Below are 125824 nucleotides of genomic sequence, written 5' to 3'. Positions count from 1 at the left end.
GTTGTCAAAGAATGGCAATTAATTACAAATCATCGGCATTGTGACAGTATGTATGCTACAGAATAGTTTATATCTGCCATCGAAGTATCTATTTATAGATTTCTCAGTATCACATGCAAGCTTTAACAGATTAAATGTAGGATATTAAAGGAGAATGTCTGATGTACGCTGAGATGTGTTTGATGAATCTGTGCGCAAATACAAAAGCAGACTGCAGCACATCATGGCAGAGGTTAAACACATCATAATTCCACACATGTCCTCTCTGAGCTGAATATGAAAGAAAAATGTTTGGAAAGACATTTGCAATTAAACTTATTACATGAGTGATAACACTCAGAATATCTATCATCACACACCATTGAATTCTATATGTACATCATACCAACTACATACACAATAATATGATGTGCAGATATTAAATAAAAGATTAGACAAATTTATCATAAGAAATTATAACACATAAACACAGACCCAGATAAGTATTTGGACAATTTAGTCATGTCTTGTTTTTTTATGATTTGTTATCTAATGCAATACAATTCATATTTTGTAAATTGTGACTTAACTGTCTATATTATTATAAAATAATAATAATAATAATAATAGTAATTATGATCGTATGTACTATGTTTAAACATGCAGTATGTTTAGATTTTGATTTATCCTGCAAAGTAAATAACTGATTTAATTTAATCACTAATCACATTATTGTAAATATGCGCACACACACACACACACACACACACACACACACACACACACACACACACACACACACACACACATATATACAGATTTCCATACCTCTCTTACTGGTGTTTTGTTGTGTGGTTGTCTGTGTTTTTCCAGTCTGCTGTGTTTACTCCCCTGTGTTCTCGTCTGTACAGGGTTTTGCTCACTGACTGTGAACAGGCAAACCTTGTTGATTCCACCCCAAAAACTTTTCATTTTCAAGACTATTTCTGTTCTCCAACTACATGATGCGTGTAGTTTTAGGAGCCACTCTAAACCCAACACACGTTTACATCAAGTATCTGTCAGGGGCTGGAAATCATAATTATCTTAGATGTACACAAAGTAGTTACTTTAAAATAACACTCTTTCCTATTCTTATTTTTATTTTTTATTTTTTTGACAAACATCAGTCTGTGTACTCATATTATAAATAAAATAGCTCATATTTCTCACCTACTGTAATTATTTTTGCTGTAAGACCGCACTTTATTGGCAATGCCCTGATGTAAAAATGCACGCTGCAAACAAACATTTCAGAGGTGTCGGTCACATGCAACTTTGTGCTTTTGTACCATGCAAATGCACTTTGGCTCATGCTTCAGAAAAAGCACTTGTCTTTTTTTAGGTTAAGGCCACACCTTCTTATCAACAATTTTATGGATGTACAAACCATACATTTCAACATCATATCTAGAGACATTCTCTCATTATTGATTTCAAGCTGGATAATAAAAAGTCCATTCCCTATTTCTACTTTCCTAAATAACAATTATTTTAAAAATACAAGCATGTTCTTGTTGTCTTTTATCTTATGTAACATAACATTATCATTTCAAGTTTGAGTGTATGTTCACTAATGTTAAATGAAGTGTTAATTTGTAGGCTACTTATTATATTTAATTAAAATATGAAATGGGTAATCCAAAAGTAATCCCAATGTAATCAGGTTTTATTACTTTAAAGTGCAATCTTAAAGATTACATAACATATTACACATCCTACCTCTTCTGCCATTACATTCCCTTGCATTATATATAACCAATTTGTATTTAGATTTGCACTACATATGTGTGTGTATGTATGTATGTATGTATGTATATATATTCATATATATATGTGTGTGTGTGTGTGTGTGTGTATGTATGTATGTATGTATGTATGTATGTCTGTATATGTATGCATGTATGTATATATATTCATATATATATGTGTGTGTGTGTGTATGTATGTATGTATGTATGTATGTATGTATGTCTGTATATGTATGCATGTATGTATATATATTCATATATATATGTATGTGTGTGTGTGTGTATGTATGTCTGTATATGTATGCATGTATGTATATATATATTCATATATATATGTATGTGTGTGTGTGTGTGTGTGTGTGTATATATATATATATGTGTGTGTGTGTGTGTATGTATATATGTATGTATGTGTATGCATGTATGTATGTATGTATGTATATATATATATATATATATATATATGTATATGTGTGTGTGTGTGTGTGTGTGTGTGTATGTGTATGTGTATGTATAAATGTATGTATATGTATGTATGTATGTGTATGCATGTATGTGTGTATGTATGTATGTATGTATGTATGTAATGTATGTATATATATATATATATATATATATATATATATATATATATATATATATATATATATGTCTATTGTGTATTCTATATATACTTTTTTCTTTTCAATATTTATCTATTTTTTATTCAATTTTAATTATTTTTTAAAAGTCTCGTTGCTCTTTTTGTATTGTTGTGTACTGGAAGCTCCTGTCAGCAAGACAAACTCCTTGTATGTGTAAGCATACTTGGCAATAAAGCTCATTTTGATTCTGATTCTGAAATTGTGTAATTTGTAATCATTTCAGCAGTAATCTACCCAGCACTGTTTATCTGTAGTTTATTAATATGGTAATTGGTTAAGTGGCTATATTTCAGATATCTATAATGTTACTGAAATTAACAATAAAGCATTTTGAGATATCTTTAATTACTCCAATTTACTGATATCTGAAATCCTTTTCCAGATATCTGAAATACCAAATCTGATATTTTGAAACACGATTACTTTGATTATTATTGATTATTACACGATTATTTTGAATTTTCACTTGTTTTAATTAAGTTGTTGAATTGTCATGAATGGATATTTGCTTTAGCAATAATGTTGTTATTGATAGAGAAAAGTATAATGTTTACTAGTTAGAAGATCATAGCTGAGAAATTGGAATTCCAACTAGTCAGAAATTAATTATAGTAAATGCATTTTGAACAGGAGTGAATGACAGATAATTGTAAAATTTTACTAGTGAAAATGCAGTTACAGATATCAATAATTATGCTTTTTTACAAAAGTTGAAACCCATTTTTAATATCAAGAATGTGTATTTCTGTGAGTAATGGTGTCACTTTTGATATCAGGAATTAAAGTTTTTACTTGTGCAAATGTATTTACTGATAATAAAAAGCACTTTCACTACTAGTAATTCATTTTCTGATATCAATAATTAGTATAGTGAAAATGCAATTGTTAATATCTATAATTCATATTCTGCATGTCATTAAATGTTAAAATGGCTTGCCATGGGGGGCCTGGGTAGCTCATTGAGTAGAGACGCTTACTATCACCCCTGGAGTTGCAAGTTCGAATCCAGGGTGTGCTGAGTGACTCCAGCCAGGTCTCCTAAGCAACCAAATTGGCCCGGTTGCTAGGGAGGGTAGAGTCACATGGGGTAACCTCCTCGTGGTCGCTATAATGTGGTTCTCACTCTCGGTGGTGCGCGTGGTGAGTTGTGCGTGGATGCCACGGAGAATAGCATGGGCCTCCATACATGCTATGTCTCCGCAGTAACACGCTCAACAAGCCATGTGATAAGATGCGCGGATTGACGGTCTCAGACGCGGAGGAAACTGAGATTCGTCCACCATCACCCAGTTTGAGGCGAGTCACTACGCCACCATGAGGACTTAGAGCGCTTTGGGAATTGGGCATTCCAAATTGGGGAGAAAAGGTGAGCAAATATAAAAAAAATAAATAAAAAAAATGGCTTGCCATAGAAATTACCTTTATGGTGTGAAAATATTGCCATCTTATCGGTCTGATGTATTTGCATCTTATATAATGCGTCTAAATAGTGTTGCACAAACAACCTCTCAAGAGACAACTGAAAGTGACATTTTCAGCAACTAGCATCAATGATACTTGAGCGGAACAGAACACCAGCTCTTCTGACGCCAGGCCCGCACTCCTGAAACACTTCAGAGCGAATCAAGTGCCCTAAAGATGGGACAGTAATTGAGCAATGACGTGTTTGTGAAGAATCCCACATTACAGTGCTGGTAGATGAATCAATCGCTTTTGATGCTGTGAGATTTTCTCTCGTTTATCCTTCTAAATCGGTCTTCCTCTGTGCCTGAGTTTAATTCAGCACTGACTCATGTCTCTGGTGTCTCTATTGCCCAGTAGACTCCAGAGTTCTTTGAAAGGGAAGTTGAGAGTCGCTACTTCAGTATTCACTCAGGCGAGTGCTTCACATGTGCGTGCGCTTCAAAGCTTTGTGTTGCGTCTCTGCAGTTGGTGTAGCACTGTAAGTGACAAAGCGTGAATTACATTACGCACAGAGAAAATGTAAAGAAGCTTGGCTGATTTTTTGAAAAGGTGTTTTTAAGACAATTATTGTGTGTGTGTGTGTGTGTGTGTGTTTTCTGGAATTATGTTAATCTAAACCTGAATAACAACTGATTATAAAGGGGTCATTGACAAATACGTTTGTCAGAGACGATAAAAAGTAAAATATTTTTAAAAACCTAGTTAAAAGCATATGTCAAGTTCGTAGAAATCTGCAATCTTTATGTCTATTTTTTTTTATAAACAAATTTTTTTTAGCATTTTCTCCAAATAAATTGATTTAATGACATTAAAAATGTTAAGTGTTGTAACCATCATGTAAAAGGTATTAAAATACTTGTGTATAATTGAGTGTACACAACTTAATCATTATTTTTAAAAACTGTTTTCAAACACACACTTTAAAAAAAGAACAAAAAAAAAAACAAAAAACAAAAAAAATCAAGGCAACATGATGCAGTAAGATTTTTGAGTTCTCTCAACAACAGTCTTAAAGGGACAGTTTGCCCAAAAATAAAAATTCTCTCATTATTTACTCACCCTCATGATATCTCAGGTGTGTATGACTTTCTTTCTTCAGCAGAACACATTTGAAGGAAAATAGTAAAATATCTCAGCTCAGTAGTTCCTTAAAATGCAAGTGAATGGAGATTTCTCTTTTGAAGCTCCAAAAATCACAGACAGTCTGAATAAATGTCATCCATACGACTCCAGCGGTTAAATTAATCTCTTCTAAAGTGACACGATTGCTTTTAGTGCGAAAAAGATCAATATTTAAGTACTTTTTAACTATAAAACATCACTTCCGCTCAGCAGCAGTATACACATGTGACGATTATTGTTTTGGCATGTTCACGTGAGAACTGATGCACGTGCGACACAACCGGAAGAGCAGTGCTGTTTACAAGTGAGAAGGAGGAACGCTGTACAGAAGCTTTGTTGGTTTTGGTTTAGATCTGTTGTTATCTGTTTCTTTACACACAATGGTGCATTTGTGTGTTTATCCTGGATGTCTCAACTGAGAGAAGAATGTGACATTACGTCCATAACATGCCAACGCAAATACGTCACACGAGAGACCATGTGATCTCCACCCTCTCGTGAATACACATACTGCTGCTGACCAGAAGCGATGGTTTATAGTTAAAAAAATACTTAAATATTAATCTTTTTTGCACTGAAAGCAATCCTATTGCATTACAAGACATTAATTTAACCGCTGGAGTTGTATGGATGATGTTTATGCTGACTGTCTGTGATTTTTGGAGTTTCAAAGGTCTGATCACCACCCACTTGCATTTTAAGGACCTACTGAGCTGAGATATTTTTCTATTTTTCTTTTGCAATCTTTGACAATTTAAAAATGAGTTCCTAACTTCACCACACAACTGTTAACAGTGGCAAAAATCAAACAAGCAAACAAAAAACTTCAATAACAGCATAAATAAAGTCAGGAAACAGCAACAAATAAGACTACAAAACCACATAATTTAATCATGTTGCCGTGCATGCTGGGAACTCGAAAATCAGCAACATTGTTCAACATTTGTTCAGTCAGACAACTCTGCTTTGCTAGTTGTGTCAACATTTGGGTGAATATTGTTGGTCTAACGTGTTCTTATATACAATATATGCAGAGTAATTCACATTTTGTAGTATCTGTGACTCAAAAATCCATAAGCTGTATAAAATGCAATGTTATCTTTTACTTTTCAAGTAAAAAAAATAAAAATAAAAATAAAAATTTGAGTCACAAAAATCAAGTCAAGATAAAACATTTTCTTAGGGTTACTCCATCTGACATGAACAAAATGTGACTTTTCATGAAAATATCTGATTTTATTTATTTATTTTTACTTCACACAGTCGTGTTGGTCTAAAGGGCTGCTCTTTGTTTTATGGCTTATTTTTTGGCAAAAAAAAAAATTTGCACTTTTTTTTTTTTTTTTTTTTTTTTTTTTTTTTCTTAAGAAGCAATTATTCCTGGGGGCCTAGGTAGCTCAGCGAGTTAAGACGCTGACTACCTCCCCTGGAGACTCCACCCAGGTCTCCTAAGCAACCAAACTGGCCCGGTTGCTAGGGAGTGTAGAGTCACATGGGGCAACCTCCTCATGGTCACTATAATGTGGTTCTCGCTCTCTGTGGGGCACGTGGTGAGTTGTGTGTGGATGCCGCAGGGAATAGCGTGGAGCCTCCACACACGCTATGTCTCCGCGATAACGCACTCAACAAGCCACGTGATAAGATGCACGGATTGACGGTCTCAGATGCGAAGGCAACTGAGATTCGTCCTCCGACACCCGGATTGAGGTGAGTCACTACGCCACCACGAGGACTTAGAGCGCATTGGGAATTGGGCATTCTGAATTGGGGAGAAAAATAAAAAAATAATTCCAAACTACCTAACATCAATTTTTAAAGAAACAATTACCTGCCAAACTACCAACATTTATTATTTATTTATTTATTATTATTTATACTGTCTCCTGATGGTTACACCACTTGGACATTTTTTACTTTAACACCCAGAAATTATTAAAATGACTTTGAACTTGGAAATTGAAAACGTTCATCATAGCAGAGGTGTATTATTTAAGCAATTGCTTCTTTTTTGTGTGTAGTAAATTGCATTTTTAATGTATTTAAAAAAAAAAAGGAGTGTCACATCATTGACACAAAGGCGTCTTAACAGGAGAATGTCACGAAACCTGTCAAGAACATGACTCGGTCATATTTCACCCAAAAATTAAAAGAACAAAATAAGAAAATGAATCACGGAAATAAGTACATTTTGTTAACACTGTCAAAAAGATTCAGGCTTGAAACCCATTTTATGATAAATACATTTAATACAATTAAGAATTCTTATCGACAATATCTAAAATATACTTGTAAGATCTAAGATTAAATTGAATTATTTATCAAATAATTTAATTTAATTAATACTTTTGGACCCTCATAATGAACAGTACACATTTTTACATTGAAACATTTCCTTTTTTATCTGCACCCAGATAAGAATCATGCAATAGTTTGTCAACAGTGAACTTACTGTTCCTTTATTTGGAAAAGAACTGAAATAACAACAGAACTAAAAAGAATAACAGATCAGCGACATTGAGTTTTAGAAATTGGACAGAAATTCAATTTGTTAAAGACATAATTACTGTTCTATTAATTGACTACTTTGTAATTGCACATTTCAAATTTGTGTAACATACTGTAGGTAGCACTTCAAATAGAGAAAATCAATAGCTACTTTAAAATATTATATAAGACTTGCCATTCTGAATTAGTTTTCTTTATTAGAGGCATTGAATAAAAAAGGGAAGATGTTAAAAGAACACTGAAAGTCAAATATTTGCCAAAGTTTGGTTGATATTACAGCTAAAAGTCTAAAAGTTTCACCCGTTTTGCCTTGTAAATTGTTCAATGCTATGCATGCATTACCTCATAATGCCATATGTGTGAACATTTGCACTGCTACATAATCAAAATGAGTTCATTTTAAGCACATAAGATATCACATTTGTGGGTAAGAAATCATAATTCAATGCATGTCAAAATATCATCTACTTTTCTTAAACATCCTTCTCAATTTAGAAGATTTATACAAAAATAACGAGAACTAGATATACCCATCAATGTTGTGCATAAAATGGATACTGATTCAACAGACGAGATCGTACATGTACACTAAAGTTTCTAGCTGTTGCTCATGTACTTCTGTGTGATGCGTTGATTGTTGACAAAGACGGGATCCACCGTGGCCACTTTGGCAGCAATGAACGCGTGTATGCAGTGAAGAACCGCCGTCAGATTAGCAAACTCCAGCTCCTGTCCGTATGGTCATCGGGAATGGAAAAAGAAGCACTTAAAAGTTTGTTAAATTTTTTTCTCGGTTACATGAAATACAGTCAAGTCAATCAAGTTCGAAACATACAACAGAAGTACTGTGTGTGAACGCATGTTTGATGTCACGCATCATTGCATTCCGAAATGTGTCAGAACGCAATCCATAGTGCAACGCAAGTGGTGTTTCCTCAACTATATTTTTGTCTGATGCAACAAATGTCATTTCCACCACATCTCAGATTACGTATTGTGTTTAATAGCATTCTGTGGTGGAAAAAAAAGATGGTATTTTTCAGATTTTTAATGTCCGTTGTGTGAAAACCGTAAGTCCGATCAATTAGAAAAGACATAGCACACTATTCCAGAACAGTCTGAAGGTCTGTGCCGAGTTTGGTGGATATAGCTTAAAAGCTCTTGGACAAGTTCGTGAAATTTTGGTCTCGGCTTAAGGACCCTAAACAAAGTTTGTAGAATAACAACAATGTCAAGCCAACATAATAACAATGTTATTTATGATGCATTTTCACATTTTAAGATTGAAATTCTGGGTCTGAGACAAGGGTAAAACAATGAAAACTATAACTCAAAGACAGGTTCAATGTGACATGTAAAATATGTTTTTCATTTATCATATGAAATCTTCTTTATTAATCTGCTTTTATAAAAATCAACCCCTGTGACATGAATGTGCTCATAGTTGAAGAAACACCAAAGTACATTTGCTTAAGTATGTACTATACAAAGGGACTTTGTAAGGGTTTGTAAAGGGAATTGCATGCAATTCATTGGACAAGCATTCACGTTTGCATACTTGCGTAGAGTAATATTCTGGTATAGAATTGTATAAGCATAGAATTATTATTAACATGGAATTATATGGTAACACTTTACCTAGCCTGGTCTCATGAACATTACGTGATCGTGGCATAATTTTTTTTTTTTTTGCAGAATGAAATTACACACGTTTGGCCACAGTTTCCCAGTGAATTGTCCAGTGGGGGGCGCCAAAAGCGAGTGAAATGATGTCGTAATCAGATGAGGTTTTTAAGGTGAATATTAAATGGAGGTTGTAATGAGTAAAACTATCCTCCCTAACCTAAAACTTTAAATAAACCTAACCAATAGTGATCTAAAATAAAATGAGAGTTGAACAAAACAGACATTCTTACCCATAACCAGCACCTAAACCTAACCGATAGTGTCCAAAAACAAAATGTGAAGTGAAAAGCACATTTTCTGAAGCAATCACATCATTTTGTGTCACTTCTATGACACTTTCGTATCACGTGTCAGCTTGTGTGCTTGACTGGGCTCAAACCACAGCCTTCCAAGTGCAAAGTCAAACACTGTCAAAATGATTTACCATGCAAGCTAATCACATTGGAATAAGTGTGTAAATGTAAGTGAGTCTGTTATACAAGCGTTAAAATGTATCGTTTTTCAAATGATGGGTTAGAGTAAAAGTGGTTTGATATCATAACACAGCAGTGTGTGAGTAATAGTGTAAAAAAAAGTGTTTATAAAGTCAAAATCAGCCGTTGTACTCATGATTTGTGTGGATAAAACACAGTTCTTGTAGTGCCTCTAGTGTTCATTTCACCAGGAATCTGCGCCGAAAATTAGAATGCGGCACATAAAATTCCTTTGCAAAAATTTTGTTATAGTAATGTTCATTCCAAGAGGCTAGGTTGACTTTTCCATAAGTTTGCATTTGATAACATTAGCACTTATTAATCTTGGTTAATATTAATTGTTAAAGCTATTAATACATTTTCCCTATCTGTCACTCACTCGACGTTGTGTCGATGTTGTGACACTAGGGGTCACCCTTGGGAGCCCCAAACACCTCTGATCTTTGAAAAAAGGCCAATGGGAATTGGCGAGTGGAATTTGCATGCCACTCCCCCGGACATACGGGTATAAAAGAAACTGGCTCGCAACCACTCATTCAGATTTTATCTTCAGAGCCGAGCGTTTGTGTTCAGCGAGCTGAATTACTCTGCCGATCCATTCACCTCGAAAAGCTGTTGGATTTATAACTCATTACAGTGGCTTCCCCCCCTCTTGCACTGGTGAAGTGCAGAGAACACCCCTGGGCGCTTCAGCAGCTAAAAGAGTATATTCTTCCTACTGAATGAGTATATTTTCCCTTCTAAAAGAGTGGCATTAACGGAGAGCGTCTTTTTTCCGTTTGTGTGTATTTCCTGGTTGTGGTCGTTAACTCTCCGCTTCCGATGGCCACAATCGCGGTCTTACGTGCTTGGGCGCTGCCCACGAGGAGACAGCTTTTATGGACGGGTCATGTTCTTACTGCGACAGCGTGACCATGGCAACGTTGAGGTCGTGATTTTTCCTTCGTTAGAGGGAAAGATCACCCCAGCGGCTCCCCGCCTCGGTCCTTCTACCTATGGGTTTGAGGCCGCGTCGGTTAGCACTGGGGGCGATTTGGGGACCCCAATGGGAGCCACTCTGCCGTGAAACTCCCCACGGACCTCCCATTCCCCAGTACGCTCGTTTGCCCCACTGGGATGAGACCGCCGGCTCGTCTCAGGGCAAGTTCGCGATCTCGTTTCGGTGCTCATGAATTGGATGAGTTCTTGATTGCAGCATCGGAGAGCGGGCCGTCCAGTCTGACGCTGAGGACTCGACTGGGCTCCCACCTTTGGGTGCGGTCGCCCAGTTGCAGCCTGATGCGCAGCTGGCAGCCATGCTTGCCCTGGCGGCTGCGTGTGTCGGGCTGGAGTGGAACCCTCCAACCCCCTGAACCCTCGCAACCTGACAATTGGTTTGATTGGATAGCTCCATTTGAGCCCCTAGAGTCAGCTGAGCTAAAGGCATTCTCTTTGAAGACTACCCTCCTGAAGGCGCTCCCCTCCATCAAGAGGGTAGGGGACCTGCAGGCGTTCTCTGTCAGCGAAACATACCTGGAGTTCAGTCCGGGTTGCTCTCATGTGATCCTGGTACCCCGAGGTTCCCAAGACCCTGTTTAGGGATCAGATGGTGAACTTGAAAGCGAAGCTGCCCCGGGAGGAGGCAGACCCAGTGATTTGCACATCTATTGGGATCGCACGCAGAGCTCTAGATGCTCTGAGCAGCTCTTTGTATGCTTTGGTGGACAGCGGAAAGGGAGCGCTGTCTCCAAATAGAGGATCACCCACTGGGTCATTGATGCCATCACTATGCCATATCACGCCCAGGATGTGCCGCCCCCCCCCCCCCCCTTTGGGGCTACGAGCCCACTCTACTAGGAGTGTGGCGGCCTCCTGGGCTCTGACCAATGGCACCTCTTTAGCAGACATCTGCAGAGCAACGGGCTGGGCAACACCCAACACCTTTGCGAGATTCTATAATCTCCGGGTTGAGCCGGTTTCGCCCCGTGTGTTTTCAGGTACGAACAGGTAAGTTCCAGGACAGCTGGCTGGGTGTACCGCTTACGCATAGCATCTTTCCCCTCCCCCAGGTGAAGATGTGCGCTTTGACTCCCAGTCATGTCCACAAAGTTTTGGACCCTGGATGAATTTCCTCCGTAGCCCTGTGGCAGGGGGGTTTGCGGAGAAACTCGCTGCCGGCCCTGTACGTGTGCACCTCTGGGCGGGGTGTGGTCTCTGCGGTGTCTTCTCCTTGGGAGTGACACCCCCCCGACGTGGACACTTATGGCCCCCAGTCGGTAAATGATTTCCATTCTTTTTGGGGAGAAAAAGAGGAGAAGAGGCCACTGCTGGGCTAGCCTGTCCCCATTTTTTGGGCAGTCGACTTATCCCCGAAGTACAGGGGACCATTCGACGCTCGTAGGGGCATCGGGGGAGGTTATGTGACGGCCTGGTGCGCTGGCTACGAGGCACACAGCGGTCTGCCCTTCTCGCATTGCCAGTCCACGTAACACAGTTCAGTCGTTGTGCCGTTTTGTATAGGGACCCCTAGTGTCACTACATCGACACAACGTCGAGTGAGTGACAGATAGGGAATGTCCTGGTTACTTTCGTAACCTCCGTTTCTTGATGGAGGGAACAAGAAGTTGTGTCCCTCTTGCTACAACACTGAACTACCCGCTGAAATGGCTGGGACCTTGTCTTGGCTCCTCAGCACAAAACCTGAATGAGTGGTTGCGAGCCAGCTCCTTTTATACCCGTTTGTCTGGGGGAGTGGCATGCAAATTCCACTCACCAATTCCCATTGACCTTTTTTCAAAGATCAGAGGTGTTCGGGGCTCCCAAGGGCGACTACTAGTGCCACTACATCAACACAATGTCTCGTTCCCTCCATCAGAGAACGGAGGTTATGAAAGTAACCAGGACGTTTTAAATTATAAGTTGTTTGCATTAACAATGCATTATGATCTAATATGAATTAACAATAAACATGTATTTTCATAAATTTACATTAATTAAATGAATAAATACTGTAAAAAAAAAATAAAATAAATATATATATACAGTTCATTGTTAGCTCATGATACCTAATGCATTTACTAATTTCACAAATTAAACCATTTTGTAAAGTGTTAACAATTATATAAATGTTAACTTTTAGTAACAAGTAAACATAATGACAGACCTTCATTTCGATCTGTTTATTTTCAGAATTCTGGAATAAGAGTTTCACTCGCGTCTTTCCGTCGTCAGAGGAACCCTTGAGCTGGGAGAACTTGTATTTCCAAATGATTTTCTGTGGAGAAGCAGGTGAAGAATATATCAGACTGAGTGGTCAAACGTCCAAATGCTGTCAGACTTTAAAATATTATATAAAATATTACACTGGTGGCCAAAAGTTTGGAATAATGTACAGATTTTGCTGTTTCAGAAGGAAATTGGTACTTTAATTCACCAAAGTGGCATTCAACTGATCACAAAGTATAGTTAGGACATTACTGATGTAAAAAACAGCACCATCACTATTTGAAAAAAGTCATTTTTGATCAAATCTAGACAGCAGCCATCACTCCAACACCTTATCCTTGAGTAATCATGCTAAATTGCTAATTTGGTACTAGAAAATCACTTGCCATTATATCAAAGACAGCTGAAAGCTATTTGGTTCATTAAATGAAGCTTAACATTGTCTTTGTGTTTGTTTTTGAGTTGCCACAGTATGCAATAGACTGGTATGTCTTAAGGTCAATATTAGGTCAAAAATGGCAAAAAAGAAACAGATTTCTCTAGAAACTCATCAGTCAATCATTGTTTTGAGGAAAGAAGCCTATACAATGCTTGAAATTGCCAAAAAAACTGAAGATTTCATACAAGGTGTACACTACAGTCTTCAAAGACAAAGGACAACTGGCTCTAACAAGGACAGAAAGAGATCTCTAGTTTGAGAAATAGACGCCTCACATGTCCTCAGCTGACAGCTTCATTGAATTCTACCTGCTCAACACCAGTTTCATGTACAACAGTAAAGAGAAGACTCAGGGGTGCAGGCCTTATGGGAAGAATTGCAAAGAAAAAGCCACTTTTGAAACAGAAAAACAAAAAGAAAAGGTTAGAGTGGGCAAAGAAACACAGACATTGGACAACAGATAATTGGAAAAGAGTGTTATGGATCTTAACCCCATTGAGCTTTTGTGGGATCAGCTAGACTGTAAGGTGCGTGAGAAGTGCCCGACAAGACAGACACATCTATGGCAAGTGCTACAGGAAGTGTGGTATCTGGACAAACTGACAGCTAGAATAACAAGGATCTGCAAAGCTGTCATTGCTGCACATGGAGGATTGTTTTGATGAGAACTCTTTGAAGCAGTTTAAGATGTTCTGAATATTGTTTTCAAGTTGTAATAGTAATTTTTCATGTTATAAATGTCCTGACTATACATTGTGATCAGCTGAATGCCACTTAAGTATAAAAGTACCAATTTCTTTCCATAAGTTTTTTTAATAAAAACTCTAAAATTGATTCTGAACTGATTGTGTTTTGAACCATTTCAGTGGTGTCAAGTGATTCATTGAAACTGATTCCCTAATGCTGACTTCTCACGTTTAGGAATTCTGAATTTCTCTGACTTCATCCTTGAAATCAAAGCAGTAATGTCTTATGTATACGCCCTCACCATCTGTTGTTTTGATACTGATAATTAAACATTCATAAAAAGACCTGAAGACCACAAATGTTTAGACAATATTTTTAATGCTTCTGAAATGAACACAATTTGATCATTATTTAGAAACTGTATAAGATACAACCTATAACATCTAAAGAAACCTAACATGCTGAAGCTCAGCATAGAAGAACTATTTATTAATATATACAGTATATATATATATATATATATATATATATATATATATATATATATATATATATATATATATATTTACGCTGATCAGCCACAGCATTAAAACCACCTGCCTAATAGGTCCCCCTCGTGCCGCCAAACAGCTCTGACCCATTGAGTCTTGGACTCTACAAGACCTCTGAAGGTGTCCTGTGGTATCTGGCACCAAGACGTTAGCAGCAGATCCTTTAAGTCCTGAAAGTTGCGAGGTGGGACCTCCATGGATCGGACTTGTTGGTCCTGCACATCCCATAGATGCTCAGTCGGATTGAGAGCTGGGGTAACGCCGCACACGCACCCGGCTGTCCACATGATCTAAAAGAAAACGTGATTCATCAGACCAGGCCACCTTCTTCCATTGCTCCATGGTCCAGTCCTGACCCTCACATGCCCATTGTAGGTGGATTCGGCAGTGGACAGAGGTCAGCATGGGCACTCTGACCGGTCTGCGGCTAGGCAGCCCCATGTGCAGCAAGCTGTGATGCACTGTGTGTTCTGACACCTTTCTATCATGGCCAGCATTATGTTTTTCAGCAATTTGTGCTACAGTAGCTCTTCTGTGGGATCGGACCAGACGGGCTAGCCTTCGCTCCCCACGTGCATCAATGAGCCTTGGGCGCCCAAGACCCTGTTGCCGGTTCACCTGTTGTCCTTTCTTGGACCACTTTTGGTAGGTACTAACCACTGCATACAGGGAACACCCCACAAGACCTACCGTTTTGGAGATGCTCTGACCCAGTCGTCTAGCCATCACAATTTGACCCTTGTCAAAGTCGCTCAGATCCTTACGCTTGCCAATTATTTCTGCTTCCAACACATGAAATTCAAGAACTGACTGTTCACTTGCTGCCTAATATATCCCACCCCTTAACAGGTGCCATAGTAACGATTTAATCAATGTTATTCACTTCACCTGTCAGTGGTTTTAATGTTGTGGCTGATCAGTGTATATATATATATGTATCTCTATATATGGTCGTTAACTCTCCGCTTCCGATGGCCACAATCGCGGTCTTACGTGCTTGGGCGCTGCCCACGAGGAGACAGCTTTCATGGACAGGTCATGTTCTTACTGCGAGAGCGGGACCATGGCAACGTTGAGGTCGTGATTTTTCCTCGACCTCAATCCGCGATTGTCAGAATGGTATTCTCTTGTGTGTATATATATATATATATATATATATATATATATATATATATATATACACAAGAGAATACCATTCTGAACCCATGAATTTCAGAACTAGACAGGGAGTTATTTTTGAGTTCTGAAAGTTACGGTCTGTTTTCATAGTACAATGAACTCTTATCTTAAAAGATTAAGGAAAATTCAATTGGGAAAAGAGTAACAGGTTGAAATCTGAACTAGTGTGAGTTAAACATCATAGACATCATGACCACCAATAGTAACAGGCGCTTTGGAATCCGCAACTTTCACACACTTTTCATTGCTGTGTAAATCACTGCTTGCTATTTTAACCAAGAACAATACATGCCAAATTTAGAGTGCACAATTAAATTCACTTGTCAACCCAGAAATCAGTATGTGTTACTCTATTCATATCCATACAGCCGCACATTTTCAGATCATATTCAGTTCTGAATGCTCATTAACCAGGTAATTCGTGCTATGCAGTACATTTTAAACTCTGTAAATAAAAATGATTATGACCGTGTTGTAATTGGACATATTTCAATAAAAGGGTCAAATAAAAGCACAGAAAAAGATGTTCATGTATTCACCTTTGAAACGCTCTCGGAGCAGGAGAAGCCTGACTCAAAGTCGATTGTGAAGCTCAGGATCTTCCCCAGACTGCTGCACATGTAGCTCTTCGACTGTTGAAAAAAAGTCACTGTTGTGCATTGTTTTCGATAAACACTACAAAACATGATATCAGTTAATTCATATTTAAACAGCTGAACAGTTTTAACAGTCCTTATCGCAATACACCAATGTTTTTATTTTTCCAAGAATAATACAGGTGATTTTCAGTTGCTATAACAATGGCTGCCCGGCTGCCCAACACTTTTCTTGTAAGCAGAAAGAAAGAATTTATCTTCAGTCATCTAATCCACATTTAATGAACACTAGATTTTTATATTCACTAAAGAAAATGATGAGTGATGCCTGCTTGTGCAAAACAACTAATTAGTCCTTGTTTTGTACACTAACATACCATGTTGTTTTTGGACATAGTACCATGGTAATACCATGTTTAATGAACATATACAACAGTAATACCATGTTTAATGGGCATAGTACTGTGGTAAGACCATATTTTTTATATACACCATGGTAATGCCATGTTTTCCCCCCACATATATCATAGTAATACCATACTTTAGACATATATAATGGTAATGCCATGTTTTATGGGCATAGTACTATGGTAATACCATATTTTTGATATACACCATGGTAATGTCATGTTTTCCCCCCACATATATCATAGTATTACCATACTTTAGACATATATATTGGTAATGCCATGTTTAATGGGCGTAAGACCATATTTTTTATATACACCATGGTAATGCCATGTTTTCCCCCCACATATATCATAGTAATACCATACTTTAGACATATATAATGATAATGCCATGTTTTATGGGCATAGTACTATGGTAATACCATATTTTGTATATATACACCATGGCAATACCATGTTTTCTCCCCACATATATCATAGTAATACCATACTTTAGACATATACAATGGTAATACCATATTTTATGGGCACAGTACTGTGGTAATACCATATTTTAGACAAATACCATGGTAATACCATGTTTCCCCTCCACATATATCACTGTAATACCATACTTTAGACATATACAATGGTAATACCATATTTTATGGGCAGAGTAGTGGGGTAATACCATATTTTAGACAAATACCATGGTAATACCATGTTTTTTGGACATTTACAATGGTACCATGTTTTTTTTTTCTTTTTTTTTTTTTTTTTTGAACACATACAATTATAATACCATATTTTTGCAAATATCATAGTAATGCCATATTTATTTCACATATACCATGTTTATCCCATGTTTTTTAGTTTTTTTTTTTTACATTTGTCATAGTAAAACCATAATATTTGGACATAAACCATGGTAATACCATTTTGTTTTTGTAATATACCATGTTTTTTTGTTTACATGTACCATGTATTTTGGACATATAACATGGTAATACCATATGTTTGGGATATCTACTATTGTGATACCATGTTTTATGGCATAGTACCTTGATCATACCATGTTTTTGCAAGTATATCGTGGAAATACAATTTTGTTGACACATACAATGGTAATACCATGTTTTTTGGACATATACCAAGGTTTTACCATGTTTTTGCAAATGCATAACAGTAATACTATGTTTTTTTTTTTTTTTTTTTTCTTTTTTTTTTTTAAACATAGTACCTTGATAATGCCATGTCTTGAGACATATACCATGGTAATACCATTTTTATGGAGATGGAGTACTTCTTTTGTAAGAGTATTTGGCCACGTAAACACTCCCAAACCCTTGCAGTGTTCACCTGGCCTCTCTGTTTTCACTTTCATATTAATTGAAGGATTTTGTTAAAATCAGGTAACAATGACAGATTAAAAATGTTTGAGTTAATGGACTGGCTGAGAGAAAGACAGATATCAGCTGTACCAGGAAAGACTGATGTAACAGTTTCTCTTTCCTCTCGCTGAGAGTCTCACTGTTTTGTCCACTATAATTAGATTCTTAGAAAGTTTGTGTTTTTAGATCATGTGATTATAATGACAACACATCAACATTCACAACACACTGTCCCTCAAAATCACATTAGCTTACAGTGGTATGAGCTACAGTCGAGTTCCTGACACTTCAAAGCTGGAAATGATTCTATTCTATTCTATTCTATTCTGTGGCCAGGAAAAAAAAAAATATGTTACTTCCTGAAGGATGATGTCATGTCTTTTCTTAGTTATTCTTAAAGAATAACAGGACTGAAAGTGATATTGAGGACAAAGCAAAAATCTAACCAATAAACCCATAATTCAATTCTATTCTATTCTATTCATTTGTGTAACACTTTACAAAATACATATGCATACCGTACATATTATTTCAAAACAGCTTTACAATGAATGAAGTCCTACAAACCTCCAAGTGAGAAAGACAAAGGCAAAAATGGCCAGAAAAACACCTTAAGAGGAAGCCTAGGTTGGGACAAGGGCTGTCACGATTATGAAATTTGGCTGATGATTAATTGTTAGACAAATAATAGCGATTCTGACGATTAATTGTCTCTTTCAGAGCTTTCACAATTAATTGTCATATAAACTGCCATATTTCTTAAGGTGCATGTGTGCTTCACCTTTTTTTATTTTTTTATTTTTTTTTTTACATATTTTATTTCAAATATATAAATCAAATAATACAATAGGATATATGATTTCCTTTTAAGTCTTTAAAAACTTCTGAATGACTTTTGAAAATATTTCTAAATACTTAAAATATGTCTGTCTTTTTGGCCAACATTAGTTTTGGTCAATTTTACATTTACATTGTTGTTTTTGGATCTCATAAAAAATAAAAAAAAAATCATATATATATATATATATATATATATATATATATAAAATGTTTATATATATATATATATATATTATGTAATAGTTAGATATTTATGTCCTATTTTTTTCATAAAAAATATTTAATAAAACATTTTTAGTTTTTTATAAAAATATGATATAAAATATGTATTTTTATTATATTTATTTTATATTACATTATATTATATTATGCAATAGTAAGGTATTTCTGTCTAATTTCTTCACTTTCATATGCTCTTTGATTAAACCCATGAGCCCTTATTTCTCATGAAGCAAAACCTTTGAGATTTTGTTTCATAATTTTCTCACTCCACAGAAATAGAGTAAGCGTGTGTCTCCTCTCTGTCACTGTCATTAACACTGCCTGTATAAACCCCCATGACCAGTTATATTTGCTATCACACGATTGTTTAAATTGTTTAAGTTGAAGCCGGAGCACTTTGCGGTTATTTATATTCGTTCGTTTACATTTTCGCTGGAGTTTGGCGCTTGAGAAGCACTTCACATGCTCTTCTAGACAGCAGCTGCTCCGGTTAACGTCCGCGGTGCTGCTCAGTGACGCTCAGGAGTTCAACTGAACGACACACAAATGGCATGGTGTTCACAGCATTTATAAAATTCCCTTATTTGGGCATTAATATGTGATTGGAATTTGAAGTGCACAATAATTACAGTTAGACCTAATAATCACGATCAGACGATTATTTAATAATCGTGACAGGCCTAGTTGGGTCCATGACAAATTTACATGTATTTATATGCAAAGAAATCATCACTATGTCTCGGCATCAAACCAAATAATGTCCCAACTGTTTTGCATTTTCAATTCAAGACCAACCATAGAAACATTTGTACTTAAACATGCATGACATGTAAAAGTCATATTCACATTATTACAGTTAGCGGTTCTTGAAATCAATTAAGCATGAGTACGAGCAGGAGGGATTTTGGAAGCCAGCAGTGACATTTTGGTACTGCAGCATTATCAACTGACCTGCCGAGCCAGAGAAGAAACCATTAATATTCGTCAACACAGCACTGACTAATACAGGAGCAGTGTGTGAATTATTTTCACAAGCCCTGTCAGGATTTCTCCAGGGTCCTTATGATTCTTGTGCATTAAACTCACCTGTACAGTCCATAGAAGTGTGGGCATTAATTTGCACACTGACATCTGAATGTAAACACAGCAGAATACGCACGGTTTCCACACCTTTTGAACAATACATTTCCATGACTTTTCCGTTCGTATTTGGATAAAGATTTTTAGCAAGACATTGCACTCACAAAGAACAATGTCTTTCTAAATAACAGTGTACGCGCATTACTTTTTAAGAATTCATTCATTCCCATGACCTTTTCAGGCGGGGACATCACCATTTTTTTTTTTTCAATATTTCCTAACAACAGTCCAATTACTGACCGTCTGATGCAGACTGCACATAACAATGGCAAGAGCTGAGTGAACCACTCCGAACAGAAACAAAGTCATGTAAACAAAGTTCAGTGTTTTCAATTTGTCATTCCAATTTAGTTTCCATTCAACCAGATCTCATGAAAATTTGTATGAATTCATACGATTTGTTGATGTGCAAATTCCCTGATGTTTATTGCTGAAAAAGGTCCAGCGTGTCAGACGTTGTGTACATGGTTCTTAATTTTATGCCCTCACTCAAACCCCATATAGAGTAGAGCACCAAAGCATAATTTGAAGCGGAAAGAGTATTTTATGTATGATGGAAGAAAGTAATTGTAGCGTTTTAGAAGGAGACGAGGGAGAGTCACCTGATTGGCTGTTGTAAAACTCGAACAAAGTCGTACGACCCAACTCATACAATTTCATCCGATTTAGCCAACTCCTTACGAATCCTTACGATTTCTCTGTGAGAGTGTGTTTTTTTTTCATTCGTTTTCACATTTTGACTGTTTTAGTTTTTTTTCCTGCATTACCTGCTTTAAGTCTAGTTCATTTTTATTTTTAGTTTAAGTATTTTATGGCTGCCAAAGCTAAAGCATTTTTGAATATCATTTAATTATGTTTAACATCATAAAAATATCTCAGGACAGTCTTGCGTTACTGCTATCTTGTTACACTTTCATGTCCAATGAAGGTCGATTATAAAGGTTTAAAAAAATATATATAATATACTGTGAATCAAAAACTTACACTTTTATTTTACTTAGTTTTGGAGTCATGCAAAAAGTACTTTAGATTAGTTTCAGTTTTTACCATTTTAGTTTTTATTTCATTTCAATGAACAGAAACGTTTTCGTTTTCGTTAAAACTACACTATGTAACTTTTGGATCTCTAGTGGCTGAAGAATAAAACTGCAAGTTACTTGTAGAGGAATATTGTTAATTACATGAGTTGGGCTTCGGCTCCGCTCTTCTGCGCAGATGAATCTGATGGTTTGAGGAGTAACCATGATTACAGGTGATCAGCTTATCAGAGCGAATGTCACTAACGTTAACAAAACCTCGCCCCATCCCCTAAAAAAAAGAAAAGAAAAAATAACGAAAGAAAAAGACAGATATCCGAAAAAATATGTCTTATGAGCAGGTAAGTAGCATATTTTCCACCGTTGTTTTGACTTATTGAAAACAATTGTTTTAAAATAAATAATGGCTCAAAAGTTAGGCAATGCTGACATAACGATTGCTAGTCATATCAGATAAAATCAAACGGTGGAAACTATTATAACGTAGCTAGCAGGCAAATAGACTAATGTAGTATCTGTTCACATGTGGACTCTCGTGCTCTTCAGGACTTGTACCCCGCTCCTGTACATCACAAAAGCAACGCTCTATCAGTTGAGCTACCATGCAAGTTGATCACATTCGAACAAGCTTGTAAATATAGTTGGTTATGTAATGAAAACGTTAAAATGCGTCATGCACTATAGTAAAAGTGTGTAGATGTCATAAGATAGAACTGTGTGAGGAACAGGTGTTAATTTCACATTTCGTACAAATTTCACATGCAGAGTCCACATGCAGGTATTTTATTACCTGCTGGTGTATCATAATAACATCATAATAACATATACAATAAAACACTTCCCAAATTAAAGACAATCACTTTTCTTCATATAATAATACATATAAATGTAACAATAAATGTATGATCACATAATTTGTGATGACCAGTACAGGTTGTGTTTGTTGATTTAAATGCATTCTGACAGATGCATACTCAAAACATCTGGTAAACTTAAAAGTCCATAAATTTTTATTGGTTCAAGTTTATGAACCTGTTTACACTTGGTATAATTAACAAGACAATTCTGTCATCATTAACTCGCCCTCATGTTGTTCCAAACGCTATCTCTTAAAGGTCTGAAACATGTTCTGGAAATCAGGGCTGGGTGATATGGCTACAAAAATTATATCTCAATATTTTTCAGCTTATTAACAATATTCAATATATCTTGATAATTATGCATTTTCTCTGAGATGGCTTAAAAGTTGTGTTCCCCTTCTGTCACTCCTTCAAAGTTGTGTCGATGTAGTGACACTAGGGGTCGCCCTTGGGAGCCCCAAACACCTCAGATCTTTGAGAAAAGGCCAATGAGAATTGGCGAGTGGAATTTGCATGCCATTCCCCCAGACATACAGGTATAAAAGGAGCTCATTCAGATTTTTTCTTCGGAGCCGAGCGGTTGTGTGCCAGCAAGCTGTCTTCCACTACCGTTCCATTCACCTCCCAAGAAGCGTTTGCTGTTGGATATACGGCACATTCCAGTGACTTTTATCTTCTTCTGCACAGATCTATGCAGATTACATCCGTGGTCGCTTTGACAGCGCTAAGAGACTCATGCATATGAGACCGCTTCAGCACTGGCTTCAGACTCGAGTCCCGAGATGGGCATGGCACAGTGGCACACACTGCGTGGCCATCACGCTTTTGCCGTTGATCCGGGGCAAGCACGTGTTGGTCCGGATGGACAAGACAGCGACAGTAGTGTATATAAATCTCCAAGGCGTCTTACGCTCACGTCGCATGTGGCAACTCGCCCGACGTCTCCTCCTATGGAGTCAGCGGTGACTGAGGTCGCTGCGGGCCACTCACATTCCGGGCAACCTAAACGCCACAACGGACGCGCTCAGGGGAGAGTGGAGACTCCACCCCCAGGTGGTCCAGCTGATTTGGAGTCGGTTCGGCAAAGCACAAGTAGACCTATTTGCCTCCCGAGAAACCTCCCACTGCCTGCTCAGGTATTCTCCGATGGGGACCCCCCTCGGCCCAGACATGTTGGCACACAGCTGGCCCTGGGGGCTGCGCAAGTATGCGTTCCCCCAGTGAGCCCACTTGCACAGACCCTGTGCAAGGTCAGGGAGGACATGGAGCAATGACAGCCCCTCCCTGGCGAATTCCCCTGAGGAAGGACCTTCTTTCTCAGGGACGGGGTACCATCTGGCACCCGTGCCCAGACCTCTGGAACCTCCACGTCTGGCCCTTGGATGGGACGTGAAAGACCTAAATGGCCTACCACCAGCAGTGTTAGACACGATCACTCAGGCTAGAGCTCCCTCCATGAGGCAGCTTTATACCCTGAAGTGGCATTGGTTCACAAATTGGTGTTCTTCCCGAGCTGAAGACCCTCAGAGATGCACAGTCGGGTCAGTGCTTTCCTTCCTGCAGGAGAGGCTGGAGGAACAGCTGTCCCCCTCCACCTTGAAGGTGTATGTGGCCGCCATAGCGGCACACCACGATACAGTGGATGGTAAGTCCTTAGGGAAGCACGATCTGATCATCAGGTTCCTGAGATGCACCCTGAGGCCAAATCCTCCTAGGCCACGCCTGTTCCCCTTATGTGATCTCTCCGTGGTCCTCCTGGGCCTTTGCGGAGCCCCCTTTGAGCTGCTAGAGTCAGTCGAGTTGAAAGCCCTCTCCTTGAAGATGGCCCTCCTGATTGCGCTCACCTCCATCAAGAGGGTCGGGGACCTGCAAGCATTCTCTGTCAGCGATACTTGCCTGGAGTTCGGTCCAGGTGACTCTCACGTAATCCTGAGACCCCAGCCGGGCTATGTGCCCAAGGTTCCCACAAACCCCTTCAGGGATCAGGTGGTGAACCTGCAAGCACTTCCCCAGGAGGAGGCAGACCCAGCCCTGTCGTTGCTGTGTCCGGTGCGTACTTTGCACATCTACTTGGAGCACACGCAGAGCTTGATATGCTCTGAGCAGCTCTTTGTCTGCTTTGGTGGACAGTGGAAAGGGAATGCTGTCTCCAAACAGAGGCTTGCCCACTGGATCATCGCTATGGCATACCAGGCTCAGGCTGTGCCTGCCCCTTCGGGAAAACGAGCACACTCCACAAGGAGTGTGGCATCCTCGTGGGCACTGGCCCATGGCACCTCTCTAGCAGACATATGCAGGGCAGCGGGCTGGACAACACCCAATACCTTCGCGAGATTTTACTATCTCCGGGTTGAGCCGGTTTCGTCCCGTGTTCTGTCAGGTACGAACAGGTAAGTTCAGGAATACAGACAGCACCGGTGTATCGCTTGTGTATAGCGCCTTTCCCCTCCAAAGAGGCGAAGATGTGCGCTTCTTTTCCCATGATGTCCTTCCTCCCTAGCCCTGTGGTTCAAGAATTCAGTGGAGGAATTCACAGCCGGAACCAGTACGTGTGCTAATATGCCCTTACTGAGGTAGGTGTGCCAGAGGTCCCGGTTACTCCGGTAAACCCCTGTGATGTATTTTCCGCAGTACGGTCTCCCTGTCGGCAGACCTGCATCTCCCTTCGACAGAGCTCTCTCTGTCCCAGTCACCGTGTTTGTAGAGCTCCTCCCCTTTCAGGCAGGACCTACCACCGCGCCTCTTCCATGTGCGGCTCTGAGCCCACATGACATGCTTGCCACATGTTACCTCCCCTCCAGGGAGGATGTGGTCTCTGCGGGGTCTTTTCCCCCTGAAAGAATAGGATAGGAAAAGAACACCTTCCCCAGCGTATATATTGAGCGTTAAAATGGCCCCAGTCGAATAACTGAATACTCTGTGGAGAGAAAACATAGAGAGAAAAGGCCACGGCTGACCCCCACCTAGGGATGTGGGGAACTATGCAGCGTTTTTTGGGGCGTTGGGGGAGGCTACGTGCAGACCGGTGCACCTGCACTTGCTTGCACCTGCACCGGCAGTCCACATAACACGGTTCAGCTAGTTGTGGTGTTTCATATAGGGACCCCTAGTGTCACTACATCGACACAACGTCGAGTGAGTGACAGAAGGGGAACGTCTCGGTTACTGTCATAACCTCCCAGACATTGCGTCCCCCCTGCCACAATGCTGTACTACCCGCTGAAATGTCTGGGACCCTGTCTCGGCCCCTCAGCACAAAACCTGAATGAGTGGTTGTGAGCCAGCTCCTTTTATATCCATATGTTCAGGGGAATGGCATGCAAATTCCACTCGCCAATTCTCATTGGCCTTTTCTCAAAGATCAGAGGTGTTTGGGGCTCCCAAGGGCGACCCCTAGTGTCACTACATCAAAACAACATCTCATTCCCTCCATCAGTGAACGGAGGTTACGACAGTAACCGAGACGTTTTTTTTATTCACTAATTGTGGCAAAAAATTATTTGTCTTTTTGTCAGATTTAAAAGGCACAATACACACATGGCCGTCTTTAATGAGGGAATGAATTACAATACCATGAAGCATTGCAAATGAGGTTATCAAATAAAAAAAAAAGATGCAATTACATAATAATATAGATATAAAGTTGTTAATTATAAGTATAGAAACAATATATTGTAAGTTTATTGCAGAGTATTTAGATATATACAAAAAAATATACGATCAATGCAAATGGTAAATGCCCCCGAGGCAAGTATATATATATATATTAAATGCAATTTATTCCTGTGATGTAAAGCTGAATTTTCAGCATCATTACTCCAGGCTTCAGTGTCACATGATCCTTCAGAAATCATTCTGATATGCTGATTTGCTGCTCAAGAAACATGTATTATTATCAATGTTGAAAACAGTTGTGTAAAATGTTTTTCAGGATTATTTTATGAATAGAAGTTCAAAATAACAGCATTTATCTGAAATAGAAAGGTTTTGTAACATTATACACTACCGTACGAAAGTTTGGGGTCAGTAAGAATTTTCTTCTTTTTTTTTGGAAAGAAATTAATACTTTTATTCAGCAAGGATGCATTATATTGATCAAAAGTGACAGTAAAGACATTTATAATGTTACAAAAGCTTTCTATTTCAGATAAATGCTATTATTTTGAACTTTCCATTCATCAAAGAATCCTGATTTTTTTTTTAATATATTGTGTATATGCCCTATGTCAGATATTACATTTTATTCTGTTCCCAGGGGAGGGGTCTATGTCTCCTCAGGTGTGAATCACATCAATATTCATGATCATTCACGCCTCCTCGCATATGGCCTTCCTAACACTAAAAGTGTCTTACAAAAGTTAAATGACTATATTGTTTTGTATGAATGAGTGATCGATGGTTTTCACATCATTTTGTAGCAAAAACTCTACAAGATCCAGTTCTCAAAAGTCTTGTAAACAAATGTTTAGCATGTGATATATGGCCTTATTTCAGTGACTTAAAATGTTTGTTTTTTCAAAAACCACACATAAACGTTCTTTTCTCAAAATACAAACATGTATATACATGTTGCTCACATATAATTGTAACCAAGTTTGTGCTGAATACAGTGTTATCAGACTTTAGCCATTAATATGTTTTTAAGCAACTGAAAAAAGCACAAATGTCAAGGCATGTCAAAACTTCTCCAGGGCCCAAAACACCCTCAGGCCCCAGAGGGTTAACAACCTCGGAGCTCACGGTAGGTCTGTCTTTAAAGGTTTTATAAGTTATCGTTAAAAATAAATGAGTCTATGTAGAAAATTAATAGGATTTTTACCTCTGGAACCAGACTATTGCGCTCTATTGGTCACGATGAAGTGTTATTGATTTGAACATATTAATTATTAACATCTAAATATTTTCCGTTTTCTACAGATGCAGGAAATGCATGGACGCCTGCAGTTTTTCTTATTGGCTTGACAGTGTGAATTACAACAAACCCATCTAAAATCTCAGTTAACATGCACCGGAAAAGCATTACAGTTTTTATTCTTCACCCCATATCAAATGTGGACATTTACAGCAGTTATTATGCATGTTAAAAACTTGCCTTATGAGCTATTCCTTTAAACGGGAATACAATTGGACCCAGAGAAATCATGATCCTGAACTCCCGCTGACTTCCTCACATGAATGCTCTCCATATAAAATAATATGATTATAAAATCTTTCACACTCTTCCATAAAACTGTCACACTGCCTTCCTAGTATGCACTGCGTGCAACATAAAGAGATTAAGCGGGGGAGTTGAGCTGGTACGGTGAAAGTTCTGGATAGACGGACGCAGATAATCACTGCCGCAGTTCTACCTCAAAACCTCACGGAGGAATTTTAGGAGATTTTGCATGTTGCCCTTTCAGTATCTCAGAACTGCAGTGATTTAAATCATCTCTGACAGCTTCTTTCCATTGTATTATTTATAAATGTCTCTGGTTAAGGTGAGCAGGTAATGCAGCTCGCGGGCTTTAGAGCTCATTTTGACCCTTTTCTAAGGGGGACAATGCACTGAACATTTTGTTTTGATACCTTTGACAAGATGAGCACAAAGCCCAGAGATAAACCAGAGTAAATGTATTTAAATTGATTTAACAGTGTAAAAAGTTTCAAATGGCATTCATGAGTCAGATCTTAGCACTGTATCTTTATATTCCACAATTAAGCATAGTTACAACATAACAGGCACACATACAGCCTTGACTGTACATTTAACAGCATTTTACTGCTTAGAAGTCATGCGTTAACTAGAGCCATTAACTAAATGTTGTCCAATCAGCTCTGGCAGTTTACTGGCTTAAGGAGATGTGATATTAGCGGAAAAGTTTCATAATAATATGACGTGTGACAAAGTTTTAATATTAATGGTTCAACAACATTTGGACTATTTAATCCCTGTTTTTTTTTTTTTTTCAGTTAAATATATATATATATATATATATATGTGTGTGTGTGTGTGTGTGTGCACCAATAGATATCATACTAAATTATTGGGATGAAACACACCCAACTTTTTGTTAACAAACTTGTTTCTAATACAATAATTACAACACACTCTCACGGCGAAATCGTAAGGAAATTCGTATGATATCATACAACTGCACTTGTATGAATTTGTACGACTTTCACTACAGCCAATGATGTCACTGGACATCGTTTCCATCTAATACGTGACAATTACTTGCTTCTGTAACACACTATAGCTTCCTATCATGTTTACACACTCTACTGATCGGTTAGATTGAGATAAGGGGTTTGGGTATGGGCATAATATTAATAAGCATGTCCTTAATGCCTCGTGCGCGGAACTCGTGCTTACATCTGCATTAGACATCCGGCTATTTGCACGTGATGAAATCGTATGAATTCATACAAACGAAATCGTACAAAATCACACGAAATAGACAACTCGTAAAATATGTATGAATTTTCGTAAGATCGGGTTGAACATTTCGTTAGAAAAGAATCAGCCCTTCCCAAATAACCAAAGAGGGAAAATTGTCACATGATCACAAGCTGTTATTGTAGAATAAAGATCAGACTTACTCATCTAGTCAAATTCGATGTCATAACTTCATGCCATTTCAGTATGGGCGTTTGACAACTAGTATTAGCTGATAAATGCCTTCTCTGTGGCCTTTCTTCACTCAGTTAGCCTCAAATTTGACATTAGTTCTCTGTTTGTTCAAGATTGTGATATCTTTCATGGAATATGATGTGCAATTTATCCAAAGAGCAGCTAATCTGCTCCACTAAGCCAAAGTATGAACGAATCACGTTGCTACAGCTGATGAAACAGCACTGAGAGGACTCACGCTGCTAGCAAACCGTTAAACCTCCATAATACTCATGAGCCATAAATAAATATCCAATAGTAATGCGCACTTGCGTGCTGGATATGCGTCTGGGATACAGGGTTATGCAGATATCATTGAAACTTGCTCTTTTACGCAGTTACTTGGCGAGCTGTAATACGATGATCGCCGGTTCACCACGGGTGGTATTTAAGACGACTTAACAGTGAGTAACGTGAGTCTCCGGAGCTGCTGAAAGCTAAATCCCCCTTCATCCCATGAACTTATGTTAGCATACACTTCATAATGCCGCCCTGCAGGACTTCATACAGACACCAGAGATGCGTCAGACCTTTGTGCAGTCGAGGTAATTTAACGGCTCAGTGAGGAGAGGTCTCTCAGAATGGGTTCTTCAGAGAAATTTAATTAAAGCAATAATGAAGTTTGAAATGCACAATATCAGACACTGAATGCAGGCGGAGCGCGCTCCTGGTGTCGCATGCAATGCTGAGAGATGCAGAAATCAATAATTCACTTGTCAATAAAAAGCTTTGTGTGTATAATCTCTTTCAAGTCTCATATCAACCCTCTAATATCTGGTGTTAACAGTGAATGGGTCTTCAAAAGTCATTTTTAACACTTTTTAAGCCAAATGTTACATCCAAACCACCATGGGTGATTACCTATGACCCTTAACCATAATTTCATATTACTGTCCTCTTTATATGTTGTATCCTGCGTCCAACCGTGCATACTTCACAACTATGCACCAAGCAAAAAGCAGAATGTCAAATGACAATGTCCAAGACATTGTCACAGTAACCATAGTTTAATCATGGTATTTGTAGTAAAACTATAGTAACCACAAAATGAAGCATGGTTACTGCAGTCAAAAAAAATCTATGAGCGTGTTTTGCCTTGAGCGCAGTTTGGGTACGCGTTGGTTCTGCTTGAGGTATTAAAAAACCTATTTCCATTCTTGGAAAAAATCCAGTTTTCAATGGTGAGACCCCCTTAAATGGTCTGAAACTGTTCACACTACATACACACAAAAAGAAAAAGTAGGGATGTCCCGATACTATTTTCAGTTTACTTAACTAAAGCAACACAATATAAAAAAAAAAATCTGTCACAACTTGCTTTCATTATATTATGTCCAATTAAATATGTAATATATATATATATATATATATATATAAGTTTACTAAATCCATTTGAGTTGGGACTACATGAATACTTTTGTAACATTGACGAAACTGGGCAGGGGATTTCCATTTCTCAGCATGCTTTGCATGGGACTTGATGGGCTGAACAGATGTTGAAATTAACTGTTATTTTATGCATTTTTGAGCAATCTGAAGATTTCTTAATGTTTAATGTTCTGTTATACTGGTATTTAAAAAGATATGTCTGTTAAGCTGGAGTTTTGGGGGTTACCATTATGGTGAAGATTGGTGCTTGTGCTTAGGTTGAGGATGGACTTTTACATTCAAGTCATGTTTGATTTAAGTGCTATTTAGCTCTGTGACGAGGAAGAGGGCGGGCCGGGCCATGACTACACAAGCTCGGTCCCCAATTGGGCTAATCAGCTGAGGAGAGGGATAAGTGCAGCAGGATGCAGCAGTTCAAGAGAGTGAGAGCCACATGCAACTGCCACATCCCGCTGCACCTATCCCTCTCATCGGCTGATTAGCCCAATTGGGGGCCGGGCGTGCGTAGTCACGGCCCGGGCCCGCCCTCCTCCTCGTCACAAGCTCCATAAACAGTTGCGATTAAATTGACAGTGCAACAGTTTAACAGTCCTTTCACCTGGCATGTTCTAATGATTAATAAAATAAATTCAGTTGGACCAAAATAAGAACATTTCCTAAATTAAAAATTATTGAATTGAGTTTGATGACCCTAGTGAAGTTGAGTTAAAACTACAATAGTAAAATGATTTGACTTAATTTAACTACTGTAAATTATGTTGGCTCAATGAAACTTAATCTGAATGAGTGAAATTAAATTGCTTGTAAAAACTTTCTCAAATTCATTAAGTGTAATGACTTCAGGGGGCCTGGGTAGCTCAGCGAGTATTGACGCTGACTACCACACCTGGAGTTGCGAGTTCAAATCCAGGGCATGCTGAGTGACTCCAGCCAGGTCTCCTAAGCAACCAAATTGGCCCGGTTGCTAGGGAGGGTAGAGTCACATGGGGTAACCTCCTCGTGGTCACTACAATGTGGTTCTCGCTCTCGGTGGGGCGTGTGGTGAGTTGTGTGTGGATGCCGCGGAGAATAGCATGAAGCTTCCACACATGCTACGTCTCCGGGGTAACGTGCTCAAAAAGCCATGTGATAAGATGCGCGGATTGACATCTCAGACGCGGAGGTAACTGAGATTCGTCCGCCACCACCCTGATTGAGGCGAGTCCCTACGCCACCACGAGGACTTAGAGCACATTGGGAATTGGGGAGAAAAGGGGAGAAAAAAATAAAAAATACAGGTTGCTATGTGACCCAATGTGATTATTAAAACACAAAGGTATGCTATTTAATTAAATAAATGTGTAGTCTGTATGTGCCTCCTGCTACAAAGTGAATTAGAGCTCTGCTCGCTGTCATCTGCTACAAACAGTGTGTACGATGCTCATGATGATGTTTTCCGTGTATGAGCTAAAGAGCTCTAAAAGGGATGAGCAGCTGGTCTCGGTACAACACCACACATTCACTTTGAAGCATTTAATAATCAGACTAGGACATGGCGTGATTTTAATTTGTACACTGCATGTTTACGTAATGACATTCGTATTTCAGATGGTATCGGAGCGAGAGTTCAAGTGCATCAGTGCAGTATCGGTATCGGGACATCCCTAAGAAAATAATAAAAAAAATACAAACTTTCAGGACATCAAACATTTGATATTATTGAATTATTTGTTCCCTCCCTTCTTCAAGTTTTGAAAGTTTATATAACCCTTTGATTTAGAGTTTTACAGCAGTACTCACTCGGACTCGCTGTACCTCGATGAACATGGCTCTCTGAAAGGCTTTCTCCCACAGCACGAGTTCAGAGCCGAGTTCAACGCTGTAGCAGAAACTCTGACCGTGACCCACTAGCACACTGAAGCAGAAGGGCTCGCTGTCCCGCAGCTCACCGTCCTGCTGTACGCCCACATAAAACTTTGGCTGAATCCAGCAGTCTTCTGCTATCCACAACTATATGACAGTAAAGAGATACACTTGAGAACCATGCGGAGTAAAATCAAACCATGTCTCACAATGGAAACACTTCGTTTTCAAATCTTTGTTATTTGCTGTGATTGCAGGAAATGGGGGTTTCTTATTTAATTTGTCAACTAACAATCTCCGACAGTGTCTGTACATGCATCACAGGAGATTTATGCCATTTTCGGCTATTTTGTCTGTCATTTCCAGCACATCTCAAGTTCTGTTTTGTGTTCAACAGAATTTTGTGCAGGAAATGACGCTGATGGAAATGACATTTTTAATGGTTTTCAAATAAAATAACAGGCTCCTTTGTTTTGCTAAGGCTAATTTCATAGCTCACTGATTCTTGAGATAAGGGACCAAACATGTATTACATACAAAAGTCATATTTATGTTAAAAATTAAGAAAATAATAATAATAAAAATACTGGAAAAATGTAATCTAAAGGAAATGTGCATACTCAGGGCATTTTTTTTTTTTTTTTTTTACTTATATTTTTAAATAATTTCATTAGATTTTTTTTTTTTTTTTAATGCATGCTTTATACTTTGAAGCACATGTAATTGAACCTGTCCTCAGCAAGAGGTCACAATGTTAAACTGCCAAACAAAGTGTTTAAAAATGGAACAAATTCATAAATATAAATATCAAATGAAAGGTAAGAAACTGTAAGATATAAAACAAAACATGATTTAAACTTTAAATTATATTTTCCATAAAAAAACTGTCTTTCAGATTTGTATCCTCACTTTGTGTCAGATTGTTGAATAATCCTGAATAAATCAGACAATGTCATGGTCCATTATATCTCTGAGTGTCCCTTTACCACTTCCTACTCATGGAGGATGTAACAGTAGGACACGTGGTCTGGTAAATTTGATATTTTTTCATATTATAAACAAACAATGTTTAAGTCTCTGCAGTCACAGCTTCAATACGTCAATGCCGTCATCCCATTGTGATAATTTCTGTAAGAATCGTGGGATACATTTTGGCATTTTAGTTTAGGTTATAGAGGCAGCTTCAATTGAGGAGAAAACTAACCAGTGTACAACACATGGTTAAGATGGAAATGTTTAAAATGTTGTCAACTCCGTCAGAATTTTCAGAATAGTGTGAAAACATAAATAAATTAAAAAATATATATAATGTATGTTATCACTTAACTCCTTTACTGAACACCATTATTAGATAATGAAACACTTTACACTCTTATTGGATTGATCAAATAAATATTGCTTTTTAGTGTGTTTGATGGAGTTTACACAAATTACAGTAAGATGTAAGTTATTAAGAAGTGAATAAATGTCTTTTTTCAGAAAAAGCGTTTTTATAAAAACTTGTTCCCTTACATGGTTCGTTTGCTGACTCCTTTGTCTACAAATACACCCATTACAAATTAATTTAATATTACAAAATAAAAACTCAGATTTTAAATATGTTTTGTCCCTTATCTCAAGAATAAGTGAGCTAACATTTGATGTGTCCTGAATCCACACAATTAAATCATATTTTACACTTTTTGCATCATTTGGCAAAATTACTTGATTGATAGAAATCTTCTGTTCACAAGTGATATTTCCCTTGATTTTTTGTTTTGTTTTGTTTTGTTTTGTCTAATATTTTATCTCAAGCATGCTCTTCACTGACACTTTTGTCCAGCTAAAACAGTCAAATATTTACATAAAAGGCATTTGAAAAGTACCAAAAATAAATGATGAAGGCCTGTTGAAAAGACACCTTCATATATATATATATATATATATATATATATATATATATATATATATAAAAATACAAAAATAAAAAAATAAATACAATTGAAATCAGTTGGTTTTAATAAAAATCAACCCCTGATGTCTCAAAAGTATAGCCACAATGTGTGTTAACATGATTTTAGTGTGATAAAATCACTTAATAATCGCAGCTGTGTAAAGTTATAGACAATTTTACAACTTCGTTGCCATGATGATATATAGTAATATCAACAAACCCTGAAAACCTAAAATGATTTTTAACAGGAGATTTAATGTAAGTGTTTTTGTAAAATTATAAGCTTCACATTTCTGCATTTAAACCCTCCAAAAATTGACCCCATTCACTTCCATTGTAAGTGCCTCACTGGAACTTCCGTAAAATTCCCTTAAACATTAACCAATAGCCTGTGCAACATCAGCTGAAAAGGCGGAGCAAGTTATAAACTTTTGATATAAGATTATGAAAACGTTCTTATTTCTTTAAAATAAAGATCACAATAAAATCATGAATGTGTATTAAGAATGTTAACACAGTGACTCTAATTTCAACTGTAAATTACAAACAAACCAGTATAAATCAATCAATGTTTATTGATAAAAGTCATAAATGTCCCCCACCTTATGAACTTTAAAGAGAACCTCACAGAGGTGAAAACTGGCTTCTGCTTGTGTCCAGTCTGATGCTGTGACCTGATAATGAAACACAAAAACAATTCATGTTTCTGTTAGATGCCACTTAAGGTAACGCTTTATTTTGATGGTCCCAAGTAGATATTTAACTGACTTTAAGTGACTTATCAGTGACTTATCATCTGGCTTGCTATAGCTAGTAAACAGTGTTTCAACAAACATTCAGTAGACTTTCAGTAGCCTGTATATAGATCTCTATTAATGACCTTTTAATGAACTGATGTTCTCAACAATAATGTAGGTCATTAATTAAGTAGGTAATTAATAGGCTACAGGAAAGTCTCAACAATAATGTAAGTAGGATATTAATACAGGCTACTGAAAGTCTACTGAATGTTTGTTGAAACCCTGTTTACTAGCCATAGCAAGCCAGTTGATAAGTCACTGATAAGTCACTTAAAGTCAGTTAAATATCTACTTGGGACCATCAAAATAAAGCGTTACCTCTATACTTCATATAAAAAATAAATATATATATATATATATATATATATATATATATATATATATATATATATATATATATATATAATTATATATATATATATATACAATTTTATTTTATATATATATATATATATATATATATATATATATATATATATATATATATATATATATTATTATTATTATTATTTTTTTTTTTTTTTTTTTTTTTTTAAAGGGGCAGTGGTGGCTTGGCAGTTAAGGCTCTGGGTTACTGACTAGATGGTCAGGGGTTCAAGCCCCAACACTGCCACGATGCCACCGTTGGGCCCTTGAGCAAGGCCCTTGATCCCTTCTGCTCCAGGGGCGCCGTACCATGGCCCTGTGCTCTGACCCCAGCTTAGCTGGGATATGTGAAAACATGGGGCAGTGGTTAAGGCTCTGGGTTACTGATCAGAAGGTTGGGGGTTCAAGCCCCTGCACTGCCAAGATGCCACTGTTGGGCCCTTGAGTAAGGCCCTTGACCCTATCTGCTCTAGGGGTGCTGTATCATGTCTGACCCCAGCTTGGCTGGGATATGAGAAAAAAAAGAATTTCACTGTATATGTGCAATTGTATAATGTGTGATAAATAAAATTAATTATAATTTTATTATTTATATATATATATATATATATATATATATATATATATATATATATATATATTTATTTTATTTTATTTTTATTATTATTTTTTTATTATTATTTTTATTTTTTTTGTGTGAAAGCAGGTTCTTAAATAGTTCAGAAATAGTTAGTATGTCAGTAACACTCTATAATAAGGTTGCATTTGTTAACATTAATAAAAGCATTAGATATCATGAAGTAACAATGAACAATATATTTTTATATCATTTATTAATCTTGCCCTTACAAAAAAATCTAGAGTTCTGGCAAATGAGCCACAAACTTGCCACAATTTTGCCATGAACTCTGGATAATTATAGAGGTGATTAATGTTTGTATAAAAATACAACTGTTCATTGATAGTTCATAATATATGAACTCATGTTAACACATACTGTACAACTTCTCATTTTAAACATACATTAGTACATTTATGTGTTAGTATATGCGTTTTTATTAGCAAAAAGATATTTCTGCCTTATTCTCTGATAAACATATACAAATATAAAATTCTTAAAACAAGAAATAATTTTTTTTTTAAAGATTGTAAGTCTTGTTTTCAGAGAAATCAACAAAATTTAGTGTGGTTTATGTTTAAAATGACAACACTACAGTTACAACTGGGGTAATAATAATAATAATAATAATAATAATAATAAACAATAAAATGAATCAAGGTTTTTTACTCTTATCCCATAGGCAAATAGTTATTTTATTTTTTTCTTGTTATAAGCATAAACGTTGCTACATTTCGTTAGATTTCTCTGAAAACAAGACTAAATATTTTATATCGCTTTAATTTTTGCAGTGACATTATTATTCATTGTTAGTCAGAGTTAACTTTTGTAGTTAATGTTAAAAAGATATTTGTAAATACTGTAATTGTCTTGTAAACTACTTGTACTGAACGTGCTAATACAGTATGTGTCATATTAGCAATTACTTGTAATGTTCCTGACTTAAGAAATAAATAACACTGCCATTTCTGTTCAGTTTCATTTGCATGAAAAAGAGTAATTACCTCTTCATGGCCTCCAGAGCTTATGTAACGATCTATTCTTTCTGTATACACAGTGCTGATCTAACACAGAAGTAAATCTGATTCTTAATGAGATGCTAATGAATGTGTTAAAAGTCTCACTTCGCTTAAGGGCATAAAACATGCTATATGTCCTTAAAATCTCTCTTTATTAAATCACTAATGCACGTTTAATAAAATACCAAGAAACATCAGAACAGAATTCAATGCCATTTTTGTCCCAAAGTTTTTCAAATCCACTTACGATAATGTTAATGCACCCAGACAAAGAGAGCAAATTTGAATAGCAGCTAAATATCACATTGCATTAGACAGCGTACACAGAGAAGCATTTTTAAAGTTGCCACTAAAATGGCACACAAAACAGTGCCAACACAAAGTGCAAGGTTGTATTTCATAACTGATGAAACCTCTGCCTTCAGGCTCAATAGAGAAGATAAAACATCTGTCACAAATAACGCAGCGGCAGGTAATGGCTTTTTCTCCATTGCAGTCCATTAGATTGTAATAGATTGATTATATATAATTAGCTAACACTTTATAATAACTACACGGTATAAACTATTTGTAAAGCATTAGTTTATAGTTAATCGATCATTTATAAATGATTGTTCCTACTTTATTAATACATTAATAAGCTACATATAAATAGTATGTTATTTGTTTCTATTCACTTTAGGCAAATTATTTATTATTGTTTAATAAGTTCATATATAGGCAGTTTGATAAGGTTTTTTATCCTTAGTAAACAACTTGTTAATCATACCTAACTGATGTATTTTACTTGATGCAAACCAGTGGTAAAGAAGTGTTTAAGAGAACATTAAGAAAGCATAAATGCATAGTTAATCAATATATTAAATACACTATATTGCCAAAAGTATTCGCTCATCTGCCTTTAGACGCATATGAACTTAAGTGACATCCCATTCTTAATCCATAGGGTTTAATATGACGTCGGCCCACCCTTTGCAGCTATAACAGCTTCAACTCTTCTGGGAAGGCTTTCCACAAGGTTTAGGAGTGTGTTTATGGGAATTTTTGACCATTCTTCCAGAAGCGCATTTGTGAGGTCAGACACTGATGTTGGACGAGAAGGCCTGGCTCGCAGTCTTCGCTCTAATTCATCCCAAAGGTGCTCTATTGGGTTGAGGTCAGGACTGTGTGCAGGCCAGTCAAGTTCTTCCACACCAAACTCGCTCATCCATGTCTTTATGGACCTTGCTTTGTGCACTGGTGCGCAGTCATGTTGGAACAGGAAGGGGCCATCCCCAAACTGTTCCCACAAAGTTGGGAGCATGGAATTGTCCAAAATCTCTTGGTATGCTGAAGCATTCAGAGTTCCTTTCACTGGAACTAAGGGGCCAAGACCAGCTCCTGAAAAACAACCCCACACCATAATCCCTCCTCCACCAAACTTCACAGTTGGCACAATGCAGTCAGACAAGTACCGTTCTCCTGGCAACCGCCAAACCCATACTCGTCCATCAGATTGCCAGATGGAGAAGCGTGATTCGTCACTCCAGAGAACGCGTCTCCACTGCTCTAGAGTCCAGTGGCGGCATGCTTTACACCACTGCATCCGACGCTTTGCATTGCACTTGGTGATGTATGGCTTGGATGCAGCTGCTCGGCCATGGAAACCCATTCCATGAAGCTCTCTATGCACTGTTCTTGAGCTAATCTGAAGGCCACATGAACTTTGGAGGTCTGTAGCGATTGACTCTGCAGAAAGTTGGTGACCTCTGCGCACTATGCGCCTCAGCATCCGCTGACCCCGCTCTGTCATTTTACGTGGCCAATTGGGAATGACAGCTGAGTTGCTGTCATTCCCAATTGCTTCCACTTTGTTATAATACCACTGACAGTTGACTGTGGAATATTTAGTAGCGAGGAAATTTCACGACTGGACTTGTTGCACAGGTGGCATCCTATCACAGTACCACGCTGGAATTCACTGAGCTCCTGAGAGCGGCCCATTCTTTCACAAATGTTTGTAGAAGCAGTCTGCATGCCTAGGTGCTTCATTTTATACACCTGTGGCCATGGAAGTGATTGGAACACCTGAATTCAATTATTTGGATGGGTGAGCGAATACTTTTGGCAATATAGTGTATGTAATTAATTGGATACACATTCTGTTTTAGGAACACTTACTATTAAATCAATAAATGCTTAATAAAGGTCGTAATAAAGCACTCACTAATGGCTAGCTAAGCATTTTGCATGACCTAATATAAAGTGAGAACATTATATATGCCTAATAAAACATTTATTAACATTGTTCAACAGTAAGTGTGGCCAGCTGTCCCGGGGCCAGTGTGAGAGTTTAACCCTTTCGGGTCAGTACTGCGTTGTCACTAAATCTTCTGTTGATCTTGTAAATGTGTTGTACATGTGTCTTACTCTGATTATTAAACTACAGCAGCGATTTCATTTCAGAAATATCCAGTTCTCTTGTGTTGCACGCTTCAAAGTGATGTGTGAAGGCGCTGATTCGCTAAAAACCTCACATTATGACTTCTGTAATCTGTGTATTAGATTAAAGAAAGCGAAACGCTCAATTAATGCAAAGTGTGCAGCACATTCCAGACTATTTATTTCATGAAACTGCAGCGTCTTACGATGTAACAATCAAACGACTACGTAGCGAACTGCTTATCCAGAAGTGTGAAACTTCAAAATAAAAGTTCAGTTTAAATGGACACGCGAAAGTGAAGAAATTATGACAAAAAATATATTATTAATGTAATATTCATTTTAATAATAATAATAATAATTATTATTATTATTATAAATATTATTATTATTACTATTATATCAAGAATAATTATATTTAAGCAAATTTCACAAGCAAGTGTGCTGTTGTACTGTAAGTTTTTAATTATTACAGTGATTCTCTGTTGTGCTCATGTTGTTTGTCAAAAAAAATAAAAAAAATAGCTGTTTTAGATTCAGCTGTGAAGATGATATTGAAGCACTTTATTTGCTCAAATAATTTCATGTGATCAACTCTTTATGAATTCATGTGATTAGTCATATTTTTGATAAGAAAAAAAAATCTTTTAAACATGAAATTCAGGGAAAAAAAACAAAACAGAATGTAAAACAGAATTTGGGAAAAAACATATTTCATCAGGTCTTTTTTTTTTCATGCCTTGCAAACTTAAACATTTGCATCTTCTTTGAAGTAATTAAAGTTGTTGATGTATTGATATCTAATTTTGCTCATTGAAACGTGTCATCAAAGTGGTGATTTGGCTACAAATGTTTTTCTATGAAAGACAAATGTGTCTTCTTGAATGTCCCGGCCTGAATCCTGAAAGCCGAATTCTTCGTTGATCAGCAATCAAATCTTAGGATGTTTTTGTCATACTGCAGACATGTGTACATTAAATACTGTGCTTGTATCTTTTTACTACAAGGATTGGTACCTGAGATAAAAATCCACCCCAGCAATCTCTGGAAAATGATTATATAAAATGCCCTATTCAGTCACCACAAACTACTGTTATTGATCCATCCGTTCCAGCGCTGAGAAAAGTCACATGTACGGCGTGACAACATCGCTTGTACACTTCAGCAGCATAGTAAGGAGACTTTCACTAATTAAGTTTAATAGGCACTGAATTGGCAAAATATCACTTAAAGTCAATAATATAACGTTACATACTCTTTCCTATTTCCTGTTTCCAGAACGCGTGCACAGAGACTGTAGTGGGATTCTGGACTTTCCTTCTGGAATCAGACTCAATTTAATGAAATATTTATAGTAGGTCCACTGGTGAAACTGAATTAAACAGTCATTTTAATTGGCAATAATCAGAACAAGTCTGCTCATAAAGCGTAATAGGATGGAAAATGCTAAAGTGACGTTTAAGTAATTAAAGGATCTCTTTTAATACACTGTGGATTTTCCTCTCCCACTATTATTCCTGTACTTTTGTGTTGTGTCTGTTTTTGTTTTTAAGCTTTAGTTTCTGTTTTGAGGCTTTGTGATTGAGATGCTGTGGAGATGGTTATTTTCAGAGTAATGGATCATTAATACATGTTTAATTAGGCATATACAGTTCACACTTTAGATCAGGTCACGCAAAATGCTTAGTTAGCAAATGCTTTATTACCACCTATATATTAAGTATTAATTGCTTTAATAGTAAGTGTTACTAAAACAGTAACAAATACATTAATTATGCTTAAATGTAAATCCAATTAATTGCATATATCATTTATTTATTTACTATGAATTCATGCCTTCTTCATATTAAAAAAAAAAAACAAAACATGATCAAACTGCCTATAAATGAACTTATTAAACAATAATAAATCATTTGCTACAGTGAATATAAACTATTTGTATGTAGCTTATTAATGTAGGAACAACAATTTATAAATGATCAATTGATTAACTATGAATTTATGCTTTCTTAATGTTCTCATAAACACTTCTTTACCACTGGTTTGCATCAAGTAAAATACATCAGTTAGGTATGATTAACAAGTTGGTTACTAAGGATAAAAAACATTATCAAACTGCCTATATATTAACTTATTAAACAATAATAAATCCTTTGCTAAAGTGAATAGAAACAAATAACATACTATTTATATGTAGCTTATTAATGTATTAATAAAGTAGGAACAATCATTTATAAATGATCAATTAACTATAAACTAATGCTTTATAAATACTTTATACCGTGTAGTTATTATAAAGTGTTACCTATAATTATAATGAATGTCCCAAGTCAGAGACCACCAAAGACATTGTTAATAAAACATTGCTTGTGTTCTTGATGGCATACTCCCGACTACTCACATCATTTTGCAGTATGGCAAACTGTGCAGTTACAGTCAGTTTATACTGTACTGCGTGGAATTGTTGTAACCTACAATGTAATGTGCTCGACTTGACTTTCTATTTCCATGGAAGTGATATCAAGCATGATTTTTTTTAAGATAACTTTAAGATAACCAGTTACTCTGAAGCATGGAAAACATGTAGAAGCATAGAGGATAAAGTTATTACATTTATTTCAAAGTTGTGCAACTATTTATCAGTGATTTGAAACAAAGAGCATAAAAAAAATAAAAAAAACAGAACCACCAAACTATTGGTATTGGCAGATGTTGCTCTATATAATTGGATATCGGCAAACAACTTTTGTATCGGTGCATACGTGTTCGAAAGTTAAGACATTTTTACACAAAACGGCACTAAAAATACAAAACAACTGTATTTATATTTGAGATGATAACTGGATGGCATTTGCTGAATTAAATAACAAAATATCCAACCAATTGTTGGACTTAACATATATCTATATGATTATTCTTAATAGTGTAGAAACGTCCTCAAAAAGACATAAAAAGCACAAAAAATTTACAACTGCAAGAGTAATTTCAATGACTGTTCACAAGGCTTGGTAATTATTACTTTTTTCTTTCTTTTTTTCTTTTCTCGATTTTCTCCCCTTTTTCTCCCCAATTTGGAATGCCCAATTCCCAATGCGCTCTAAGTCCTCGTGGTGGCGGAGGACGTATCTCAGTTGCCTCCGCGTCTGAGACCGTCAATCCGTGCATCTTATCACGTGGCTTGTTGAGCGCATTACCGCGGAGACCTAGCGCGTGTGGAGGTTCACGCCATCCACCGCGGCATCCATGCACAACTCACCACGCGCCCCACCGAGAGCAAACCACATTATAGCGACCACGAGGAGGTTACCCCATGTTACTCTACCCTCCCTAGCAACCGGGCCAATTTGGTTGCTTAGGAGACCTGGCTGGAGTCACTCAGCACACCCTGGATTTGAACTCGTGACTCCAGGTGCGGTAGTCAGCGTCTTTACTCACTGAGCTACCCAGGCCCCCTATTACTTTTTTCATGAATGTGAACATTTTCCATGAACATTTTTAAAAAAACAGTAGGTGGGCGATATACCGGTTAAAGCAAAATACTATTTAAGTATTGTCTATTTTGCGGTTATGCGAAAAACTGCATGGTCCAGAATTTGCGTTCCAATCAGAGGTTGCACTGCAAATAAATTCCCGTCATGGTGTATCATACCATCATTACTATTTTTGCATGTAAGGGTTTGGCGTAAAATCAAAGCAAGCGCTTATTAATGTTCAACTAAAGAAGCCTCATTTTGCCTTATCAATTTTTTTAGAAGGTAAAATAGTATTTGTTTTTATAATTAGTCACTGATGAAGCTGCTCCATTGCAATGCACATGACTGCTGAAATAAAATATATATATTTAGGTTTTCAAAAGATCTACCATTACTTTGGCCATCATATTAAATAAAAAAAGGGGCTTTCATTATTTTTGAATCACTTTTCCTTTAAATGTGTATATTGTGACATGTCGTTATCGACCAAAACATTTGAGAAAATTGCAATATAATTTTTTGCTTACTGTATATTGCCGATCCTCGGTGGTAAACCAACTGAGCCAATAAACCACTGACTACGTGATCTCCCTATGTGGGAAGAGTGGCATAGACAAGGGTGGGCCGGGGTGGGCCTGAGCCCACCCAAATTAGATCCAGGCCCACCCAGAATATCAGAGATATCAGAGATATTCTTCAACTTCAAATATATATTTATAAAATAGTTAAAAATACATTCTGATATCTGAAAGTGTGAAGAGCTGTTTGAATGCGTCTCATCTCTGTTGTTAAGGAAAATTTGGTAAAAAATAAAAGTTGGGCGAAAACTTGGCCCATCCATTTTTATTGAAGCCCACCCAAATGTAATTTCCTGGCTAAGCCCTTGTGTGGGAATACACTTCAGGATTGAATATTGACATGGAAATGGTTGAAGTGTTTCTCCACACATCCATGAACTCACCGGAGGTCTCCTGAAGATGAGCAGAGAAGATCCTCTCAACACCAGAAACCTGCAGCTGCGAATCGGTTCGGCGTCGCTCACCTGTACGTGCTCGCACACCCATCCCATATGGACAATCTGCAGAAAACATTCACAGCGGAAAATCAATTCCACAGCACTCCAGCGGATTCTTACAGCAGAATATCAGAGTTTGTTTGTTCAGCACACATCGGCAGGTCCCCTCTGCCATTTATTGGATTTCTCCTCAAGTAAATATTAAACTGAATTACTCTCTGCTGCTTATGACTTAGTAATCGTAATGCAACAAAGAGTCGGGAATACGATTGCAATGAGATGTTGATTTTCTTGATTATGACATCTTTTAGCCCTTAATAGGAAAAAAAAAAAACATAATGATACTTGTAGATAAAGCCAGCCCAATTAAGATGTCCTATAAGATTTTACCATAGTGAAAATGACCAACCTGATCCTCAGGAGAGCAGTATTTGTTTGCCGTTTTTATCTGAAACAGATGAAAACATACATTTAGAGAATACATTTTCATTTGAGAACTATAACAAGCAGAAATGAATCATCTTTAAAGGATTATTCCCTACTGCAGTTACTAAACACTAAAGATTTTTCAAACAATATTTCCACTTTTCCACTTAATCAGTAATCGGCTCTTTAATTTCGGGTTTATCGATAATGTTGGACACAAAATATCTGCATTTTAAATATTAATCTGGGTAAATGAGAGGCTTTTAACAAGTGTATATTATAACTAAAACTAGTGAAATTAATTATTTGCAGAATGTGTACAATATTAGTTTTGTAAAGCAGTTCAACAGAGGTTAGTGACATATGATTTTGCTGTTAATGTGCCTAAAAACTGAAATTAAACAATAATGGTTATGCATATTGGTTATATTAAACAATAATGGTTATGCATATTGGTTATATTAAACAATAATGGTTATGCATATTGGTTATAAGACACTTAAATGCAAATATATCAGTATTGGTCATTAAAAAACAAAATCTCAACACAAATGTAGACATGAAATGAATTATACTGAATTATACTGATAACACATGCTCATTTCTCTTGGTTTACAGTGCAAATTAATAGATTGTGAACTGATGATGTTTTCTAAACAATATTATATGTTTTACATTACAATATTGTTTTGAATAAATCAATAAAACTATGCAATGGTTATTTATATTTTATATATGTAAAATATAAAAATAAAATCAAAAGAATTTGTCCATAATTTTTCCAAAGAATATAACTGTTCTTAATGTTGTACAACTTTTCTTTTAAATAATTTTAACCACAATTAAAATACATTTTAAAACTTAGCTATTCATACATAAACATTTAAAAGACTGCAACATATTAAAACACATGATCAATGCCGAATTTCATGAGTTATATCACGCATTATACGTTAATATGTGGCCGATTCTTGTGCTATTTTACTCCAAAATCATAAGAAACAAATAAGAAAATAAATTTAGCATAAAGAAAATTAAGCCTATTTTAAGGTCATTAAGATTTTTGTACATTGTGATATAATTTTCATGACAGTTATGCACATTTTACCACCCAATTCTCATTATTTAAGCAAATTTCACAAGCAAGTGTGCTGTTGTACTGTAAGTTTTTAATTTTTACAGTGATTATAAAGGTTACCAAGTATTATTATGCATTATACTTGTCGGTGCAATTATTTATGAACAGATATAATGCATGCAAATCATTATATCTATTTTTATAATACATTATACAGCATTTACAGGCTTCAAGTCAAGTGTAAAATTGCATTTTTATTTCAAACACACAAGTGCACAAACCTTCAGTTGCATTTGACGCAGCATCTTTCTAAATAAGTCACACTTGTCGACAGTGAGTGACAGTATATTGGCATGCCACTGAATCACAGCTTGAGTCAGACTTCTCATTCTATAATACACTCGCAGTCAGAATGTGTCAAACAACACTCATCTCCCATCATCCTCTCTGCTCAAGCACGTGTCACAGGCTCTATTTATAGGTTATATGTCACCACAATAACAGTTCCGTTGCTCACTCACACACACAATCAGCTGATAATTGGATATTTAGCAATCAGTCTCCATATCCATCATTAGGTGACGCAAGCGCAGTAATTGCACGTAAAACAGGCAGCTGCGCGGCATTTATTTAGAGCGCGTTTGCTGCAGAAAAGCCCATTGGATCATCAGCGCACTAATTAAGACAACGCACAGGATATGAGATCTTTGGGCAATATTCTTGGCAAGGGCTAGAGCAAACTGGAGAATTGGGTCCAAGGACGCAGGAATCTGGAGAGAGCCGAGTAGACTGCTATGTTGTTTTTTTTTTTTTTTTGAAGAAATAGGCTGTTTTAGTATTCTTACGGTTGCTGAACACACCTATTTAATCAGCAATATAAAGCCTTTAACACGTGAATGGCTCAAATCAAATGTACTTTACATCATAGTAGTTTTTGTTGTGCTGAATTCAACTGAATTGAGAACATGTGGGCTCTTCTAAAACGTGAGGGAAAACAATCTATATTTCACATCTTTGATTGACATCTGGGAGGCTGTGGTGGCCGCTTCAGCAATAAAAACTGGTCGAGAACACATCACGAAACTAACAGATTCTATGGATGGGAGGTACATGTGTGGTTGTAGTGGCATATTAATATCTTGAAATACACAAAATGTGAGTTGGTAATTTTATGTTATTTTACATTAGTTATTTATTAAAGCTTACTTTTATACTGCAAAATTTTACCTTTAGTGGAGAAAACATTTTAAATAAAGGGATAGTTCATCCAAAAATTTAAATTCTCTCATCACTTAATCGCCCTCATGCCATCCCAGATGTGTATGACTTTCTTTCTTCTGCAGAACACAAATGAAGATTTGTAGAAGAATATCACAGCTCTGTAGGTCCATACAATGCAAGTGAATGGTGACTAGAACTTTGAAAAAGCACATAAAGGCAGCATAAAAGTAATCCATAAGACTCCAGTGATTCAACCCATGTCTTCTGAAGGGATATGATAAGTGTGGGTGAGAAACAGATCAATATTTAAGTCCTTTTTTTACCATAAATTCTCCTCTCTGCCCAGTAGGGGGCGACATGCACGAAGAATTCGAATCACCAGTTGCAAGTTCGAATCCCAGGGCATGCTGAGTGACTCCAGTCAGGCTTCCTAAGCAACCAAATTGGCCCAGTTGCTAGGGAGGGTAGCGTCACACGGGGTAACCTCCTTGTGATTGCTATAATGTGGTTCTCACTCTCAGTGGGGCACGTGGTGAGCTGTGCGTGGATGCCGCAGTGGATGGCGTGAAGCCTCCACACATGCTATATCTCCACAGTAATGCACTCAACAAGCCACAAGACGCAGAGGCAGCTGAGATTCATCCTCCGCCACCCAGACTGAGGTGAGTCACTACGCCACCACAAGGACTTAGAGTGTATTGGGAATTGGGCATTCCAAATTGGGAGGAAAAAGGGGAAAAAATCCACAAAAAAATAAATAAAATAGTTATTACTAAACAAATAGTTCTAAACATAAATAACTAATATTGGCATTATATGAATTCATTTTCTGTTGTAGCATAATTCCATGTTTCATGTGTTGTGAAAAGCGCTATACAAATAAATTTGACTTGACTTGAACGTGAAAGTGGAAATTTATAGTAAAAAATTATTTGTTTCTCACCCACACCGATCATATCACTTCTAGAGATATAGTATTGATTACTTTTATGCTGCCTTTATGTGCTTTTTGAAGCATCAAAGTTCTGGTCACCATTCACTTGCATTGTAGAGATCTACAGAGCTGAGATATTCTCTAGTCACGCACATCTGGGATATCATGAGGGTGAGTAAATGATGAGAGAATTTTCATTTTTAGGTGAACTATCCCTTTAATTGTGCACACTGATATTTCAGAAAACTGCTGTTACTCACCTGACAAACACAACTCTCACTTTTTCTTTTTAAATATTGTGTTTTGATGCAAAATAAAGTTTAAGGAATCACTGAAAGCACTGTATCTTTTCAAATTAATAACGAGAAACTGCCTAATAATTCTGCACGCAGTGTACTGTTAATTTTTTTCAAATAAAGTTGTGTAAAGTTGTTTACATTAACATTAGAAAATGTATTATGAACTAACATGAACAACAGCATTTTGATAACATTAAGATTAACAAAGAGTAACAAATACAACCTAAATTTTATCATAATTTCTTATCTCTTTGTATTAATTTTGGGCTGAAATATGATCAGACATTTTATTAGATCTCTTGAGAATGTAAGGATATATATATATATATATATATACATACACACACACACAAACACACAGACATTGGCGGCCAAAAGTTTGGAGTAAGGAACAGATTTTGATGTTTCGGAAGGAAATTGGTACTTTAATTCACCAAAGTGGCATTCAGCTGATCACAAAGTATAGTCAGGACATTACTGATGTAAACAGCACCATCACTATTTGAAAAAAGTCATTTTTGATCAAATCTAGACAGCAGCCATCACTCCAACACCTTATCCTTGAGTAATCATGCTAAATTTGTACTAGAAAATCACTTGCCATTATATCAAACACAGTTGAAAGCTATTTGGTTTATTAAATGAAGCTTAACATTGTCTTTGTGTTTGTTTTTGAGTTGCCACAGTATGCAATAGACTGGTATGTCTTAAAGTCAATATTAGGTCAAAAATGGCAAAAAAGAAACAGCTTTCTCTAGAAACTCATCAGTCAATCATTGTTTTGAGGAATGAAGGACAGAAAGAGATGTGGAAGACCAGATGTACAACTAAACAAGAGGATAAGTACATCAGAGTCTCTAGTTTGAGAAATAGACGCCTCACATGTCCTCAGCTGACAGCTTCATTGAATTCTACCCGCTCAACACCAGTTTCATGTACAACAGTAAAGAGAAGACTCAGGGGTGCAGGCCTTATGGGAAGAATTGCAAAGAAAAAGCCACTTTTGAAACAGAAAAACAAAAAGAAAAGGTTCGAGTGGGCAAAGAAACACAGACATTGGACAACAGATAATTGGAAAAGAGTGTTATGGATCTTAACCCCATTGAGCTTTTGTGGGATCAGCTAGACTGTAAGGTGCGTGGGAAGTGCCCGATAAGACAGACACATCTATGGCAAGTGCTACAGGAAGTGTGGGGTGAAATGTCACCTGAGTATCTGGACAAACTGACAGCTAGAATAACAAGGATCTGCAAAGCTGTCATTGCTGCACGTGGAGGATTATTTGATGAGAACTCTTTGAAGTAGTTTAAGAAGTTCTGAACATTGTTTTCAAATTGTAATAGTAATTTATCACATTATTAATGTCCTGACTATACACTGTGATCAGCTGAATGCCACTTTGGTGAATAAAAGTACCAATTTCTTTCCATAAGAGCAAAATCTGTACATTATTCCAAACTTTTGGCCACCAGTGTTTATATATATATATATATACACACAGTTAAAGTCAGAAGTTTACATACACATTAGCCAAATACATTTGAACTCAGTTTTTCACAATTCCTGACATTTAATTGTAGAAAACATTCCCTGTTTTAGGTCAGTTAGGATCACTACTTTATTTTAAGAATGTGAAATATCAGAATAATAGTAGAGAGAATTATTCATTTTAGCTTTTATTTCTTTCATCACATTCCCAGTGGGTCAGAAGTTCACATACACTTTGTTAGTATTTGGTAGCATTGCCTTTAAAGGGGACCTATAATGCAAAATTCACTTTTACATGGTGTTTGAACATAAATGTGAGTCGGCAGTGTGTGTACACAACCTACAATGTTAAAAGTCCACCCACTCCTCTTTCTTATATTTCTATTAATCTAAAACAGTGTCTCAAAGTGATCGGTTTTCATTTTGGTGACGAACAAGTTTTGTTTTTGAAGCAAATGTGCCCCAAAACATACCAAAATGTGTGTATGTTTGTGCAAATCATTTTACACCAGACTGCTTTGTGAATGAGGGTCAGTATAAAGCAGGATTTTCCAAAACTTTGATTCGCAAGCATGGATCAGTACCAACTGTTCGTGTTCCAGCTTTATATCCCGAAGATGTAAGTATCGCACTTTATATTTTGTAAAAGTTTGCAAATCGCCTTTACGAATGTGCTTGATAGCTGATTCCACGGCTAATGCAGCTAAAGTTACCATTGTCTCTGATTGTATTCACGGAGACCAGAGCTATGTCGTTATTTTTACGCTTACTGTCTGTATAATTCATAACCGCATCTTTATTATGCACAATACAGTAAAGTGATTATCTTTTTGAAAACTATGTACGTTTTCTGTGAACATAAGAGAGTTGTACTAAAAGTGGAATGAGTGGTTCTGATTTGTTGTTGCTGTAGTATCCGAAGCACGAGCTGTAAAGGCACAGCCCTCTTCCTGAAAGGGGGCGGGGAACAGCAGCTCATTTGCATTTAAAGAGTCACACAAAAACAGCGTGTTTTTGATTCCACCCAAAAGGAGGCATTTACAACATGGTATAATAAATGATCCGTGGGGTATTTTGAGCTGAAATTTCACAGACACATTCTGGGGACACCTGAGACTTATATTACATCTTGTAAAAAGGGCAATAATAGGTCTTCTTTAAATTGTTTAACTTGGGTCAAATGTTTTGGGTAGCCTTCCACAAGCTTCTCACAATAAGTTGCTGGAATTCTGGCCCATTCCTCCAGACAGAACTGGTGTAACTGTATCAGGTTTGTAGGCCTCCTTGCTCGCACATGCTTTTTCAGTTCTGCCCACAAATTTTCTATTGGATTGAGGTCAGGGCTTTGTGATGGCCACTCCAATACCTTGACTTTGTTGTCCTTAAGCCATTTTGCTACAACTTTGGAGGTATGCTTGGGGTCATTGTCCATTTGGAAGACCCATTTGCGACCGAGCTTTAACTTCCTGGCTGATGTCTTGAGATGTTGCTTCAATATATCCACATACTTTTCCTTCCTCATGATGCCATCTATTTTGTGAAGTGCACCAGTCCCTCCAGCAGCAAAGCACCCCCACAACATGATGCTGCCACCCCCATGCTTCACGGTTGGGATGGTGTTCTTCGGCTTTCAAGCCTTACCCTTTTCCTCCAAACATAACGATGGCCATTATGGCCAAACAGTTAAATTTTTGTTTCATCAGACCAGAGGACATTTCTCCAAAAAGTAAGATCTTTGTCCCCATGTGCACTTGCAAACTGTAGTCTGGCTTTTTTTATGGCGGTTTTGGAGCAGTGGCTTCTTCCTTGCTGAGCAGCCTTTCAGGTTATGTCGATATAGGACTCGTTTTACTGTGGATATAGATACTTGTCTACCTGTTTCCTCCAGCATCTTCACAAGATCCTTTGCTGTTGTTCTGGGATTGATTTGCACTTTTCGCACCAAACTACGTTCATCTCTATGTGACAGAATGCATCTCCTTCCTGAGCAGTATGATGGCTGCGTGGTCCCATGCTGTTTATACTTGCGTACTATTGTTTGTACAGAAGTGGTACCTTCAGTCATTTGGAAATTGCTCCCAAGGATGAACCAGACTTGTGGAGGTCAACATTATTTTTTTTTTCTGAGGTCTTGGCTGATTTCTTTTGATTTTACCATGATGTCAAGCAAAGAGGCACTGAGTTTCAAGGTAGGCCTTAAAATACATCCACAGGTACACCTCCAATTCAGTACACCTCCTATCAGAAGCTAATTGGTTAATTAAGACATCATTTTTCTGGAAATTTCCAAGCTGCTTAAAGGCACAGTTAACTTACTGTATGTAAACTTCTGACCCAATGAAACTGTGATGTAGTCATTTAAAAGTGAAACAATCTGTCTGCAAACAATTGTTCGAAAAAAAAATTAAACTTCTGACTTCGAGACAGACAGACAGACAGACAGACAGACAGACAGACAGATAGATAGATAGATAGATAGATAGATAGATAGATAGATATTTGTACACTGTATATAATGTGCCCTTTGCTGTGAAGTTTAGATGTTCTGAATTTTTACATACATTAATTGCCTCTGTGCTGCGTGTTACTTACGCTCTCCTGGGTCAAATCGTTGATATTGGTTGATATTTCTTGAAGCCAGTCTGTGCTTTCCGCTGGTGTGCAAAACTGCAGAACATGCGTGCAAACTCCATCTAAGGCAATGACTTCAAAACTGTTCGATCTGCTTGAAGAGAGAGAAAATACAAAGAATAACAGATATTACATTTACTGGCTACAGTACAATAAAGTAAATGAAATCATTGGGTATGTTCAGAATTGCATACTATTTATTTATTTTATTTTTTATTTTTTTACAGTATGCAGTATTTATATTTATTCAGTGTACTTGACTTGACCTTGCATTTTCAGTGCATTTCAATTTACAATAAGGTTGTATTTGTTAACATTAGTTAAGTACATTAGTTAACATGAATTAACAATGAACAGTACTTTTACAGCACTTATTAATCTTGGTTAATGTTAATTTGGTAACACTTTACAATAAGGTTCCATTTGTTGACAATAGTTGATGCATTAGGTATCATCAGGTATCATTAGGTATCATCAATATATATTTTTAACAGCATTTATTAATCTTTGTTAATGTTAGTTAATAAAAATGCAATTGTTTATTGTTAGTTCATGTTAGTTCATAGTGCATTCACTAATGTTAACAAATACAACTTATGATTTTAAAAATATATTTGTATATGCTGAAATTAACAATAAGTAAGGTTAATAAATGCTTAATAATTATTGTTCATTATTAGTTCATGTTAACAAATGGAACCTTACTATAAAGTGTTACAGCTAATTTCTACAAACACTAATACATTTTTAAAATTTTGCACGTTACCATTAGTTACAATATAACCTAGCATGAACTAACAATGAACAATTTCATTTTCATAAATTTACATAAGAAATACTTAAAAAAATAAATAAATGCAAAATAAAAACAGTTATGACAGAGATGATATCTGGATGCCACTCAAATAATTACACAGTGAGGTCGTGTGAACATAATGTAGCATACAGTTTGAAAATGTATTAGGCTGGGGCCTGGGTAACTCAGCGAGTATTGGCGCTGACTATCACACCTGGAGTCGCAAGTTCATATCCAGGGTGTACTGAGTGACTCCAGCCAGGTCTCCTAAGCAACCAAATTGACCCGGTTGCTAGGGAGGGTAGAGTCACATGGAGTAACCTCCTCGTGGTCGCTATAATGTGGTTCTCGCTCTCAGTGGGGCGCGTGGTGAGTTGTTCATGGATGCCGCAGAGAATAGCGTGAAGCCTCCACAAGCGCTACATCTCCGCAGTAACGCGCTCAACAAGCCACGTGATAAGATACGCGGATTGACGGTCTCAGACACGGAGGCAACTGAGATTCGTCCTCCGCCACCCGGATTGAGACGAGTCACTACGCCACCATGAGGACTTAGAGCGCATTGGGAATTGGGCATTCCAAATTGGGCCATTAGAGTGGAAAAAAGTAGTAGGCTTATGCTACATTGAAACTGCTGTTGCATGTTGTTTCACACATACTATTTAATATATATATATATATATATATTATGCAGTATATGTTGTATAACGTGTGTTTTATTCTGAAGATGTAGCAAAATAAACTACAGTTGTAGGCAACTCAAAATGCAAGAGACATATCAAGAATGGACAAAACTCCAAATGAATTATTCAAGGCCATTGAGATTTATTTTATTATTAATAAACAAATGAATAAAACATTTGAAATCCATTGTATATTGAAAGAATACACACTAAATCAATAAGTCTAGTCAGGATCTGTAGCATATCAATTCTTTTTGCCACATCATGATCCATATGAATTCTTCAGGACTACAAGTAATGAAAAAATTAATCATACAATAATACCAGACTGTGTGCAGATCTCACAGCAATATTACAACGTTGAAACATGGCTGTCACTCCAAATCTCAAGACCTGGTTATTTCCGTTACTTTTTTAAACGTGACAGATATCTATACAAATTTTGAGGGACAAAATGCATTTGTTGAAAAAGGGTTGTCATGCTTGCTATATCATCAATTGTATGTAATGGGGAGGCTTTGACATTTAATTTCAGTTTGTGTTTGCAGTGTGCCACAGATAAATTACACTTTGATTTGCTGGACTGACTATTTAATGATAGCTGTCAGTAGCGTTCAACAGAAAGCGACACAGCTATGACTGTTGCATCAAAACATATTCAGTGTCACGGTTGAGACATTTATCAATGTGGACTTTAAGATGCAGATTTAATGAATGTTTTTTGTGGCTTTTAGTTCATGTCTGTAGCTTTGAGGTCATCTATATGACTTAAGTGTCCTTAAAAAGTAACTTTTTGCAGGTATATGCATTTTAAATTGACAGGAACATTTTGGCCAATAAAATGCTCTCAAGAATGAGAACGTCCCTCCATCAAATACCACCTACTTCCGACTAGAAATAGCAAGTAGCAAATGGCCATAAAAAATAAATAAATAAATAAAATGGACCCTTTAATTTGTTCCACCCAGAGTCAGAAATTAGCCAGGATTTGGTGCAGCAAAAATACCATGGAAATTGACAAAATGCACCAAATATTTAAAATATGGGGGCAAAAATGCCCCTGAAGTGAATTTCTATTATTTATTTTTTTAATCCTTGAAATATTTTATTATATTCTATTCAATATATCTGACATAAATAGACCTCATACTGGCCCTCATACTGGTAAAGTATCCCATGTCGCTTCCCATCATGACCTTTCCATTGACATTGATGGAGTCCTGGTAAGGCCTTCACACATTATACAAAACCTGGAAGTGTTATTCGACCCAGCACTGTGTTTTGAAACACATATCAGCCAACTTGATAAATATTGTTTTTTTCACCTCCGCAATATTGCCCGCCTACATTCTTTGCTTAACCTTAAAGATGCTGAAACTGTCATCCATGCCTTCATAACCTCTCCTTTAGATTATTGTAACACTTTGTTCGCAGGTTCAACCACAAAAGCACTTCACATCTTACAACTTGTGCAAAACTCTGCTGCTTGTGCTTTCACACATAACAAGACATCAACTCACATCACTCCTATCCTTCACAAACTGCACTGGCTCCCAATTGCCTACCGCATACAGTTCAGAATTCTTGTTTTAGTCTTTAAGGCCTTTCATGGATTAGCACCCTCATATTTGACAGAACTAACACATTCTTATGTTCCCGTCCGCACTCTTAGATCTAGTGCTGGAAACTTGCTTGTCATACCTATATATATATATATATATATATATATTACATATTTATGACACTGGTCCTGCTTCAACTTTCTGTTTTAATAGGAAATACTTCAATACATGGAAAAACAACTGCACTCGACAAGCCGATTTATTTGTTTAACTGGTAGGCTAACACTTTACAATAAGTGCAAACTTGTGTAATTACACTGTAAAATAAAGTATAACCAAAACTTTTAGTTTAAAAAATGTATTAGTCTATGTTGACATTAATATTAACCAAGATCAATATGTGTTAAAAAAGTATTGTTCGAGGATAGTCCAAGTTAACTAATGCAGTTAACTAATATTAATAAACACAACCTTATTGTTAAGTGTTATCATTGTACTTTTAAGTATATGATCTGTGTGCTGTATTCAGTATTGTTTATGGATGACAACAACAAAAGGCACAGGAGGGCAAAGATGCTTTCAAAAACTTTCAAAAGCTAAATGCGCATCAGATAAACATTTTAAATCCACTAAATTATGCTGTGAAAATAGAGCTTGAATTCTTTACTGTATAAGATATCATATGTAATGGCCTTATATAAGGTGATATAACAGATAAAAAGAAACATCAAAACACTTCGCTGTTGAATACAGTACATCTTTAGCAGCAGAGAAACTTCTTCAACAGCCAAATTCAATAAATGCAATGATTTCAATAAATGCCAACCACGTGCGAGATGCAGCCATTCAATGCCTGGCCCTTTTTCACACAGAAATTGCTTGGAGAATGTAATGTTCTGCTTGAACTACCAGCAGACTGTAGCCAACTGCTCAAAAACAAAGTAATAGTCCGTTTGAGTGACAGAACACAATCAGAAACCTATTAGTCTGCAGAGCTCTGTTTTCATTGGGCATTGGCATACATAGATAAAGGGTTAGAACGGAGGGGAAAGAATAGTTGTAGTGGTAACAAATAGGATAAGGAAAAGGAGGATGAATTGCAAAGAAGGTTGGGTGTGCCGAGTGCAATTGGAGTTCAGCATCTGACGGGAGCTCGTCACACAAAGATATTCTGAATAAGAAAATCCTTGAATCTTTCATTCAGAAGGTTTGCTGCTCTCGGGGAATTGTACTTAGATTTAAAACAAAAGATGGCCCAGTACATAGCCTTGGGGAACCCCAAAGTGTTCAATAGATAAGTTCAGTTGAAAAACCATGAAAACAGCAACAAATTAATGAAAGACTTTTGATTTAAAGAATAGTGTTAAATACTGTATTAGTCACTTGTAACAAAATTCGCACTTAAGGCTTTTTCATGTGCCATTACGTCTAACACACGGTTGCGCAATCTAGCCTTTCCAGTATACTTTTTTGACCGCAAGCTCATTTGGAGGCTGCAACAAAGTTCATGATGGGGTGCAAGGAGGAAGTGGGAGATGGTGAAATTCAACTCAAAAAGGTCATTTATTTGTCAATTCAAGACACCGCGAGGCTTACGCCTATACAATAATTCAAATGGGGAGAACCCCGTGGAGGCTTGCAGGACCTCTCGAACTGTGAATAACAGGGATTCAAGCCACTTATCCCAACTCCGGGCATCTTCGTGCATGAACATACGAATCATGTTTTTCAGGGTTTTATAAATCCGTTCGACCAAGCTGTCCATTTGCGGGTGGTACACAATTGTCCGAATCTATTTAATACTCAATAATTTGTACAGCTTGAGTAGTGTACGTGACATTAAGTAGTGCCTTGATCAGTGAGGATTTCTTTCGGAATCCCCACTCGGGAGCTAATTCTGAAGAGTGCCTCCGCAACACTACAGTACATGCTGAAATGTTGCGTAGAGGCACTGCTTCCGGATATCGCGTTGCATAGTCCATCAGAACCAACACAAAGTGATGCCCATGTGCTGTCCTCTCTAATGACCCGATGAGGTCCATCCCAATTCTTTCGAAGAGGACCTCGATCAAAGGAAGTGGGCGCAAAGGCACTCTTGGGGTGGCCAGCAGGTTCACCAGCTGACATTCACAGCATTCCTCACTGATCTGCAAACATCCCTGTGAATGCCCGACCAAACAGGCCATTAGACAGTTCTGTGTCTTTTCCTGGTCTAAGTGACCCGCCATCGGATTATAATGAGGCGTCTGGAATAAAATTTCCCGACGGCTCTTCATTGTCAATAACTGGGTTGTACCTTCTTTTGTCTGAGCATCCTGCATCACTCGATATAACTGGTCATTTATAATAGAAAAGTACAGATATGCAAATGCAATATCTTTCTGAAGATGTTGACCATCAATCACTCTCACTTGGTTGAAGGCATGCCTAAGAGTCTTATCTCGCATCTGCTCCAGAGGGAAATCCTGGCGGGGAATCTTCTAAGGGCTGGGGAAGCCGAGACTTCCCCTTCCCTTACGTCATCCTGACGCGGAGCTGACGCAGATGGCCCTGGCCCCGGCTCCACCTCCCCACCCAGCACATCACAAATCCCACACCGAGATGCTCTGTTACAGGACCCATCAGCACAAATTTCCCTTAATAAAGTGGAAAACCCTGGCCAATTCGCACCCAAAATTAGCTGGTTGGTGAGGCGGGAACTAACCGCAGCCTCAACACTATGCTTTTGTCCCCGGAATTGAATTTTCACAGTCACTACAGTATAATCCCCATGCACACACCTTACCTTCACCTTGTGACTAGAACCCAAAGCCTCATCTTGAACCAGGCATTGATGGATGGAGTTTGGCTGCAACCTGAATCCACCAAGGCCTGGTATGTACCCCCCTTAATACTCACGGGTATGCAGTATGTCCCAGCTTGATCGGGAGCGTTGGGGTCCCGAACCAATATATCCACCTCGATCACTGGGCATTGGTCCTGGAAAAGGTCCTGGACTCCCCGCAGCTCCAACAGACTGGCGCCCGTGGCAGCGGGTCCGGTGAGGGTAGTGCAGTCCCCGGAGCAGAGGAGCCGGTTTGGGAGGGGTTACTCCCCATTTCCGGGGAGAAGTAATAGGATGGGGAGGAGAGAGAGTGAGGGGAGACAGGAGAGAAATAAGAAGAAAAAAAGGATCTCGGGGCTCACCAGCTCCCGAATACGCCGCCATATGGTCCTCTGCCAGCTGGATGGCCGTTTGGAGTGATGCCGGGCGGTGGCACTGGACCCACTCCACCATCCCTCTCAGAAGTTTTGCTTTGTTAAGCGGAACTCGACCAGGTCAATCACAGCCCCGACGTCGCATTGCTCAGCCAGCAAACACCACTGGCAGGCGTCCCAGAGCTGATGGGCGAAGGCGAATGGCCAGCCGTGCTCGCCCAGGGTCAACGAGAGGAAGCGTTGGTGCTGTTGTTCTGGTGTCCTGCCGACACGTTGCAGGATGGCTTTCTTGAGATTGGCATACACCAGGAGTTTTTCTGCTGGCAACTGCTGCGCTACGAGTTGGGCCTCCCCGGACAATGGCGGTAACAAGCGGACGCCCACTGGCTGCTTGGCCAACTGCATGCCCCCGCCGTCTGCTCAAAGAGTTCCAAGAAATCCTCTGGATCATCCTTGGGTCCCATCTTGACCAGGGGAACATGGTCGCGGGGTCCGGGGTCGCAGCGGCAGCCCTCTCCTGGGGTAGCAAGCTGCGGAACACCAGCCGGTCCTCCGCTTGGGCCTTGAAGAGCGCAATGAACCGTTGCTCCTGATCCGTGCGCAGCTCGAGGAGGGCCTGATGCTGGTGAGAGTCTTAAACATTTCTTCCAAAGGTGAGGCCTCCATGGCAGCATTCTTCCTCCTTCAAATCCTGGGTTTCGGCACCAGTGTAACAAAGTTCATGATGGGGTGCAAGGAGGAAGCAGGAGATGGTGAAATTAAACTCAAAAAGGTAATTTATTTTTCAACTCAACAAAATTCGCTTTTCAGCGGACTGTCAGCACACGCTCTCTCTGTGTGTGTGTGTATGTGTGCATGGGTAGCTCTCTCTCCTCACTGGCGTCTGGCTTGCTCTTAAAACCCATCTCCACTCTCACTGCAATGACAGCTAACAGCTGTTAGAGACAATCATTGCCAGGTTATGATCCTTACCGTTCTCATCTCCTGATCTCACTCTCCCTTCACAAGCCGGCACTCAACCACGCTCCTACCACCACAGAGGCATTTGTTGAAAGCGAACTATGATTGCCTTGTGATTTTCATGAATACAGTCAACTATAAGCACATGCAAAGATGGCGCACACAGACAGGTATTGTTACGCGAGGTTAGAAAAACTAGGCTGCGCGTGGACAGTCCACGCAAACTGATGACGAAATTTGCGTCATGCAAATTGTACGCGATTGAGACAGCATGAGAAAAACCAATGTATATTTTACCCTTAATGTCTAAAGTTTCTAACTGCTTTCACATCATTTATATTAAAGGGATATTCCGGGTTCAGTACAAGTTAAACTCAGTCAACAGCATTAGTGGCATAATGTTGATTACCACAAAAATGAATTTCTCCTTTTCTTTAAAAAAAGCAAAAATCGAGGTTACAGTGGACCTCAATGTGGTACTTACAATGGAAGTCAATGGGGCCATTTTTTGTAGGTTTTAAAGTCAGAAATGTGAAGCTTAAGACTGTATAAAGCACTTACATTAAATCTTCAGTAAAGACTTGCAAAGTTGTTTAAATCATCATTTTTGGATTGCAGGGCTTACAGTATTACGTCGTCATGGCAACGAGTTCATAAAATTGGATAAAACTATACACAGAAAAGGTTAATAGGTGTTTTTATCACAGTAAAATCATGTTAACACACATATTGTTTACGTCTTGTGTCTTTACTTTTGAAACAGTGAGTATTTTAACGTTTACAGATTGGCCCAATTGACTTCCACTGTAAATGCCTCACTGGAACCCAGATTTTTGCTTTATTTAATGAAAAGGAGGGACGAGTCGAAATTATTTTGTGTGGAATCAACATTATGCCACAAATTCTGTCAACTGAGTTTAACTTGTATTGAACCCAGAATATTCCTTTAATCAAGGAGTAGTATTTTATGGAAACCAATACTGCATAATCAAGTAGACAGATTGAATAATTTAAGTTCAATTTAGTTATATCAAAAACTCATGTTTAGAAATGCCTGGAGTCAAGCCCAAAGCACTGATTCCTTACACGGTGAGGAATGCACAAATGAAAATATATTCAAATATATTCAAACATGCTCTGCCTAATTTAAAAATGCATCATAAACTTGTTTCCGCCTGTTGCAATCACAGCCTTTGAGTTTTAATGTTGATATTTCATAGATTTCCTTTCTTTAAATGACAATCCAGTTAATTGGAAGGCCAAAAAGTGTAAAGACACTATATGTCTGTATTCTGCTTTCCACAGCAGTTGACTGAATTTAGAGGCACTTCTCTTCGACCTCTACCCCTCTTATTGGTAGCTGCATTGGTGACCTTTCACGATATGGCATGCCGCTGCATAGATATTGGATTTAACATGCTCTTACCTAAATGAAAAAAGTTGGCAAAACCAAAAGTCCGAGCTGGCACATGGCATACCTTACAGCTTGTACAGCATCACAGCGGATTATGTTACCTTAATTTGTCGGTTCCAGCTTTGCGTCGAGAGATTCTGGACATGAACAGAGGCAGGGTGATGGCATCGAGCCAGCGCTTTTCATACTTTAGTTCATTATCCGAAGGTGAGCAGGGTGATGATGGGGCCTAGATGGAATAAATGAGAGAGAGAGCATGAGAAACAGTAAGTGAGTCTGTGTCTCCACCGTATTTTTACAATTTCTTATCATTTTTATTATTAGTACTTTCATTTTCCTTTACGTGTAACTTATATTTGTTTTATTCTTTACAGTAACATTAGCCCTTTTACTTTTATTTTTCAATAATACACTGTTTATTTTGCATTTTTTATTCTTCATTTATGTACATTGTTTTGTATGGAGCCCCTTAGAGAACAGGGAGGGAATTTAATTTCTGAAATAGTTTTCTGTTCCCTTTGCAACAGTTTTGGGTTCTCTAGCAATAAGTTTGGTGTTACCTCACAATTATTTTGGGTTCCCTAGCAATAGATTTATCCATCCCTTAAGAAACTAACCATGGTTTTACTACAGTTACTATAGTTGAACTATGGTATTTGTAAAACTATTGCATAGGAACTAAAACTGTTGCGAGAGAATGCAAACTATTCCAGCGAATACAAAAGTTATTTTGAGAGAATGAAAAACTTATTGTGAGGAAAAATACGCTGTCGTAAGTGAAAGCAAAACTTTTGCACATTTTGTGAGGGAACGCAAACTATTGTGACGGAAGGCAAAACGTATTGCAATGGAAAGCAAAACTATTGCAAGGGGACGCAAAACTACTGAGGAAGAATGCAAAACTTGTTGCAGGGGAACACAAACTTATTGCAAGGGAACGCAAACTTATAGCGAAGGAATGCAAAATAATTGTGGGGGAACACAAACTGTTGTGGGGGAACGCAAACCTATTTCAAGGGAATGCAAACTGTTGCAAATCAGTTTCGAGGGAACACAAAACTATTGCAAGGAAATGCAAAACTTATTGTGAGGGAATGCAAACTGTTGCAAGGAATGCAAAACTATTTTGAGGGAACACAAAACTATTGCGAAGGAACACAAAACTATTGTAAGGGAATGCTAAACTTATTGTGAGAGAATGAAAAACTATTAAGAAGCAACGCAAAACTATTGTGAGGGAACACTAAACCTAATGAGAGAGAATGCAAAACTATTTTGAAGGAATGCAAAACTATTGCAAAGGAACAAAACTACTATTCTGAGGGAATTAAAAACTTATTGCGAGGGAACGGAAACTGTTGCAAGGGAATGCAAAACTATTTCGAGGGAACGCAAAACTATTGCGAAGGAACACAAACTATTGCGAGGGAATGCTAAACTTATTGTGAGGGAATGCAAACTGTTGCAAGGAAATGCAAAACTATTTCGAGGTAAAACTATTTTGAGGGAATGCAAAACTCTTGCAAGGAAATGCAAAACGCATTGTGAGGGAACGCAAACTGTTGCAATGTAACGCAAACCTATTTTCAAGGAAATGCAAACATTTTTGTGAGGGAACAAAAACTGTTGCAAGGAACTCAAAACTATTTCGAGGGAATACAAAAGTTATTGCGAGGGAACACAACTATTTCGAGGGAATGCAAAACTATTGCGAAGGATCACAAACTCTTGCAAGAAAACACAAAACTATTTTAAGGGAATACAAAACTTATTGCGAGGGAACACAAACTGTTGCAAGGAAATGCAAAACTATTTCGAGGGAATGCAAAACTATTGCAAGGAACACAAACTGTTGCAAGTGAACGCAAAACTATTGCGAAGGAACACAAAACTATTGCGAAGGAACACATAACTACTTAGAGGGAATGCAAAACGCATTGTGGGGGAACACAAACTGTTGCAATGGAACGCAAAACTATTTTCAAGGAAATGCAAACATTTTTGCGAGGGAACAAAAACTGTTTCAAGGAACTCAAAACTATTTCGAGGGAATGCAAAACTATTGCGAAGGAACACAAACTGTTGCAAGGGAACACAAAACTATTTCGAGGGAATGCAAAGCTATTGCAAGGAACACAAACCGTTGCAAGAAAACACAAAACTATTTCAAAGGAATACAAAACTTATTGCGAGGGAACACAAACTATTGCAAGGAAATGCAAAACTTATTGTGAGGGAATGCAAACTATTATGAGGGAATGCAACTGTTACGAGGAATTGCAAAATTCTCAGAAAATGACTTCCCTCCTTTTCCTCTAAGGGCTCTGTAGTTTTGCCTGTTATATTTGAATGCTGCTTGGCTGTTTACATTTTGCCAATTTGAATTTAAATATTTGTTTTGCCAATAATGCACATTAAAACTGAAACAAAGAGAGAGAGAGAGAGAGAGAGAGAGAGAGAGAGAGAGAGAGAGAGAGAGAGAGCATGAGAGAGGGCAGAACAAAAACATCTTATTCAAGCCTCACTATCCACTTTGATCGCTGTGCAATCGGCCCCATAACAACCGCGTCCCTTGATTCAAAAGAATCTGCAGAGCTTGGACTTGCGAGGCCACTCCCGAGAGGACTTTTCTTTGACAGATAATAACTGTGGCTCATTTCACCAGCATTATCCGGCAGTATTTAACAAATGAATGAGGATTACAGCTGCCTTACATAAATACATGACATTTTTCATGCTTATTCAAATGTCATGAGAACATCTGTAGTCTGTAGTCAACATCTGTAGAAAGAAGATGAAAGTCTAAAGCTCATGAATATTTCTGGAAAGTTCCATTTTAAAACGTCTCTGTTCAGCCCACTGTTAACAGTGGCCCTAAAAAGCATTTGGACTTCTGTCTCATCATTTCAAACCTAACAAACTTTTTGGGTGAAATGTTTTGCTTGAAAGATGTGCCTGGGCTATATTTCCATAAAATAAACTTGCTTTGATAATTTGTTGTAAACATTGTTAAGTCTGACTCTTCAAAAAAGTACCTTAATCTGCGGCAAACGCAATGAACTAAAAAGATCGAGTTTGTCAAGTCCAGAGTTAGTATAGTTTTCAAAATTCAACACCTTCTGTCACATTTATAGCCTTACTGTATGTGCATTACTCACTTCGAAAGCAAAATAAGTCATACCTGTAAGTCATTTCAGTATTAACATATTATTATGCACAACAAGAGTGCATTAATAAATATTTGGTAAAGTCTGTAAGCATATAAATGCCAAGCAAATCTCCTAATTGAGAAATTGATATAAATTTTATTTTTATTTTATTTTTTTTTTTCAAAACAAGTCAGCAGAGATGCTGCACAGTACCTGCATTATTTATTGTTGACCATAAATCTAGAATTAATCCACAGGGCATTTTATTAGTTTGCATGATTCTTTCATGTTTAATTAAAGAGCCAGAAATTAAACCAGGTAAAAATTTAACTTTCGCCTATATCATCATTAGCTTCTTAGCCAAGAACTGAGTGGTAAATCTGACTGGATTCTTATACTTATGACAACATTTTAAAGTTGAAATGCATCACAAATTACATTGTGTTACAAATTACAAAATACATGGAAAAACGAGAGGCAGTGGAACATGCTTTTACATCAATGAAAGTTGGTGTACAAATGTAACAACGTTAAAGAGGATGTGCTGTCCTAATTTGGAAATGCTCTTTATTAACTGTAAGCCTTTCTACTTGCCGCGGGAGTTTTCCTCATTTATTCTGGTGAGTGTGTATATTGCGCCAAACGCGTGTGTGAACACAGCACTGCAACAGCTGGCTGATCAAATCACAGACACAGAACAACAATACCCGGACTCAATTATAATTATTCTTGGGGATTTTAACAAAGCAAACCTCACACGTGAACTGCCCAAATACAAACCACACATTACATGCCCCACCAGAGACAGAAATATACTGGATCACTGCTACACAACAATAAAGGATGTATATCGCTCTGTCCCTAGAGCAGCTTTGGGACTATCTGATCAATGTCTGGTTCATCTTCTTCCAACCAACAGACAGAAATTAAAATCTGCTAAGCCCGTAGTAAGGACTGTAAAGGGATGGACCAACGAAGCAGAGCTGGAACTACAAGCCTGCTTTGACTGCACTGATTGGAGTGTTTTTGAGGCTGCAGCCACAGACCTGGACGAGCTCACAGATACTGTTACATCATATATCAGTTTCTGTGAGGATATGTGCATTCCTACTAGGACTTATTTAACATTTAACAACGACAAACCATGGTTTAAACAGCGGAACTCAGGCAGCTTTGTCAGGCCAAAGAGGATGCTTACAGAGTTGGGGATAAAGTCTTGTACAATCAGGCCAGGAACACACTGAACAGGGAAATCAGAGTGGCTAAGAGAAGATACTCTGAGAAGCTGAAAAACAAGTTTTCAGCTAAAGACCCTGCATCGGTGTGGAGTGGCATGAAACAACTTACAAATTACAGGACTCCTACCCCCAACCATGTGGTGGACCAACAACTGGCTGACGACCTGAATGTGTTCTACTGTAGATTTGAAAGGCCCAATCTCACCCCACACCCACTCTGACCTTCACTTCACACAAACACCGACACCTCCTGCAACCCCCCTCCTCCCCCCTCCTGCTACTCAACCTACACTTAAGATCTGTGAAGATGATGTGAGCTGTGTCTTTCAAAAACTAAGGATAAGGAAAGCACAGGGCCCAGATGGTGTTTCACCTGCATGTCTTAGATCCTGTGCTAACCAGCTGGCCCCCATCTTCACACAGATCTTCAATAGATCACTGGAGCAATGTGAAGTCCCATGCTGCTTCAAATGCTCGATCATTATTCCTGTCCCAAAGAAACCAAAAATCACAGGACTTAATGACTACAGACCTGTCACCCTGACGTCTGTGGTCATGAAGTCATTTGAGAGACTGGTGTTGGCCCACCTGAAGGACATCACTGGACCCTTTCTAGATCCCCTTCAATTTGCTTATCGAGCAAACAGGTCTGTGGATGATGCAGTCAACATGGATTTGCATCATATCCTGCAACATCTGGAGAGACCAGGGACATATGCAAGGATCCTTTTTGTGCTTTCAACACCATCATCCCATGTCTATCTGTCAGTGGATTACCAGCTTTCTGACGGACAGGCAGCAGCTTGTGAGACAGGGGAAATTCACTTCCAACACCTGTACAATCAGCACTGGTGCCCCCCATGGATGTGTGCTCTCCCCACTACTCTTCTCCCTCTACACCAATGACTGCATCACCAAGGACACCTCTGTCAAGCTCCTGAAGTTTGCAGATGACACCACTGTCATCGGCCTCATCCGAGATGACGATGAGTCTGCATACAGAAGGGAGGTTAAACAGCTGGCTGTCTGGTGCAGTCAAAACAACCTTGAGCTGAACATGCTCAAAACGGTGGAAATGATTGTGGACTTTAGGAGGAACCCCCAACACTGTCCCCCTCACCATTCTAAACAGCACTGTGGCAGCAGTGGAGTCATTCAGGTTCCTCGGCATTACCATCTCACAGGACCTGAAGTGGGAGACCCACACTGACTCCATTGCGAAAAAGGCCCAGCAGAGGTTGTACTTCCTTCACCAGTTGAAGAAGTTTAACCTGCCACAGTTGCTGCTGATACAGTTCTACTCAGCGGTCACTGAGTCTGTCCTCTGCACTTCAGTAACTGTCTGGTTTGGTTCAGCTACGAAATCAGACATCAGAAGACTACAAAGGACAGTTCGGACTGCTGAGTGATTATATATATATATATGTGTGTGTGTGTGTGTGTGTGTGTGTGTGTGTGTGTGTATGTGTATATGTATGTATATGTGTATGTGTATGTAAGTGTGTGTGTGTGTGTTATATATATATATATATATATATAGTCTCTTGTGTATTCTATATATACTTTTTTCTTTTCAATATTTATCTATTTTTTATTCAATTTTAATTATTTTTTAAAAGTCTTGTTGTTGTTTTTGTATTGTGTACTGGAAGCTCCTGTCACCAAGACAAATTCCTTGTATGTGTTTGCATACTTGGCAATAAAGCTCATTCTGATTCTGATTCTGATTCTGATTACATCTCAAACGACCCTCAAGAGATATTGTCCTCTTTGCTGTGTTCATGTGCACCAAACTGGATAATTAAGCTTGATTTGACTTTCGTGTTGCGCTATGCTAGCAGGTTTCCTGAGATGACAGGGATTGAAATATCGCCGGTGTGTCTGGATGGATTAGACTGACGGATTGTCTCTCTCACGTGGAACTCACCAAACAACAGCTCCTCATTATGATTTCTATACCATACCTACAGATGGGCTAGCTACAGATCACGATTTCACAATTTTAGCAGTCGATACCAATACCAGTGGAAATTCTAAATACTGATTTCAAAACCACAGCAAAAACTAAGATACAATTGAACACACTCCTTTATTAAAATAGTTAAATATTAACAAATTACTAGTCAAAAATGGTACTTTTACATCGGAAAATGTGCACATGCTGCTCAAATCCGCTATGTAGCACCATAACCATACTATTTGAATAGGCGGGATCCGAATGCGTCAAAGCTTATTCAGAAACACTTTATAATAACTACAAGGTATAACATATTTGTAAAGCATTAGTTTATAGTTAATTGATCATTTATAAATTATTGTTCCTACATTATTAACACATTAATAAGCTACATATAAATCATATGTTATATGTTTCTATTCACTTAGGCAAAGGATTTATTATTGTTTAATAAGTTAATATATAGGCAGTTTGATAATGTTTTTTATCCTTAGTAAACAACTTGTTAATCATACCTAACTGATGTATTTTACTTGATGCAAACCAGTGGTAAAGAAGTGTTTATGAGAACATTAAGAAAGCATAAATGCATAGTTAATAAAGATATTAAGTATGTAATTAATTGGATACACATTTCTGCTTAATTAATGTTTATTAATGTTTTAGGAACATTTACTATTAAACCAGCAGTGTTGGGGAGTAATGGAATACATGTAACAGGATTACGTATTTAAAATACAAAATATAAGTAACTGTATTCCACTAGAGTTACAATTTAAATCATTGGTAATTAGAATACAGTTACATTCAAAAAGTATTTAGATTACTGAAGAGATTACTTTGCATTTTATTGACATTTGTTTCATTTAATATTTAGTCCTTTCAGATGGAAAACATTTATACATATAAATGATGCGATCCAAAGTGCATTTGAACAGCGGTGAAACACTTTCTTATGATGTGTTACATTCATACGAGCAGACAGAGAAGTAAGTTTGAAGTAAGTTTGGAGCAGAAGAAATAGAAATTAACCTTGTGTAAATTGTCAGCTTTAAGCTAAGCTAAAATGCTATTTCTAGCCATTTTACATGCACATGTTACCAGACACGATCATATTTTATTATCAAGAAAATTCATGTTGGATCATAATTTCTTTTTTTCTAGTAAGACTTTTGATATCAGGGCAAAAATCATATTCTTGATAATAATTTTTGCATTGTTTTCCTGTAAAAATATCTAAAATCCTTAAAACAAGATCAATTTGATTTATCTTGTTTTAGAAACAACACTGAATAAGATATTTAGGTTTTTCAGAGAATGTATTTTTAACATGTGTATTTTGTCTTACTGTACTGGCAGAGTTTTTATAGTCAAAACAAGTGAACAAAATCTACCAGTGCTGAAGAAGTAATCCAAAGTATTTAGATTACATTACTGACCTTGAGTAATCTAACGAAATACATTACAAATTACATTTTACAGCATGTATTCTGTAATCTGTAGTGGAATACATTTCAAAAGTAACCCTCACAACCCTGTAAACCAATCAGTGCTTATAAAGGTTGTAATAAAGCACTCACAAATGGCTAGCTAAGCATTTTGAGTGACCTAATGTAAAGTGAGAACTATATATTCCTAATAAAACATTTATTAACATTGTTCAACAGTAAGTGTGGCCAGCTGTCCCGGGGCCAGTGTGAGAGTTTCACCCTTTCGGGTCAGTACTGCGTTGTCACTAAATCTTCTGTTGATCTTGTAAATGTGTTGTACATGTGTCTTACTCTGATTATTAAACTACAGCAGCGATTTCATTTCAGAAATATCCAGTTCTCTTGTGTTGCACGCTTCAAAGTGGTGTGAAGGCGTTGATTCGCTAAAAACCTCACATTATGACTTCTGTAATCTGTGTATTAGATTAAAGAAAGCAAAACGCTCAATTAATGCAAAGTGTGCAGCACATTCCAAACTATTTATTTCATGAAACTGCAGCGTCTTACGATGTAACAATCAAACGACTACGTAGCGAACTGTTTATCGAGAAGTGTGAAACTTCCGTCAAACAGACAGAAACTGACACAGTGATCCATTAAAATAAAAGTTCGGTTTAAATGGACAGTTTAAACAAAGACATAAATAAGTTTGATTAATAATACCAATTAATAGACAGCAGCATGTACTCAAGTTCAAATGCACAAATATGATTTTGTGTCTGGCCTATTAACATTCAATAAAGACAAACCGATTTTTTTTATTTTGTATTAATATGTAATATGCATACAGGAAAGCAGTACTCACATTTTTATATACTATCACGATTACATACTATATGCAGACATGAATAATACCTCAAATCCTACGGCTTCCGCCTGGTAGATGATACAATCGTCGATAAAATGTTGAACCGCTACAGTACCTTTGACATTTCTTCTGATATTTCTATGGGGAAAAAAGCCACTAAACTAATTATTAGAGGGCATGTAAATAATTTAATGCTAAACCACCAGCACCTGCCTCCTCACCTGAATGGCTTAAAAGAAAAGCGCTGTCGATCAACTCAATGTCACAGCCGTCCCGGAGGGAATGACAAGCTCAGAGAATTCTAATCACCTGCAGGCGAGGAGCTCAGCGAGTAAAAGAGGATTAGACAAAAAACTAATTTGAAGAACACAAGAAAAGCACAAATATTGTTGACTCAGCAGTTAGGAGAGTGTGGCTCGTGTTTGTGCACATTTCGATGGCAAGAAAACACAAAGAGTGAGAGTCAACAGAAGAATAGAACTAATCTGTTTACAGTAATTGGATACAGTGGCTGCCGTTCAGTGTTTTACAATGAAGTATCTGTGGGCACGTTTTGTTTCCCCTGGAAATGCATTCTTTCATGGAAAACTCTAATTTAAATAGAACTGATAAACAAGCTGATGTGAACATACTATACCATGGAGACCATTGTGATATGCATTTCAATTTTAGTGGCGCTGCGGAAGCAAGCATCACTATTTCTATGGCTCATATGAATCTTAGGATTAGGGGTGTTTAAAAATCACCAACCCTAAGTCTTAAATTTGTTGCGCTGCTCATCCCGCACCGTATGTGGACATGAATCATACCTCAAATCATATGGCTTGTTGAGAAATGGTGCACTATAACTTTTTAAAGTCATCATACATTTGATTTTATCCTGGCAGACGATGAAACTAGTGGTTGAACGATATGGGTTTTTTAGTGGCCGATACCGATATCTAGAGAGCAGGATTGCTGATATAAATGCTGATTATAACATATTACAATTTAACAACAGCAAATCAGATGTACACAACATTTCTGAAGTGAAACAAACACTTATTTTAAGCAATAGTTACTCAAATTGCATAATGTAAATCTGAAAAAAAAAAAAAAACTTGAAAACTAGACATATCCAGACTATACATTGACAAATCTATTGGTAGATTTTGGAACTGACACAAGGCAAAGTTAAAACATGGTTATCGGTCGATGCATATAATTGCAAAAATGCTAAATATCGGCAGATTAATCTGCCTGGTCGATATATCGTTCTATCACTAGATAAAATGAGCTAAAAAAATCCTGCAATCTTAAGTTTGGTTCACACTGTATGATGTTGGCCACAATTTTGCCATTTCAGGGATCGCAAAATATAAATTTTTCTCAAAATCGGCAATCTTTGGCCTATGAATCGCCTTTTGCAATGACTCTTAGCCTTCGACGAATTCTGCCAGTGCTACAACTTTTGCGTCACAGTCGTGCAGTGTAACGGCTCCTACAACGATCAGATGAGATAAAACACCCAGTCAGTAGTCATGTTTCCATACAAGTTACGAATATAATTTATGAACACAATTTGAATATTGCAACAATAATTTGCACATAAAGATGCATTTCCATCCCATGTGTTTAAGAAAACAAAACCAACACTTCTGGGGAAACTGGTGCACAATAAAAATGAAAATGTAACTTGAAGCCCCTGTGGCTCTTTTATTAAATGTAATGAACAACTTGAGGTTTAAAGCATAAATAAAACGCTCTGATGAACTTTGCGTTTGCTAGCGTTCAGCAGCAGATGTCTGGGAGCAAAAAAAGTGTCAGTTGTGAGAGGTAATAGTAGCCAATCTTTTTGATGGTAGGCTTGTGTCGGGTATTTCATAATAACCCAGGAATAATATCATATGCTATGCCACGATATGGTTGTGCCCAAAGCTGAAATCATGATTTGCTGCCGTTCTGAGCATGACTCTCACTCTGTGTTGAGATGCGAATGGATTTTCAGTGGCTTAGAGCGGTGCATTACTGCACATCTTGAAGGCGTTGCAGAATTCTGCAGCTTAACTCACTGACATGCAGCAGGGCAGCAACTTTCCTCGAGTCTTAAGTGTCACGTCGCATCGTAATATTAATGTGATGGCTGAAAGTCTCTGTGTGTTCATTTGCTCATAGAGAAGATTGAGTCAGGCGTCTGCAGTACCTTTGCTCTCTGATTTAAATAAACAAATGACCACTGATTTAACACGATATAACAGGGCTGTTTGTCAGACTGAGGGTGAGCTATTCTCACTCTGTCAGGTCATGTGACATCTGGAGTGTGTTATATAGCAGCATGCTGCTTTCTAAATGTTCCTTGAAGGTCAGTTGTGCAAAATGACCATTTCATTGACCCCTACAGCTTCTTGAATGGGCTATCACGAGGGGTGAATGAGACTTCATTTTCAGGAGAAAAAGTGGGTGATATTTGCCTGTGCAAAACTTACCAGCATTGCTGTCTGGTTGCTATGGAGTTCTGGGTGGTTGTTAGGTGATTTGCTTACTGGCCCAAGTCAAAGAAGTCTAGATTTGGCTCGAGACCCTTAGTCAACGTGAGCCTATTGGATTTTTTTTTTTGCCTGTTTTATCGGCAATCATTTAGAAAAGTACAGTTGTAGCACACCTCTCCTCGACAAGATGCACAATTTGATTCATCATTCTTGTCCATGGCACAAACAGTGCGAGAAGTTACAAAGTTTAAGGGCATCGACACACTTCCGAAAACTTTTTCGTTCTGAGATGCGTTTCAAGGGTGTAGAAAAAGCCGGTCAGTTTGAAATCAAGCAGGAATACAAAAAGCATGCACACGGCATAATGCCAGACAATCAGAACGTGTTTTAAGTGTCCGCCCACTATTTCAGCCGTCTTGGTTCTGGAAGTATTTTTCCCAGTCATTATTTGCATAGGCTTTTCATAAAATCCTCAATAAAAGAGTAATAAGCCATGTATCAAAGCAACTTGCTCCGAGTTGAATCACAAAACTATAAACTTTGATTTGAATCAAAAAAATTGGACAAGAAGACAAAAGTTCAAGACTTAACATCTTTAATAAGGGAATTAACTACAATCCCATGAAGCGTTGAAAATTATGTAATGTACGTTTTTGATTATAACGTTGTTACAATATATTTTATGTTGTTTGCTAAATATTCCAATATTTACAAATATATAAGTAGTTCAAAGGTTGAAGGAAGACCAGCTCAGTTGCATAATTTACAGTGCATAATGGGAGTGGGCAGTCGCTCCTGGGCTAATTTCGTGGACTATGTTGGCTGCGGTTCTCTGATTGGTGGAGCGTTTCTCTTCAGGATCAAGGGTAATGAAGTTCTTCACCAGGAATTTCGCAAACAAACACGATTTTTAAACAATTATATTGAAATAACACAGACTAGTGGTTTTAACAGAAGCATCATCGATAAACAACCTTGGAGCTCACCATAGGTCTGTTTTTAAAGATTTTTAAGTCATCGTTGAAAATGTATGAGTCTATGGAAAATTGAATGGGATTTTTCCTTCCGAAACCAGACTGTTGCACTCTATTACGAGGAGCAGCAGTGTGGACCAATGAGAGATGACGTTGGGCGGGCTACCAACTAACACCTAACTAAGCTATCAACAAAATGTCATGTCACTTGTAGCATTGTTGTGTTGCATCTGGTAAAGACGTTGTGTAACTGTAAAGTACCGTTCACACCAAATGTATTTTTGTGTCCGTCTGTGCTTTTTCCATTGTTTTTCCATGTGAACATCCACTAGAAGGACATCTTTGAATATTCAGCCGCATCCTGCATTTCTTTCACTGTGTTGCGTAGGAGTGCCGTGTTATTTACAGTAGAAGTCGTGTCAGGTAAAAAAGAACGTCAACTATTAAAAGCGTGTCTCAAGACTCCCTTAACGGGAGCTTAATAAGACAAAAAGAACAAAGAAATCTGTTTGTTTCATTAAAAATCAACCCATGAGACATGAAATTGCCAGAATTTGAAGAAACACCCATGCATGTCCTAAAAATCCCTTACAAATCTCTCAAAGTTCCTAAGTACGAGCAATCGTTATAGAGATGATGATTACCTAACACTACTAAATAACAGCTCTCACTTGCATTCTGAGTCTACCTGACAATGCTGCATTTTTAACCTGATTCTGTCATGCAGCTCAATTTCAAGCCTTCTAAGTAACAGAAGTGATACTTACAGCTACAGTTGGGGTACTCGAGCTCGGACTCGGACTCGAGTCCGAGTCACGAGTCCAGTTTTAATGGACTTGTACTTGTCATGGACTCGGACGCATTTTTACTCAGACTTGACTCTGACTCGAGCCTTTCGTTCTTGGGATTTTTTTCCAAGTCTGGCCGAGTACATGGCATTTGTGATGCAATGAAAAACAAACAAACAAACAAACAAAAAATAACGTAACACAGGGTAACCATATGTCCTCTTTTCCCAAGACATGTCCTCTTTTTCGGACCCGAAAAAAGCGTCTGGCCGGGATTAATCTAAATCTAAATGTCTGGGATTTGGCTTTGTCTTCATATTGATGTGCTCTCTACAGTAAGTACTATCATACATTCTGTGTATTTGATACTGCACATCAGTGTGATTATTCTGGCTGAGAGCAGCAGCGCACACTCTTTCAAAGTACTTTTTTAACTCTCTCGCCCATGCTGTATGTGTGTGCGGGAAAGAGATCACCAGAGATGCTTTTCCGCTCTCATCCAGAAATATCAATAACGTTAGTACACTTTAAAAAAAACGTTCCCCTCCTCTGCATAATATAAAATAGAACAAATGTTTTATCAGACTCACGTTACTACGCAAAGACATGAAAACGTTGAATATATCGAGACAAAATCAAATTTACTACGTATCTGGGACATTTAAACTAATATGACAGATGAAATAGACCATGATGGAAATTGTACAACTCAGTCCGTCACATATTTGTAGCGTAACCTCTGTGTGTTACCTGTAAAGCTGGCACTTGCGCTTTAATGGCAAAAAAGTCAGAAAATACAATGAAGAACACAAGTGAGGGGAGAAGTCTCTGTTCACCTATTACCCATACTAAATATAATGTGAAAAGAACGAACCGTCAGCCCAAGATGAGTTTGTCAAAAATTTGATCTTGACTTTAGGGAAGTAGGCTACACCTGGACACAGCAGGAGGACTGAAAAGTGTGAAGTAATGTAGTATATAAAAATTAAAATTATATTTATATTTTATTTTCTCCCTTTTACTCCCCAATTTGGAATGCCCAATTCCCAATGCGCTCTAAGTCCTCGTGGTGGCGTAGTGACTCGCCTCAATCCAGGTGGCGGAGGACGAATCTCAGTTGCCTCCGTGTCTGAGACCATCAATCCATGCATCTTATCAAATGGTTTGTTGAGCGCGTTACCGCGGAGACCTAGCGAGTGTGGAGGCTTCACGCCATCCACCGCAGCATCCACGCACAATTCACCACACGCCCCACCGAGAGCGAGAACCACATTATAACGACCACGAGGAGGTTACCCCATGTGACTCTACCCTCCCTAGCAACCGGGCCAATTTGGTTGCTTAGGAGACCTGTCTGGAGTCACTCAGCACACGCTGGATTCGAACTCACGACTCCAGGTGTGGTAGTCAGCGTCTTTACTCACTGTGATCGGTGTCTGATCTTTTCTGGTTTTATTTCATGTTGTTGTATTTAATTTTATGGGCATTATTACATGTTTTAATATTACCATTTATTAAATGCATTAAACACATTAAATGTATTTAATTAATTACATTACAATGTATTTTCACCCATACATTTAGATAAAACTAAACTAAATTGAATGGACAAATTGAAAATGAAGTAGAAATAAAAACTAAATTCAAATTCGAAATAATAATAACTTTAAAATATTAATAAATAATAATAACTCTGGTTGTAATAAATAACACAGCTTTCACTTTCTTTAGTCTATGTTTGAGTGGAGGGAAAAAGCAACAAATTATTGAAAAAGTCAACAGAACACAAGAAGAAGTGTGTTGAAGGACAGTGTTGTCTTCATACACCTAAAGCATATGCTTTCATTCTGAAACCACTTTGAAATTTGTTCAGCAGGAAATTAATCATTAGTTTTTTGCATTTATATTGAAAAAAATATTATTAGTTGTGAAGGTTAAACTCGGACTCGGCCTGTTATGGACTCGGTCTTGAGTCTGACTCGGCCCCTTTTGGACTCAGACTTGATTGTTTAAAGATTCGGACTTGACTCAGACTCGACTAAGGTGGACTTGAACCCAACACTACTTACAACCATACAAAAATGAACTTACTGTGTTGTTCGAGTTCCCATTCAAATGCAAACCACTGTCGAAAAGCGGTGACGATGCCCTGCTGCTGTGATCGCTGGACGGTCCAGGCGAACCTGAGAAAATATTTGAGTTAATTAAATATTTTATATACAGCAGTGCTCATACTGTGCGCAGTGTGCTTAAAGCAACTCTAATACTTCACAGTTCTAACTCTACCCATTATGAGGCATATTCGTTTGGCAAGCCACTTTCTAGGTTGTCACAATGCCATGGACACCAAAGTCACAAGAGATTATGAGGAAGGTGAGCTATAAGAATGTGTGAAATATGTGAGATGAAGACATTTATATTTCTGCCTTCCTGCAGAGTTTATACTGCCTTCAACACTGCAAAAAATCTTTTTTCTTAATCAGTATTTTGCCTTGTTTTCCACAAGATAAATTTACTTGAGAAACAAAAATGTTATAAGCATAAACATTGTGCTGCATTCTAAAGCAACATCCACACTAAAATGTTCTCATTTGATTTTGCTACGTTTAAGCTGGAAACGTACCTCACGCAAGTATGCATATACAGATACGAGTGATTGGTAAATGCATCGCCAAGGTGTGGTTCGGTTGAACAAATATAACATGCATTTTGCATTACTGCAGCCATAACAAACATCAGTATTCAAGGGGGTGATAGAGCTATCTTCAAAAGTCTGTGCCATTAAACTGTTACTGTTCAGGTAAGATGCTATAAATACAATATATTGACTTTACATTTCTTGCTCAACAATACTGTCTCCAAACTAATGTTCCACTATGAAAGTAGTTGGCTTGAAAGAGAAAACTTACCGCAGAACCACAGTTCACACTAATGTCCACTATAGCGCCCCTTGTGGTAATGTTGAGAATGCAATGACTTTTTGCATTGTGTTATTAATTGTGCACCACTACGTATGTTTCAGCCTTAACGTCTCTCAACGGTGTTTTCCTCAACCACTTAGACACTTTCGAAAACACTCTCTAGTATCGTGTAACTGGTCCTGCTCGCCTCACTCCAAACGGGATTCGAATCAGCGTCTCCGGCATGGGAGGTGGACACGCTAACGAGGAGGCTAAAGGCAATAGCCACTAGCGTCTGTCGCTAGTGTGCCTTTTGAGGCCAGAGGAATGAGGTTTACACACCGCACATCTACCTACCAGCTGGCTACCGTTACACTCACCCCCCTAAACCTCACTCCCATCTGGGTCACGGCACCACTGTAACCGGTCCTACTCGACCCACTCCGAACGGGATTCGAACCAGCATCTCCGGCATGGGAGGCGGGCACGCTAACGAGGAGGCTAAAGGTTACAGCCTCTAGCGTCAGTTGCTAGTGCACCTCTTGAGGCCAGGGGAGTGAGGTTTACACACCGCACATCTACCTACCAGCTGGCTACCGTTACACTCACCCCCCCTAAACCTCACTCCCATCTGGGTCACGGCACCACTGTAACCGGTCCTACTCGACCCACTCCGAACGGGATTCGAACCAGCATCTCCGGCATGGGAGGCGGGCACGCTAACGAGGAGGCTAAAGGTTACAGCCTCTAGCGTCAGTTGCTAGTGCACCTCTTGAGGCCAGGGGAGTGAGGTTTACACACCACACATCTACCTACCAGCTGGCTACCGTTACACTCACCCCCCTAAACCTCACTACCATCCGGGTCACGGCACCACTGTAACCGGTCCTACTTGACCTGCTCTGAACAGGATTCGAACTGACGTCTCCAGCATGGAAGGTGGGCGTGCTAACGAGGAGGCTAAAGGCTACAGCCTCTAGAGTCAGTTGCTAGTGCGCCTCTTGAGGTCAGGGGAGTGAGGTTTACACACCGCACATCTACCTACCAGCTGGTTACCGCTATAATCACATACTTTGGAGTTTTTGCCTAATTTTGCCTAAATTCTACAGCATCATGGCATGAATCTTTCACGGAGATGGATCTGAGCTCAGTCTGATAAATGGACTATTTAACTCAGTTCGGTGTGCTATGTATTTTTATGCTGATCACGTCGTTAGCTTAGCAACATGCTAATATCAAAACAGTGGCAGATCTTGGCATGGGCAACACAGGCCATTAGCACTGTGTTTTCTTTTTTAAAGCTAAACATTTAGGTAATTGCAGCTGTTTATCATTGTTAAAAAATATTTAGAATAAATTAATTTATTTTATTATGCTTTTGTTAATTTTAATTTTGCCCCCCTATTTGTTTAATGTCACCCTAACTGAGATTGTGCCAGATACAATCGGTAAGATTTATAGTAGATTTAAATGTATTTAGAGCCCTATATCTTTCGATTAGTCGAAAAAAAAAAAAAAAAAAAAACATATTCTTCCTTTTATAGCTTCAATGTAGTTTTTGTTAGTTGCTACTTCACTAATTTATGGGGGGGGGGGGGTAGTGGGCAAAAAATATTGCAAGTTTTTGCACAGTGTTTCTAAACAAATTTTAATGGTATAAAATCAAGTAAAATCTACTTAAATTTATGACATAATATTGATTAAAGTGAATAGATTTAACTGAAACATTTCAGTTAATACAGTAACTTTTACTTCCAAATATGATGTATATGGTACTTAAAGTGAAATTTAAATTAACATTTTATAAGAACATTTCACATTTTTAAATGCGTGTTTAATGTACCTCATGGCATACAGAAGTCAGTAATAGGGAAGTTATAGGGAAGCTTTATGCATGCTACTTGTATGTAGTCTATTAAACAACATACTGGCAAAAGAAACGACATAAAGAGCTGCGCACACAGACCTCAACACTTGTTGCACAAAACACGGTGACGGTAACAATCAACAGATGCATGAACGGGTCATTTTGAGGAGATAATGAACTTCAGACTTCACAAAACAAGAAGTTACTAAACATAACAACAAAATCAACCATAAAAACGGTGCAAGTAAACATGCAAACAGTGAAACCATGCAAGCTCATTAATTATTCTAGTCTGGTGCATGCTGTTAACACCAGCTTGGAAAGGTTAACTGAAATGTACTTATTTTATTTACTAGTGAAATGTACTCAAATAAGTGAATACATATGACAACATTTTATACTTTAGGATTGATGCTTGTAAAGATAGCAAATAATCATATATAATATTTACCTATATGTTAGAGCATTATTTTTTACGTTTGAATTGAGTACAAATTTGCATTTGTACGATTGCAATCAATTGTTGACTTTCCCATCTTTTAAAGTGTGAAGTTACTATTTATGAAGAATGTTCCAAATCAGTTAAGGAAGTAAGTACAGCTTTATTTCTATAGCACCTTTTATAACAGTGTTTACAAAGTGCTTTACATATTCACACTCTCTCACGGACACGCCAAAGCTTCAGTTACGATAATGTTTTTCCTCACGATATATTGAATAGTGACATATGTAGAGCACTGGGCATTGAATCGTAAGGTGGTTGGCGCTAAAAGGTAGCTGTGGGCTCTATATATAAATGTAACAGAAAATCATTATATTATAGTAGATGTTTCATAAGTCATTGATTTTTGGAGGGCTCTAAACAGCTTTTTCATTGACTTTCAATGTTTCCTTGTCTTTTGTAAGGAGTTCTAGACTTTAACAGCTTTAACAGAACCAAGTGCCAATGAAGCAGAGATGGCAGCATCAAGGTTGGGCACTTATGGGGCTACTTGCGCCAGCCAAGCAACTGGCTATTAAGAAGAACTGCAATGCAAACCGATAGCTCTCTTCAGATATATTAGGACTTCATGGCACAACTGAGATCAGTCATGCATTCCCAAGTATCCTCCAAATCAGGGCTTTCATTCTCACTCTCTGGCTCCTAGCAGAGATCTTCCATAAAATGCTTCATCTCACGCTTCATCTCACACAGTTATTTTTAAGGTTTCATTGTAGAAGGCAACTGCCTATGAAGGCATTAGACAACAAGACAGCTCAACATAACTTCGAAAAGATCTAAAAAGTGAAGTTGTTTTAGGCAAACCTACCTAATGGGAGTTTCAGAAAGGCCGGCACTTCCCTGAGGTAGCGTACAGTGATGGTAACTTCCTCGCCTGCCGTTCGCAATAGATGAACCTGCATAGCAAACCAAACAGGAGGAGAGAGATACTTTAAAAATATATATTTTTGACATCGCCGGGCATTGTGATGAGAAGATATGCTTAAAGAAATGACTGTTTCACTCTTAAATGATTTGAGGAGCCTCAACATTTCAATTAAATCAAGTATGCAATCAGCATGAAATTTCTCGGGAGGTACGGGGGTTCAAGAGATTTCTCTTGAATTATTACAGAAAGAGTCACATGATTGGAGCGTTTGACCATTATGTGCTTTGTTCAGGTTCACTAACTGCCGCTTAGACAAGCATTTACCCCACCAGGGCCTCATATCTTCAGATTTCATCATCATACACATACCAGGATTTAGAACCAGAGTCCAAAAGCTTAGAAATACCAGCATCCAACAACATCTGATCTCCTTCCTAAATTGCAGATCCATAAAGATTCTGAACCCATGTGTGTTTGCTCTATTTCAAAACTATACGTTTAACTGAACTGCTAATGGAACATCATTTCATGACAATTTTGAAAGAGGAGGAAGTTGCTTTTAAATAAACAACTCAATTATATTTCATGTCCATATATTTATTTATATGGTAAGTAGCCATATAATCAGCGGGTAATGTACAGTCAGCTTCTCATCAGGTCTTGTGTCACCCTGAAGGTGTTTTTTTTGTTGTTGTTGTTTGTTTGTTTTTTGCGATAATGAGCGAGTGACTTCAAATTCTCTCTCACATATGATTAATTATCCAGTCCTTTTACTAACCGATGGGAATCCACAGAACAGCTGTTACAAGAAAGGAAACGTGACAAAGAGAGAAAAAGAGTCCTCTCATTGATTAATGTACTCACTATCGATCAGTTATAGTCGAGACCAGGCAGGGAAAAAGAAACATTTGTCACTGATTTAAGAGGATTGTGCGGTTCTGTCGCACATTTGATTGATTCTGCATCAATGTTATTTCAACACCGCCAGCATCGAGAATAAAATAGCTCATTGGATACTCACAACTTCCTCGTGTGTACACTTCTCCACGTTTATTCCGTTGACCTGAATAAAGGAAATATTTCCATTTAAACGTCACATTACAAAAAGAACAGCAGATTTCTAGTCTTCTAATGTGAAATTGCTCAAAATTACAGCTAAGAACGCATGCTGCATGCTTTCATTTAAAAGAATAGCCCGCCCAAAATAAACATTTTGACAACATTTACTCGCCCTCAGGTTGTTCAAAACCCATATGACAAAGTCCAAAGTCCGCTCCATGGGCCATCTGCGGCCATCCGACTGATCCAATGTGGCCCGCAAGAGACTTTAGAAATAGAACAGAATTAGGCTCGCTATGGAGAAATTATATGAAATTAATATTCTGGGCACTGGATGCTGCTATCATGTACAGCCGCTATTCACAGTGCATCATCTCCACTAGTGTGTTCTGTGTCGTCACCAGCTTCATCCACTGGCAGAGTTCAACAGGAGTTTGGAATACTCCTTATTTTCAACGATGAATTGCCCCGCAGAAAGAATGATGCATGTATTAAAGGATTGGCATTGGGGTCTGGGTAGCTCAGCGAGTATTGACGCTGACTACCACCCCTGGAGTCATGAGTTTGAATCCAGGGCATGCTGAGTGACTCCAGCCAGGTCTCCTAAGCAACCAAATTGGCCCGGTTGCTAGGGAGGGTAGAGTCACATGGGGTAACCTCTTCGTGGTCGTGATTAGTGGTTCTCGCTCTCAATGGGGCGTGTGGTGAGTTGTGCGTGGATCGCGGAGAGTAGCATGAGCCTCCACATGCTGTGAGTCTCTGCAGTGTCATGCACAACGAGTCACGTGATAAGATGCACGGATTGACGGTCTCAGAAGCGGAGGCAACTGAGACTTGTCCTCTGCCACCCGGATTGAGGCAAGTAACCGTGCCACCACGATGACCTAGTAAGTAGATTGGCATCAGGTTAGAGTTTACTCATGTACTTGTTCTTGTAAAAATGTCCCGATACCTCACATCATGCAACTGAGTAGAGCTGCTGTTGTGCAAGTGGCTGAACAGAGTTTATTTAGCACGCACAGAGTCGCGCGAACCAAGCATACTCTTTCAGAGCGTCCTCTGTAGCACTGGGAAGTGTACTGTAATTAATTGGTTCTTTCTGATATTTTGTTGAAATAAAAAAAAAAAAATATCCACAGGCTTCCCAGTGCCATTTGAGTGAGAACACACTGAAGGAGAGAGAGCGCTTAAAACACTTGCACATCTGTGCCTGATGCACTCGCTCAGCTTGCACATGCACGTCTACAAAATAAAATGAAGCGTGATCATTTTGATCAAATTAAAATAATATTTGTAATGCAAGTAACAACAGAACAGAAGTTATAATTGCATAGTTATAAAGAGTTATTCCTTGAAAAATAAAGAGTTATACCTTGCATCACTTCATAAAGTGATAAAATGTAATCTGATTCTGATTACTGTGATGGGTCGCACCCATCACTTATAGCAGCTCTATACATGCTTTGCAGTGCCACTGAATGGACGTCAAAAAGATAAAAATGTGAATAAATGAGTATAATATTTTGTATAAGATGCAACACTGTTCCATTATAAGAGTTCTTTGTGAGTGAAATACCCTATCCTTTATTTAAATGTAGGGCATACACACGCATACCATAGAGCACAAATTATTATTAAAACTTGCATAATATTAAGTGTACAATATAAAGAATATGCATAGTGGCAATCTAGTAGCTTCCAGCCATTTTTTTAAATTATTACAGCGATGCGGCCCGCTGCACCTTATTTGTTTCTGCATTTGGCCCCCGACCGAAAAAGTTTGGACACCCCTGCCATATGACTATCTTTCTTGTGTGCAATACAAAAGCATGAAAGCACAGTGACGAGATTCTGCCAAGCTCCAAAAAGGACAACAAAACTCCATTAAGTACTTAATATGACTCACACTGTATTTTCCAAGTCTTATGAAGCCATGCCATAGATCTGTCTGAATTTAAGCTAAAATTTAAGTCATTATTCACTGAAAATCTTCCCCTCTGCTGTAGCTCAAAAATCTAATTTTCAAACTTGCATTGTATCATACACACGGTATATTTAAATGTACACAGACATGAGTGAGATCTGAGAGGTTTTGGTACATTTACATTTATGCATTTGGCAGACGCTTTTATCCAAAGTGATTTACAGTGCACTTATTACAGGGACAATCTCCCTGGAGCAACCTGGAGTTAAGTGCCTTGCTCAAGGACACAATGGTGGTGGCTGTGGGGATTGAACCAGCAACCTTCTGATTACCAGTTCAGTGCTTTAGCCCACTACACCACCACCACTGGTACAATAACAACCCACAATAGCCTTCTTCTGGAGGGCGTGTCCAACATATTTGCACGTGTGGTTATCTACGCAATTATTCATAGTAAATAGCACGCAACATATTTAATTTGATAGAATGCATGAGCAAATTAGTACCCTTTGGTATCTTCGTAAATCAGGCCCTTAGTGTTCCACAGAAGAAAGTCATATTGGTCTGGAATGACATGAGGGTGAGCAAATGATGACAGAATTTTAATTTTAGCTTGAAACTAACCCTTCAAAATATTGATAAACATAAACATTTGCCTTTGTCATGTATACATACAAGGAGCTTCACTGATATCTGGCACAGATCAAAAGTAGAAAGCAAAAGATAAAAAGCATTTGTTTCAGTTCTCTATCAGTGGAACTATGATTTCTTGCTTGCTTTATTGCTGTTCTTCTGATTCATACAAAGAGATAAAGGTTAAACCTCCAGCCAAGCAAGAGAAAATGAATCAGAGGGAATCGTCATTAAAATGCAGAGAGAACGCTGCTCGAACATGCACCCTTGCCCCCCGAGGCCAGCGCCAAGAACGAGAGCGTGCAAAAGCCAGAAACACTAACCTGCAACACGGCGTCGCCGATAAACAGCATGCCCGTCTGATCGGCTGCAGACCCGGCCCAAGAGGTCAGAGGTTAATGGAAAGATTGGGATATAATTACACATTTAACAGTCACTTATATGATGACACAGCAATCAGGATTTGTGCCTGATGAATCCTTCAATCTAGCATTAGCATTAGCAAAGACATGAGGCGCTTTAGGGTGAGTTTCATACAAATCTGGGGTTTAGTTCAATTCATTCTGACGAACATTATAAAATTCTTAAGCTTTCTGAAGTCAAGAAACTCCAAGAGCAGATCTATTTCTGGACTAAAAATCACATCAGAGTAAGTAAAGAGAGTGAGAAGCTAATCATAAGCAATAAAAGTAAAAAATCCCCTGCAGGCATAAAGGTTATTTTACTTGTAATTGGCTACAGTTAAATATACATTTGTACTAAACATCATGAAACTAGTTGTACTGTGCGCAATATACTTTCAGATCAGTTTATAATTGGCAGGAAGGGCACTTGAATTGTTTCCCCTAATGTAACATATGACATGTAACATGCTGAAGCTTACGTTTTAATAATATCAGTTCAGTATTGCTTTCTTAAGCCTGACAAAACAAGAGTTGATTATTTGCGGTTAAGCATGCAAGCAAGCTCAAACCAGCAAATGCAAAACGTTCCCCTAACGTTAGCATATGGTTCCTATTTGATTTTTTTTTTTTTTTGGTAAAAATATTTGGACCAATTCCTAACGTAGAAACATTCTCTTTAGGTTATATTTTTTTAAAACCATAAACTAACGTTCCCAGAACATTTCAGGGAGGTTTTTCTTTAGCAACCTAAATATAATATATAGAAAGTTCTCTAATGGTTATTTTTTTAAATCTTATTTTTAAAACCATAAACTAACGTTCTCAGAATGTTGCAGGGATGTTTTTTTTTTCTTCTAACAACCTAAAAAGAACCTATAAAGAACACTCTCTAATGGTTATATTTATGTTTTATTTTTATAACCATAAACTAATGTTCACAGAACGTTGCAGGGACGTTTTTGTCTGACAACCTAAAAAGAATCTATACAGAATGTTCTGTAATGGTTATATTTACGTTTTATTTTTATAACCATAAACTAATGTTCACAGAACGTTGCAGGGGCGTTTTTGTCTGACAACCTAAAAATAATCTATACAGAATGTTCTGTAATGGTTATATTTATGTTTTATTTTTATAACCATAAACTAATGTTCACAGAACGTTGCAGGGACGTTTTTGTCTGACAACCTAAAAAGAATCTATACAGAATGTTCTGTAATGGCTATATTTATGTTTTATTTTTAATAACCATAAACTAACGTTCCCATAACATTGTAAGGAGGTGTTTGTCTGACAACCTAATAAGAACATATAACGAACATTCTCTAATAGTTATTTTAAAGTTTTAATTTTGAATCCGTGACAACCTAAAAATAACTTATACAGAAAGTTCTCTAATGTATTTTTTTTTTTTAAATCTTATTTTTAAAACCATAAACTAACGTTCTCAGAATGTTGCAGGGACATTTTTTTTTCTTCTAACAACCTAAAAAGAACCTATAAAGAACACTCTCTAATGGTTATATTTATGTTTTATTTTTATAACCATAAACTAATGTTCACAGAACGTTGCAGGGACGTTTTTGTCTGACAACCTAAAAAGAATCTATACAGAATGTTCTGTAATGGCTATATTTATGTTTTATTTTTAAAAACCATAAACTAACGTTCCCATAACATTGTAAGGAGGTGTTTGTCTGACAACCTAATAAGAATGATAAAGAGCGTTCTCTAATAGTTATTTTAAAGTTTTATTTTTGTATCCATGACAACCTAAAAAGAACTTATACAGAATGTACTGTAATGGCTATATTTATGTTTTATTTTTAAAAGCCATAAACTAACGTTCCCATAACATTGTAAGGAGGTGTTTGTCTGACAACCTAATAAGAACATATAACGAACGTTCTCTAATAGTTATTTTAAAGTTTTAATTTTGAATCCATGGCAACCTAAAAATAACTTATACAGAAAGTTCTCTAATGGTTATTTTTTTATTTTTTTTATCTTATTTTTAAAACCATAAACTAACGTTCTCAGAATGTTGCAGGGACGCTTTTTTTTTTTTTTTCTTCTAACAACCTAAAAAGAACCTATAAAGAATGCTCTCTAATGGTTATATTTATGTTTTATCTTTATAACCATAAACCAATGTTCACAGAACGTTGTAAGGAGGTGTTTGTCTGACAACCTAATAAGAACTTATACGAAACATTCTACAATGGTTACTTTAAGATTTTATTTTTCAGTCAAATTTTTCATATTTTCTTTTCTTTTTCATTATCATAATCATTATAAAATCTTACAACGTGTTGAAATCATTGGCTATTTAGGAAAAATGTACTTTAATATCAGCTGCAGTTTTAGGAAACATAACATCAAGGCTCAGTTTTCAATCTTGTTGTATATGATTATTATAATAATTAATTAAACAATGGATCAGAATAAGAAATATACTGTAGCCTGATTATTGACATACAGCAGAGTTGCAGAAAGGATATACAGAGGTTAGGAGAACATTAGGAGAGCGTTAGGAGAGCGTTAGGAGAATATTATGGGAATGAACTTTACTAACAGATGAATAACCTTATTCAAATGCATCCTATATATGTGGCATTAATCAGCTATTTCCACAACATAAATAAAATATATTACAACTTACATCAGGACAAGAAATGAAGGGAAAGAAAAGGTGAACATGAAGTTCCGCAGTAGTCAGAAATTCGTAACTTGCGTTGTGAATACGTTGTTTTCTTAAAAACACGTAATGCAACATTCTAAATTGCCTAAATCTTTAATGTGTTTGATATGTTTAAATAAACACTAAACACACTAAGAAAATGTTTTGAAGACTTAAACATTCAACTGATCTAAGGTTAATGCTTAAGTAAGTATGAGCAACAGCAAGCACATTAGCAAGCTCCACTAAATGAGCTCTGACTGCTGTTGATTTACGGTAAATGGGAAAAACTGTTGTCGTCTTACCTACTTGATCTTTGAAAATCTTAGAGATGACCACAGGCACTTTGTGTTCAGCTCCTCCCTGGAAAAGAAGAAGAGTCGTGAAGGTAATTCACTCCAACATATTACATGCGTTTACTACAGTTCCAAAATCCAAATCTATTGCATCAAGTAATGAGTCTTGATCCTTCTCTCAAAGTTCTCTTTGAAGACTAATTTTGTGCAGAGATGATGTCTCCAGTGGAGATGTGTGTGCAGTACCGGAGCATGTTCAGTTAAGCTCTTTAAAGACACTTTACATATTAAAAGAGAAAATAAACCTACTTTGATACTCAGGCCGAGACCTCCAGTCGCCTGCCGTCGAAGTACAACAGTTCTGTGCTTTAAAAAGGGGGAATTTAGTTGGTAAAATATTCAATGCATTAATTACATATTAAATGATTAGAAAGATGTGAACATGTAACAATTTACCTGAAGCATAAAAAAAAAATAAATACAAATAAATAAATAAAATAAATGTAATAAAAAATAACTTAATAAATACTTATGAAATAAACATAAATAATATAATATAATATAATATAAAAGTAAAATAACATAAAGGCTTATAATGTACTTTGTAATTAGATACCTATTGGCAGTAACACCTTTAAATGGGGAAAATTCATTGGTTCTCAACTGGTTTGCTTTAAGACATCCAAACACAGTGACCAATTGTATTTATTTATTTATTTACTTACTGTTTGTACTATTATAAAAGCAAACAAAAAATGTCCTTAAAACAATATTATATTACCACAAACTCCACAGGCCCAACAGTATGCAAAATTATTATCATACTGTAGGCTAAATTGTTGTAGTCTATAGGTGTAATTGTATGTAGTCTGCATCATATTTTTCTTTTACCTTGTGTAGTTTGTTCATCGTTTTTATTCAAAGATGAGTTTGTGTCACATAACCTCTCCATGTTGACATCTGGCTAATTTGACGAGCTTCTAACAAGAGCCAAAAATACTGTAGAGTTTGAATTATCACATGGTCTTAGACATCAACAACAAAATATATAGGAAGCATTTTCTACTTCCTTTTAAAAGTTTATATATATATATATATATATATATATATATATATATATATATATATATATATATATATTTGTTTTGTTTTGTTATCGCAGTTAGGCACAACAACAAACTGTAGTTATTGTTACCACTTTTTATTATTTGTATTTACATTGATTTTTTTCCCTGCTGTTTGCGATCCTATCAAAGCAGACTTGCCACTTTTTGAGAAGCAACTCACCAGTTGAGAACCACTGGCTTTGTATAAAGCATTAAATCTAATAACCAACAAAATATCGTTACAATTTGTGCGATATTGATCGTGGCCTATATTTGGTTCTCCAGCATGAATTGTACTGTAAAGTGTTTTTAACGAATTTCATTCTATGATGTCAGCGTCAGAGATCTGAAATGGGCCAAAATGGTGCTGATACCACTGACGTAATATATGAATGATGATGTGTCACATGCCTGCAAAGGGAAGTCAAATTTGATGGAAAATTGCCTAATGCATTGCGCATTGTGCCGAATCTCTATAATCAAACACTAACAGAACACGCTTCCCTGTTTGTGACGTCCAATGATGAACAAATGAGAAACATAAAGCAATGCAATTGCCAGCGTGTGTGTTTGATTGTGAATCGCGGTTGAGTTGAAAGTAAAGCATCGGTACTTACATTTAAGTGGGAGTTGTCGCCGTTAATGCAAACCACGTCCTGTTTCTGTATGATTAACAACTCTTTCGTCAACTTCAAACGAATGTCGTAGGTGTTACTAGTGTGTTCATCATATAAAAGGGCAAGTCCAGTTTTTGTCTGTTGAGTAAAAAACAAACAAACAAAAAGATTTTGGGTAATAAATGAAAGGGGTGGAAAAAGGTACACAACCCCAGAATGTTCTCTAGTAAGTTCTCATCCTCATGTTGTTCCAAACTCACTTTTTTTCTATCATGGAGCACAAAAGGAGACATTTAGAGGAACGTTCACACTTTTTGTTCATTTATGCAATGTATATACTATTCCTATTAAAGGTAGACCGATCAGTTTTACTGATTAATCAGTGCCGATAGTTGCTAGACCTTTTCAAGCATGTAAACAATAACAAAGGAATTCAAACGCAACTATTCCTGTAGCACTTCCGGTATCATTAACGGATTCTGATTTAACATATTTTATCTCACATAACGTCAAATGTTTACCTGAAGTGACTTAACCAGACGTGTTGCTGATACTGAGCATCTACGTGAGAAAGGCGATTGCGGTGAGCAGGACGGAGCCGAGCGGCGTCTGGGCAGAGCGAGGCCGGGAAGATAAGTGGCGAATGACTTTCACCTGCGTGCCACACCGGTCTCACGTTCCAGCGAGGGGCGGCGGGAGTACATAAGGAGAGGAGAAAGCAGCAGACGGGAGAGAGAGATGCGTCAAGCTGTTCGTGTCTTTTTGTTTAATTAAATATTATTTTGACTGTTCAGCCGGTTCCCGCCTCCTCCTTTCCATTGAACCTTGTTACATTGGTGCCGAAACCCGGGTGTGTAACAGTTTGTATAAAGGAGGATGCTGGGGAAGGATTGACAAAACAAGTAGACATTTATTGTCGCACACAATAAAGCCGCTTTCAGCAGTACACAAAAGGTTTGCTTTTCAGCTTCACTACACATAAACTCTGTTGGCTTTTCAGCTCAACACACAAACACGAACAGCTTCACGCATCTCTCTCTCCCGTCTGCCACTCTCTCGTGTCCTTCAGTACTCCCAACACCTCTCGCTGGAACGCCATTCACCACTAAGTCATTCGCCAGTTATCATCCCGGCCACGCTCTGCCCAGACGTCGCTCGGCTCCGCCCTGCTCACCACATTGTAGGTCAGATTCTTACAATGCATGTCGTCCACCTACAAGAGATAAGACGTGTGCTGTATGGTTGTTAGCTGCTCGCATCCAGCCGTCTCGCTTCACTGAAGCGGTTCAAGCGTCAATTTTTGGTTGTTTTTTTTTTTTTTTTGGAGGTCTAAACACTTTAATTTCAGTTAGTTGGCATCCAGGGAGCATCAAGCCACCGAACAACATGCTCCACATTTTAATAATGACATTTTATGATAATCGTGTCAGCGTTAGTAGCGTCAATCGTGTTAAAGTCACTACGAATTAAGCGCTTCCTGCTGTTTTGAATGAGGGTGCGTTCCATTCAGAAGTGATCATACCTATGCTCTTCGAAGACTTTACCATCCACTGTGAGAGCTTTGAAAGGCTAAAAGGTGTGGAGCTCAAAAAGAAGGGTCATTCTGAACTTACTTTTTAATGGGAATTTCTGTTTGAAGCGATCTTACAGAATGATTATCATGATTGTTCTCCCTTCCAAGTGCCCTTCGAAGGGTGATTTATGCCATTTGGAACTAGCAGGAATTGTTCAAGGAACAAAAAGACATCAGTTCCTTAAACCGTCTTGAAATGGTCTATTTGAGACTTTCGGCTATCGGCAAATAGTTGGCGATAGTTTTGTGGCCGGCACTGGAGGGTTCTACAGTACAACAGCGGCCTCTAGAGGTGAAATAAAAACAATCACTGACACCTCGTGGGGATTTGCCGTATCTATATCTGTAATCATTGACCATATTCATCCATATTTACATCCTCACTTCAATGCAAATTTTGTAATTTTGATTATATTGTCGTGTTCTAAATTGAATTAAGTGCATGCAAAGAAAAAATGTGACTATATTAAAAAGGTGCCCCATCAGCACATACACTGTGTCTCCAACTTCATATCTTTTGAATGATAATAATACATACAAAAAAACTCATCTGGTGAAATACAGTATAAATAGCTTAATTTGGTAAAAACTTAAAAAAAGAACATAATATTTAAAAATATATAGTGTCATTTCAAAATAAGAGTCCCCAATGTATTTTGGGCTTGTTTATAGTTAAAAGTCTTGCGTTATGCAGCAAATCTTCATTTTTTTCTGCTTATTATTGGGATTTTGGTTGAACAATAAACGTATTAATGTTGGATTCTTTAGCCACTAAGTCCACGTCCTTCATAGTAAGAAAGACTACGAATTATTTCTGTGAATCAATAAAAAAAACATGTTGGCCAATTAAGTGGTTATCGGCAAAATCCACAGTCGGTCAGCCTCTAATTCACATACAAAGGAAGCATATAGTTACCAGGGGCTCCAAAATGCACAATAAAAGCACAATATAAGTATAGTTTAATTTAATATATTTATTTCGGCATTTATACAATTCATGACAATTCAATCAACCCAGCTATATCTTTTAAAAGTTGCCAAAAAAAAAAAAAAAAAAAAAAGGAAGAGGCTGAAGCAAAATCTTAATATGCCTACACTTTTTACCTCTCCATTTTTATATTCTCTCTTCAATATTTCCATCAACAGTCCATTTTCACAACGTATAAGAAAAAAGCAAAGAAAATAGAAGAGAGAAAAATCATAAAAGTAGTCGGAAAATCTACAGTATCTCCCGTAGCTCTCGAATCTCACTGAAAATTGGCGCGGTTGTGATTCACTACAAGACTTCTAAGAACCAAAGCCCTTTAAAGTCATTAAAATATAAAGAATTAAAGAATATGCAAAAGCAGAGACTGAAAACAGGCACCAAAATGGGAACGAAATCCCTTTCAATCATTCCGCAGTGAAAACGTTATTTTTAAATGCTGGTAACCGGTTAATTTTGTTCTGATAATTTTTTGTCATGAAACCAAAGATCAAAGTTTCAGAATTACACTAATACCTGTTACCAGAAAAAATGGGGCTTCTCTCTTTTTAGTTGAACGTAAGCATGCTTTGATTCTGAAGGAAACCGCTAGTTTAAAAAAAAAAAAAAAAAAAAAAAGAAGTTAATAAAAAAGGTGACGTTTAATTTTGTACTAAAGCATTTCATTTTTAGTCCCTGTGCAGAAGTGCAAATGAGATTTGAGTGCTGGTGAGTTTCACAGATGAAAGAAGGTCCTACAGTTTTGGACTGACATGAGAGGGAGCAAATGACAACAGAATTGTCCATTTTAGCGGGATAAATGTAAAAATATCCTACTGTATAATATTCCACCTTGAGAAAATGGTTCCGTCTCCACAGAGAATTAAACTGAATAAACGTAACCGAAAAGTCGCCTGTGGATCTTTCAATTACTTTCGAATTTTCTGTCAGACATCACAGTGCACAAAATGATGGAGCACTACAGGGCTGTTAATTCAGTAACCCCTGTAAAACAGTCCCAAGAGGGCCTTCCTGTGGCTGTTAGATTGACAAATACTGCTCAGAATTCTGCTGAAATGCAGTAATGAATCAAATAAAGTCTTCGTCGCCACAGAACACTGTCATGGTAAGTTACTTGAACATTAGCCTGGTGTAAAATGTCTTACTCAAGGGCACAATGGTGATAGTTCATGGATCAGGGTTTCAAACCTGCAAGATGCAACCTCTTGATTACCAGCCCACATCTGTAATCAATAGGCCACAACCCCCCCCAGGTGATCGGTCTTAAAGAGACAGTTCACCCAAAAATGAAAATTGTAATCGTTTACTCACCCTCTTGACTTTTCGGTGGAATACAAAAAGTGAATTTGTGAAGAATATGCCATGACTTTATTTTAAGTGTCCACAATAAAGTGCTGAATAAGACAATAATTAATACATAACTGAATGTAGAAGGCTATCTTAGCCGTAATTTGCAACTTATTAAACGTCTTATTTTTGTGTAGCAAGTATCGTAATTTATACTTAATTTTTAATTAATTAAATGCATAGTTAGGCTATAATTTACAACATATTAAACGCCTTATCTTTGTGTGGAAAATAATGTAAGTAATGCTCTATTTCAAGATCCATCATACATCAAGTTTACAAAACAATTTTAAGCCAGTAATTATCGATAATTAGTATTGGATTTACAAAGCTATTACCAATAAATTACTCAAATCTTCTATTAAAGAAAACTGAACTACCTGTTCTAAAGTGAACATTTTAACTATTCAAGTTATAGGTTTGTTTGGCATTTATTAGGTGGTATTCAAGCTCATTTAATTGTATTAAAAAGTTGTTACTTATCCTCCTGAGACCCGAGCGTGACTGCTGTGTGCATTTTCCATTTCCCTTTTTGATTTGTAACTAGTAGCAACTAATAATCAATCAAAAAAATTTTTTCTAAAAATTGATGTCCACATACAGTATGTGGAGAGCGGGACTACATTGTGAAATTTGAAGTAATACCAAGCTATTTCATCAAATAGTTTATTATGTGTCCAGGAGCGTTTGTTATTCATGTTTTTGAGATGTTACAGACATTACAGCTGATTCTCTGTAAAGCTGAATAATTAATTCTGATTCAAAGTAATGTCCAGCATCGTCCAATCACTGCCGACCATGTTAAAATAAAATGATACATTATAAATTCTGAATCTATGTACTGATTATCATTGTCACATGTCTGTCAAACATGTTGAGTGATCCAAACATCATCTGCAGTCTGAAACTGAACTTTTGATCAGATTTTAGGAGTGAATGCACTTAACTGCATAGAAAGTATAGGATGCTCCCTTGCTCCCTATTTAGTGAATGACTTAACCTCCAGTGTGCTGTCTGTCTGCACTGGTCTCAGAACAGTTTGAAATGCACCTTATTTTCATCCTAACTCCATATAAAGCCTCTGAAAGACACATTTATCAGTTTTTGCATGAATACATTAATTCTCAGTGTGATAATGTACAGTAAATATAGGAATGCATTTATTAATGTTAATGAATAGAACCGGATTGTACAGTGATAACAAATAAAATACAACAAAATTTATATTAAAATGAAGCGAACTGACCCACAGATGTGTTCGTGTTTAAAGTTATTCAAATAACACATTTTTATTCAACTTTTGAGGGAATAAGGTCCCATTTTCCACATTTGTGGACATCATGTTTATCAGCGTGCTGATGCATGAAAAATGAACTCATTTTATAAAGCGGCATATCAAATAAAACTAGAGATGCTACTCTTTACAACCAAACAGGTTTCAATGAAAAAACTTAAAGAGGTTTCTTACCAGAAGCACTTTTGTTGACGCTGCGCCTGTAGAAGTGCTTCACGGAAATCAACGTGATGCTGTCGTGTCACGTGACTCGGTACGGCAGAAGTTTAACCCTTAAATGGCAGTCTAGAGTCTTGTGAACAGTATTCAGTCAGTTTGAATTCATTTAAATGATGTGTTACGTATAGCAAAGCCAAAATACAACGTCCACACATGTGGACACGGGGTCGCACGAGGTTATATTTATTAAAGACAACTTGACCTCTTGTTCTAAAGTGAAAGTTATTCAATTGTTGGTTTGTTTTGCACTTGTAAGGTGGTATTTTAAGTTTATTGAACTTTAGGAAGAATATCTTTTACTAAGCTGTTACTAATGAATTGCTAAAATCTTAAAATAAAGATAACTTGACTCCTGGTTCTAAAATGAAACATTTACTTAACCCTTATGTTCTGTTGAGATTTGCTTCACTTCCTTGTTGTTTGGGGTCACTGTTACCCCAATGATTAAAGTGTGAAAATGGTCATTATAATTATGAAATAAACCTTTTTTTTCCTGCTTAAATGTTCCTTCCCATTTATCCTGAGCTTATTGAATTGATAAAAGAATAGAAATAAGTGTATCATTAACTCTTACATTTACTGAAGTAGGAATGTGCATTTCAGAAAAGCAACTACAGTAAATACAGAAATAACCATCATTTCTTAATTTACACAAAATAATGAAACAAATATAGCTGTATATGTTCTATATATGTTATTGAACAAATATAAATATCCCTTTTGTTTAAAAAATAAATAAATAAAAAAAATAGTGTTTTCCAAAATAGTAACATTACTTATGTTTGGGGTCATTCCTGCAAATTTACAGTATCCTCCAGGCAACAGGGCATCCATACACAGCCTCTGTTCCCTAGTGCTAGTGACAAAATAACAAGCACATATTACTGTTATCTAAGACAAACACAGAACATTTCCAAAGCTAGATAAATGATGTGCTTTCTGTAATAGAATTGGCCAATACCAATATGTCTTGAGCTGCTGATATTCAAAGAGTTTTTCTTTAATTCCCTCTATACATATATAACATATAATACACAAAAAGGATGGCCAAACACTTTTCTCCTAAAACACTGTCACACCACAAAAATTCCTCATACTGTATTCTGCTAATGGTGAAAACCAAAATGTTGCACCTTTGCTCTCAATAACATTTATTACTGGGGTCAATATGACCCCAAACATCACGTGTGTAGTCATATCAGAAACATTTCCATTAAGTAAAAAACACCTTTCTGTAAATATCTTATGTAATTAGGAAAATTCATGAAATATCAGGATAAAAAAATAACGATGCATATGTTTTTTACTATTTGAAGAGGGTCTGGGGTCATATAGACCCCAAACAGAACATAAGGGTTAAACAAGTTATTAATTAGTTTGACTTTTATTAGGAGACCACAGTATTTGCAATAACCTAAAATATGTTCAGAGAGCATTATTGTATTTAAAATCCCCACGAGGTGCCAATAACTTAATAGGTTTAACTAGCAAATTGTTTTTAATAGAATATGTTAGTAATTTATTAGGAACAGCTTTGTAAGGCCAATACTAATTAGCATTAATTACTGGCTTAATATTGTTTAGTAACCTTGGTGAACTGTATGATTTCTGAAATTGTGCATTTATTACAATACAATTTGTCTATATACAGAAAGTGAATGGAGACTGGGACTGTCAAGCGGCAAAATGACAAAAAAGACACCATGAGAGTAACCGATATGACTTGTGCTCTATATTCTAAGTCTTCTGAAGTCGTACAATAGCTTTATGTGACAAAAAGACAGACATTTCAGTTGTTATTCACTGAAAATCTTGCCTTCCAGTGAGCCGTTATCAGATCATTGAGTTGAAGTTAAGAACCGTATCTGGTTTTGTGAACTGGATCAACTTATTAATTGAAAAGATCTGACTCAAAATAATGATTCGTTCAAGAATCGGACATTGTAACTCTCATGAATGTGCCAAAGAGAGCTAGGAACTTCAATATTTTGACTTTTGCACAAACTTTGCACTCGAATGGCTTCAGAAGACTTGAAATATACCACACGAGCTGTATTGACCACTTGTGTCATTATATGAAAAAAGGGGTTAACATATTCTTCAAAAATGCATCTTTTTTGCTCAATGAAAGAATGTTTGCTGAATTTGGGTGCACTATTCTTTAAATCAGATCTGTAGATTTGTTTCTGTTGCAGATGCATATTGGTCAAAACAGAAATAAAGTATAGCAGTTTCTTTTTAGAGTTGATGCATGCTGATAAAGACAACAGTGACTGAACTGAAAAAAACAACATGTAGTTTCATTGTGATGTTGACACGGGTTCTGGCAAACTCAAAGTTTCTCCGCTGGCCTAGTTATCTCTCTCTGGCACCTAAACTGTTTCCCCCTCGAGACACCAGGATGTAGGTCAAGTGACTCTTACATTAGTTCTATAGGGAGAGGACAATTAATCAAAGTTTGGAGTTAAGAGACCGATTCGGACTCTACGGGAGCCCTTCCTGACACACTAAACGACCATGGATCAGGAAAAGTAGATTTTTGCTATTTTCAGCAGAATTTGCAAAGGCACATGGGAATGCGGTTAATTCTTGCAGGGCAATTTTTGGGTCTCTCAAGAAGTCTGGGCTTAGATGTTTCGCTCCAGGCCAAAACAGTGGAAGTCACGGCTTGATGGTTTGGTAGGAAATCCAACTTTGGCAGGAGAAACTGGTCGAGGGTCACCTCAAAGCACCTCACCGGAGCTCACTGTGGGCAGCCAGGCACATCTCGCCAGTTCCAACGAAAAATAACGATTTCTCGATGCACAACAGAACGCAAGACATTTATTTATTTATTTATTTAAAATACTATCATTATTTTATTACAAATACTTTTGCTTATACATAGAATTACATTTCAGAGCAAACTCGTCCCATAATAAATGAAGTCAATCAAGTGTATGCATTGTTTTACAATTATTATTTTTTTCATTGCCTCAAAAACAATACCTACAAGAATACAGCAACAAGCATATTTCATGTATATTTCATCTGTTCACCTGTTATTTTTGGATCGTATCTGTACCTTTAAGAGTGAGTTCTCACTAAAAAGCTTGTAACTCACTTTCAAGTTATATTATGTTCAGTTTGATAATGATGTGACTAAAAGTGCGGTTGTCTGTGGCAGATAGTTGTTTTCTGTGCAAATAGTTTCTGCACTTCCATCAGTTCGTCCCATTCATAGTGATGATCTGCACAGACAAGCTGTGAGAAGGAGGGCATGAGAGGCGGGCACTATCACATTGATTGACTGACAGCATATAGATCGAATCAGCGCTAATCGGAGCCAATGTCTACAGGTGCTGAATGAGATCCCAATGAGCTGAAGGGAGGCTTGAGAGGTGCTGCCTCCCACTGAAACTTGATCCGCTGGGTCTCGCTGTGAGTGACTTTAGAAAGATGACTGCTAACACATTGTTTGAGGTCACATTTCGTAATATTTTATGTACAGTCGTTTATTTTGCTAACCCGAATTTGAGACATTGCCTCCTTTCCATACTTGGAGAAATACGACTGATGAGTAATAATTTGAGCCCCATGATTCAGAGTCGTAAAAACGGAATTGAGAGTAAAACGCAGCATTTAACAGAATTTGACAAATCTGAGATAAAGAGTGACAATTTGACAATTAATTTAATCTAAAATTTGGCCAAGTATAATTATTATAACTGTAAAATTATGCAATTTAATAAAATAAATAAATATGGGGAGCGTATTAAAAACTACCATCAAATACACAAACTCAAATGTCTTAACTCAGTTTTCTGGCAAAAATAAAATTCGATTCAGCAGGATGCGTGAAATTCAAGACATTACAACAGAAATGTATTACTACTGTATAGAGAAAAGTTATATTTAATGAAGTAATAATGATCATTATCAATAAATTACAATTAAATTGTTTTACATTAAATATTAGCCTATTATTTTTTATTTGTTTATTTTTTATACAGCTGAAATTTGTATTTACAGTTTTTTATTTATTTATTTATTTATTTTTCATCAAAGTTTTCATACTGTGTAGCTCTTTTTTCTCTTTTTGGACCAAAAATAACTGCAAAGTTTTGTTGAAAATTTATTTAAAATTGCATCTGAATATATATATATATATAAAAAATTTAATCATCAAAAGGGTGTCTAATCAAAAAAAAAAAAAAAATATATAATAATAATAATAAAAAGAAAATATATATATATATATACAGGTGCATCTCAATAAATTAGAATGTCGTGGAAAAGTTCATTTATTTCAGTAATTCAACTCAAATTGTGAAACTCGTGTATTAAATAAATTCAATGCACACAGACTGAAGTAGTTTAAGTCTTTGGTTCTTTTAATTGTGATGATTTTGGCTCACATTTAACAAAAACCCACCAATTCACTATCTCAAAAAATTAGAATACATCATAAGACCAATAAAAAAAACATTTTTAGTGAATTGTTGGCCTTCTGGAAAGTATGTTCATTTACTGTATATGTACTCAATACTTGGTAGGGGCTCCTTTTGCTTTAATTACTGCCTCAATTCGGCGTGGCATGGAGGTGATCAGTTTGTGGCACTGCTGAGGTGGTATGGAAGCCCAGGTTTCTTTGACAGTGGCCTTCAGCTCATCTGCATTTTTTGGTCTCTTGTTTCTCATTTTCCTCTTGACAATACCCCATAGATTCTCTATGGGGTTCAGGTCTGGTGAGTTTGCTGGCCAGTCAAGCACACCAGCACCATGGTCATTTAACCAACTTTTGGTGCTTTTGGCAGTGTGGGCAGGTGCCAAATCCTGCTGGAAAATGAAATCAGCATCTTTAAAAAGCTGGTCAGCAGAAGGAAGCATGAAGTGCTCCAAAATGTCTTGGTAAATGGGTGCAGTGACTTTGGTTTTCAAAAAACACAATGGACCAACACCAGCAGATGACATTGCACCCCAAATCATCACAGACTGTGGAAACTTAACACTGGACTTCAAGCAACTTGGGCTATGAGCTTCTCCACCCTTCCTCCAGACTCTAGGACCTTGGTTTCCAAATGAAATACAAAACTTGCTCTCATCTGAAAAGAGGACTTTGGACCACTGGGCAACAGTCCAGTTCTTCTTCTCCTTAGCCCAGGTAAGACGCCTCTGACATTGTCTGTGGTTCAGGAGTGGCTTAACAAGAGGAATACGACAAATGTAGCCAAATTCCTTGACACGTCTGTGTGTGGTGGCTCTTGATGCCTTGACCCCAGCCTCAGTCCATTCCTTGTGAAGTTCACCCAAATTCTTGAATCGATTTTGCTTGACAATCCTCATTAGGCTGCGGTTCTCTCGGTTGGTTGTGCATCTTTTTCTTCCACACTTTTTCCTTCCACTCAACTTTCTGTTAACATGCTTGGATACAGCACTCTGTGAACAGCCAGCTTCTTTGGCAATGAATGTTTGTGGCTTACCCTCCTTGTGAAGGGTGTCAATGATTGTCTTCTGGACAACTGTCAGATCAGCAGTCTTCCCCATGATTGTGTAGCCTAGTGAACCAAACTGAGAGACCATTTTGAAGGCTCAGGAAACCTTTGCAGGTGTTTTGAGTTGATTAGCTGATTGGCATGTCACCATATTCTAATTTGTTGAGATAGTGAATTGGTGGGTTTTTGTTAAATGTGAGCCAAAATCATCACAATTAAAAGAACCAAAGACTTAAACTACTTCAGTCTGTGTGCATTGAATTTATTTAATACACGAGTTTCACAATTTGAGTTGAATTACTGAAATAAATGAACTTTTCCACGACATTCTAATTTAATGAGATGCACCTGTATATATATATATTTTTATTTATTTTTATTTTTTATTTTTTTTGATTAGACACCCTTTTGATGATTACATTTACTTAAAACACAAAACATGGAAACCAGAACAATTTAAACAGAAAACACAGAATTTAGGAAAATATAAAAATGAATTAAGGAAAAAAAAAATAAAACATTTATATTTTAAAGGGATAGTTCACCCAGAATTGAAAATTCTCACATCATTTACTCACCCTCATGCCATTCCAGATGTGTATGACTTTCTTTCTTCTGCAGAACACAAATGAAGTTTCTTAGAAGAATATTTCAGCTCTGTAGGTCCATACAATGCAAGTGAATGATGACCAAAACTCCAAAAACCACATAAAGGCAGCATAAAAGTAATCCATACGACTCCAGTTGTTAAATTCATATCTTCTGAAGCGATTTGATAGGTTTGGGTGAGAAACAGGTCAATATTTCAGTCCTTTTTTATAATAAATTCTCCTCCCTGCCAAGTAAATGGTGATATGCACCAAGACTGTGAATCGACAAAAAAAATAAGAAGAAAGTGAAAGTGGACATTTATAGTAAAAAAGGACTTAAATATTAATCTGTTTCTTACCTTCACCTATTAAATTGCTTCTGAAGAAATGAATTTTACCACTGAAGTCTTATGGTTTACTTTTATGGTGCCTTTATGTGCTTTCTGGTGCTTAACAATTTCGGTCACTAATTTTGGAACTATCCCTTTAAATTATGTGGCTTGTTGAAGACCTTTCTGTTACTTTTCTATACAAAAACAAAAAGCTAGATATGTTTTATCTGTGTGATTTTAAACCCTTTAAAGGTCAATTACCTGCTTCAAACAAAGATTGCCTTTAAGTGTTTATAGTGTTGTAATAGTGAAATATTGCTTCTAATTTAAATTCACAACAGAGACGGACGAGAGTGCATCTGGATTGCTGCAATCAAGATAATAATTAGAAGAAGAATGAAGGTCAAGTGCTGTCTTGATATTAGATCAGAGCCGATAATGTTCTACCGCTCCAGGGCTGCGACACTCAGACCGCCAGCAACAGATATTGTCTTCCTCCCCTGCCAACAGGACAGGCAAAAATAGTCGATATAGCTTTTAGCCTCTAGATTAAATGCCTGTGCATCTTGCAGTCAGAAAAGCATTTGAAAGGGAAGTATCTGAGAAATTGGATGGGTCGCACGCACAACTTTTACAACAAGTTCTGGGTTTTCAGATGTCAAAGGCATGCCAGTCACACACTGAAGTGCAAATTAAAGTGAACATTAATGTTACGTTTCCAAATACAAAATGGTGCTTATTAAAATTCATACCTGTCGTAAATCAAAATGGAAATGAAAAGTGAGGCTGGGCTTGGTGGAAAAGACACACTAGAAAGGAGCCTTTTGGGGGGGTAAACATACACTATATTGCCAAAAGTATTCGCTCATCTGCCTTTAGACGCATATGAACTTAAGTGACATCCCATTCTTAATCCATAGGGTTTAATATGACGTCGGCCCACCCTTTGCAGCTATAACAGCTTCAACTCTTCTGGGAAGGCTTTCCACAAGGTTTAGGAGTGTGTTTATGGGAATTTTTGACCATTCTTCCAGAAGCGCATTTGTGAGGTCAGACACTGATGTTGGACGAGAAGGCCTGGCTCGCAGTCTCCGCTCTAATTCATCCCAAAGGTGCTCTATCGGGTTGAGGTCAGGACTCTGTGCAGGCCAGTCAAGTTCTTCCACGCCAAACTCGCTCATCCATGTCTTTATGGACCTTGCTTTGTGCACTGGTGCGCAGTCATGTTGGAACAGGAAGGGGCCATCCCCAAACTGTTCCCACAAAGTTGGGAGCATGGAATTGTCCAAAATCTCTTGGTATGCTGAAGCATTCAGAGTTCCTTTCACTGGAACTAAGGGGCCAAGCCCAGCTCCTGAAAAACAACCCCACACCATAATCCCCCCTCCACCAAACTTCACAGTTGGCACAATGCAGTCAGACAAGTACCGTTCTCCTGGCAACTGCCAAACCCATACTCGTCCATCAGATTGCCAGATGGAGAAGCGTGATTTGTCACTCCAGAGAACGCGTCTCCACTGCTCTAGAGTCCAGTGGTGGCGTGCTTTACACCACTGCATCCGACGCTTTGCATTGCACTTGGTGATGTATGGCTTGGATGCAGCTGCTCGGCCATGGAAACCCATTCCATGAAGCTCTCTACGCACTGTTCTTGAGCTGAGTTACTGTCATTCCCAATTGCTTCCACTTTGTTATATTACCACTGACAGTTGACTGTGGAATATTTAGTAGCGAGGAAATTTCACGACTGGACTTGTTGCACAGGTGGCATCCTATCACAGTACTACGCTGGAATTCACTGAGCTCCTGAGAGCGGCCCATTCTTTCACAAATGTTTGTAGAAGCAGTCTGCATGCCTAGGTGCTTCATTTTATACACCTGTGGCGATGGAAGTGATTGGAACACCTGAATTCAATTATTTGGATGGGTGAGCGAATACTTTTGGCAATATAGTGTATCAGGACAGTATTAATAGAGAATTTAAAGAATAATGAGCGATCATTTGGGAGTTAAGCACGTATTATGGCCAGTGTGTGCATGCCAGAGTGAGATTTATTAAATGCTGCTATGACGATTAATAGATAAAGAGATAAAGAAGACCCCCAACAGCTCACATGCAGTTTTACATTAAGGCTGACTAATTGCTTTGCTGTGACTAGTATATTAAACTGTCATTGCACACTGCCAGTAAATCATCACGGCCCCAGGGAACAATCTATATATATTTATATTTCAGTTCAGCTGGCAATGGCAAAACGCTGTGCATCAAATTCATTATATTCATAAAGTGATTATGAGTGGTGCTTACTGAGGCACTATTTCAATTGCTTATAGTGTTAGTGATTTGAACGGATATGAATGAGACCTAAAATCATGCTGCTTGTTGAGGAGAGGTGTGTTATAAATTTTCTAAAATGATCAGACTTTTCACCTGATGGTTGATAAAATTGGTTAAAAAAAAATCCTATAGTCTTACATTGAAGAAAGGACCAGATAAAATGAGAGACAACTGTAGACTTCATGGTTCTGGAAGTATTCTTCCCATTCACTTTTTTCCCATAGGGATTTCATAAAATCCTTCAAAAAAGTGTTGTAAGCCATGAACCAAGGCAACCAGCTCTGAGGTGAATCACAACATTGCAAACTTTGATTTGAAACAAAAAAGTATTTGAAAATCAGACAAAAAAGGCCTTGTACTTAACATATTTCATGAGGGAATGAACTACAATCCCATGAAGCATTGCGAATGATGTAATCGGATTAAAAACTATGGAAAAATATATTGATTTAAAGTTATTGATTATAAGTATAAAACCAAATATTTAAAAAAATTTTGGCTAAATATTCAAACATATAAACACATACTGTATATACATACATAAGTAGTTTGAGAGTGTAAGAAGATCGACTCGAGTGCATCATTCACAGTCTGTCGTGGGAGGAGCTGCAGAGCACTTTTGGTGCACTTTGTTTGAAGGAATTCTCCGATTGGTCAGTATTTCTCTGCAGGATAATGGGTAGCGTAGTTCTTCAGAACAATTACTGGAATTTAAAATAATAATAATAATAATAATAATAATATGAAATAACACAGACTGATGGCTTCAACAGAAGCATATACCATTGATTAACAACCTTAGAGCTCACAGTAGGTCTGTCTTTAAAGGTTTATAAATTATTATTAAAGGAATATTCTGGGTTCAGTACAAGTAAAGCTCATTCGACAGCATGAGTGGCATAATGCTGATTACCACCAAAAAATAATTTCGACTCGTCCCTCTTTTTCTTTAAAAAAAGCAAAAATCAATGTTCCAGTGAGGCATTTACAATGGAAGTGAATGAGGCCAATTTGTGGGGGGTTTAAAGGCAGAAATGTGAAGCTTATAATTTAATAAAAGCACTTAAATGAATTCTTCTGTTAAATTTAGTGTTTTATTTGAGATGCAAATGTTGATGTCATTTTAAAGTTTAAAGTGGTATTCAATGCATCAATCAAACCGATCACAATGGAAAAAGGGAGCACAATCATTTATATCATACCATGATTTCAGTTTCAGTGTAATCAGTTGTGCAGCTTTCATGGATATCAGACTGAAGTCTCAGCAGTCAAGGTGTGCTGGTGTTTAAAGTGTTTTCTCCTGCTCATGTAAGTGCATGTAATACAGTGAGCACTGGGATGAGTCTTTTCACCGGAGAGTGAATTTGCACAGGGTTTACAGATGATGTACTATATTAAACTATATACAACAGTTTGTTCCGTTCCTCAAATCTGATTGGATGAGAGATGTTCCATGAGTACTGATGTCTCAGAACATCAGCAGTCAGACGCTTCACTGTTTGTATCACTCCGCTTGTGTTTGTGCCGTTCTAAACTAAAGTGTAAGAGCAGTGCAGATGTGTAAAAAGCTAGATGTGTCTCTTTACATTTATTTTTGTGACATCGCAGATTTTAGCCAACAGGTGGCGGCAAAAGACCATTTTTGTGTATAAATGTTTCAGCTGAGGTGACATGCTTCGCCAGTCAGTCAGTATTTTTATTAATCGGCACTCTGTGATTTCTCGGATTACTACTCACTACTAAAGCTGGGAAAACAGCTTTAAACTAACAACTTCAGCATTAAGGCTTATCACAGCTGAGAGACACAACAGACTGATCAATTACACAAACTCAAGATGCTTACCTCTTAACAGAGTTTCCACATTGGAGAGGACATACTGTTCAGAATGGCAGAGGAGATTGCGGTTTCTATAGTGAATGACTCTTGCACACCGGCTACTGCGAAATAGGGAGGAATACCCCCGCTCAGATGGATATTTTTCCACAGAGAAAATAGGATGCTGTAATGGGTTCACACGATGGGCAAGGAGGAAGCTGTGACCGGCTTGACAACACATAGACATTTTTTTTACACTTAAACATAACATAAAACAACTCCACGTGCTGCTTCCCTGCAGACACGTCGAATACACAAACGCATCTTCATGCGTCTCTCTCTCCCTGTCTGCAGCTGTCTCCTCTCCTTAAATATTCCCGCCGCCCCTCACTGGAATGCGAGACCGGTGTGGCACATAGGTGGAACTCATTTACCACTTATCTTCCCAGCCTCGCTCTGCCCAGATGCCGCTCGGCCCCGCTCTGCTCCCCATCGCCAAACTCAGGCAAGGTAATTCTCCAGGCTGTGACCTACTCCCCCCCCCCCCCCATTTCTGGGGAGGGAGCATTGGTCTCTGGGTCCTACCCGCACGTGCCTGGGAGTGGGAACAGGATGGGGGGGGGGGGGGGGGGGTTGAGAGGGAGAGAAGAAAGCAGAGAGAGGAGAGAAAGAGGAGAGAGAGACGGGTTCGCTGGCTCCCGACACGCTGTCGACTGGTCCTCAGCCACTTCTCCGCCCCTGGTGGACGTCAGCGGTTCCTCCGCCTCCCGGTGGATGGCAGCGAGACCTCCATCACCTGGCAGGTGGCAACGGCTCCTCCGCTTCCTGGCAGATGGCAGCGGTTCCCTCCGGCTCCTGCCGGATGGCAGTGACTCCTCCTGCTCCTGGCGGACGGCAGCGTCGAGGACTCCACGACAGTGCACCCTCCCTCCTTCCCGGGTTTCAGCATCAATGTAATGGGTTCACACGATGGGCAAGGAGGAAGCAGGGACCGGCCTGACAACATGTAGTCATTTATTTTACAGTTAAACATAACATAAAACAACTCCACGTGCTGCTTCCCCACAGACATGTCAAACACACAAACTCATCTTCATGCGTCTCTCTCTCCCTGTCTGCCACTGTCTACTCTCCTCAAATACTCCCACCACCCCTCAATGGAATGCGAGACCAGTGTGGCACACAGGTGGAACTCATTCACCACTTATCTTCCCGGCCTCGCTCAACCCAGACGCCCCTAGGCCCGCCTTGCTCGCTACAGATGCATTTGACCAAAATTACATTATCATCAGAAAGCTGACTAACACACTACAGCATCTGATATACACTGTCTATATACATAGAGAGAGAGAGAGAGAGAGAGAGAGAGAGAGAGAGAGAGATTGAAATCTAGTTTTTATTACATTTTTAACCAAGGCTTTTAAACCAACCAGTTGTTTTGCAATATTTACCAGTTCAGGCCTGGTTGACTACATAATTGACAACATCAATGTTTCTACCTCTGAAAACAGAACTAAAGCTGCAATTTCAGTGAACATATTATGAGAACTTGAGTCCTCTATCCTGCACACAATAAATCAAATATATAATGACTTTAAGGTTATAACACTTATGTCAACACTGCAATCTCGGTGGGGTACACTGTACACAATTCTCCAAACTCTCCAAATATCAAAGACAAGAATATAATACATTTCCAGAAGTGTTTTATAGCAACACATCTGTGAGTCAGATTTGAATCAAATCTCACATAAAATAAAATGAGGACCAGTTTGATCAGTGTGTTAATAATTGAGGTTTACAATGCTAAGTTTGATCGGGTTGAAGGCCACTAGTACTAGAGATCGACCCATATATATATATATATATATATATATATATATATATATATATATATATTTTTTTTTTTTTTTTTTTTTTTTTTTTTACTGATACAATACTGATTATTTTTGTGTTTAAGATTTTTAAATCTTGATTTATTTCTGCTTTTCAGCATGTAAACTTCTTAATCACTAACATTTAGGTGAACTGCTTTACAAAACTAATATTGCGCATAAATCTAGTAAGTCAAAAAATAAATAATTTCACTAGTTTTAGTTGCAATAAACACTTGTTCAAAGCTCTTCATTTAGCCTAATTCTAAAGTATTCTAAAGTTCATTTAGCATTTGCACTGCAAATCTTTTGCAGTGCAAATGCAAGACATGCAGCTTTTTACAGTTTATGCAGCAATGCATTAATGCATATTTTTGAGGTATGCAGGTTGTAGACTCCACCTTTGAGACCTGTCGAGAAGATTTTGCCTTTCTGAGCGCACAACGAGAGCAGGGTCAACCATTCTCGGTTGAGATTATCGTCTCAAAATTGTGTATTTGACCTTTTTTTTTTTTTTTTACTGGTGAAAGGAACACATAAATGATGATATAAGCCAAAATATTAAGTGCCTTGGATCAGTAGTTACTGAGTAATCTATTATTTTGTCAAGAGGAGTAAAAATGACAATTTTCACTTTATGAAAATTACAATGATTTTGGAGCAAAACTACAGGTACAAAAAATACCCTTAGAAAGGTGTCAGCATTATTATTGTGTTTTTACACAGATAGGAAGGTCTATTACTAAAATCTGCTGACTTCAGCACCTCTTGTTGCATTTTACGCCAATGGTGTGAGTCCAAAAATGGGGAAAACTTTTTTTTGATGTTTTTCCAAAGTTGGAGTGACTATAACTCCAGAAGTATTAAAGATATCTATCTAGATTTTGAGGAGAAAACTATCTATTTTAGCTTTTTGTTTTTTCATGTTTAAGGCCATATATGGTTAAAACCCAGAGATATGGCGCTCTCAATGTGGCTCCCATTTTCAGTGGTCGAAAACCAAATGTGGGTCACGTTATGAAGGCGGTTTTTGTTCTGCAAAAGCCTGAAATATTGAAACTAGAAATGTACCTTTATTTATTCAAATAAAAAACAATTAAGTCAAAATCTCGATTTTCAAGTGTCCAAAAATAGAGACACGAATATCAAGTTTCTGGATTTCAGAAATGAAAAATCAGCAAAGCTTTAATGCATCATTAGGGGTCCAAGCACCAAATAAATGATAAAAAGAATTTGTATTAATTTCATCGTGATTTAGATCATTTTAGGACCCCTAATGATGCATTCCATTAAACAAATTCAGCCAGGAAAGTGTTGAAATGTTGTTGATTTAAGTCAATGTGAAGTGGTCAATCCATTTTACTTTCATAAAGTGGCTTATTTCCAAGTGAAACAGGACATTCAACGAATAAACGCAGAATATTAAATAAAGAACGTTTTTAATACAGTACACTGATAACATGTATTAAGAAAGTAATTAGGATCAATTTAAAATTTCATGTTGACTTAAAACTGGTTTAACATCTCATGTAAATGAGTATTTTGTGTCCAACATTAACAGTAAACCAGATATTAAAGAACCGATAACCGATTAAGTAGAAAAGTGTAAATATCTCTAAGTAGTACACATGTAAAAGACATAGTTTGTTTGGGGTGGTTGATCCTATCATAGAGGTTGTAGAGGTGATCAATGAATTCCAGAGTTACTAACAATCATCTTTGTGCCTCGGCAAAGCAGTTAATCTAAGTGTTTGTCTGTTATGACAAAAAACCTACTTACAAATGTAAATATATGGAGCTGTACATTAATCTTGACATAAAGTTTAACAAAATTTCAACACTTTCCTGGCTGAATTTGTTTAATGGAATGCATCATTAGGGGTCCTAAAATGATCTAAATCATGATGAAATTAATACAAATTCTTTTTATCATTTATTTGGTGCTTGGACCCCTAATGATGCATTAAAGCTTTGCTGATTTTTCATTTCTGAAATCCAGAAACTTGATATCCGTGTCTCTATTTTTGGACACTCGAAAATCGAGATTTTGACTTAATTGTTTTTTATTTGAATAAATAAAGGTACATTTCTAATTTCAATATTTCAGGCTTTTGCAGAACAAAAACCGCCTTCATAACGTGACCCACATTTGGTTTTCGACTACTGAAAATGGGAGCCACATTGAGAGCGCCATATCTCTGGGTTTTAACCATATATGGCCTTAAACATGAAAAAACAAAAAGCTAAAATAGATAGTTTTCTCCTCAAAATCTAGATAGATATCTTTAATACTTCTGGAGTTATAGTCACTCCAACTTTGGAAAAACATCAAAAAAAAAGTTTTCCCCATTTTTGGACTCACACCATTGGCGTAAAATGCAACAAGAGGTGCTGAAGTCAGCAGATTTTAGTAATAGACCTTCCTATCTGTGTAAAAACACAATAATAATGCTGACACCTTTCTAAGGGTATTTTTTGTACCTGTAGTTTTGCTCCAAAATCATTGTAATTTTCATAAAGTGAAAATTGTCATTTTTACTCCTCTCGACAAAATAATAGATAACTCAGTAACTACTGATCCAAGGCACTTAATATTTTGGCTTATATCATCATTTATGTGTTCCTTTCACCAGTAAAAAAAAAAAAAAAAGGTCAAATACACAATTTTGAGACGATAATCTCATCCGAGAATGGTTGACCCTGCTCTCGTTGTGTGCTCAGAAAGGCAAAATCTTCTCGACAGGTCTCAAAGGTGAAGTCTACAACCTGCATACCTCAAAAATATGCATTAATGCATTGCTGCATAAACTGTAAAAAGCTGCATGTCATGCATTTGCACTGCAAAAGATTTGCATTTCATAATGAATAATAAAAAAAATGTACCCATGATAATTAACGATTTCAGTGACTGCCTCTTGTCTTTGTACTGGCTGTAGCTCATGGACAAATTTATAAGGAAAAATAATTATTGATTTCTGTTCTTACAGACATCCAATCTCTTGAAGGTTTCCCAAAGGTCCTCTGCTTCAACTATTTTTGGGCAAATACTGCAAGTTGTCCTCGGATCAAAAAGGCAGTGAGCCAGCATTCACTGATACCTCAAGAAACCCTTAAAAAGACCAAACAAACCTATAACAGTACTGCAGTTTAACTGGCATGCCTTCATTTACCAATTAAGAAGAACATCCGCACAACAAATGGGCACAAAAATAGAGCAGAATGAAAAAATAATAAAAGTCTAAAGGCTTTTGCAATGCATTCCCTGCTCTAGCAATGAAAATCCTTTGAGAGGGCATCTCCGAACACCTCATGAATAGTGCGAATGAAGCTACTCCACACACTGTCACACATCATTATCTCCACAAAAAGGAATACAGCAAATGGGAACAAAAGCACAAAAACTCATTTTGCCTTGAGATTACACTGTCATCTCAAATCTACCACGAGTTGTTTTATCAATTATGCAACGTTTCATGCAATGTTTTGCTCCTTTTTTAGTCACGAAGTGTAGCAATAAAGAGGACATTTTTACATTGTTATTTTACCAATTATTACACAGCTCATTATATCTCACTTATATCTAATTTACATTCAAATCTAATGATCCAACCCTGCTATGGACTCTTGTTCTGTTTGCGCCACATATTACCGGACTAATGCCAATGATATTTCAGAACAAACAACGCAACGAGAAATGTATATATGTACTGTATGTCTAAATGTCTACATTTACTGTAAACATGAATGCTCAGAAATGTTGGGCTTGTCTTTCACATGCACAATTATTTCCTTTCATTTCTTTAAAAATGCATATATGACATAGAGTGAAGTCAAAAGACAATCGTGTCTTGGTTCAAGACTTGAATCCAATAGCTTTATGCATTAAAACGTGTATTTATCTTTTCACACGGTTAGTAGTAACCAGCTCGTTTGTGTACAGTACTGTCCAACAAAGTAAACCAATTTCAATAGTTGCTCTCTACAAAGTCTATTAGTGGCATTCTCAAAGCCTATCACATTTTACAAATGCACATATGGCAAAAAAGTGCAGCTTAAATGACAACAGTGCTCTTTTACAACATGCAACCATTTGCTAGTGAATCAAATGCTGTTTATGCTGCAGTAACATCTTTTTGAAACATTTGGAGAAATCAGTCATTCTTGTCATTTTGGGGGGGGGGGCTTGGCACCCTAGATTTGCCTTGAGAGCACCCTGACTGACAGTGAAACATGCAAGTGCCCCACCAAAGATCACATCCTAGTTCTGCGACAGAATAAACCATTTTTTAATATTCCACCCTGCTGTGCTATGATACATCTAAAACATACGATCTGTAATAAGAATGCTCATTCTCTACCACCTTTTAAAATGCACATAGGGCAAAAATAGAAGTGCAGTTCAAAAGGCAATGCAACCTAACCATTTCCAACTGAATCAATATACAGTATGCACATCAAAATAAATTTCCCTCTTCTGACTATTTCAGTATAAATAGTTGAAGACTAAGATCTTTTACTACATTTTAGCCCATATGTAGTGTGCTTAATTAGACTGATTTTAATATTTCACCATAATGCGGTACACGAGCTCTCTAACCTAAGAACTGCAACTGGATTTCTCATTTTCTACCACCTCGATGACTTCATCCGTAACAAAGTTAGATAAGCGTATCTAGTAATCCAAACATATCTGACACTGAAACATTGCATTTATATCACCTTTCCTCTGCATCAATATTTGCAGAATAGCTTTAGTTTAAACAAGTGCATGTTATAACTTGGTTGGCAGCTTTTGCATTATTACATAATCTTCTCTTACCCATGTCGGCACTAGAAGGCTGGCAGGTCTCTCTAACAGATCGGGTTGATGTTTGCCGGCTGCGTTCATTTCCCATGCAGCCTCTGGTTCGGTCCACCGAAGTCACACACACTTGAATCAGTCATTTATATCCAGTGATGCGCGTGTATCGCGGCGGAGAGCTCGGGCATCGTGCTCAGCCTGTGGGGAAGGTCGCGGCACCACAATAAAACGCGCAAGTTGCTCCGGGATCCAGCATTCAATAAGACTTGAAGGAGATCAGCAGATCTTTGGAATTCTGAATGAGTGGGAAATGTTGAAGGCTGGGGAATGGTTGATGTTTAAAGAGACATCCTCACAGGATACAGGGGTAGGTAGATTTAGGGGTTATTCCTTCTGGTCCAGAGTTGAGAAAGCGCGATGTGTTATGTTGAAGGTCCGGAGCGCGAATGGTGAGCGCGTTCTCTTCTCCACCTGCTGCCTCAAATGAACCTTTCAGCTCGGACTGGGCTTTAACCCATCAATGACTGAACTCTGAAGCTTGGGCTGGGCGATATATGGGTATATTTTTCTGGCGATATAAAATTAACAGCTTCTATACTGCAGCAATGTGACATTGGAGTTGGTGAGTTTGATACATTTCCTTAAAATGCATGTTGACAAATATTTTTGTTTATAACCATGTATTGGTGCATAGAAATGAGAATGATTATATTTAATAGAAGTATAGCTGTTTTCATAATGTGAAACACTAATGAATTTATGTTTAAGTCTTGCATTAAACAATTAGCAACAACTGGTTGGTTGTAATGGAGGTCGTGTTGGTCTACTGAAAAAAAAACAAACAAAAAAAAAAAAACACTTAAACCTCACTCAAAAATTTATTTTAAGATTTATGCATTTCAATTTCATAACACAATTCCATCAAATTGAATTAAGTAATATTTAATAAAATATAATGTAAATATTTTAAGTTTTATTAAAAACATTGTCAATTCAATTTGATGGAATTTTGTTATGAAATTGAAATGTGCAAATCTTAAAAATAGGCCTTTTTTTTTTTTTTTTTTTTGCATTTCAGACGTATCAAATCAAATCAAATCCTTTTATTGTCACTCAACCATATACACAAGTGCAACAGTGGGTGAACGTCTTGTGTGCAGTTCCAAGCAACATAGCAGTCATGACAATTACAATAAACATCTGATTTACACATAACACAGTTTACACATCTTGTAACAACACAATATACAATATACACCTAATAATATACAATATACAGTATACACAAAATAAGAAGACTGCATACAATAAAAATACGCTGTAACGTTTCCATATGATCACATTTTACTTTGCATGCCCTCACTTCAATTTAGAACACTTGATTATCTAATCAAAATAACAAACTGTTAATTGAAGTTAGAATATAAATATGGATGAATATTGTTAAAGATGAAAGATTTAGATAGATTGTTTTTATTTCACCTATAGAGGCCACTTTTATACTGTTGAACCAAACCGTTGTAAAACATTCGAATCCGCCAGTGCCAGCAACAGAAGAACACAGAGGAATAATAATAATAATAATAATAATAATAATAATAATAATAATAATAATAAAATATCCACAACTATCAGCATTTGTCGTTCAAGTCATTTATTTGTATATTTTGCTATAACAGAAAATAAAGCCAATTATGTCTGTGTCTTATGATAAAAATATGATGGTTGATTATACCTTAATTAGATAATATTTGTATAGAATTTGGCGACTTTGGCAAGGAACAAAAAACTCCACAAGATGTTGGTTAATGGAGAAAAATGACATTAATCATAAAACGTTTCTCTGCAGAACAATAATGGCCGTTTCTCAATCTGTGGGTATTTTCAAATCAGGATGGGCGTTTTTCAAGTATCCAATGAAAGTAGGGAATCTCAATGTTGTAATCAGTGGGTGCTTCCAAACCAGGATGGGCATTTCTGAACTATCCAATGAAAGTAGGGACTCTCAATGAAGTAGTCAAATTGTATAAAGTGGTTGATAAACACCCATCCCATTTGAAAACGCCCAATGATTGGAAAACGCCTATTTTTGTTCTGCAGAGACACAAGTCTTCCTTGTCCAGCCACCTGTAGCCAATTAGTAATTTAACCTTCCCGTTCCTGTTGCTGTGACTTCCCGTTTCCTGTTCCGGTTGCTGCCAGCACGCTGCACGAGTCTGTTTGTTTGTAGTTTGCTAGCCTGCTTTGCATTGCTTATTTCTCTACACTCATCATTTTATTTTACCGCATGCTTCGTTTTTTCCCCTGCTTTTCTACTGTTTCAAGTGCATGTATATTACTGTGCGCACCCGTTTTCTTTCTTTTCTTTTTTCCACTTGTCAACATCTCGCATTTCGACTGCGTGCATTTGTTTTCTCCTTTGTGTTTTACATGGATTATTATATCAATCTCAATCATCTGCTGATCAGGAACTAACACAACAACAGCAAACATTTGCATGAGGGATTCACATTGATCTCAAACCCATTGGATGCTACATGTTTACTATAGCTTCTTCCATCAGCAGTGAGGAATTCACATGTGATAAATGTAAGGAATTAGTCAGGCTGAAGAAGAAGGTTAATGAGTTAGAGACATGCATCTGAACGCTAGTGGAGGTCAAGCAAACACAAGGACATTATCTCCGCTCTCTCCCTAACAAAATGGACAAACTACATCTCCTCACCCGTACAAACAAGGACTTTTCAACCTCTGCTGCCTTGTGCTTCACAGAAACCTGGATCTGGTGCCCATCTGGTGTCTTTTTAGTGAGATTAGTCAAGGGGCTGGTGACATCAGAAAAATTAGGGACAAATGTTCTGTAATAGCCAGCCAGCCCCATGAACTGCTTCACCTCCTTTTTGGACTTGGAACGTGGGCAGGCCACTATCGCTGCGGTCTTATCAATTTGGAGACGTACCTGCCCATGACCCAAGTGGAAGCCCAGATACCGTAATTCCACTCGCTCAATTGAGCACTTTTTCGGGTTTGCTGTGAGCCCCGCCCGCCTCAGCGATCTCAGCACAGCTCTCAGATGCTGCATATGCCTCTGCCAGTAATTACTGTACATAATGATATCATATAAGTAGACGGTGGCATATGCAGCTTATGGCCAGAGGATCTTATCCATGAGGCGCTGGAATGTGGCGAGAGTGACGAATTGCTGTAATCCGAACGGTGTGGAAATGGCCATTTTTTCTCAGGATAATGGAGTTAAGGGGATCTGCTAATATCCCTTAATTAAATCCAGTGTCGAATAAAATTGAGCCGCACCCAACCGATCAAGCAGTTCATCAATTCGGGGCATTTGGTTTGTGTCAAATTTAGACACCGCGTTGACTTTCCGGTAATCAACACAGAACCGGACTGACCCGTCACTCTTAGGTACAAGAACAACCGAATCACCTTTTTCTTGTGCTCGGGTACGCGGTATGGCCGACTATGCACAACCACTCCAGGCGGAGTCTCTATATGGTGCTGTATGAGGTTAGGTCCGACTGGGGAGAGGAGAGAGCATGTCCACAAACTCTTTTTGCAACCTGGCCAACTCTGTGAGCTGGGACGGTGAGAGGTGGTCTCCACAAGGGACCAGGGTGAATGGATCGGCTTTGAACTTCACCTCTGGCCTGAGCTCCGCCCTCTCCGGAACTACCGTCACCATGGACACGGGGACCACCTCTCTCCACAATTTAAGGAGGTTGAGGTGATAAATTTGACGTGCCCCGCATCTATCTGTTCATTTAACTTCATATTCAAGATCCCCGACTCGCCATGTAACCTCAAAGGGTCCTTGCCACTTGGCGAGTAATTTCGAGCTTGATGTGGGGAGTAATACAAGTACTTTTTCTCCCGGTGCAAATTCCCATAGCTGGGCACCCCTATTATACAGCCGGCTTTGTGTCTCTTGAGCTTGGAGTAAATTTTGTTGTGACAACTGACCCAGTGTGTGTAGTTTTGCTCAAAGATCAAGGATGTACTGAATTTCATTTTTGCTCTGGGAAGGTCCTTCCTCCCATGCCTCCCATATGACGTCAAGCACCCCGCGGGGCTGGCATCCATACAGGAGCTCGAAGGGGGAAAACCCCATGGAGGCTTGCGGGACCTCCCTGACCGCAAATAAGAGGGGGTCCAGCCATTTTTCCCAATTTCTGGTGTCCTTGTGTACGAACTTACGAATCATGTTTCTCAGGGTTCGATTAAATCCTTCCACCAGCCCATCAGTTTGCGGGTGCAAATCGATTTAATCCTCAGCAATTCATAAAGTTTACTTAGTGTTCGTGACATAAACGTTGTGCCTTGGTCGGTGAGGATTTCTTTCGGAATCCCCACCCGGGAGACAATTTTGAAGAGTGCCTCCGCAACACTGCGTGCTGAGAGATGTTCTGGTCCGCCTCTGATGATGACTTTGAGCTTTACGCTGATAGCATAACGTGTTTCATCAGAAAGTGTGTAGAGGATGTTGTTCCGACCAAAATAATACGGATCTACCCCAACCAGAAACCTTGGATTAATAGCGATGTTCGCGCGGCACCTGATGCACGGACCTCCGCTTTTAATTCTGGGAATGCGGAGGAGCATAAACAAGCCAGTTATGCTCTGCAAACTATCAGAGCAACAAAAATCCAGTACAGGAACAAGATTGAAGGACAGTTTAACACCACCAACTCTAGAAGCATGTGGCAGGGAATTAATATCATCACAGACTTTAAAGGGAATAAAAACTCCGCCGTGAACACCGCTGCCTCTCTCCCGGATGAGCTAAATACTTTTCATGCTCATTTCAAGGGAAATAACACCGCTGTCACAGAGAGAGCTCTCACGGCCGAAGCTACAGAGGTTAGTTCACACTCCGTCTCTATAGCGGATGTAACCCGATCCTTCCGACGGGTGAATAACGGTATCCTGTATGTCCCTGCTCAACCGGGGGCAGACTGTGGCATGTCGGGGACCCGAATCCACGTCTCCACCTCCATCACTGGACGCCAGTCTTGGACACGACCCGGCTCCCTGCAACCCCGACAGACCGGCCCAGGCTTCCCGGCTGCACCCGTGTTGGTGGACAAATCAACCTGGGAAGGACGACGGAGAGGGGTAGGGGAGGGGACCGGCGCATAGTGCAGCCCACGAAGGTGGGGTGCCAGTTTGGGTGGAACCACTCCCCATTTCCGGGGAGCAGGTATAGGGCAAGAGGGAGGGGCAAGAGGAGGAGAAGAAGCAAGAGGGATTGAGACAGAGAGAACTGGACTGCAGCTCACTGGCTTCCGGGTAGGCCGCCATGTGGGCTTAGGCCAGCTGGACGGCATCATCCACCAACATAGGGTGATGGCACTGGACCCATTCCGCTGTTCCTCAGGGCAGGCGAATGGTTAGCTGCTCCAGGACCATCAGGTCAATAAGATCCTCCATGCCATGCCCTTCCTTGGCCAGCACCCATCTGTGGCAGGCATGACGGAGCTGTTGAGAAAACTCGAACGGGCAGCCGGCATTGCTCAAGGTGAGGGAGCGGAATCACTGACAGTGTTGTTCGGGGCTCCGGCCAACCCATTGCAGGACAGCGGTCTTCAGCTTGATGTAGGACAGGCGGTCCTCAGCTGGAAGTTGCTGCGCCACGAGCTGGGCTTCCCTGGAAAGCAGCGGCAGCAGGTGGAGGGCTCATTGGGTTCACGGCCAGCCGGAGGCGGTGGCCAACTGCTCGAAGAAACTCAGGTATGCCTCCGGCTCGTCCTGGGGGCCCATCTTTTGGAGCAACAGCTGTGGATTCATCACTGCTTCCAGGGCCGTGGTGGAGGAAACACCTGGAGCTAGCCAGCTCCGCAAGGCCTGCCGATCCTCGGCTTGGGCTTGGAGGAGCTCCTGGAGGCACCGTCCTTGCGCGAGGAGGGCTTGGTGGTGGGATTCCTGGATGCTGGCCAGGGCACAGATGACTTCGTCCAGCAGTGAGGTGTCCATGGCGACCAGTCTTCTTCACTATTCCCGGGTTTCGGCACCAGTGTAGAAGAATCAACAATAAGGAAGCGAAAAGCGGGGAGGCAGTCCAGGTAAATCAAGCTTTAATGGTTTCCCAGTCTAACAAACAGTCTTTGGCTTTTCAGCTTCACAGCAGTGCATTTACTCTTCAGCTTCACAACAAGGTATCTTAGTTGTAAGAGACAACATAAACTCATAAATAATTAAGGTTAAAAGCTTTGCAGCGTTTAGCTTCACGATCTGGCAGGTCTGCGTGACTGGGACTCTCCTGTCTCACTGGCATTCTCGGCGGCCTTTTCAAGCCCATCTCTGTCATCACTGTAACGAGACACAGGTGTTACGTATCATTAATCACCAGGTGATGGCCCTTACCGCTTCCTCTCTCCCCAGTGACAGACACATGACCACGTCCTGCTCCACAACACTTTTGTATGAAATCTTCAGTTTTTTGGCAATTTCAAGCATTGTATAGCCTTCGTTCCTCAAAACAATTATTGACTGATGAGTTTCTAGAGAAAGCTGTTTCTTTTTTGCCATTTTTGACCTGTTATTGACCTTAAGACATGCCAGTCTATTGCATACTGTGGCAACTCAAAAACAAAGACAATGTTAAGCTTCATTTAATGAACCAAATAGCTTTCAACTGCATTTGATTTAATGGCAATTTGCGCTGGCTCAGCGGTTAAGGCTCTGGGTTACTGATCAGAAGGTCAGGGGTTCAAGTCCCAGCACTGCCAAGATGCCACTGTTGGTCCCTTGAGCAAGGCCCTTGACCCTATCTGCTCCGGGGGCACTGTATTATGGCTGACCCTGCGCTCTGACCCCAGTTTAGCTGGGATATGTGAAAAAATTAATTTTACTGTATATGTGCAAATGTATAATGTGTGATAAATAAATGTAATTATTATAATTATTATGTCAAACTACATTGTGTTAATGTTTGACACAGTTAAAACATTGCCTACCTTAAAAACAAGTGAAGTTTGATCAGTGGTTAAACATGTTCAGACGGTTCCCTCATACCTGAATGAACGACTCCTTTCCAGGATAAAGTGAAATATGCAGAAAATCACAGTTTTACAGTTCTTGTATAGTGACAGGGCAGAAAGTCTTGGAGAAGGTAGAGAAGAGAGGACACAGGCAGCAGTTTAGGAGAGCTGCTGTGCTCATGATGACGTGTCCTGCGGGCTTCTGTCGTGCCGTGCACAGCACGTTTTCGTTTATAAACACATTTAGCACATTTATCTTTCCGAAAAAAACTTTCTTTTGTACTTTGTAATTGTAAATAACTGTAATTTGTAAATAACTGTAGCCAAGTTGAAAACTTCATTTTTAATCAACTCAAGTACTTTTATTTATTTATACTTAAAAAAGTTAAAAAATATGAAAAATGTACTCAAGTACTGTAACGAGAGTAGTTGTAATTCTTTACATTACACCTCTGCCACTGAGGTGTTTTTTTCCCATGGATTTGTTGCATTCTCGACATTGTAAGTTTATTCATTTCTAGTTCTTCTGTGTTTTTTAGCTTATTAATGTTTGTTCATGCGGTTTATGATAGTTATTGTTTTTCTAAGACTAATCTGTTCAGATGGTATTATGATGAAATATGTGCATGATTTATTTATGCATTGTTTACTGGTGGATCATTAGTAGTGTTTGTATTTCCATACGATGTTATTTTCCTTATAAGGGTTGTAGCTTCATTGGACTTTATAATGACAAGTAGTTTGAATTTGAATGTCATTTGTTTATATTTCTAGTATTTCTTTAGAAAGTTTACTCCATGAATATTTTTGATGTATTTGCATGATGCTGTTTGTATTTATTCTTTATTATTTTCAATTGATTGTTGTAGATACCAACAAATTCATGGATTGTCTATGATGCTGCTGATCAGGCAATAAATGTACACTGAGGTCAAAGGATTTGGATTTATTGTGTTTTAACAGAGACACCACCCTTGTAACATCAATCCAAAACCAACTCCAAATTAGCAAGATTTTACAAGTATGTTCAGTACCTTTGGACAAGCTAAGGTTACGATGTACTTGAATACTTAAAGTGTGTGAACATTTCAAATGTAGTTTATTACCTTTCTTGATTACAGCATTTTGGCTTCTTCAAAACATTAGTAAAATGCGAGGAATATTAAACATGCTTGTAGGGCTTTCCTAATGTTTCAATTTCAGTGTTCAGTGGCTAAAATAATGTGCCACTGACCTAATTATTGTTTGCACTCTACTGTTAAATTCTGCAGCCTTAGGCGAAGTCTGATTACAAGAAATGAGTAATTAAACACTACAGTTTAATAAAACACCAGAACAGCTTCAGTGCCCCTTAGCTCAAATTATTTAAACATTTCTAATCTATTCTGAGTCAAGATTAATTCAAGCAACATTAATTTGTGATTACTTCTAAAGTTCTAGCATGAACTGCACTTTCCATGACAAAAATGTTTCATTCTTCTTATTGGCTTTGTCTTTAAGGGTTACAAGGGATCATAAAAAACCACCCACTGCCACAAAGCAATTTGCTGTTTGTCATGACACAAACATTTAATAATAGCCCATCACACGATGTCTGGCCTTTCAAACTTTACTGCCCATTTCCAGGCACTATTCCTTTTACTGCACTCGATAGTTGCGCAGCGCGATGGACTTTCAATATCTTGCTTTCACCCTCCTAATGCGATCACACATGCAGGGCGATACGGCGAGGGAGGTAAAGAGCATCCGGGCAGAGGGCCAAGCTCGCATCCAACAGTACAGCTCCCATCACCATCGCCTTACTGATTAACATTCATTTCACATGAGCACCTTAGCAGAAGAGCTTCTGAAAAAACTACAGGGGCAGAGGAACAAGAAGGAGGTCATGGAAAGGGAAGGCCGGCAGGGAACAGAAATCGCATCACCCTTGTCCTGATGCACTGAGCAGAATGCAGCATGGCAAAACACTTACCTAAAGACGTGAGAGACACCTTGTGAGGCAGCTTTGTTCAGCAGCGGTTATTATTCCGCAAATGTCAGTATGAGGGTTACACTGGGGAGCAAACTTTACATTTTCACCAGGAAGCTGCATCAACAATTTAGCTTCAAAGCGTAATTACTCCCTTCACTTTTCCCCCTTGCACCGAACTAATTAGGCCGCAATCTTCACATACACTGCGAAAGAAAATTTTTCAGAAGCAAAGTCTTCAAGAAATCACTGGTAACTGTTTTCCAAAAAGGACAAAAAGCACAAAAGTATGTAAAACTGGCAGATACTGGGTGTGTTAATCAACCATGTATAATTTTTTTTTTATTTCATTTATTTATTGAAGTGTGGTTAGTCTTCCGAGTGTATTTAAAGGGATAGTTCACCCAAAAATGAAAATTCTCTCATTATTTACTCACCCTCATGATATCCCAGGGTTGTATGACTTTCTTTCTTCACCAGAACACATCTGAAGAAAAACAGTAAAATATCTCAGCTCAGCAGTTCCTTAAAATGCAAGTGAATGGAGATTTCTCTTTTGAAGCTCCAAAAATCACAGACAGTCAACATAAACGTCATCCATACGACTCCAGCGGATAAATTAATGTCTTCTAAAGCAACACAATCACTTTTAGTGCGAAACATTTTTAAGTACTTTTTAACTCTAAATCATGCTTCCATTCCTCAGTGGCATGCACATGTGACGTATTCTCGTTGGCACGTGAGACACGTGAGAACTGACACACGTGTGACACAGCCGGAAGAGCAGCGCTGTTTACAAGTGAGAAGGAAGAACACTGTACAGAAGCTTTGTTGGTTTTGGTTTAGATCTGTTGTTATCTGTTTCTTTAGTCACAATGGTGTGTTTGTGTGTTTATCCTGGATGTCTCAACCGAGAGAAGAATGTGAGATTACGTCCGTAACATGCCAATGTGAATACGTCACACAAGAGACCACGTAAACTCATCGCTCTCACGTATAAGGCTGCTGAGCGAAAGCGATTGTTTATATTTAAAAAGTACTTAAATATTGATCTCTTTTTGCACCAAAAGTGATCGTGTCACTTTAGAAGACATTAATTTAACTGCTGGAGTCATATGGATGACATTTATTCAGACCGTCTGTGATTTTTGGAGCTTCAAAAGAGAAATCTCCATTCACTTGCATTTTAAGGAACTTCTGAGCTGAGATATTTTACTATTTTTCTTCAAATGTGTTCTGGTGAAGAAAGAAAGTCATACACACCTGAGATATCATGAGGGGGAGTAAATAATGAGAGAATTTTCATTTTTGGGTGAACTATCCCTTTAAATACACTCAGAAGACTAACCACACTGCAATAAATAAATGAAATAAAAAAAAAATAGCCCATTTTAAAGATTTATGCATTTGAATTTCATGACAAAATTCCATCAAACTGAATTGTGTGTTTTTTTAACAAAATTGAATGAATAAAACGTAAAATATGTACTTTTTTTGTACAATTTTATACATTTTTACTGAATTTAATTTGATGAAATTTTGCTATAAAATTGAAATGCGTAAATCTAAAAATTACGTTTTCGCAAATGTACATGGTGCAAAAACCACACTTTAGGTAAGATACATACGAATTCATTAGGTCACGTTAATTTGACTTCTCGGATACCGTATCGTATCAGATGTATTCTTTATATAGAAAACAATTCTAGAATGTACACTCTAAACAATATTAATTAAAGATGGTGGATGAGGCAAGAGAAATGTCAAATACAGTACAAATATAGATATAATTAATTCAATACTGAAAAGTATAAATTAAACAGTTCAATCTAATTAAAAATGGACTATTTTACCAAATGTTTGTGTATGCTATCTCTTTTTCTGCCTATTAGAGTATCGTACTGATAGTTTTGCAACATACTAACATCAGACTCTATTAAAGTCAAATGGGAATTGCTGCCTATGTGGAATGTTCTGATTCGGTGAACTGCCCCTTTAAGGCTGGTGAAATGCAGCACAAAACTTATTACTGTTTTTTCCCCCACATTTTTTTTCTCTCTCCTCCAGCAGTACTGTTGTCTATTATGCATCGGGTTCATTTTGCCCTCCACTGTTGGGATGTGAGTTTATTCTTGAATCCAGCATGCAGCGGTGGGACGGTCCTTCTGCGAGAACTGTCATTTACACCATCAGCAGGGGTCTGTTTGTGTATAAGACCACCAATTTGATAGAGGGTCAAAATGTTGTTGCTTGGAGGGAGAGGGAAAAAGCTATCTTGCGTTGTGAAGTCCAAAGATCTCATTTTTGGATCCCTTGAGGTGAAAGTGAAAAACTGTCAAATCTCACATATTATCTTGGAAAATGCATCCTTGTATGTTTATCACTGCAAGGCAGTGACCTCGAGCAATTCAGGCAGCATGCGACATCATCTCATCGGCGTGTGTCTTGCAATTATGGATGCTATTAGAAACTATTTATGACATGCAGTTCATCACACGTCAGGACAGCATATCCATCATACTCCATTAGAATCACAGACAATATCATTACCTTTAATTACACAGTGTGAGGCCTTGATTCAAGTGCAAGACGAGAGATAATATTGTCTTCGGCAATTAATCATTATGTAAGAGAAAACATTAAGTGTCTACGATTGCACATAAAGAAACATGAATGTAACAAAAGAGATTCGCATAATGAAATCATCAGTTAATTAACCTTAAAACCCCTTTGTTTTGGAATAATGATTGTTGTCAAACAGGCTCCCTGAATACATAAACCTATGTTTTACTTTTATGGCACTTTTAGTTTGTTTTTTGTCCTTTTTGCAATCTGAAATTGTTCAACACAATGAAGGACTAAATTTTTATTTACATTTTTTTTTATCTTATTGAAACTTCATAAAGAGACGGTTTTATTAGTACAGGAAAAGCAGAACAAAATTAAAATGCCTGTTTAAAGTTAATCCAAAAGTTTACAGCCTTTCAGGAAGAACATGAACAAATTAGTTTTCCCTGTTATAACACTGTAAAATAGTTCCTAACCAAAATGGTTAATGCAGTTCATGAACCCTTCAGACTGTTTCAGGTGATTTTATTCATGCTGAGTGATCAAATACTGGGTTTCTCCCAGTATAATCATTAAATCTCTCTTTGAAACTAGAAAGAAAAGTTTAAGTCATCATGTAGATATTTTAAAGATATTTCTGTGAAACTGTGCTACATAAGATCAAAGATTAAAACATGAAAAGATATCTTTACAAAATGATCAAATGGAATGAAAATGACACAACGGACACTTTACTAAAATACTGTGAAAGAAAGAAGTAAAATGTTATTTTGTACCTTTTGCTCATTTCCTCTCAGCATTAAAGTGAAAAAGAAAGCTGCACAAAACAGTTTTTCGGTTAGTTATTTGAGGCCAAACGGACAAAAGTCAGAATCTCTATATATTTTGTAGTATAAAGATAATTTAGTTCTTGCTATTTATTTAAAATATTTGAGGGTTTGAGATCATATTAATTGCACATTGAAAATTCTGTAAATATTTACTCACCCTCATGTTGTTCCAAACCTGCATGAGTTTCTTCTGTGGAACACTTTATTTATTATATTATATTTTTAATGCCATATCAGCATCAAAGGCTTTTTTTTAGGGCAAGATCAATCTAATTTAAGAAAACAAAACAAACAATCAACAAACACAATTCTTATTGCAATAAAAACGAAATAAGCTTCTTCTGTGCAGCACTGTGGAAGACTGCCATTTTCCAGACAATAAATGTGAACGGGGACATGCACGGCTAAGTTCCTGAAAATGACATTAATAATATGATAAAATGTGACTTGTGTGGTATTTTCCAAGTCTTTTGAAGCCATACGATAACTTTGTTTGAGAAACAGAGAGGACAGAAAATCTCCCCATTGCTTTAGCTCTCAAATCTCATTCCCAAAGCTTTTTATGGTACATTTAATTAGTTGTTTTTGCCAATTTTGTCATTTTTACAATCTGAACACATAGCCCTTTCTTCAACGTATTTAAACGTAAATAAATAAATAATAAAATAAAAAAAAATAGACTATGTTCTGATTAGTACAGGTAAAAACAAAGGAATATTGGAAGTTTTTGGAAAATGTTTACAGAAAGGGAACAATCCGTGAGTCAGTTTTTCCTGTAACTGCATGAACAGGTTTATATGAAACCTCGCCTAAAAAGATAACAGCCTCAAAAATGACAAGCTGTTGTGATGCTAAATATAAATATTCCTGCTGCCTTGATAAATAAGACGTCAAAGTTCTTGTCAGAAGTGTCACAATCTTTGAGTTTTGAAGAGAAAGGACTAGTTTAAAATTAACATGAAATGACATTCCCAATCCATTTTACTTCCGTAATATCACACATTGTCAGTGAGAGAAAAAAGTAAGGCATGACTTCATTTTATCTATTGGAATTGATTGGAATGATACAAGTGAGCCAAAAAAGTGAAGTCATTTCAGAGTCGGAGCATGAAGACAAAGATTTTTTGTTTTCTTTGGAATAAACTGATGAATCACACACAGTAAGACACATGCACAGCATTTTACATTAAGGGATAGTTCACACAAAAATGAAAATTCTCTTATCATTTACTCACCCTCATGCCATCCCAGATGTGCATGACTTTCTTTCTTCTGTAATGCAAATACAATGCAAATGAATGGTGACCTTAACTTTAAAACTGCAAAAATCACATAAATGCAGCATAAAAGGATTCCATTCGACTCCAGTGATTAAATCCATATCTTAAGAAGAGATAGGATAGGTGTGGGTGAGAACAGACCAAAATATTACTCCTTTTTTTTTTTCTCCCCATTTTGGAATTCCCAATGCGCTCTAAGTCCTCGTGGTGGCGTAGTGACTCGCCTCAATCTGGGTGGTGGAGGACGAATCTCAGTTGCCTCCGCGTCTGAGACCGTCAATCCGCGCATCTTATCACGTGGCTTGTTGAGTGCGTTACCATGGAGACGTAGCGCATGTGGAGGCTTCACACCATCCACCCGTGGCATCCACACACAACTCACCACGCGCCCCACCGAGAGCGAGAACCACACATTATATGTGACTCTACCCCTCCCTAGCAACCGGGCCAATTTGGTTGCTTAGGAGACCTGGATTCGAGTCACTGTTAGGAGTCACTCAGCACACCCTGGATTCGAACTCACGACTCCAGGGGTGGTAGTCAGCGTCAATACTCGTTGAGCTACCCAGACCCCCCAGTATAACTCCTTTTTAAATAAATCTTGAAAATAAAAATCTCCTATAAATCTTGACAACAGCAGTTTCCTTGTCGATCGTGATTTCAAGCTCGATTACACTTCCTATAGCATCATCTAGTGCTCACAGCATGCGTCAGGCACTAGGAAGTGTAATCGAGCTTGAAATCATAATCGCCAAAGGAGCTGCTGATGTCAAGATTTATAGTGATAAAGGAGTTATATTTTAGTCTGTGTCACATACAAAATCGATAAGATCACTTCTGAAGACATTGATTAAACTACTTGAGATGTATGGATTACATTTATGCTGCATTTATGTGCTTTTTGGAGCTTCAAAGTTCTGGTCAACATTTACTTGCATTGTATGGACCTACAGAGCTGAAATATTCTGCTAAAAATCTTCGTTTGTGTTCTGCTGAACGATAGAAAGTCATACACATCTGGGATGACACAAGGATGAGTAAATGATGAATTTTCATTTTTGGGTGAACTGTCCCTTTATGAAAGTAAAGAGGGTTAATTTTGATTTTATGTTTTACAGCTAACAGGTAACAGGGCAACAAACTCCCTTAAGCCAGAACAAAATAAAGTCTTCTGTGGATCGTGAAGTTCAAACATCATTAAATCCTAAACTAAAACTATTAGCATCCTGTGCTGCCTTCCAAAACCCCAGTGCCTGCTGGGATTAAATGTGACAGAGGCAAAAGTTCAGTCAGTTCTGCCAAACAGAAAACAAGTTCAGTCTGTATCTGGCACACCATCTGACAACACTAGAGTATTCAAGATCTTTACTAGTAACAAACGACAGAAAACAAA

The 125824-nt window shown here is 37.7% G+C and overlaps 1 protein-coding gene across 2 annotated transcripts; it reads right to left on the bottom strand.

Annotated features, from left to right (window-relative positions):
• Positions 1-7357: 7357 nt before the first annotated feature.
• LOC127410705 (gamma-2-syntrophin-like) lies at positions 7358-111185 on the bottom strand. Of its 2 annotated transcripts, none has more exons than XM_051645895.1 (17): positions 110808-111185; positions 88147-88284; positions 86733-86789; positions 86433-86490; positions 83366-83409; positions 80448-80489; positions 79367-79454; positions 75381-75472; positions 60519-60646; positions 51766-51898; positions 44137-44175; positions 43674-43790; positions 34617-34688; positions 32019-32228; positions 16263-16355; positions 12806-12916; positions 7358-8233 (listed from the first exon to the last, which is right to left on the bottom strand). In XM_051645895.1, the coding sequence occupies exons 1-17, from the start codon at positions 110874-110876 to the stop codon at positions 8102-8104; spliced, it is 1623 nt and encodes a 540-aa protein (XP_051501855.1). In that variant the 5' UTR covers positions 110877-111185; the 3' UTR covers positions 7358-8101. The 2 variants fall into 2 exon arrangements, with proteins under 2 accessions (XP_051501855.1, XP_051501856.1); XM_051645896.1 differs by having other exon boundaries at positions 51766-51895.
• Positions 111186-125824: the final 14639 nt, after the last annotated feature.

This window comes from Myxocyprinus asiaticus, chromosome 20 (assembly GCF_019703515.2).
Source record: "Myxocyprinus asiaticus isolate MX2 ecotype Aquarium Trade chromosome 20, UBuf_Myxa_2, whole genome shotgun sequence".
In the NCBI taxonomy this organism is placed as follows: Eukaryota; Metazoa; Chordata; class Actinopteri; order Cypriniformes; family Catostomidae; genus Myxocyprinus; species Myxocyprinus asiaticus.
This window is presented reverse-complemented; position numbering and strand designations above follow the sequence as displayed.

Coding starts and splice junctions, on each gene's coding strand:
- LOC127410705 (XM_051645895.1), bottom strand. CDS start 110,876: ATGAACGCAGCCGGCAAACATCAACCCGATCTGTTAGAGAGACCTGCC. Junction 88,285..110,807: donor GCCTTCTAGTGCCGACATGG/GTAAGAGAAGAT, acceptor TTTACTCAACAG/ACAAAAACTGGACTTGCCCT. Junction 8,234..12,805: donor ATAAACAGATCGAAATGAAG/GTCTGTCATTAT, acceptor CCATACGGACAG/GAGCTGGAGTTTGCTAATCT.